The sequence below is a fragment of the Pristiophorus japonicus genome, chromosome 8 (assembly GCF_044704955.1).
Source record: "Pristiophorus japonicus isolate sPriJap1 chromosome 8, sPriJap1.hap1, whole genome shotgun sequence".
NCBI lineage: Eukaryota > Metazoa > Chordata > Chondrichthyes > Pristiophoridae > Pristiophorus > Pristiophorus japonicus.
In genome coordinates, this window is record NC_091984.1 from 185,779,331 (window position 1) to 185,906,392 (window position 127,062).

The 127,062-nt window shown below is 43.8% G+C and overlaps 1 protein-coding gene across 1 annotated transcript; it reads right to left on the bottom strand.

The window, feature by feature from the left end:
* Nucleotides 1-4,995: 4,995 nt before the first annotated feature.
* On the bottom strand, nt 4,996-121,062 carry sppl3 (signal peptide peptidase 3). Its single transcript, XM_070886310.1, has 9 exons — nt 120,978-121,062; nt 106,773-106,892; nt 96,759-96,837; nt 82,521-82,633; nt 20,897-21,003; nt 17,537-17,700; nt 14,484-14,671; nt 13,601-13,710; nt 4,996-6,613 (listed from the first exon to the last, which is right to left on the bottom strand). Exons 1-9 carry the CDS (start codon nt 121,054-121,056, stop codon nt 6,542-6,544), a joined length of 1,032 nt encoding a protein of 343 aa, XP_070742411.1. The 5' UTR covers nt 121,057-121,062; the 3' UTR covers nt 4,996-6,541.
* Nucleotides 121,063-127,062: the final 6,000 nt, after the last annotated feature.

Below are 127,062 nucleotides of genomic sequence, written 5' to 3' on the forward strand. Positions count from 1 at the left end.
CCACCTTCAATTTCCTCACTAAAGCTCTCCTTTTGGTCATCTGTCCTAATATTTCCTTGTGGGACTCGGTATCAATTTTTGTTTTATAATGCTCCTGTGAAGCACCTTGGGATGTTTTACTACGTTAAAGGCGCCATATAAATATAAGTTGTTGTGGTTAGAAGGCGGGGTATTATTAGACCAGGGCATATAGATGTAATTCAGTAACCAATTTAAAGCCATATATTTTGCCCTTAACTTTACATAATACTTCAATTTTATATTATTTATAGTTAAAGAGCAAAATGTAGGACAATTTGGAAAGCAGAACTAGCTGGAGTATTGGAATGTCTGCAGTACAGGCTGAGGCACTACAGCATCACCACTGGCAAGAGTGTAATTACAGTGCGTTTACATAAACAGTTCCATTATAGACATAATAGGATGCAGACACAAGGTTTTTAATGACACATAAAGTAATGTTTGTATGAAACAAATTATATGGTTACCATGATACAGGAATGACCCATGATTTGTGTAACTGTAGCTTTTTCCTGACCATCAGTTATTTTTATATTAAAAGGCAGGCTGTACATTTTATGCAATTTCATTGATAGAATTTAAAAAAAAAATCTGTCCTTTCAAAATATGCCCTGCAAATAACTTTTGAGAGCGTTTCAGTTCCAAAACCTTTTGACGAGCAATATGTGATGCTTCCCTTGGGGTTCTCATGTAGTCAACATGGACAAGGATTCAATCAGAGGCAATTCCTGTGAGAAGTACCTTTTCTAGTCTTCAATCATTCGGTTGAGGGAATTTAGCTTCCAAGCATTCAAACCGGATTTTATGTAGTGTAACATTAGAGTTGTATCAGAGTTAAATCCAGAGACTGGCTGCTGAGTTCACAGTGACCTGCTACTTAGTTAGGTGAGTCCACCACACAGTAGCATGCTTTATGCATTTATTCTGGATTATTATGGACTTTTCATCTGTCCATTAGCAGCAATGAGATATTTTTTCCCTTCAGTAGGCATGCAGCTTTTCTCATGAACCATTCTTCTCACTACCATGGCACTGGTGTCCACCGTCATACTTTTCTGCAGCTACTTGCGTGTCAACACAATGTTCACTCTTAGCGACAACACACCATTTGATCGCTGATGACCAGAAGTCTTTTTGGGGTAACCAGACCAGCAAAAACCATGCTCACAATAGGTGTATTCCACTGTTGAGAGTTTTGATTCACCAGATCAAAGCTGGCGAAGTTATACAGATTTTACCTAACCAAGTAGATCAGTGTAGAGCCCATTTCTTTTGCATAGTAACCCTGAAGCTGGATTCACCGAGTGGATCCCTCTATCTTTCTGGCAGTCATTGGAAAATATCCTGGAAGCCTCTGAAAACTTATTAAAAAGGTCACAACTAACTGCACATCTGAAATATTTACTAGTTCAGATCATACTATCCAAATAGGTCATAGAGCACTTGCACTATGTTATATAAAACAGTCAATGCAGAAATTACTTGAGGCTCAAGGCTGAGATCTGTGTATTGGTATGTGGGAGGCCACAGGTGTCAACTGGTATTCCACTACGCTGTCCTGGCACAATATTCTATGGGATACATATTTTCTGAAACTGAACAGGTGTGAGCACCCTGCCAGCTTGATTTTAATAATTAACAGAAACTAGTATACCATATTCCAGTACGTTATGAAAAATATATATTTTTTTAAAACTACAAGAGTTTGGAAAATGGATGACTTGACAAGAAACTTTTCAAAGAAGTGCAAAATTTAGGGAGAAATAAAAGAACAGTCACCTCAGACCAATGCTCATAGAAAAGCAATGGAGCCATACAGAATACAAACTCTTGGCTTCTATCCCCGGTCTGTGTGGAGTTAACTCAACTCCGCTCTGGGAGCTGTCGGGATGTTACAATTGACCAACTGTTCCTGGAATATGGAAGGAAAACCAGCGAGGTTTCCTGCTCAAACCCTATCTTGTGTTTCCTTGCTAGAATATGCGTGTAAAGTATGTGTGAGTAAGATAGTATGTGTGTGCATGCGAGATAGAAAGAACTTGGATTTATTTAGCACCTTTCACAACCTCAGAACGTCCCAAAGCACTGTATAGCCAATTACTTTTGAAGTATAGTCATCGTTGTAATGTAGGAAACATAGCAGCCAATTTGTGCACAAGGTCCCACAAACAGCAATGCAATACAACTAGATAATCTGTTTCAGAAGATTTTGATCGAGGGATAAATACTCCCAGGGAGAATTTCCCTGCTCTTCAAAATAATGCTGTGGGATCTTTTACATCCACCCGAGGAGGCAGATGGGGCCTCGGATTTAAGTTTCATGCGAAAGACGGCACCTCCGACAGTGCAGCACTCTCTCACTATTGCACTGGGAGTGTCAGCCTAGATTTTGTGTTCAAGTCTTTGGAGTGGAACTTGAATCCACAACCTCTGACTCCAAGGTGAGAGGAGTGCCTACGTGCAAGATAAGTGCGCGCAAAATATGGGCGTGTGTGTGTGTACTCGTTAAAGCTGGGATCAGGCTCAGCTGGTTATTGTCAAATGGCCTGCTAATACTCACTACCTGAGCTCACATATAAAGAATGGCCAACTGGGGGGAGGTACCAGAGGCCTGCTGTACTACAACTAGAGCCAGTGCCTTCCTGAAAGAGAAAACAAGAGGTGTGAAATCAACAGTAGCCATTAGTTAGATGAAGGGTTAAACCCAAAATGTTGGGCCATCTTTTTTCTATACAGATGATGGCTCACATGCTGATGGCTGTTAAGTTTAAATATCTAGAATTTAAAAAAACTCAATAGATTTCTGTTCCTTTCCACTGAGAATTTGGGAGGTGCTTCTTCGACAGCATCTCCAAAACCCACAACCTCTGCCACCTAGAAGGACCAGGACAGCAAGGACATGGGACCACCACCACCTCCAAGTTCCCCTCCACATCACACACCATCCTAACTAGGAAATTTATTGCCGTTCCTTCATCATCGCCGAGTCAAAATCCTGGAACTCCCTTCATAATAGCATTGTGGGAGCATCTTCACCACACAGAATGCAGCAGTTCAAGGCAGCTCACCAACACCATCTCAAGAGCAATTAGGGATGGGCAATAAATGCTGGCCTTGCCAGTGACACCTACATCCCGTGAATAAATAATAGTTCTTTAGAAAATCGATCTATTTAAAAAAAAAGTAGGAATGAAGCTAGTTAATCAGAATGTCAGATTACTGAAGTTTAGGTGCAGCTTTCCTCATTGTGATTGAAATGTAACCTCCATGCATAAATATATTGCCCATCATGCATGTCGAGAGAGCAGGGGGGTGGGGGGGGGGGGGGCGGCGGAAATCACTTGGGGTGCTGATGTGTTAGGACATTTCTCCCTTCACCTATTTCAGTTCTAAGCCTAATGAAGCTAGCACCAACAACAGAAAATACAGAACCCTTCAAGAATCAACTGAAAGGAAGCTCAGAAAGCAAGCACGGGGTTTGTTATGCTGAGACAGATCTGTGATAAAATGGGGTAAAGTTTAAAGAAACCTGCCCTGCCAAGGGATTGAAAACCCATCCACAGCTCTGCTATCTATTGGTGTGGTTCTGAGCAGTGCCTGTAATATCAGATGAGGAAAGGATGGGGCTTGATGCTTTGAGTCACAGTCTGGGTCACAATCCGATAAAGGCCATTTGAGTGTGGCACTGGAAGGCTGCCAAACACACCTGGGAGCTTACCCAGCACACGAGTCACCCCTTTCAGAAAAGGAGAGGGTGAATGGAAGAGAAAAGGACACAGACTATAACATTACAGTTATCTCCAAGTTATAAACTCAGAGTGGAAGCAAGTCCTCCTCGATTCCGAGGGACTGCCTGTGATGATGATGATAAACTTCACTTGATGTGACATCCTCTGCAGCAGCGTTTGGGAGTCACATAAGGAAGACTGTTTTCTAAGATCGTGCCATTAGTGAGGGAACCAGAAACAACAGTTCAAGGTGCTTCAGAAAGTTATGATTTTGAAGGGTTACACCCAAAGCAGTGAACTCCCAGTCTCCAGATGGTGAATGACCTGCTGGACACCTTCAGCAGTTTCAGATTTTTTTTAAAAAAGTGTTCTAATGATGGACTAATTGCCTCGACTAGGAACTGTTTTGGGAATGTTTGAACCTAGTCATTTACTGATATTCGTGCTTCATAAGTTTGTTCCTTTACAGAATCTGTCTAAAGGAATTGAAACCTTCTGGGCCTGGATTTGGAGTTGCTGGGATTTTGGAAGGCTCTGCTCTCCTACTTCACTGGTGAGGCTGAAACTCTGCTCCACATGTTGCTCCTGCTGCATTTGTCCTGTCTCCTCCCCATGTTACTATTTGCCCAGGTTCTTTGACCAAGTTTTCTCACGCCTCATATTTCCTTCTTTGACTCAATGTGAACCCTTTGTCTGATTAAGCTTCTGTGAAGTGCCTTGGGATATTTTGCCAACGTTAAAAGTGCTGTAGAAATGTTGTGGTACAGTGCGGTAAGCAAATTACTGCCACAGCCACAAGAGGCATCATATCTACAGGGGAGGGGAAGAAGTGTACACTAAATTACATTGTAAATGCAGGTAGTTTCTTTAATACTCATCCACAAACTTTCAGAAGTCTTTTCATGGACCATTGACTTATAATCTGCAGAAAAGTAATTGACAAAAAATGTTTCTGCAGTGATTTAGTTTTTTAATCTAATGAAATTCTGCTATATTGAACACGTCAACAGTAACTTTTACTCTTTTTATGATACACGTTTCTCAGCACAGACAGGTGATCAGGGTGAATGTGTTTACATCAGCACTCATCCCAACTGATTTAGATCCAGCCGTTACCTCAACGGCAACATACCCAATCCACAAATTCTAATAAAATCCTTTTCTGCAGATATTTGCAATAAACACAAGCAACTGCTTTTATTAATAAGTAACCTTACAGAACACTGTAAAATAAACCACACCGATGCACTTAAACTTTTGATTTTATTTACAAAGGAGTCTTGACTGCGCATGTTATATAGAGATGAAAGTTATTGTTCATTTCCAGGGCCAGAAATACACTACTGGTGTACAGTATCCATTCAGTCCATTTGACTGCTTTCAGCAAAGCCATAATCTATAAATGGCTTCAGCAACTTGTCTAGTCTACGGCACAAAAACATTACAACTCAGTGGTTTTCATGAAAAGAAAACACTTTCTTTTTTAAAAATGACAACCTGACTGTATGTTTAAGAGAACAGGCCGGGGGGGGGGCGGGGGGCAGGGCATGGAGGAAGAACTTGAAGCACTGTTTGAATTAACTCATTTTGGTTCCAGGCCCTGCACTGTACAATCTCTGGGTCTGAAGACTATAGTTGCCGTCTTGTTCACGCAATGATGATGGGAAATTCTACAGGCACGCACATTGGGGCTTTTATTTTCGTGCCACTGTATATTAAAGTGCTGCTACAGCAGCAGCCAAAGTCAATGCCTATCAGAAAAAGTTCTGTGAACCTAATACAAACCCAAGGTACAAAACAGATACTGCTTGTAAACTTGGACCAGATTACACTTATCAACAGGTAGATAGAGCTAACAACGCACATTTAAACAAATGTATACAAAAAAAGAAATATTTACAAGGATACACCACTACAATCAAGAGGGTTCAAATAACAAATACTGCTATGATACATGCAATAGCTAAAGTAATCAAACCAAAAATAAACGGGGAAAACCATAAAAAAGTTAATTTTTTTTGCTACACCAATCATAATTACGCAAGATCAACTGGGGTCATTAACACAGGTACAAGTGCAAACTACAATTACATTTCTAAACTCTCATATTATGGTAAAGGAGCATCTTGGAAAAGGGGACAGTGGGTTTTATACTGAAGCAATATTTAATGCTATACATGCTAAAATTTACAACAGGCCACTTAAGTACACAACATGATTCATCTTGGCGTCTTTACCCTTCTGGATCATTGCAACAAAACATCAGGTGTAAAGTTAATTACAGCACAGATTTTACTGCATACCCAACTCATGTCTGTGGGAAAAAAATATATAAGAAGTCACCTCACAGATAATTACTGAATTCAAAAGATATGTCACTGCCTTGTCTTCTTCTTTAGGCTAAAGTTCAAGACAATCTAAATAGTCGCTGACTTGATGCTGGTCCCTTTAAACAGGCTTCTTCAAAGTTGCGTCTTCTATATGGCAGCTCTATGTACAAGATTAGATTTGACATCTTGTCATTTTAAAAAGGTGGGTTTCTTTGATTTTTTTTAAATTTTGTAATATACATGGTAGGGCGTGAGAGTCTGTTGCTAATCCAAAGACTGCAGATGTGTTGGATTAATTGTACAGGGTCTGCATTCCATAAAAGGAAAAAAAAAATTCTCCACAACCTTTTTTGTTAACACTTTAAGCACCAATCATGTTTGATGAGAAGAATGAAACCACATGACACAAATCTTCTGGTGCCCAGCATATATTACTCCCGCTTGCGGCTGCACTTGGTCCCATCATACTTCCAGGAATCTGGAGCTGTTTGCCTTGGAGTGGAACGGCTCTGACCACATACGCCGTAGATCACCCTGAGGAAAAGAGCATAAGCGATCAATGACTACCCAAACAGCAATTTGCATTTATATAGTGCCTTTAACGTAGTAAAATGTCCCAAGGCGCTTCACAGGAACGTTATCACACAAAATGTGACACCGAGCCACATATGTAGATATTAGGACAGGTGACCAAAAGCTTGCTCAAAGAGGTAGGTTTTAAGGAGCGTTTTAAAGGAGAAAAGGGGAGGGGAGGGGGCTGGTGGAAGAGAAGTTTAGGGAGGGAATTCGAAAACAAAACATCCCCACGGCCCCTTCCCCCAAGGGAAGCCTTTCATTGTGAGGAACAAAAACATTCTTAGCAGGTGTTTTCTAAAAGGTGGACGTTAGAGGTAACTTTTGATGCAGTATCACAGAACTGCTTCAAGAACGGCCCTGGAAAACAGGCCGAGAATCTGCACTATTTATATTGTGGGGTGCATTTCACAGCACAAGAACAGAAAAACAACTGCACACTTGCAGGTGTTTCAAGCTGCTTTTCTGCTACAAACACAGTGCAGCCGACTGCAGGCAAACAGAACTCTGTGCACTGCATAATGTAAATAATCTCACAGTAACTGATAGTGCGGGTCTATGATTCTGCCATCAAGTTGGAGTAAAAAAAGCAACAAAATTGTCCCTCACATTTGTTCCCTGGGTCTCTGCATTAACAGCGATGAACAGCATGCCTATAGAGACAGCACAGGACACAGAATATAAAAGTGGAGGAGCGCTGCATGGAGTCCACTTTCCCAAAACAGGAACCCAGAACCCGATATTGGATCTGCCCTCGAAAGGTCACTTTTCAAACCCATGCTAATGGCACCAGCTCTTTGTGCTGCCAAGCTCATCTCTCACATTATCCAAACATCATGAAAACCAAAGTCAGTTTTCAATCCCATCATAAATTGTTTCCGTGCCATTGATTCCACCTCCGCCCCTCTTCCAGAACTCTCCACCAGGCTGAATCAATTCATGGAAAATCTAAGCAGGCCAAATGACCCAGACTTGAAACCAATACCATCACCAAGACTATTTACATCACCTCCATCATACACCAACTAAACCCTTAAATGCACTTTTGTCACTTCTAGACTTATTTTCTCGTGTCCTCTCATCCTTCAGAAACATTAATTCACACAAACTTCTGCTGTGTGTCCTGTCTTGCACAAAGTACATGCTCACCCATCACCCCCGTCCTTGCTGACCTACACAGACTCCCTTCTCTACCAACGCACTGATTATAAATTCTGGCTCTCATCTTGAGATTCCTCTATGGCCTTGCCCCAGTCCATTCCTGCAACCTGCCCCAGCCTTGCACTCATTCCAGCGCACTATGGTCTTCCGATTCTGGCCTTCTGTGCATTCTTCCCATCACCTCTCCCGCCTAACGGCCTTCAGCCCCCTCAATCCTAGCTCTAGATTTGTCGCCGCTGTTCGCCTTTAAGGACTTTTATGTCCTCAGAACATCCCAAAGTGCTTCACAGCCAATGAAGTATATTTGAAGTGTGCACAGCAAACAGCAGAGTTAAATGACCAGATAATTTGTTCTCAGTAATGTTGGTTGAGGGACTATTTGTGGCCAGGACACCAAGAGAACTCTTCGAATAGTGCTATGGGATTTTTACATCCACCCGAGAGGCAAACAGGGCCTCGATTTAACGTTCCATCTGAAAAGACGGTAACTCCAACAGTGCAGCCTTCGGCCGCCTGAGGTAGAGTGTGTTCGAAGACAAGGCCCTCAAATCTACCACCAAGCTCATGGTCTACAGGGTTGTAGTAATACCCGCCCTCCTGTATGGATCAGAGGCATGGACGATGTACAGAAGGCACCTCAAGTCGCTGGAGATATATCACCAATGATGTCTCCACAAGATCCTGCAAATCCCACAGGCGCACCAACATTAGTGTCCTCGTCCAGGCTAACATCCCCATCATTGAAGCACTGACCACACTCGATCAGCTTCGCTGGGCAGGCCAGACTCCCTAAGCAAATGCTCTATGCGGAGCTCCTTCACGGCAAACGAGCCAAAGGTGGGCAGCGGAAATGTTACAAGGAAACCCTCAAAGCCTCCCTGGTAAAGTGCGACACCACCACTGACACCTGGGAGTCCCTGGCCGAAGACCGCCCTAGGTGGAGAAAGTGCATCCGGGAGGGCGCTGAGCTCTTCGAATCTCAACGCCGAGAGCGTGAAGAGGTCAAGCGCAGGTAACAGAAGGAGCGTGCGGCAAACCAGTCCCACCCACCCCTTCCCTCAGCGAATGTCTGTCCCACCTGTGACAGAGTCTGTGGCTCTCGTATTGGACTGTTCAGCCACCTAAGAACTCACTTCAGGAGTGGAAGCAATCCTCGATTCTGAGGGACTGTCTATGATGATGAGATTATATACTCAAATCTCTGGAGCAGATTTTCCATAAAATGGAACAAACTTCATTTTGCATCTGCCTATGCTGAATTGACCAGAGATGACCTGATCACACTGGGACTCAAGATAGGAAAGTTATCTTAATTCCATGCACTGATATCCCTTATTGTATTCAGTAAGTAACTTCACCACAAATATAAATGTTTTTAAAGTAGTTCTGTTAATAAGTGCGACGATCATTGCTGGTTCTCTGGACCTGTTGGATTTGTGTGTACTTGGAGCAGGTCTCCTAAACTTGGCCCACTGCAAGGAACACTTCAGTGCTGAGCTGGGTATTTTAATGTTAGGAATTGAGGTTATATCAGTAGTTTAATGATTAAGGCAAGACAGGGGACAGTCCAACTTCGAAGGGCTACCCAAGTGTTGAAAGTGCTTTTTAGGACAGAAGCAGAAAAGACAAGGTGCTAATTGTTGCCATCAATAACTGATGGCATCAAACTTGCACCATCTGCCTGCAATTAACCCGAGGTAAACAAAGGGAGGAATTAACTGCAAAGCGACTTGCTGATTTTTTAAGCTGCTAGCTGGCTGAGCATTCCAGCCCAACTTGAATCCGGCCAACAAAGCAGTTTTGTGGCTGCTGGCCTGAATGCACAGACCTCCCCCCCACCCCCCCCCGCAGTCATCAGGGAAGCTACTGGCTCCTGCAAATTATTGCTGATTGCAACGGTTCATTGTTGTGTTAAAGTAGATCCAACTTCTTCGATCTACAATGCCCAGCTGCAAAAGCAACTGCAGTAGAAAGTTTCAAATCTTGAAATTCAGTGCAATAAAAAGGAATTTCACTTCAATCCCCCTCAAGTAGTGATCTTGATGATTGGCCTTTACTCAGACGTTTTCGGTTGTACTTATTTTTTGATGCCAAGATTGTTTCGGATGTGTCAGCTTTTTTGAAGTTGCTCAACAGGTTTTCTGAGTTGGAAGGCAAGCATTTATAAAACTGTAGCGTGCTTTGATCAGACAATGCCTTGAATACTGTGTTCTTTTCACCGTGAAACAAAGGAGACATTTAAGCACGGGAGGCAGGGGAGAAAAGGGAGCTACAAGCTAGATCCCTAGTGTTAGAGGACTGTTAGAAGGGAAAATAGGAGAAACTTGGGCTTTTGAGTCTAGAAAGGAGACGGGGGTGATTTTCTAGAGATGTGTAAAATAGTTCAGGGAATGGAAATGGTAAATCCATAATATTAGCTTAAATTAAATTGAGTAGGACAAGTGGACACAGATTAATGGTAAAGTTAAGACAGGTATCAGGAAGTACTTCTTCACACACAGTGATCAATACTTGGAATGGACTTCCAGAGAGCAATGGATGTGAAAACCATAGAATCACTTATGAAACAATTAGATGCTAAAAATGGGGGGGGGGGGGGGGGGGGAAGAATTGTTGGTCATTCTGGATGGATGAATTAAGATGGTCCAAAAAGCCTTCTTCATTTGTGGTTATCTCGTGAAATCCTTATTGTTCTCAAATTAGTTCACATTAAAGTCAAGAGGTGTGAAATTAGCTCAGAGAAAAAGTCTTAGCACTCCATTCCAAAGCTTCGCAGCTGTGACAGTATAACTGTAGTCCAATATGAAGGCCTATTTAAGGAGTTACTACAGCTTGCTTATGGACTTTTAAAAAACGTGACTTCCAATTCTTTTAATGTTAGGCGATGTTGGCGCTCTCCTACATTAGTGTTGAATTGGAAGGCAAACGTAGTTCTGTGCATGCAAGCATGCCCTGAGCTCCTTTGTTGTTGGGCAGAGTACAATACAGAGTTGGCATATGTTCATTGGACTCTAGTCAGTGCTCATAGTATTTCTCCAGTAATAAAGCAGCTGCATTGCTCAATAGCAAGATTTTTTTTGAAACTGTAATCCACTTCTTCAAAAGGACAACTGGATGCAGATTTCTAATTAGGCAAAAATGTATCAGAGAGCATAACTACTAAGCACAAGGAGTCCACATGAAATGTCAGCTTATCCACCAAGTTCCAGGAAGGAAAAGGAGCTTAATCCCTCTGGCGGAAATTGTATTAAAAGTAAGCACTCTCCCTCACTACACAGCAGTACATAGTTTATGAAACATGTTAAACATTTCTAAGCAAACTAGGATCGTTCTTCCTGACATGTCAGAAGGGCAAGCTGCCTGCATTGTCTCCTTTTCCTGATGTAGTGGATTGCAGCTACCCCACTTCCACATAATACCAAGGCTAATAAAATTAAAGTTCACATGATGCCTCAAATCATCCATAAATTCCCCTTCCCTATACTGAAAACCACTCCATAAAATGTTTTAATTAAAATACATGATACATCAGAGCACCACACTAATGTAAACCTAAATAAGTCACTGCTCTAAACAAGTGATCTAGAGCAACAGACACCCGTGGAAAGTTACGTGACATGTGCAGGGTACAAAAGGAATCAGCCTATTCTGAATACACAGCCAAAGGCACGGGCTCTCCCAGAAGAATTAAAGTTTTAACTTCTCACCGAGATTTGGAGAGGAGGAAGGTATGAAAAACAATTCCAGTGGTGTTAGTTTAGGTTTCCTCCCCAACAAATTTTATGGAGAGACTAGAGAAGCTGTGCTGTTCTTCTTGGGGCAGAGAAGGTTAAAGGGAGATGTCATTGAGGTGTTCAAAATCATGAAAGGTTTTGATAGAGTAAATAAAGAGAAACTGTTTCCATGAGCAGGAGGGTCGGTAACCAGAGGACACAAATTTAAGATAATTGGCAAAAGAATCAGAGGTGAGAAGAGGAGACTTTTTAAAAACGCAGCGAGCTGTTGTCATCGGGAATGCAGTGCCTGAAAGGGTGTTGGAAGCAGATTCAGTAATAATTGGATAAATACTCAAGGGGATAAAATTTGCAGGGCTATGAGGAAAGAGCAGGGGAGTGGGACTAATTGGATAGCTCTTTCAAAGAGCTGGCACAGGCCGAGGGGCCGAACAGCCTCCTTCTGTGCTGTGCCATGCCGTGATTCTATGAACACCTCTTTGCAGGGATAGAACTTGCCAACAGTTAATGAAACTAAACCTGCATCTTTATTCTCTGCAGTGTATACGTTACCTTCTCCTTCTTCTTAGGCAGTCCCTCGGAATTGAAGATGATTTGCTTCTACACTATGAATTCTCAGGTAACTGATGAGCCCATTGCGGGATCTACAGTCTCCGTCACAGGTGGGGCAGACGGTGGTTGAAGGGGCGGATGGGGTGGGGTGCTCGGGTTGTTGTGCGCTCCTTCCGCTGTTTGCACTTGGCTTCCGCTTGCTCCCAGTGAAGAGACTCGAGGGGTTCGGTGCCTTCCCGGATGCTTCTCTTCCACTTTGAACGGTCTTGAGCACATGTCTAACTATTAATATTGATCATGCTAAATCACTTAATGGAGAATATATGGGATGCCTTCCACATTCTACTGCTACATTGGAAAGAGGAGAATATCACACCGCTAGACCTCTTTGTACAAGTTCAAAGACTACCAAATTTACTTACAAGTAAAATGGTATACAGACACAAAAGATACACAAGATGTTCCTTAATGAGAGAACTGGAAATGGTCCATAAGAAGTGAATATATCCTTCTCACAAAGCAGTTTCTTTACAGACTCTTCAAATGTAACTGATCCTTGGGACAAATCAGTTGGTCAATCCAGTCTTCTTGTGATGAAATATTTTGCATAGATTATGCAAGTACTGCTACAGAGACTAGATATTCTTGCTAGAACTAAAGACCTGTCTTGTATTGTTTTAAGTGTTATAAAATCATTTGTAATCAAAGCAAAATATATGAAGCCAACTACATGGAATGCTAATAGCAGGTAAGCACACGTCGTCTGGGACTGAAGAATATAATAAAGCCCTTTACTGTATATAATCCAATCTGTACCTAAAACAAAGTCCGCTTTATCTTAACTCATTGACTGATTCACAACTCAGCTTGATCCCTGCAGAAAGAATCTTTCTTGTGTCCTATCTTAAACCTTAGCTATTCAAATTATATAAAATCAAATACAGACGTTCCTAATTTGTCATAGGCTATTCCTTTTCTCACCCAATTACTGAATTAGTTGGTTCCATAAAATGAAAAGTAGGGATAAAGAGACACCTATAACATGACATATAAAACCAGTGTTGGAAAGCCGTGCTATAAATGGTTGCAGTCACTGTTGCTTTGTTGTCAAAAAGGTCAGCACGAATTGGCAAAAGAGTGGGTTTACACCAATATGAAACCTTCTTTCCTGAACACGCAGGACGAAGCATTTTCGAATAAAAATGCCACTTTTCCCCAATGACTTGTAATTTTGAGGAAAGTTGGATTACACTGTGGTTGGATCAAGCCATGAGAATTTACGTCCAGCTGCAAAATGACTCCACTCGGGTGCATGAAAATCGCATGTAAACAAGTAGCAGGCAGGAATAGAAAATGAAAGAGTAGTTGAATAGGGATTGACTGAAAAGAATTGGGGATGCAGAAGGGAGAAGTAACAGGCAGGAAATAACATGCAACTCCAATTAAGGCATATACATTTTCAACAGGCTGAAAGTTTATTTGGTCTTGATACTCTACTCACCTTTAAATAAGCCATGGTAAGCAGTGGCAGCAATGTAAACGGGACAAGGTACAGGAGTGCAGGCTGGGCAGCCCGGTGAATTCTTGATGCTACAGTGGCTGTCAGAAGACCTAAATTCAGAGAGTCAGATTATCAGAAAAACGATAGGCAGATTACCATGCAAGATTTACATTTTTATTAAAAATACGTGATGTATTACAATATCCTATTAATGTGGACGGAAGAAAAATTGCACTTAGATAGTACCTTTCAGGGTGTTGTAAAGCAGGACATTAGTCATGGTTATATAGGCAAATGTAACAGCCAATTTGCATGATGCAAAATTCTACAGACAACAATGAAATGAACGATCAGTTAATCTGTTTTAGTGGTACTGGTTGAGAGATAAATAATAAGGCATCAGAACTCCATCCTCTTTGAAGTGAACCACGAGATCTTTTAGATGGTTTGACATTTCTTGGTCTTGACTAATGCAGCACTTTTAGTAATATAATTAAAGTATCAGCATAGATATCCACTAAAGTCTTGGAGTGGAGCTTGAACTCATGATCTAGTGACTCCAGAGGTATCTAAGCTAACTAAATATGAAACTTAAATAAAGGACGACTCCTAGCAGCGAAAGCTGTAGGACATTGTAGAGAAGGTCTATAGTAACCCAAGCTTTAAAGGTCAGAGAGAAGAACAAGACAATGTTAGTTGTCTGGTTTTAAACACGTTACAATATGCAGTTACATTTTTACAGTTTAATATATAAATTAAAAGTGCGGGTGAGCGCATTTTGAACATCACAAAGCCCTCACATTACAGCCCGGATAAACTGCACTTTTACTACTGGAAAACAATGCTTTTGATCATTTATTTTCATTGAATTATTTCCACTTACCTACAAAGTAACCAATCAAGGTGCAGTGGAAGTATGACACCTTTTGCATACGGCCGGGTACGTTGGGCGGGATAGCCTCACTGTTAGCTAGTTTCTTATAGTTGTCGTATCGAAGCACAAAGCATAACAGAAGCCCTGGCATGACGATGTCTCCAATTCCTAGCATAGAAAAGTGGGTGCCTGTGGAACTGTACAAAACAAAAGTGCACAGGTTGTTCAATAATTTCAATTCTTCACACAAAAGCTCACCCTGCTATATTGTAACTCACTTTGGTGATGACAAAGCTCAAGACTAAGCGTAATTTTTAAATTTGGCTCCAAGAATTATATTTGTAACCTCAAAGTTGGATAAATTGATTTTGAATTTAAGTGAATTCATTTTAGCAACAAGATACTGGTAACTGAAAACTGGCCAAATACAGTATTGTCCTGTATTTATGAATGGGTTCAATCTGATTTATGCATGTGCACAAGGCAGTGAAGATATGTTGGTCCAAAGTTAATGAACAGGTGACACTTCAAACCTATGTAACTGTTCGGTTAGATCTGATATTAGTATACGCCGACATGCCCCAGACATCCAGATGAAGTCGAAAGAAGCAGTACTCAGTCATGCTATATTTCTATATTATATCTTTCCTATGAAATTTTGGATAGACCAAAGTATTGCGAATTTGAAAATAAAAATTACTTCAGCTAGATTCATTCTTACAAAAAGTTCCTTAATCTGTACGGGGAAGACAGACAATGTGTGAATACTACCTGATGATAGTTATTAGTTTCAAGGTGAAGCAGTTGGTGGATCTGTCTGATAGAAACTAATCAGATCAGAATTGTTCAGCTAATACCCCCGCTTTTTAATAATTATAATGTTTACAACTGCGAGAGAAGGTAGGACTTGTTACCCGTGATTGCTGCAACCAAAGACGGCTATGCCAGACAGAATTCCAATAGGCTTTGGCCAGGGAAACAACTCAACAACTGGTCAAGGGGCATCTGTTCACATTTTATCCATTTGAGTGATGGAGATAATTACAATTCTGATCACCCGATTGTTGAGAAATTATCTGTTTGTTCTTCTGCTTCCAATTCCAAGAAAGCCACTAATGTACGTCCTCAAATGTGCAGTTCCCACATTATGGCAGTGGAAGGGGCTCCAAGAATCTACATTACATTCAACAACAACTTGCATTTATATACCGCCTTTAATGTAATAAAATGTCCCAAGGCACTTCACAGGGGCGCTATCAAACAAAGTTTGACATCAAGCCACACAAAGAGATATATGGGCAAATGAGTTTGGTCAAAGCCGTAGTTAAGAAGTGCCTTTAAAGGAGGAGAGATAGTGGGGCAGAGGGGTTTAGGGAGGGAATTCTAGAGCTTAGGTCCTCAGCAGCTGAAGACACGCCACCAATGGTGGAACAATCAAAATTGGGGATGCGCAAGAGGACAGAATTGGAGGAGCGCAGATATCTCGGAGGATTGTGGGGCTGGAGGTTGTTAGAGAGAGAGGGGGGTGAGGTCATGGAGGAATTTGAAAACAATAATGAGAATTTTAAAATTGAGACACTGACAGATTGGGAGCTAATGTAGGTCAGCGAGCACAGGGGAGATGTGTGAACGGAACATGGTGCGAGTAACATACAGGCAGCAGAGTTCTGGATGAGCTTAAGTTTATGGAGGGTGGAAGGTAGACGTCCTGCCAGGAGTGCGTTACAATAGTCATGCCTAAAGGTACAAAGGCATGGACGAGGAATTCAGCAGATGAGCTGAGGAGTTGTAAGTAGGCGGTCTTAATGATGACGCGGATATGTGGTCGGATGCTCATCTCTGGGTCAAATACGAAACCAAGCTTGCTAACAGTCTAGTTGAGCCTCAGACAGTTGCCAGGGAGATGCTCAGTTATAAGATTCTTAACAGGACACTATGATTCGGAATATTATGTAAATCAAATATTGTACTTCTAGTTCATTGCTGCATCCTTTTGCTTTAGTTCAATTATAATTCTAGTAAATAAATCCAACTATTAATTTTAGCCTGAATGCTATAGTTTGTTTTTTGGCATGGACTGGAGGGTGTGGTAAAAAAGCAATCGAGTCTCCACTGCTTAACACTAGAGTAACAGGACAACCGCTAGTTCTGTGGCATGCTATCCCATTTTCATGTCTACCAAAGGCTTCTGGATTGACACGTCAGTCATACCTCCAAGTTGCTTGCTCATTCCCAGAAGAAATAGTTAATTGATCAGCAGAAATCTGTTTAAGGATAACTAGCAGAAGGATTACAGACAAGACAAACTGAAGAAATGCATGTGTAGAAAGGTGGGTCTCAATCCCACACAGAAGATGGCCAGCCTGTGTTACTTCATGAGACTACCGTTGACTTTACAAGTGAAAGTGTAGTTGCAGATGAGACTAAATTGGACAGCTTACATTCCAGATTGGTAACAAAGCCAAAAGTTGCTACCATTACTTGTGAAGGGAAAAGATGCTGCTGTGCCAATGAACTTAGTGAGAGCCGAGAATAGCTCCCGCAAGATGTGCCCAGATGCTCACTTTACAGCCCGATCAATACAACAGCCAAAAGGTCCTTGTAGTCCTATTAAGATCGGAGTCTTCCAGAGCATAGATGACAAAGCTCATATTGAATTGGGCCTCCCAGCTGCTAGCAAACATGTAATATTTATTCGTTTAATATATAGCAAGGAACTGCTTGATCACAACTAGATGGTAGTGCTAAAGCAGAAACAAGTATATTCTGTGTAAGTTGATTTGTGAAGTGAAAGCCATGATTATATTCCATTTAGGCCCAATTTATATTGCTATAAGATCAGGCAAACAACCCCCCATAGCTCACTTCCATTTGTATGACTTCAATGCTCTCAGAAAATAAATCCTTCAAAAACTTTGTCTACTCCTCGTGGTGGAATTAAGTTGGTTCTCACCATCAACATCAATCCAAATGAGAATTCAGACTTCCTGAAAATATTCACATGTGCAGCTGAGCACTTCAAAACAAAGAACCCAGATGATATGCTGTGCCACAGCTCTTACCTCGGAAACACCAACTTCCCAGGTAGTGACAGGCGAGGAACATCCCGTCCAACATTAGGTCCCAAGTGAAGTTTTCTGGACAGCACGTCTAAAGGGTTGTCAGCAGGCTGAGTGGCCACCTTCACCATCACATTGCTGTTGAAGATGTAAGCAGAGAAGAATACCTGAAAGGCGGATGGGAGGAAGAGGGGAAAAATAAATCATTACTTACTCAATAAACTCCAATAACTTCCACATTACAGCACAATTTGGCTGTGTTCAGCAGTAAATTAATTTTTTTCAGTTGGCTGGTTTATCACCACTAATAATCTTGAAAAAAAATTCTTCTTTGTCGATAAGAATAACGTTGAAGCCAGTAGATTGCTTGAATAGCTTAACAATTATGTTACCATATTTTTCCAGATAGACAATATCTAACTTCAGCTCTAACTTCAAATAGAAAGTACCTCCCCCCCCCCACCCCCCCCACAACGACTCTACTTTCCTCCTTCTAGCTCAAAAGTTAATTAATCACAAACACAGTTAACGCGGTGTGAAGCCTGAACTTGCTGTTCTGGAGGATTAATCATTAGTAAACTATTTAAATGAGGCATTCTTTAATGGAGGACACAACAGGAGAACTCTAAATGAGCCATTATGCCACTCAGTTGATGTTGAATAATGAAGGAAAACTACAGGCAGACTGACAGGCTACTTAGTCAAGCAGTTGAGTAACACTGCTTTTGTCAATCTGACGCTATCGTTGACTCAGAAGATGGAGGGAAACAGACGGTTTAGATATATATGGGCAGACTACCCAAGAGGCAGTGGAGGAGGACAATGTTGGTAAATTCAAGAAGGAGCAGGATAGATATTTGGCAGTGAGTGACTAATGAAGACGAGATATGGAGCAGTGTACATTTATTGAACTCCAGGACTGGCCAGAACTGGTATCTTCCAGTTCTGTATCTCACCCCACATATTTCAACAAAATGTAGTTAAGATGGTAAAGAAAAAAGTTATTTTATCAGCAATTACTTCTTCAAACTTCATGGGGCACAGTAGTTGTAAATAAGTTTGTATTTTAGGCTATGTAAGTACTGCATATATAATGTAGAGATGCAGAGCTTCATTAGTTACACAGATATAAAAGCAGTCACTCATTACTAAAAGATGCCATTTTGCATCAAACCCAGTGCAGTCTCAGGAGACCCCAGATGGTGAATTTATTGCAGTCATGCTTAGTTGATGCAAACTACAAAATATGCATAACAATGTCATTATTCAGTGAAGGATTTAAATCAAGATAGAAGGCTACGGAATCAAAGGACATTTTGTTCAAACACAAGATGATGGCTTTGTGAGTAAATGCACAGTATTGCGGTACAGATCCGTAGGGACCAGAAGGTCCCAAGTTAAATCCCTAGCTTGTTCTGCATTAGCCGATATATAATTGGTTTCAGTCCTGCTTGGCTCGGGGGGAGGGAGGGGGGCAGAGACAGGACAGGGACGGAGAGACAAGTCAGGATTCCCACTCAATTCACAAATGTAGACACAAGAAAGGACAGGATTTAATGGTTGACTATAATGCCCTTCATTGTTGAATAACCTGCTGACTCTCACTTTTGAGGCTCACACATGTAAAATGGTCACATAGGATGGTAGCCGAGGAGTACTGGTGCCCTTGGAACCATACCCCAGTAAACGTCAGTCCCTTACGAGAGGTGGGGAGACAAAGGAAGAAACATAGACTGACAAAAAAGTTTACAGCTATCACTAATCTCTGAATAGATTTAGATGTACAGGATACTTTTGAAGACGACATACTCTACCTTGAGACCTTGCACCAAAATAGTTTACAATGGGCTGTTTCAAAGCCATCATTAAATTGGTCAATAGAAGCTCTCTCAATTAGTCATCAGCTAAATTAACCATATCTTCCCTTCGCTTTTTAGGCAGCCCCTCGGAGTCGAGGATGACTTGCTTCCACACTAAAAATGAGTTCTCAGGTGACTGGTGAGTCCAATGCGGGACCTACAGACTCTGTCACAGGTGGAGCAGACGATGGTTGAAGGAACGGGTGGGTGGGGTGCCTGGGTTGCCGTGCGCTCCTTCCGCTGTCTACACTTGGCTTCAGCTTGCTCCTAGTGAAGAGACTTGAGGTAGTCAGCGCCTTCCTGGATGCTTTTCCTCTACTTTGAGCAGTCTTGGGCCAGGGATTCCCAGGTGTTAATGGAGATGTTGCACTTTTTCAAGGAGGTTTGAGGGTGTCCTTGAAGGATTTCCTCTGCCCACCTGGGGCTCACTTGCTGTGTTGAAGCTCCGAGTAGAGCGCTTGTTTTGGGAGTCTCGTGTCAGGCATGTGGACGATGTGGCCCGTCCAATGGAGCTGATCGAGCATGGTCTTGCCTATCCTGCCAATGGATTTGCAGGATCTTGCGGAGGCAGCGATGGTGGTACTTCATGTTTTGAGGTGCCTGCTGTACATAGTTCATGTCTCTAAGCCATATAGGAGGGCGGGTATCACTACTGCTTTGTAGACCATGAGCTTGGTGCCGGATATGAGGTCTTGGTCTTCGAACACTCTCTTCCTCAGGCGACCGAAGGTTGCACTGGTACACTGAAGGCAGTGTTGGGACCTCGTCGTCGATGTCTGTCCTTGTTGACAGTAGGCTCCCGAGTTATGGAAAATGGTCCATGTTGTCCAAGGCCTCGTCATGGATTTTGATAACGGGGGTGGGGGTTAGTGCTGTGTGGCGGGGGCAGGTTGGGAGAGGACCTTTGTCTTACGAATGTTATAGTGCGGTATTAAGCTGCACTGACTCAAAATGGTCGTTGGTTTGATCTGTGCTGCGTTAACCCTGGGGAAGTTCTCCTCAGGGTTCAAGGTTTCTATTCAGCAACCCTGCTGGAAGTCTGATTACGGTCTTCAGGTAAGAACAGGATCCAGCTCGACTGTAACCGCCCTCGAGATGGATTGGCCCATCGGCATTCACCGCCAAGGCTCATGTAAGAGGAATGGTCACTTAGTTGATGTACCAGAGGACCATCGCTACCCGTGGAATCGTGCCCCAACACGAGCCACCATCTTCAGGAGAGTGTGTAAGGGAGTGAATCAGGGAAAAACAAATGCTTTTTTTGAAATTGCTAACTCAAAGCCTCCCAAGCTTAACACATACTGTATCTAATTACTTACTGACATGCATTATGAGGTCACTGCAGACTTTCAATGCATATTGAAGAATTGATCTAATTTTAATGTGTCTTCTCCATGCAAAAGCACAAGGATAGAGTTGAGTGAATGTGTTTATAATTATGTAGTTAATAATAAAGCTATAAAAAGCAGAGCTGTTACGCCAGCAATGTTTAATTGCAACTTACCCAGAAGACATCATAAATGAGGAGTCCAGAAAGCAGCAAGCAGGAAACTTTAAGACTTGGCAATCGTACAAAAGCGATCATGGCCACACAGAGTCCCATTGCCAGAGCTGTAATAGAACACAAAATATGTAATGGCAAACTGCAAAATTAGCACAGCAACTACTGATGCACTGTGTTAAACAGGGAAAAAATTCAATACAACAGATCCCCAAAATACTATTCATTAGATGTAATATACGAATGCTGGAAACTCGTTTTTATTCTCGGCCATTCCCACAGTTGATTGAGTAATTGGAAAGTTAGGTCCTTTTTGGAAGAGTTTGAAGCCAGTTCTCTCTCTTTTCGGGGAGGGCATGTAATTTCCATACAGTGCCAGCACAGTTATTGAAGTTACTGGAAAGGTTTGAGCAGACCACCCAGTTATACCAACATCTGCCAATCATGGCAAGCTGCTTTCATTGTCTAGGTACTATCAGGCCATTTTCAGTTTTGGTGGTGCTGGTTGAGAGCTAAATATTGACTAGGATAACAAAGACTCACACTGCTCTTAGAATATTGCCATGGATTCTTTCGCGTCCACTGAACAGGCAGTTTAATATTGCAAACAGTACCTCCAACAATGTTGCACTCACGCAGTACTGCACTACAACGTCAGCCTAGATTATGTGCTCAAAGTCTGAGAAAAGGGCTTAAACGCACAACCTATGACTCAAGTTCTTTTCGAACTAAAGATTGGATTGTGTTTCTCTCACCCCCCCGCCCTCCAAACAAACAATCAAGATGAAAACAAAAATGTCAGTAACATAGGTTTATATTATTGGACAAATGCAAATACTGATAAATATTGGGAGAAATGTATGACATGTATTAAATGAAGGCAATAGAATAACTTTAGGAAGTCTTAGAAATGAAGTTGGGTGTGGCAACAGACTCATCACTTTCAATGTGCAATTGATTAGTGAAAAGGTAACTAGCAAAGCAAACAGAATGTTGGGAAATAGCTGGAGAAGTGCAGTAAAGGTCTACAGAATACCTTCAGGAATAAACAGGCATGATGGAGTACAAATCTAGAGAGGTTTTAAAATACACCAGTCAGACCATACTTAAGCGTAGTTTGCCCAATTTTGATCAGCACGCATCAATGGAAAGGGTGCAAAGAGCAATAGTGCTATGAGGAAAGATTAAAGAAGCTAAAGTTCTACCGTGTAGAGAAAGTGTTATGGGGGGGACCCAATCAAGTTATAAATAAAATACTGAAAGGCATCGACTTGGTGAAGCCAGAATATTACTTCCAGCCAGTAGGACCAAAGGATATACATTTAAATTACTGGTCTATGTTATTGAACTAAATATTTCACTGTTCTTGCCATTAATGTTAAATATTCAATCGGAAATGCAGGTTTGCCTACTTAATGTTTTGAAGAGACAGCGATTGATAAGTCAGTACGACTTACACATCTATTTATTCAGTTAATTTCTGGAATAAGATTTCAGATTGAAAAATTGTAGATATTGATACAATGTAGCAATTTTGCACATCTTTCATGAACAGATGTGCTAAAGAGCGAGGAGAATGGTACCAGACTTCAGGAGGACACAGACAAACTGGTGAAATGGACAGACACATGGCAGGTGAAATTGAATGCGGAGAAGTGTGAAGTGATGCATTTTGCAAGGAAGAATGAGGGGCAATATAAAAGAAATGGTACAATTTTAAATGGGATGCAGGAAGAGACCTGTGGGTTTACGTACACAAATCTTTGAAGGTGGCAGAAGTTGAGAAAGCTATTAAAAAAGCATATGGAATCCATGGCTTTATAAACAGAGGCAGAGAGTACAAAAGCACAGAAGTTATGCTAAACCTTTACAAAACACTGATTAGGCCTCAGCTGGAGTATTCTGGGCACCACACGTTAGGAAGGATGTGCAGCCTTAGAGAGGGCCCAGAGGAGATTTACTAAAATGGTCCCAGTGATGAGGGATTTCAGTTATGTGGAGAGACTGGAGAAGCTGTACTCTGGAGCGTATAAAAGGCAAAGGAGAGGTTTAATTGAGCTGTTCAAAATTATGAGGAGTTTTGATAGAGTACATAGGGAGAAACCATTTCCACTGGAAGTAGTGTAGGTAAATAAGCAGGCCAAAAGAACCAGAGGGGGGGGAGGAGGAGATTTTTCTTTTTACACAGCGAGCTACTTACTACAATCTGGAATGCACAGCTGAAAGTGTGATGGAAACAGATTCAATAGTAACTTTCAAAAGGGAATGCGATAAATACTTGAAAAAAAATTCAAAGCTATGGGGAAGGAGCAGAGGAGTGAGACTAACTGGATCGTTCTTTCAAAGAGCCATCACAGGCAGAGGGCCGAATGGCCCCCTGTGCTGCATGATTCTAATGACCAAGATCCAGATACAGTGTTCTTTCATTTGCTACTGGAAGAATTTTACTCAATATTACTGGAATAATTTTACATCTTAAACATTTTACACATTTTAAATAGATAGGAGATAGCTACATAATTGTAAATGATAATTATATTGCTATGCCCACTCATTGAGAAAGTGATATTTGTCACATGTAGGAAAAAGGCTGCAGAGCAACAGTAATCACTTTTTAAAATGAAAATATCATGTTAATTCAAATTTTCAAACCATTTCATCAAGATAATGCATCAAATAATTCTTTCCACATATTCCCTCAAGTAATTAAAAAAACTCATTTCAAACAGAAAGATAATTAACAACACAAGTGCCAGTCCAGTTAGCCATTATAATTTTATCCTCTGATAGAGCTGCAGGGCCCATCCATCAGTAAATACCACCCATCAAAGCAACAATGTTTTGCTGCCCTTTCTCCTCTCCTGAAATCACCGACACCTCCTGGGTGACGGTTCTGAGGGTGCCAGTAGCATCACGGTACCTCACCTAAGTGAACGTTCTTGTTGCATGAGCCCAGGAAGCACTATTCAACCCTGGAGAGATCCTGCTCTCTCCAGCTGGCCACACAAGTGTACTTTCCAGCACCGGTCAATGGATACTGTTGAGGAGTAGAGTTCTGGTTGACATCTCCCACTAGCCCGGAGTCACTGAGGCCAACTGTCAAAACCCAACTGAGATGAGCTAACTCAACACAACAAAGAGCCTTTCTGGCCCCAGTGCATTTGCAGTTGGGGGAAGATCCATTGTTTATGCCAGGACATGTCTATTCTAATCTGTGCCGTGCCTAGGTAACCCAAATGTCTTTGTTGTGCATATTTTGGCTTCCACTGGATGCAGGCACGTTCTTTAGATTTCTATTTTTTTTCTCGGCCTTTCTTGGGCCCGAGTCTCCTATCTCCTACCCTTTCCGTCACCAAGTCAGGCCACTTTTCATTTCTTTACTCTCATGTACTTTGTCCATCCTAATGCCATTAAGTAATTAATCACTGCCTCATGAGCAGCAATCCCAGCGGCCCAATTCTCCTCTCACTGATCTTCCCCATCCAGCATACCTGCTGGGGACTAACCTCGCTAACCTCCTTCCTAACCCCTTCACCTCACTCACTATCCCCTTGGATCCTGCCAGCGGATCAATCACTGTCCCTCTCTGCAATTCCCTCCAGAATGTCCATTCTCTTGCAAAAAAGGCCCTTGTCATCCCCGGCCACACTGTGGAGGATTGCACCGACATCAGGATTTGATTGAAATTTGGCCCACGGGTGTCAACACCTTGCTCCTTACTGAAGATTCCCCATCTGGCTATACTGCCCCCCATCACCAAGTCACACCTGAGTCTCCCCGCTCCTACCACTCCACTGGCACGCACGTCTCCTTCCAGCTCCTCATCTTGTTCTAACCCCTCACTTCTCCATTAAGATCCATTTTCCACTGGCCCCTCAGCCCCATTCCCAGTTTCTTCCAGATATATCCTCCCTTCTTTCCTTCCTCAGCCTCAGTGATTTCAATTTCCATCTCAGCTTCACTTGCTCTCTCTCAGAATTCACCATCTTCCTCTCCTCTGTAAGCTTTCCCCTCCATATAAACTCTCTTACCCATATTCATAGCCACCCCCTCGATCTTGCCATCCCCCACAGTTCCTCCACTCCCACCGTCTCCATCAGTGACAAGGCAACTTCTTTGTATCTCTTACATCCCCCTACCAAATCCACTTCCTTCTGCATCTTTCTCTTGAAAAAACACTTCCCCAATCACTTGCAACTGCACTTTCACAATTACAACTGCAAAATTGTTGTTGTATTGGCTCAAATGAAACATCTGAAGCCAATACAACCCAATAAGATTCCTCCTCTACTCCCACGTGGGTGCAAGCAAGGCAGGATTGTTAACCATTGCTCCTTCCTGCACCATCAACACTCCTGTTGTTACTGAGACTGAACCAGAACATTTGCAATCTTGGAATCATATCTGACCCTGAAATGAGCTTTCGACCACATAACTTCTCCATCTCCAAGACTGCCTACCTCCACCTCCGTAACATCACCCAACTCCACTCCTGCCTCAGCTCACCTGCTGGTGAAACCCTCAACCACATATGTTACTTCTTGACTGTTCTAATGCTCTTCTGATGGCCTCCTAACTTTCACCCTACTTAAACACAAGTTTATCCAAAACTCTGCAGCCTGTATCCTAACTCGCACCACATCCCGTTTCACCCATCACCCGCTGACCTACATTGGTTCCCAGTCCGGCAATGCCTCAATTTTAATATTCTCAACCTGGTCTTCAAATCCCTCCATGGCCTCACTCCTCCCTAAACCTCTCTCTCCTCCTTTAAGACGCTCCTTAAAACCTACCACTGACCAAGGGTCACCTGTCCTAATATTTCTATGTGGCTCGGTATCAAATTTTGTTTGAGAACACTCCTGTGAAGTGCCTTGGGACATTTTACTATGTTAAAGGCACGGTATAAACGCAAGTTGTTGTTGTAACAAGTATGGCGATAGCATATGGAGCTTAAAGCCTTTATAAATAAGTTTGGTGACATTTTGCAAATAGATGTCTAATTTTAAAAATCAAGATAGGTTTAAAAATATTGGTTAAGAAAGCATCATCTCTGTAATCACATTTCCTAATCTCAATTAAATGACCTGATGATACTCAACAGAAATTCACCTCAGGCTTTCAATACACAAAATTATAAGACACAATGTTTACTCTAACAGATACTCTAGAAATAAAAATATCACAGTGAAGAAATTACCAGCACTTAGTCCCATTTAAAAAGGTCAAAGGATTTATTTCTTAGTTCAGTTTATTTCATTTGTGATACAGGTGCAACGTCCCGAATCTGGAACTCCAAAAACTGGAATTGTGCGAAAATCAGATATTTTGCGCATAGCTGATGGAATCGCCTAGAATTCGGAATTATTGTCTGAAAACTGGACATTTGAGGTAAAACCCAAAATCCGGCACAGATTCAATTGAGGATTCCAATTTCAGATAAGAAAATCAAGTCTGAAATCCAGAATCCTTGACTGGGAATCCATGCCGGATTTCGTGTTTTGCTAGATTTCGAACCTCGCCGCTCAAAACCCGGCACGGATTCAGTCGAGGATTCCGGATAGAAACATAGAAACATAGAAAATAGGTGCAGTAGTAGGCCATTCAGCCCTTCTAGCCTGCACCGCCATTCAATGAGTTCATGGCTGAACATGCACTTCAGTACCCCCTTCCTGCTTTCTCGCCATACCCCTTGATCCCCCGAGTAGTAAGGACTTCATTTAACTCCCTTTTGAATATATTTAGTGAATTGGCCTCAACTACTTTCTGTGGTAGAGAATTCCACAGGTTCACCACTCTCTGGGTGAAGAAGTTTCTCCTCATCACGGTCCTAAATGGCTTACCCCTTATCCTTAGACTGTGACCCCTGGTTCTGGACTTCCCCAACATTGGGAACATTCTTCCTGCATCTAACCTGTCTAAACCCGTCAGAATTTTAAACATTTCTATGAGGTCCCCTCTCATTCTTCTGAACTCCAGTGAATACAAGCCCAGTTGATCCAGTCTTTCTTGATAGGTCAGTCCCACCATCCCGGGAATCAGTCTGGTGAATCTTCGCTGCACTCCCTCAATAGCAAGAATGTCCTTCCTCAGGTTAGGAGACCAAAACTGTACACAATACTCCAGGGTGTGGCCTCACCAAGGCCCTGTACAACTGTAGCAACACCTCCCTGCCCCTGTACTCAAATCCCCTCGCTATGAAGGCCAACATGCCATTTGCTTTCTTAACCGCCTGCTGTACCTGCATGCCAACCTTCAATGACTGATGTACCATGACACCCAGGTCTCGTTGCACCTCCCCTTTTCCTAATCTGTCACCATTCAGATAATAGTCTGTCTCTCTGTTTTTACCACCAAAGTGGATAACCTCACATTTATCCACATTATACTTCATCTGCCATGCATTTGCCCACTCACCTAACCTATCCAAGTCACTCTGCAGCCTCATAGCATCCTCCTCGCAGCTCACACTGCCACCCAACTTAGTGTCATCCGCAAATTTGGAGATACTACATTTAATCCCCTCGTCTAAATCATTAATGTACAATGTAAACAGCTGGGGCCCCAGCACAGAACCTTGCGGTACCCCACTAATCACTGCCTGCCATTCTGAAAAGTACCCATTTACTCCTACTCTTTGCTTCCTGTCTGACAACCAGTTCTCAATCCACATCAGCACACTACCCCCAATCTCATGTGCTCTAACTTTGCACATTAATCTCTTGTGTGGGACCTTGTCGAAAGCCTTCTGAAAGTCCAAATATACCACATCAACTGGTTCTCCCTTGTCCACTTTACTGGAAACATCCTCAGACTATTGATTTCAGACTATTGATTTTCTTGTCTGAAATCTGAAAAAACCCAAAACCAGAATGGATTAGGTCCCGAGGATTCTGGATTTCGGACCTATACCCCTACATAGTCTTATTAGAACCTCTTCAGGATTGAGTGGAGTGAGTGAGGTGCATGAGATTTGAATTGCATTTAGATCAGCTTTGAAGCTTCCTCTTCAATGACGATTCAACATTCATGCCCTACATGTTGTATAGATTGTCCTAGTTCACAATAAAACTGAATAGTTCTGTTCGAACTAAAAAAGAAAGTGCACATCACACCACGTAATTTAAAAAAAAAAGAAAATCAATTGTGTTTTGGTTTTTATGGTCCTAGTTTAAGGCTACCTGCAAAAGCCAGTTCCAAACATCACCGTGACAGAATAATTTAAGTAAAGAACGGTTTGCATTTATGCAGTGGCTTGTCCCGTCTTTCAAGGTGCATTTTGGTTTTCAGGTCATCGATATGGTGCAGTTGCAGAACAAATCTGGATCAAACCTGACTGGAGAAAAGTAATGCAAAAAAACTGAGGTGGTAATCTCTCACCGTTTGCAGTTGAAAGCACAAGGAATGCAACTGGGTTTAAAAAGTGCTCAAGTCCCTTGGATCTCAAGGCACTTTTACGGCCTTCCTAAATTTAATTTAGACAGAGCAAACCCTCCCACCTGTGTACTTTAATAATTTATATTTCAACTGCTGGATGCGATTATACGTATGCAAGAAGCTCTCTTGCCCATTGAACCAGAGTTCAAGCCAGGCAGCATAAACTGAGTACTGCCTCCACTGGTGTCGCTGCCCCAATATTTTTGTAAAAGTCTTTCTTTAAAGACTAGTAATCAAAAGAATTTGTCCACACCAAGATGCTAACATAAGAATTAGGCGGAGTAGGCCATATGGCCCCTCGAGCTTGCCAAGATCATGGCTGATCTTCGACCACAACTCCACTTTCCGGCGCTATCCCCATATCCCTGAATTCCTCTGGAGTCTAAAAATCTATCTATCTCAGCCTTGAATATACTCAACGACTTTGAGCTTCAACAGCACTTTGGGGGTAGAGAATTCCAGAGATTCACAACCCTCAGTGAAGAAATTCCTCCCATCGGAAGGCTGGCCCCTTTTTCTGAGACTATGCACCCGTAGTTCTAGACTCTCCAGCCAGGGGAAACAACCTCTCAGCATCGACCCTGTCAATCCCCCTCAGAATCTTGTATATTTCAATGAGATCACCTCTCATTCTTCTAAACTCCAAAGAGTATAGGCCCAATCTACTCAATCTCTCCACATAGGCCAACCCCCTCATCCCAGGGATCAATCTAGTGAACCTTCGTTGCACTGCCTCAAAGGAAAGTATATCCTTCCTTAAATAAGACGACCAAAACTGTGCACAGTACTCCAGGTGTGGTCTCACCAGAGCCCTGTACAATTGTAGCAAGACTTCCTTACTCTTGTAGTCCAACCCTCGAGCAATAAAGGCCAAACATGCCCAATTGCTTACTGTACCTGCATGCTAACTCTCTGTTTCTTGGACACCCAAATCTCTCTGAATACCAACATTTAAAAGTTTCTCACCAGTTAAAAAATATTCTGTTTTTCTATTCTTTCTACAAAAGTGAATAACCTCACATTTCCCCACATTATACTCCATTTGCCACCTTACTGCCCACTCACTTAACTTGTCTATATCCCTTTGCAGATTCTTTGCGTCCTGCTCACATCTTACTTTTCCACCTAGCTTTGTATCGTCAACAAACTTGAATACATTGCACTCAGTCCCTGCATCGAAGTAATTAATATAGATTGTAAATAGCTGAGGCCCAAGCACTGATTCCCCACTAGTAGCAGCTTGCCAATCTGAAAATGACCCGTTTATTCCGACTTTCTGTTTTCTGTCTGTTAACCAATCCTTTATCCATGCTAATACCTTACCCCCAACCCAATGTGCCCTTATCTTGCTTAACATTTTATGTAGCACCTTACTGAATGACTTTTGGAAATCCAAATATACTACATCCACTGGTTCCCCTTTATTTACCCTGCTAATTACATCCCCCAAAAACGCTAATAAATTTGTCAAACACGATTTACCCTTCATAAAACCATGTTGACTCTGCCTAATCATATTCTGATTTTCTAATTACCTTGTTACCACTTCCTTAATAATGGATTCCAGCATTTTCCCAACAACTGATGTCAGGTTAACTGACCTGTAGTTCCCAGTTTTCTCCCTCGCCTTTCTTGAAAAGTGGGGTTACATTTGCTACCTTCCAATCCGCTGGGACCTTTCCTGAATCTAGGGAATTTTGGAAGATCACAACCATTGCATCCACTATCTCTGCAGCCACCTCTTTCAGAACCCTAGGATGTAGGCCATCAGGTCCAGGGGATCTGTAAGCTTTTAGTCTCATTCGTTTTTCCAAGTACTTTTTCTCTACTGATATTAATTACTTTAAGTTCCTCGCTCTCATTAGCCCCCAGGTTCCCTATTTTTGGTATACTTTGTGTTGTCTACTGTGAAGACAGATACAAAATATTTGTTTAAAGCCTCTGCCATTTCCTTGTTGCCCAATATAATTTCTCCTGTCTCAGCCTCTAAGGGACCAATGCTTACTTTTGCTACTCTCTTCCTTTTTACATAGATGTTTTCCTGAATGGCCCGATAGCAACAAATTCGGCCATTGTTTGGTATCTGGCAAAACAACTGCCCACCCCACATTTCAAATACTTTCTTGTCTGCCTATGCACCCACCTCCCCTGATGGAGCTCTCCCCAACAGCCATCACCTTTTAGGTAATTTTTGCTCAGAATACTTTTTAAAAACGGGCTTTTCTGTGAAAAAATGACAAAAGAATCCCGATCTATGACAACCACCAATCCTCAAAATATATGTTTGTGCTATATATGGATATATCATCAATAAAGGAATTAATTTGTGAACTGTCAGGGCTTAAACCTCACTCCCTTCAAGTTATGCAATAGGCTACCGAAGCACAATAAAGGAGGAGGATAGGAGTGAGTCACAAAGCTGCAATTCAAAGGGCTCAGAGGATGCTTAAAAGTCACAAGTTATCTGAATCATGACAAACATGAGTCGTTAGCTCAGTCCCAGATAAAAGACTCCCTCCATACAATGTACTTCTAGTGTCATGCTCTTGCCTTCATGCAGATGGCAAGTTGAGCTGGGATCTAGTTGATCCCAGAGACAGACAACAGAAGACAAATGGTGAAGATACACAGCAAATGATCAGACCAGTAGGGCATCTTACTAGCCGTGCTTTATATATCATATATTAAATACATTACTCAAAAAAATCTGTCTATATTCCTATACTAATATGTAACTAACAGCTCACATACTTCAAAATTGGAAACAAATATTGACCCAGTTAAATTTAGCATTCTTTTACAACAACAACTTGTATTTATATAGCGCCTTTGACATGTTAAATTGTCCCAAGGCACTTCACAGGAGCATTATAAAGCAAAATTTGACACCGAGCCACATATTAGGACAAAAACTTACTTATAGAGGTAGGTTTTAAGGAGTGTCTTAAAGGAGGAAAGAGAGGTAGAGAGGCAGAGGGATCTAGGGAGGGAATTCCAGAGCTTTGGGTCTAGGCAACTGAAGGCACAGCTGCTAATGGTGGAGCGATTAAAATTGGGGTTGCTCAAGAGGCCAGAATTAGAGGAAGATCTTGGAAGAGTTGTGGGGCTGAAGGAGATTAGCGAAAGGGAGGGTTGAGGCCATGGAGGGTTATGAAAACAATGATGAGAATTTTAAAATTGAGGCATTGCTTAACTGGGAGCCAATGTAAGTCAGTGAGCATAGGGATATACAATCACTGAGGCAAATGCACTGCAGAAGTAAAGGGCAAGGGAAATATTAAACTATTTATCTTCAATTTGTGAAGCAAATCTCTCATTTAGATCAAAACTAGATGAGCTCCCCTTTAATATTTAAGGTTTTGGCCATAATGTGCAACACAAAAATACAATGTCCTAATTTCCCCTCCTCACAAACAATTAATTGAAATTCAAATTAAATAAGATATGCAATCCATTTTCAAAATAGAAATGGATTTGTGCTTGCTAAATACTGTACACAATCAACTCCTATACTGAATATAATCAAACCATTTTGATCTTTGTAAAAAAAAAAACAAGTTTATTTTAAAACAGTGAAACACCCAATATTCTAACTTTAAGCTGTTGGCATCTAGACTTCTTGTTCTTGCCCACTTGTGCGGTTACAAAATTCAGCAGTGAATCTAACAATGTTTATAGAACTACTGCTAAATTCACACGTTATAACAACCAATGAAATACTACATGTTGCAAACTGAAATTAAAATCCCAATCAAAAGATCACCATAGCAACATGTGATCTTTCATCAGTAGAGTTGAGCTGGAATCATTACAAGGGTAACGGTAATGTTTTTTAAAATTATGGTAAGGATAAAGAAGGATTCAACCATTTATGATACAGCCATACATCAAAAAGCACTGGTTAAAAAATTCTTCTCAAACAGGGAACAGGGGGAACACACAATTTCTCTCACCAGTGAGTAATAAAGCAAGTGTTTATATTTAACACAAGCCAGTATGTGATGTTGAATGCAGCAGTGAAAATGGCATCACCAATAACCTCAAGGATGGAGGGATGGGAGAAGAGGTCAGCCAGCTTCACACAGTGGTTAATGTGCAACTATTGCTTCACAATGTAAAATAGGCCATTGTAATTTATTTTCAAAAGCCTGCACTTGCAGAAAACAATGATATTTTTCTGGCAAACTGTGCTCCGAGTTAGCAACAGATACAGATGGAAAAAGCTGTCCACAAACTAAAATTTTATATTAATATTTTGAAGTTATTTTTTTAAACTTGCATTTCTGGTAATATCTGCATGGTTTCCAGTCCATTTGTTTGCTTTAAATATTGGTTCTAAACCCAAAAACACAAGCATCTAGGAGTACTCTGAAGAACATTTCACTATTGTCAAGCAGTCACATTTCCATGACACGATCAAAATATGGAGTTGTCATATTTGTTTATTTACAGACTAATACAAGTCAAGATGTATTCTATGGTTCTGTATATTTTATTCTGCACATAAATATAGATTGATACAACTTCTACAATAAGAACCAAGAAAATATGTGCAGCATTAAAGGTGTCTCACTATTGACTTGGTCAGGTAAGATATAAATAAATAAATAAAATAAAGGCGAGCAAAAGGAGAGAAAAAATGGAGAGAAAGAGGTAAATTAGCACTAGCCTCCTTATATCCAATGAATGACTTTTGAAGTGTGGTCGCAGTTTGGCAGGCAAACACAAATGGTCAATTTGCACACAGCATGATCCCCTGAATCAAATGGGGTGAACAACTAATTTGTCTTTGGTAGCATTGGTTGAGGAAATAATGTTAACCAGAACATTGGGAGGAAGACTTGTACTTCTTTGAATAGAGCTGTGGGAAATATTCACTTGAACAAGGAGACAGTTTAACCGCTCATCTGAAAGATGGTACCTCTGACAGTACAGTATTGCCTCAGTACTACAATTAAATATTACTTTGGATTATCCTTAAGTGGGGCTTGAATCCACAGCCTTCTAAATCAAGCAAGAGTGCTTCCAATCATGCCAAACAAGGTAGTTGGAATTAATGTGCTAAAATAAAGAAAACTTCAGCCGTTAACTTCTCAAAGCAGCAGGGAGAAATTGCCATGAGTTCATTGCATAATTTCAATATAATTTTTGACTTGCTTTGTATTCCTCTTTGTGGGGGCGGGGCGACAATTCAGAGTTATTTTACTAAATCCTTTAACCAATTCTCCCCTCTCACCCTCTCCCCGATATCACTGACCCCCTACTGGAATTACACCACCATTCATGCACAAACCATGACAGCAAATATAGACAGCTACTGTGGAGGCATTAAAGCCAAGCCCAATCCTGTCCTCACTAGACATTCACATGCATACGCTTCCAGCAGGGGCTGTAGAGATCAGAAAGCAGGAAAGCTAGGGGGAGAAAATCCCGTTTCGGGCGGTAACCCAGTCGGGGAGGGACTTCCTGTGTCCAGCGTGGAAGTCCCGCCCCAGCCACGAAATTGGGATTACTGTCCTTCAGAGGAAGTAGAGCGCAATGCCGTGCGCTCCACTTGCGCTCCACAAAGCCGGGGCGCTACTCGGGCGGGATTGGCAGTGCTACACGGCTTCGCCGCGTAGCGCTGATGTGCTTCAACGACCCTCCCCTTCCATTAAAGGGAGGGCCGCTGTGCAGTCCGCAGGGCATCTGATGGCCTCCACTGGGCCACCAGGGCAGCGTGGCCGAAGCCCTTCACCAAGATGGAGTGCCGGACTGCACGATGGCGGCCCGGACCATGCCACGGAATATCAAGATGGGCCAACCGGTGAGTCGGCCAGAACGACGGCGTGCGGCGCAGTGTAACGCATCTCCCCTTTAAGTTCCGTCCTGGGAGCGGAGGTCGGCCCAGTCCTGACCCACAAGGCTGGCGCTCACACCACCCGCGGTAGCCTCGTGGGGCCGCTGGCCAATTTCCAGTGAGGGGTGGAAAGGGGTCACCGCGCACAGCAATTATGTTATTGGCGGAGACGCGGTGGCCTGGGCTGCTAATAGTGGGGCGCGGCACTACCGCGTAAGCACCTCCGCTAACTCCCACGCAATTTCGCGGGAGCCGGTAGATGTGCAGAGATTGGTTTGAATCCCTTTCCTAAGACCCTGGTAAGTGCAAATGTACCCAAGGGAATATGGTTCTGGTCCTGAAGCAATTATTTAGATATACAATGCAAATGGTGAGCATTTATCACTTCTCTCAGAAGATTAAATACCCTGGGGCCTGTCAGTACAGGTTGCATAGATTTGTTGAAAGGAGATGGCCAGATGGACCAAGAACATTTTGTGTGTTCCAAACTCTGCTCAGCCCAAAAGTAGAAGATTTGCCCAAAAGGTCTGACAGCAGACTTTTGCATTAAGTGTATAAATGTTAAAATGCTACATCACATGCTATATAAGCACATAGCAATGATGTACTTTTATAGAACATATAGCATGCGATGTAGCAATGCAACACGTCTTCAGCCCTACAATTCTCCACAGTGGGTCCTCAATCTCAGCAAGGGAATAAGAACATGTATGGAAACTGCCTATGTACTGTTAACTATAATAGCCAGTAAAACGAGACAAATATTCATAGTCTTGCTACAGTTTTGTTCCACGAACTATTGCTCAACTGGGTTCTTCTGCCTTAGATTGCGTCAGGATGACTGAACTGTCAGCGTTCACTGTCATCCCGCCTTGGAAACTGACTGCATCTTTGGGATTTGGCGCATGCGCAAGTACATGCAGAAATCCTAAAGTTGCGGTCTGTCATTAACAGCTCCGACACAGGCTGCGCCCCCTACCCCACCCCCTCAGAGCCGGCAATCTATGCAATCACCCAAATCTGGAAAACGGATGAAAACTTTGTCTCTTCCGCAATACGCTCTTAAATTCCATACTAGAAGATTAGTCGTAACTGGGGTTTTAACAGCGTATTGACTGCTAAACAAAGGGTAAGGGACTGAAAAACGAAATTTAATTTTGTGCAGTATGAAATGTGCCCATTTTAATAAATAAATAGTAACATCTTTAAGAAACTTAAAAAAAAAAATTAATGTTTAAAAAAATGTTTATCCATCTTTATTTCAGACGTGCCTTTTCCTAATGAGAGCCCCAATCTTTGTTTTGCTCTCCAACATTTTGAAAAAGTTAGAATTTTAAGAGCGTACTTACTTCCTTGTTTGCGGTTTGAGAATTCTGCATTTTGATTGGCTGCTTAGACAGCCTGTTGACGTCACAGCAGTTTGCACAAGGGAATCTCCACTATACTTTGTCGATTTGAATGTCGTAAAACCCAAAGTTCTCGACACAGGGATCAAGAGATCCTTGCACGAAGCATACTTTGGGGCCGGGGTGAACACCTTCACTGTGCAGCTGACCGCAAATTACAGGTGGCCCCAGAAAGGAGGGTTGTCAATTACCATTGCTCTCAAGCACCCACTACTGGCTGGCTTACAAATATCTAAGGCAGAAGAACCCAGTTGAGCAATGGTTCGTGGAACAAGACTGTAGCAAGAATATGAATATTTGTCTCGTTTTACTGGCTATTATAGTTAACAGTATATAGGCAGTTTCCTTACAATGTTGGCAGTTACAGGCTTGAAAGAGGAAAAATTAAATGAACAATGCTGTGTAATTAGTTCAGTTTGCATATAACTGGGAGTTCATTTTTAAGTGGTGGGATATTCAAAATCCACAGAGCAAAAAATGGAGTGACACCAGAGATCATAGACAGTCTAACTGTAGCAAAATGGCCGCTGGAAACACCAGTTATAAGATGAGACTGAAGTGCATGTAATGATGTTCCACGCGAGTCTTAATAAATGAATAATTCATCAAAAGGTTATGCATTACGGAGTGTACCGTAACAGAGACAACCGTATGTATCCCAATGTTTACTAGTTCTGTTGGCTCTCGTTCATGGTCTCTCTGGGTCAATTGATGTGCCAATTGTCTGTCAGGGTTTAGCCACTCATATCACTCGAGTTTTTATTTTATTTACTCGTTCCATGGAGGTGGGTGTCAGTGTCAAAGCCAGCATTTATTGCCCATCCCGAATTGCCCTCTAGGTGGTGGTGGTGAGTCACCTTGAACTGCTGCAGTCCTCGTGGAGAGGGCACTCCCACAGTGCAGTTGGGAAGGAGTTCCAGGATTTTGACCCAGCGACGATGAAGAAATGTCGATACATTTCCAAATCAGGATGGTATGTAACTTGGAGGGGAACATGCAGGTGATGGTGTTCCCATGCGCCTGCTGCCCTTGTCCCTCTAGGTGGTTCAGGTCGCAGGCTTGGGAGGTGCTGCCGAAGAAGTCTGGGCAAGCTGCTGCAAGCATGTTCACTCATATGCGTATGTCAATATCAAGCTGCTGAGGAGTTGCAAGTGGAACTGAACGCTGCATCTTGTAGATGTTACACTCTGCAGCCATAGTGCGCCGGTGGTGGAGGGAGTGAATGTTTAAGGTGGCAGATGGGGTGCCAATCAAGCAGACTGTTTTGTCCTGGATTGTGTCAAGCTTCTTGAGCATTGTTGGAGCTGCATTCATCCAGGCAAGTGGAGTGTATGCCATTACACTCCTGACTTATGCCTTGTAGATGGTGGAAAGGCTTTCGGGAGTCAGAAGGAGAGACACTCGCTGTAGAATACCCAGCCTCTGACCCGCTCTTGTAGCCATGGTATTTATGTGGTTGGTCCAGTTAAGTTTCTAGTCAATGGTGATCGCAGTTGATGGTGGGGGATTTGGCGATGGTAATGCTGCTGAATGTCAAGGGGCGGTGCTTAGGTGCTCTCTTGTTGGAGATGGTCATTGCCTGGCACTTGAGTGGCGTGAATATTGCTTGCCACTTATCAGTCCAAGCCTGAATATCATCCAGGTCATGCTGCATTTGGGCAAAGCTGCTTTATTATTTGAGGAGTTGCGAATGGAACTGAACACTATTCAATAATCAGCAAACATCCCCACTTTTGACCTTATGATGAAAAGAAGGTTATTGATGTTATTTTGCCTCAGTTCGTGAAGGCATTTCAGCCCAAACTACAAGTTCAACCTGCAAGTTTAAAGCTCCAAGTTCAAAGCCTGCAGAGCCTATTGTCCATCCTCTGGCGTGCCTTTTGTTCTTTGTCTCAGAGCTTGCATCGGCTGGATCTCTGAAGAAACTGGATTTCCTTCAATTGCGAACAGGATCTTGTTGCTCTAGTGACTACACTGTTTGACTCATCGGCTGTGGCTTTGCTCTGCTTTCAGTCGCTTCAAGTCTTTGCTCTGAATTCTGTGTCAAATTGGTTTCCGATCCCCTGGACTTCGGCGAACATTGCTAGACTACATTTCTGCTTTGAATTACATGTAAAGTTGAGGTCATCCAAAACTCGGTAGCCCGTGCCCTAACTCGCACCAAGTCCCACTCACCCATCACTCCTGTGCTCGCTGGCCTACACTGGCTCCCGGTTAAGCAACGCCTTGATTTCAAAATTCTCGTCCTTGTTTACAAATCCCTCCATGGCCTTGCCCCTATCTCTAATCTCCTTCAACCTCACAACTCCCCCAAGATGACGGCGCTCCTCAAATTCTGCCCTCTTGAGCATCCCCGATTATAATTGCTCAACGATTGGTGGCCGTGCCTTCAGCTGTTTGGGCCCTAAGCTCTGGAACGCCCTCCCTCTCCGCCTCTCTTTCCTCCTTGAAGGTGCTCCTTAAAACCTACCTCTTTGACCAAGCTTTTGGCCAGCTGCTGTAATTTCTTATGTGGCTCGGTGTTTTGTCTTATAACACTGCTGTGAAGCGCCTTGGGACATTTTATTACGTTAACGGCGCTATATAAATACAAGTTGTTGTTGGTTTTGGATTGCACCGCTACGTTTCTACACTGGATTATACCACAAGACTTTCACCTCTGCTGCTCAAGTTTATTTTTCCTTTAACTGCGATTGTGTCTCTGCTGAACTGGTTCTACTGGTTTTTCAGCTCCGTTGGCTTTTTGCTAGTAGCTGCTGGTTCACTTGTTCCACCGGTTTTCAACTTTGCTGGCCACTGGCTGTGGTTTTACGGTGATGTACAAACTTGCGCCAACGTCGCCATCATCTTTCTGCACCACTACCGACTCTTCCTCCTACATCACATCCTCGAAGTCTCTACACTTCAAATAGCTTCTGGACTTCACTCGCCTGCTTTGGACAGCGGTTCGCCGATGATCCGTGCCGGCTTTGTCCTCCCATGGGACCTCTGACTTTGACTCTGGTCTACCTACTATTGTATCCCATTAACTACTACATTTAAACAGGTCTGTGTGACCTGAGCTTTTTCCATCCATTTGCGTGCAACACTTTGGCTGCCACTCCGGACCCGAGCCATTTAATACTTTTCCACTTTTTCCCCCTCATTCCTCATCCCTTTATCCCTCCCTGACCATTCTCTGCTGTCATCATGCCTCCTTTCATCTCTCTTCTCTCGTATACTCTGCCCTCTACAAATGCCTACCCCAATCCTTCATTACTCTTCGACCTTCCTACTCTCCTGCCGCCGCCCCAAGCTTGACTCCCTCCTAGATAAGCCGACAGCTTCACTGTTCCTCTCTTGGCCTACTACGAAGGGTCCATCGAGGCAATCGTCGCTGCCTCCTTACGAGCAGCAACCCCAACTGTCCCATCCTACTCGTTTGTTGAACATCCCGCCCAGCGCATCCACTGGGGGCCAATCTCCTCCCCGATCAACTCACCACCCCCCCCACCCTATGGATACCGGCAGTGGAGTAGCCATTACTGTCCCTCTCCGCATCTCCCTCCAGAATGTCCGTTCACTTGCGAACAAGACTCTTCCATTCCATGAACTTATCATGGATGATGGCATTGACATCATGGCCCTGACGGAAACTTGGTTGAGGGGCGATGACACTTTGTTTAGCAGTCACTATGCTGTTAAAACCCCAGTTACACCTAATCCTTTTGGGTCTAGCTTTGAGTGGGGAATTTAAGAGCATACTGCGGAAGAGCCTCTCTGCCTGGCTATACCTTCCACCACTTTCCCCACTCAGACCGCCGCGGTGGTGGTGTGGCTCTCATCAGCAAATCACACCTTGCTCTGTCCCCTACTCTGGCACTTTCGCCTCCTTTAAGCATCTCGCCTTATTCCACCCCGCTCACCTCATTTAAAATTCTTGTTCTCTCCCACCTACCCAAATACCAATATTTTTGTTATTAACGATATTTCTTCACTACTTTCCTCCCTCTGCACTTCTTATCCTCGGTGATTTCAACCTCCATCTCAATTCATCATACTCTCTCTCCTCTGAGTTCACTGAGTCTCACCTTGGTCGTTCCCCTGGTACAGCCCTGATCTTCGTTCTCTTAAGTCCAAGGGACGCAGACTTAGCCATTCACCGCCGGATCTGGCTGAACCACATAAAGCATTATCGGGTCCTGTGCTCGTCTGCCAAAATTGCTCACTATTCTAAGATTCTGGAATGTAAACATAATGCCAGGCTTCTATTCTCCACTAATAACCATCTTTTTAAATCCCTCTCCCCAGTCTCCACCCTCACCTCGGACAATAAATGTGAGGAGCTCATGGACAACTTTGTCTCCAAGATTGAGACCATCCGTTCAGCCACCTCTGCCTCTTCCCTTCCTTCCCCTAGCCTACCGGGTCAAACTTCCTCTGAGGGTTCCCCCTGCCCTAGGCCTGACCTCACATCTTTCTCCAGTTTCTCTCCGACCTCCCCTCATGACCTTTCCAAGCTCATCCTGTCCATGAGACCCACTTCCTGCTCCTTTGACCCTATTCCCACCAAACTGACCACCCAACTTCCTTTTCTGGTTCCCATGTTAGCCGACATTGTTAACGGTTCTCCCTCCAAAAGGTACTGTCCCCCTCTCCCTCAAATCTGCCGTCATCACCCCTCTCAAAAAAACAACCCTCGACCCCTCCATCCTTGCAAACTATCACCCCATCTCCAAACTCCCTTTCCTCCCCAAAGTCCTTGAACGTGTGGTCGCCTCCCAAATCCGGGCAATCTTTCCCGCAATTCCATGTTTGAATCCCTCCAATCCAGTTTCCACGTCTGCCACAGAACCAAAACAGCTCTCATTAAAATCAAGGCAGAGATAGACAGATTTTTGAACGACAGGGGTGTCAAGGGTTATGGGGAGCGGGCAGAAAAGTGGAGTTGAGGCCAAGATCAGATCTGTTGAATGGCGGAGCAGGCTCGAGGGGCCAAATGGCTTACTCCTGCTCCTATTTCTTATGTTCTTATGTTCTTATGTTCTTAAATGACATGCTTTGTGACTGTGACAAAGGCAGACTATCTCTCCTCATCCTTCTTGACTTGTCTGCAGCCTTTGACACGGTTGACCACTTTATCCTTCTCCAACGCCTCTCCACCATCATCCAGCTGGGTGGGACTGTACTCGCCTGGTTCCATTCTTATCTATCTAATCATAGCCGGAGAATCACCTGCAACGGCTTTTCTTCCCGCCCCCGCATCATTACCTCTGGTGTCCCCCAAGGATCTATACTTGGCCCCCTCCTATTTCTCATCTACATGTTGCCTCTTGGCGACATCATCCGAAAACACAGCGTCAGTTTCCACATGTACGCTGATGATACCCAGCTCTACCTCAGTACCACTTCTCTCGACCCCTCTTCGGTCTCAAAATTGTCATACTGCTTGTCCGACATCCAATTCTGGAAATTTTCTCCAACTGAATATTGGGAAGACGGAAGCCATTGTTTACGATCCCTGCCACAAACCTCGTTCCCTAGCCACTGACTCCATCCCTCTCCCCAACTTCTGTCGGAGGCTAAACCAGGCTATACGCAATCTTGGTGTCCTATTTGACCCTGAAATGAGCTTTCGACCACATATCCACAGCATAACTAAGACCATCTATCGCCCGTCTCCGCCCTTGCCTCAGCTCATCTGCTGGTGAAGCTCTCATCCATGCCTTTGTTACCTCTAGACTGGACTATACCAAGGCACTCCTGGCTGGCCTCCCACATTCTACCCTCCGTAAACTAGAGGTGATCCAAAACTCGGCTGCCCGTGTCCTAACTCACACCAAGTCCCGCTCACCCATCACCCCTGTGCTCGCTGACCTACATTGGCTCCTGGTTAAACAACAGTTCGATTTCAAAATTCTCATCCTTGTTTTCAAATCCCTCCATGGCCCCGCCCCTCCTTATCTTTGTAAACACTTCCAGCTCTACCACTCCCCACCTGCCCCAGAGATGGCTGCACTCCTATAATTCTGCCCTCGAGTATCCCGGATTATAATCGCTCAACCATTGGTGGCCGTGCGTTCTGTTGCCTACGCCCTAAGCTCTGGAATTCTCTTCCTAAACCCCTCTGCCTTTCTTAGATGCTTCTTAAAACATACCTCTTTGACCAAGCTTTTGATTATCTGACCTAATTTCTCCTTATGTGGCTTGGTGTCAAAATGTGTGTCTCATAATACTCCTGTGAAGCGCTTTGGGATGTTTCACTATGTTAAAGGCGCTATATAAATACAAGTTGTTGATGTTGGGGAACATCATTGATGAAGCAACTAAAGAAGGTTGGGCCTCAGACACTACCCTGAGGAACTCCTGCAGCGATGTCCTGGAGCGGAGATGATTGTCCTCCAGCAACTACAACCATCTTCCTTTGTGATAGGTAGGACTCCAGCCAGTGGAGAGTTTTCCCCGATTTGCATAGACATCAAATTTTACTAGGGCTCCATGATGCCACATTCAGTCAAATGCTTAATGTCAAGGACAACACTCTCACCTCACCCCTGGAATCCAGCTCTTTTATCCATGTTTGGATCAAGGCTGTAATGAGGTCTGGAGCCGAGTGGTCCTGACGGAACCCAAACTAAGCTTCGGTGAGCAGGTTATTGGTGAATAAGTGCTGCTTGATAGCACTGGCGATGACACCTTCCATCACTTTGCTGATGATTGAGAGTAGACTTATGGGGCGGTAATTGGCCGGATTGGATTTGTCTTGCTTTTTGTGGACAGGACATTCCTGGGCAGTTTCCACATCGTCAGGTAGATGCCAGGAGTTAAAAGAAGTAGGTGCATCTATGCTGGCAATGTTTGCTAGAAATTTGTGTCATTTTCATAATTTTAAAATGAAAATTGCAGTGGTTTGAAGAGAATTGGGCTCAATAAGTCAATTGCTTGATATACCACCGTATTTTTATTTATCTTTTACCTATTGAAGAGCACACAACCTCCAACATTTCCCAATCTACTGAGCCTTCATAGGACATCTGCTAAGGGAAGAGTAATGCAATCTTATTTATTTCTGCAACTTCAAACAGCATTTTGCATTTGCGCCTTCCTTCATCCTCTGGACGCAGTAAGGGAGTTTTTGATTAAAAGTAAATGTGACAAGTAACCTTTTAGATAAATAATAATTGAGAATATTCAACAATGGAATTGTCTTTCATAAGATAAACTTATATACAACAATATGCATTGCTTATGACTCTCCGAGATTCCCTATGAAGCATACCTACTAAATGTTCTCTGTATATCTTTCAAAGTCATGTTGGATCTGAGTGAGGAGAATTATTATATAAAAATATCTGTTTTTCAACTACAGGTTGAGCGTCCGAAATCCGGAAACCTCGGGACCGAGGCCGCTCCGGATATTTCCGGATTTTGGAACGACTTTGCCTGGGTCGGGCAACTGAGTTAAGGGGGCGAGGTCGTCCTGCCAAGGGAGGGAGGAGAAGGGAGAGAAAGGGGGAGCCGGGCCGGGGCGAAGTCAGATTCGCTGTGGGCCGGGGCAGGCGAAGCCGCAGCGAAGTCAGGGTGGGCGAAGTCGGGCCAGAGGTCGGGCCGCCGAGGGCCAGAGCGAGGTAGTGCCGGGGCGAGGTTGGGCCGCGGGAGTCTGGATTCCAGACGACTCCGCCACGGATCGGCCCGGTGTCCGGATTCCGGAACATTCCGCATTTTGGAACTCTGGATGTCGGACGCTCAACCTGTATAACAAGTGCTAGGAATTGTTTGCGTATATAAATGTAATCTCAATGCTTAGGTTAACTCTTCAGTTTCCTAACCAACTACAAGGCGCTTTCAGTTGGAAGAAGTTTCAGACAGAAGCATGTACTTCCTTACAGCACTGGTGCCCTATTTCCAGTGATTACAATGTCGTGCTGTTATCTTGCTGCCATTATAACCCTCAAAGCGGAGGGGGCAGCAGAAGCAGTGCCGCAAAAAAGTCAATGCCGGAGCACTTAAGGACCCAGCTAAGAGAGCCCTCACAACTAACCTGGCATGCCTAGACGACCCCACGACGCAGAATACCCACAGCGCTTGGTCTGCCCTCCAGGCCTCCATAACCAATGTCTGCAAAGAGACACTCGGTTACTCAACCAGGAAACACCAGAACTGGTTTGATGAGAATGATCAAAAGATCCAAGAGCTAATAGATCGCAAGCGCAGGGCATTTCTGAGCCTTAAACAACAACCCAACGCGGGAGCAGCAAAGCAGCATTACAGACGGCTCAAGGCTGAGGTCCAACAAAAAAACCCGGATCTAAAGAACAGGTGGTGGATGGAGAAAGCACAGGAGATACAGCAGCTGGTCGACAACCATGATGTGCAAGGATTCTTCATCGCAGTCAAGGCCGCCTACGGGGCAAACATCCAAGGCCCCACCCCACTGCTGGCCAAGAACGGTGAAACACTCATCAAGGACACCGAGGCAGTCAGGGCCCGCTGGAAGGAGCACTTCGAAGATCTCCTCAATCGAGACTCTGTCTTTGACTTGAGTGTTCTCGACTCCATCCCGCAGCATGCTACCCACCACCACCTCAGTGAGACCCCAACGTTGCACGAGGTAGAAAAAGCCATAAGACAGTTTAAAAACAAGGCTACAGGTGCAGACGGAATCCCTGCTGAGGCACTGAAGTATGGCGGAGAGGCACTGCTGGCGTGAATACACGACCTCATCTCTCTCATCTGGAGGGAGGAGAGCATGCCGAGGGATCTCAGATGCAGTAATCGTGACCATCTTTAAAAAAAGGGGACAAGTCCGACTGCGGCAACTGCAGAGGAATCTCCCTGCTATCAGCCACTGGGAAAGTTGTCACTAGAGTCCTCTTCAACCGTCTTCTTCCCGTGGCCGAGGAGCTCCTCCCGGAGTCACAGTGCAGATTTTGTCCCCTATGGGCGCGACAGCTACAGGAAAAATGCCGGGATCAGCGCCAGCCCTTATACATGGCCTTCTTCGACCTTTGACACTGTCAACACGAGGGTCTATGGAACGTCCTCCTCCATTTTGGATACCCCCAAAAGTTCATCACCATTCTCCGCCTGCTCCACGATGACATGCAGGCCGTGATCCTTACCAACGGATCCACCACAGACCCAATCCACATTCGGACCAGGGTCAAACAGGGCTGCGTCATCGCCCCAACCCTCTTCTCAATCTTTCTCGCCGCCATGCTCCACCTCTCAGTTCGCTGGAGTGGAACTAAACTACAGAACCAGTGGGAACCTGTTCAACATGCACTGTCGCCAGGCCAGATCCAAGACCACCCCAACCTCTCGTCGAGCTACAGTACGCACATAGAGGCTGAACTCCAGGACATAGTTGACGTATTTACTGAGGCTTACGAAAGCATGGACCTTACGCTAAGCATCCATAAGACAAAGGTCCTCCACCGGCCTGTCCTCATCTCACAGCACTGCCCCCAGTCATTAAGATCCACGGCGTGGCCCTGGACACCATGGACCACTTCCCATATCTCAGGAGCCTCCTATCAACAAGAGCAGGCATCGACGACGAGATCCAACACCACCTCCAGTGTGCCAGTGCAGCCTTCGGCCACCTGAGGCCGAGAGTGTTTGAAGACCAGGCCCTCAAAACTGCCACCAAGCTCATGGTCTACAGGGCTGTAGTAATTAATACCTGCCCTCCCGTATGGCTCAGATATATGGACCATGTACAGTAGATACCTCAAGTTGCTGGAGAAATATCACCAACGATGTCTCTGCAAGAGCCTACAAATCCCCTGGGATCCTCATTCAGGCTGACATTCCCAGCATTGAAGCACTGACCACACTCGATCAGCTCCGCTGGTCAGGCCACATAGTTCACATGCCAGACTCAAGACTTCCAAAGCAAGTGTTCTACTCGGAACTCCTTTACGGCAAACGAGCCAAAGGTGGGCAGTGTAAACGCTACAAGGACACCCTCAAAACCTCCCTGATAAAGTGTGACATCCCCACTGGCACCTGGGAGTCGCTGGCCCTAGACTGCCCTAAGTAGAGGAAGTGTTTCCGAGAGGGCGCTGAGCACCTCTAGTCTCAACGCCGAGAGCGTGCAGAAATCAAGCGCAGGCAGCGGAGAACGTGCGGCAAATCAGTCCCACCCATCCCTTCCCTCAACGACTATCTATCACATCTGTGGCAGGGTCTGGCTCTCGTATTGGACTGTTCAGAAAAAAAACGAAAAAAAAAAACAGTAAAAGGGAATATTATTTGAATGGGGAGAAATTGCAACATGCTGCAGTGCAGAGGGACCTGGGGGTCCTTGTGCATGAATCCCAAAAAGTTAGTTTGCAGGTGCAGCAGGTAATCAGGAAGGCGAATGGAATGTTGGCCTTCATTGCGAGAGGGATGGAGTACAAAAGCAGGGAGATCCTGCTGCAACTGTGCAGGGTATTGGTGAGGCCGCACCTGGAGTACTGCGTGCAGTTTTGGTCACCTTACTTAAGGAAGGATATACTAGCTTTGGAGGGGGTACAGAGACGATTCACTAGGCTGATTCCGGAGATGAGAGGGTTACCTTCTGATGATAGATTGAGTAGACTGGGTCTTTACTCGGAGTTCAGAAGGATGAGGGGTGATCTTATAGAAACATTTAAAATAATGAAAGGGATCGACAAGAGAGAGGCAGAGAGGATGTTTCCACTGGTCGGGGAGACTAGAACTAGGGGGCACAGCCTCAAAATAAGGGGGAGCCAATTTAAAACAGAGTTGAGAAGGAATTTCTTCTCCTAGAGGGTTGTGAATCTGTGGAATTCTCTGCCCAGGGAAGCAGTTGAGGCTAGCTCATTGAATGTATTCAAATCACAGATAGATAGATTTTTAACCAATAAGGGAATTAAGGATTATGGGGAGCGGGCGGGTAAGTGGAGCTGAGTCCATGGCCAGATCAGCCATGATCTTGTTGAATGGCGGAGCAGGCTCGAGGGGCTAAATGGCCTACTCCTGTTCCTAATTCTTATGTTATGTAAAGAAATCACTTCAGGAGTGGAATCAAGTCTTCCTCGATTCCAAGGAACTGTCTATGATGATGATGATGATGATGATGATGGATGGACAATTTGGAAAAAAGAAATGTAATCCAAGATTGGCTGGCTGCTGTCACAAAAAGTCTGTTAAAATTAATACAACACAAATGACTTGCGGCATGAATAAAACTTGCACATATCAAATCACATTGTAGGCTACCACACCCACCCTTAAACATAAGCTATGTTTAAGCTATGGAAAATGGAATTTGATTGCAATGCCCCACATGATGATTCAGCCACCTTGGAGGCATTCACCATCTAGGCTCACACATTAAAAATGGAAACTTGGGTGATATACAGAGGGCTGCCAGTGGCTATAGAACTCCACGAAGCAGCGCGAGAGGAGCAGCCCAAACAGCATCAACTGACCTGAAGACAACTGGTAGAAAGAACCAAAATCAAAGTGTGACGTCACAGGAAAGAAGGGAAGTGATTGGTTGGTGAGGTTTTCTCTCTTTTCTGGGGCATTTGTTTGAATTGAGAGCTGGGACCAAAACCAAACTTGAAAACTTAATTAACTAAATACATTAGAGATGGCAGGACAGGCGATGTATTTCTGCTGTTGCATGTGGGAGCTGGTTGACCCCATTGAGGTCCACAGCGACCACATCTGCAGCAAGTGTCTGTAGCTCGAGGAACTTTGGCTCCGTGTTGATGAGCTGGAGTCCGAGCTGCAGACACTGCGACACATCAGGGAGGGGGAGAGTTATCAGGACGTTGTGTTCCAGGAGGCAGTCACACGCCTTAGATTAATTAATTCAAATTTGGTCCGTGGACAGGGACAGGAGAGTGTGACTACAAGCGAGGTAGGTATGGGGATCCAGCAAATAGTGATGGAGGAGCCTCAGCCCTTGCTCTTGTCCAACAGGTTCGAGGCTCTTACTCCGTGTGTGGACGAGAGCAGGGACTGCAGGAAGGATGAGCAAACTGACCACATCACTGTGGTACAGGGGGCCATTCAAATAGGAGGAGTATAAAGAAACATTGTAGTGGTAGGGGACAGTATCATTAGGGAGATAGATCAGGTTCTCTGCAGCCGAGAGCGTGAGTCCCGAAGGCGGTATTGCCTGCCCAGTGCCAGGGTTAAGGACATCTCCGGGCTGGAGAGGAACTTGGAACTGGAGGGGGTAGATACAATTGTCGTGGTCCACGTGGGTACCAATGACATAGGTAGAACAAAGAAAGAGGTTCTGCTGAGGGAGTATGAGCATCTAGGGGCCAAATTAAAAAGCAGAACCACAAAGGTAACAATCTCTGGATTACGACCTGAGCCACAAGCAAATTTGCATAGTGTAAATAAGATCAGAGAGTTAGACACGTGGCTCAAATGCTGGTGTGGGAGAAATGGGTTTTGGTTCGTGGGACACTGGCACCAGTACTGGGGTAAGAGGGAGCTGTTCCGTTGGGACGGGCTCCACTTAGGGACTCGGGTCCTGGCCAATCAAATAACTAGGGTTGTAGAGAGGGCTTTAAACTAATTGGGGGGGAGGGGGGGGGGGGAAGAGGGGGTTCAGGGGAGCGAATATTTTACAAGTCAAAGAATAAGGAGAAGGCAATAGAGCAGGATAGCACTGGGGCAAATGAAAACCAGAGCGTGACAGGAAGGGACAGAATGTATAAACATAAAAGTGAATCAGAAAATGGGGTCAAAGCAGGAAAAAATGGTAAAAAAACATTTGAAATCTCTATCTGAATGCACGTAGCATTCGTAACAAAATAGATGAGTTGACGGCACAAATAAGATACAAATGGGGTTGATCTGATAGCCGTTAGAGATGTTGGGGTGACCTAGACTGGGAACTAAATATTCAGGGGGTATTTCACAATTCGGAAGGACAGACAGAAAGAGAAAGGAGGTGGGGTAGCAGTTAATAAAGGATTAGATCAGTGCGTTAGTGAGAAACGATATTGGCTCAGAAGATCAAGCTGTTGAATCAGTTTGGTGGAGATAAGGAATAATAAGGGGAAAAAAGTCACTGGTAGCCCCCTAACAATAGCTAAATCAAGAAATAATGGAGGCTTGTTTAAAAAAAGGAATGGCAATAATCATGGTCGATTTTAACCTTCATATTGATTGGACAAAGCAAATTGGCCAGGGTAGCCTTGAGGAGGAGTTCATAGAGTGTATCCGGGATAGTTTCCTTGAACAGTACGTTACGGAACCTACCAGGGAGCAGGCTGTCTTAGTTCTGGAACTGTGTAATGAGACAGGATTAATAAATGATCTCGTAGTAAAGGATCCTCTAGAAATGAATGACCATAACATGATTGAATTTCAAATCCAGTTGGAGGGTGAGAAAGTTGGATCTCAAACCAGTATCCAAAGCTTAAATAAAGGAGACTACAAAGGTATGAAGGCAGAGTTGGTTAAAGTGGACTGGGAAAATAGATTAAAGTATAGGACGGTTGATGAGCAGTGGCAGACATTTAAGGAGATATTTCATAACTTGCAATTAAAATATATCCCAATGAGAAGGAAAGACTGTAAGAGAAGGGATAACCATCCATGGCTAACTAAGCAAATAAGGGATGGTATCAAATTGAAAACAAGGGCATACAATATGGCCAAGACTATTGGGAGGCCAAAGGATTGGGAAACTTTTAAAAGCCAGCAAAGAACGACTAAAAAAAAATGATAGCGAGGAAAGATAAATTATGAAAATATACTAGCACGTGATATAAAAACAGATAGTAAGAGTTTGTACAGGTACATAAAAAGGAAAAGAGTGGCTAAAGTAAATGTTGGTCCCTTAGAGGATGAGACCGGGGAATTAATAATGGAAACAGGGAAATGGCAGAGACGTTGAACAAATATTTTATATCGGTCTTCACGGTAGAAGACACTAAAAACATTCCAATAGTGGATAATCAAAGGGCTATAGGGAGGGAGGAACTTAATACTATCACTATCACTAAAGAAGTAGTGCTCGATAAAATAATTGGACTAAAGGCGGACAAGTCTTAGAAGTGGCTGCAGAGATAGTGGATGCATTGGTTGAAATCTACCAAAATTCCCTGGATTGTGGGGCGGGCCCAGTGGATTGAAAAATCACAAATGTAATGCCACTATTTAAAAACAGAGGCAGACAAAAAGCAGGAAACTATAGATCAGTTAGCCTAACATCTGTCATTGGGAAAATGCTGGGGTTCATTATTAACGAAGCAGTAGCAGGACATTTAGAAAAGCATAATTCAATTAAGCAGAGTCAGCATGGTTTTATGAAAGGGAAATCATGTTTGACAAATTTGCTGGAGTTCTTTGAGGATGTAATGAGCAGGGTGGATAAGGGGGAACCAGTGGATGTGGTGTATTTGGATTTCCAGATGGCATTCAATAAGGTGCCACAAAAAAGGTTACTGCACAAGATAAAAGTTCATGGGGTTGGGGTAATATATTAGCATAGAAAGAGGATTGGCTAACTAACAGAAAACAGAGTCGGGATAAATTGGTCATTTTCTGGTTGGCAAACAGTAACTAGTGGAGTGCCGCAGGGATCGGTGCTGGGGCCTCAATTATTTACAATCTATATTAATGACTTGGATGAAGGGAGAGAGTGTAATGTAGCCAAGTTTGCTGATGATACAAAGATGGGTGGGAAAGCAAATTGTGAGGAGGACACAAAAAAAATCTGCAAAGGGATATAAGACAGGCTAAGTGAGTGGGCAAAAATTTGGCAGATGGAGTATAACGTGGAAAAAATGTGAGGTTATCCACTTTGGCAGAAAAAAATAGAAAAACAAATTATAATTTAACTGGAGAAAAATTGCAAAGTGCTGCAGTGCAGAGGTACCTGGGGGTCCTTGTGCATGAAACACAAAAAGTGAGTATGCAGGTCTGCAAGTGATTAGGAAGGCAAATTGAATGTTGGTCTTTATTGCAAAGGGGATAGAGTATAAAAGCAGCGAAATCTTGCTACAACTGTACAGGGTATTGGTGAGGTCACACCTGGAGTACTGCGTACAGTTTTGGTCTCTGTATTTAAGGAAAGATATACTTGCATTGGAGGCTGTTCAGAGGAGGTTCACTAGGTTGATTCCGGAGATGAGGGGGTTGACTTATGAACATAGGTTGAGTAAGTTGGGCCTATACTCATTGGAGTTCAGAAGAATGAGAGATGATCTTATCGAAACATATCGGATAATGAGGGGGCTCGATAAGGTGGATACAGAGAGGATATTTTCACTCAGGGGAAACTAAAACGAAGGGACATAGTCTCAGAATAAGGAGCCGCCCATTTAAAACGGAGATGAGGAGGAATTTCTTCTCTGAGGGCTGTAAATCTATGGAATTCTCTGCCCCAGAGAGCTGTGGAGGCTGGGTCATTGAATATATTTAAGGCGGAGACAGACAGACTTTTGAGCGATATGGGAATAAAGGGTTATGGGGAGCGGACAGGGAAGTGGAGCCAAGTCCATGATCAGATCAGCCATGATCTTATTAAATGGCGGAGCAGGCTCAAGGGGCCAGGTGGCCTGCTCCTGATCCTATTTGCTGTGCTCTTCTCCAAGCATGAATCACTACCTTCTGGAGAGGAGGGCAAAAACCTAAGAAACACACACACAAGCACCATGGGCTCATGAATACGCATTTCTTGTGGGAAGCTAAAGAATTGTTATTATTTAGCTCTCTATCACATTTCTCAAACAACCCAAAGCGTCTCACATACAATGATTGACTGAGGTGCAATACTTGTGCAGGCAAATGTGGCAGCTATTTTGCTCAAAGCAATGTCCATATAGACAGCAATTAAATTAATGTCCAGTAGTCTATTTGTTGATTGAAGAATATTGGCCAGGTCAAACTGGAAGCAATGCATACAAAAAACTCGCGAGGCTCGATTCAGTTCACTGGATTGTCCAATAAATATATTGAACTAATGCTGTGAAAATACTAAATTGAATGTTTAGCAAAATTAGGCTGGTTTCACAACATAACTTATTTTAATAGATGACCTCACAAATCGATAGCCTTCCTTAAGGCTGCCGCTGAACTGCAATAGTCTGTAAACTCCAAGCACAGAAATGAAAGAGATTTGAATTTTACCAGTTGTGATTAGAATAAAAAATGCAGAAATGGTAACATCGTGTGCCAGATGCACACGACCTCGAGGCTAAACCTACGTCAATGAGTTTTAATTTGACTGTTTTGTAGAGTCAGACGTGACCGTGGAAGAAACCCTCAGATACAGTCAACAACCCATTTTTAAACGATATCCTGATGCTATTTAATAATGCGGCTATTACTACAAGAGACTTCAATTTAATAAGAATTAAGGTCACTATAGTGATGTTATGCAACTTTGCACCAGCGATATTATTTGACTGGGAAGGCTCTGCACTTGAGTAGAGGACAAAGAGCTGATTAAAACATAAGGGGAAGCGAAGAGCTTTAATGAGCTTGAAAAGTATCCTCTTTCAGAGTGGATGGATCTTGCATACAGACATCAGTAGTTGGGGCTATAAAAGTAGAGCACAATGAATAAGATGGACCTTTTTCTTCATCTTTCACTTCCAACATATTCATTCCTGTGAACTGTGAATAATTCAGGACATCAGCTGTTTTCACTTAATTTTAATTCACTGAAGTAACAAGGCACAACAAAACTTCTGTTAAAACATTTTGTTGGTTAAGTAACATCACAGGATGCAGAGAGACTACAGCAATGACGTCTGACATCATGCAAAATTGACGCTGGTGATTGCTTGGAGTACCAATAGAGATTTGTTTAAATTGTACTGGGAGTGCCACGTACAAGTCAGAATTCCTACATCCTAGAAGACATAAGAAATAGGAGCAGGAGTAGGCCATTTGCCCCTCGAGCCTGCTCCGCCATTCAATAAGATCATGGCTGATCTGATCATGGATTCAGCTCCACTTCCCTGCCCGCTCCCTTTAACCCTTTACTCCCTTATCGCTCAAAAATCTGTTGATTCAGGGTTGGCAATCGGTGTACACTACTCTGTCCCCATTGTTGCAGTATATTTGTGTCAATTTTGTTTTAATTTCAACCTAACTGGCAAATAAGATTAGTGATCAGGAACTTTCTGCCGCTCTCAACAAGCATGGAAAACTATCCCACATAATGTTTTATATGCATTTCTAAATAGAATCACTTGCTTAACCACTACAGAAACGCATGGCAGATATAATGGATAGCATTTTAAACTCCAAGTGCTGCTCCTCCAATAGTTCAACAGCTCACTGTGATGCCAAAACATAGTGCAGAAAGGCTCCAGGTTCAATTTCTGACCTGTGCTGAATTAGCTTGAAGCCAGCATGATGTGATAGGAGTACAACTTGCTTCAATTTCTACCCCCATGTCTGGATAGAACATGTCATGTATCTTACATTATTATATATAACTGTATCCTAACATGCTATACATGACTGTAGTAAGATATGACCTGTAACCACCAGCATACCTTACCACCAGGGGTGTACTTGCAAGAGACAGGTATACAAGGACAGGTCTCAGGCAAGTGCAGCATTTCAGAGCTGTGAAATAAAGGTGCAGGTCCAGAGTGACCTTGACTTCACTGCATGCCTCGTGTGAATCTGTACTGAGGGGACAGGACTTTACAGTGGCGACGGGTTACGGGATTACAGAATCCACAGAATGGCGAACAACGGATCAGATGAAAAGTACAATGCGGGAGACAAATGGGAGGACTTTATAGAAAGGCTCCAGCAAAGCTTTGTAACTAAAGACTGGTTAGGCGACAATAAGGCAGACAAGAGAAGAGCCCATCTCTTGACCAGCTGTGGCTCGAAAACATACGCTTTAATGAAGGATCTGTTGGCACCCGAAAAACTAGCAAGTAGTTTGAAGAATTGAGCACACTGGTAAGAGACCACCTGAAGCCAGCGAGCAGCCTACACATGGTCAGACACAGGTTCTACAACTAGACGCTGTGTGGGCCAGAGAATACCCGACTTCGTGGCGGAACTTCGGAGGTTGGCTAGTTTATGTGAGTTCTCCGATGAACTGAGGAGAGAAATGCTGAAAGACTTTTTCATTGAAGGAATAGGCCACGCAGGCATATTCCGAAAGCTCATAGAGACCAAGAACCTGACCTTAGAGGCAGCAGCACTGGTTGCACAGACATTCTTGGTAGGGGAAGAAACAACGAGGTTGATTTACAATGCAGGTACGACAACTAACGAAATATTGGAACAAGAAGTTCACAGCACTAAACAAGCTGCTACCCCCACACACAGACAAAACCAAGAGAACAGGTTCTCGACAGCAGGCAGAAGCCATCAAAGGCCACAGGAACGGCCATTCACACCTCATCAACCCACAATGCGAGCATTCAACTACAAACTGAGAGAAGCTCAACAGAGATCAGCCAGACGCAGCTCATTCTTTGGAAACTCTTTGAACAATGGGACAGGTCTGTGCTGGAGGTGTGGGGGTAGGCACTCGGCAAGGGGATGTCGATTTCAGCAGGCTGTTTGCAGAAATTGTGAATATACAGGGCATTTGGCCTGCATGCGCAAATAAACGGCAGCTCGGCTGGTATACGAATCGGATGGGTCGGAAAGCGGACCACCAGTGTACAGCGGGTCAACACGATCAATGGCCACTGCTCCTACAACAGGACGCCTCCTATAATGATGAGGGTCCTACTCAACGGGATATCTGTCAACATGGAGCTGGATACGGGAGCGAGTCAATCTCTCATGGGCGCGCAACAATTTGAACGGTGGCCTCATAAAAGAGACAGACCAAAACTTACAAGGGTCGACACCACACTAAGGCCCCAAGTTTCCACACGCGGCGAAAAAGGCGCCCCTCAGAGCTGGGCGCCTGTTTTTCGCGCCAAAAACAGCGCCTGAAAAAAAACGCGGTATTCTCGAGCTCCTTGCAGCTCGATGTCTGCTTGGCGCGGCGCACAGGGGGCGGAGCCTACCACTCGCGCCGATTTTGTAAGTAGGAGTGGGCGGGTACAATTTAAATGAGTTTTTTTGGTGCCGGCAACCCTGCGCGTGCGCGTTGGAGCGTTCGCGCAGTCTGAAGTAAACATTGGCACTCGGCCATTTTTAAAAGTGCTGCAGAAAAAGTGAAAATTTGTTTATTGAACCCTTGCAAAGGCTTGCATTTTAATTTTGATATTTCTGTGTGAGGGAGTGCTTTTAGCAGTCAGTCCCCCTCACAGCTCGAAGGCTGCTGCTACTCCCGACCAGCCACGGACGCCGCTGCAATCCCATGGCCGAATGGCCTCAAGTCCGTCCGGGTGCTGCATCTTCGCGGGGAATGAAGGCCTGCCTCAAGCACCAAGGCTGCTTGCTGCCAGCCCCTGCCCCTGAGACCGACGCCACACCGCTGCCTGAAAGGCCTGCCTGAAGCACTTTCACACAGGTAGGAACATGGTTTATTTAATCTTTTCTTTGCTTATAAATTTTTATTCAGGTTGGATTTATTTGTATGATATTTGTATTAGTATAACTAAGGATTGATTGTAGAATTTAATGACTTCCCTTCCCCCCCTCACCTCGTTCCCGACGCCTAATTTGTAACCTGCGCCTGATTTTTTAAAGTGTAGACAAGGTTTTTTCAAGCGTACAAAAATCTTCAATTGCTCCATTCTAAGTTAGTTTGGAGTACATTTTCACTGTGGAAACTTTCAAATCAGGCGTCAGTGGCCGGACATGCCCCCTTTTGAAAAAAAAAATTCAGTTCCAAAGTGAAACTGTTCTACCTGACTAGAACTGCAGAAAACTAAATGTGGAGAATTCCGATTTCTAAGATACTCCGTTCTACACCAGTTGCTCCTAAAAATCAGGAGCAAATCATGTGGAAACTTGGGGCCTAAGGACCTATAACAAAGAAATCGTACCAGTCCTTGGCAGCGCCATGCTCTGTCACACACAAAGGGACAGTGAACCGACTTCCCCTGTGGATTGTCCCCGGAGACCTCCCAGCACTGCTGGGGAGAAGCTGGCTGGCAAAACTAAACTGGAAATGGGATGGTGTCCATGCAATGTCATTAGAGGAACGGACCTCCTGCTCAACAGTTATAAAGCGATTTGAACATCTCTTTCAGTCAGGTGTGGGCACTTTCAAAGGGGCCAAAGTCAAAATCACACAGGATGCTAGACCGGTCCATCACAAGGCCAGAGCTGTACCCTATGTGATGAGGGAAAAGATTGAACACGAACTAGACAGGCTTCTGCGGGAAGGCATTATATCACCTGTGGAATTTAGCGACTGGGCAAGTCCCATCGTCCCAGTCATGAAGCCTGATGGATCCGTACGAATCTGTGGGGACTACAAATCTACCATAAACAGAGTCTCCCTACAGGACCAGTATCCGCTGCCCAGAGCGGAGGACTTATTTGCCACACTGGCTGGAGGTAAACTTTTCTCAAAATTAGACCTCACATCTGCATATATGACGCAAGAATTGACCGAGGAATCCAAGCTACTCACCACCATCAACACACATCGAGGCCTTTTCATGTACAATCGATGCCCATTCGGCATCAGGTCGGCAGCTGCCATATTCCAGCGCAACATGGAGAGTCTGCTCAAGTCCATCTTGGGGACAGTTGTATTTCAAGATGACATACTTATCACGGGCAGGGACACCGACTCCCATCTCCGTAATTTGGAGAAAGTACTAAAGCGGTTGGATCGGGTAGGCCTACGAGTCAAGAAATCCAAGTGCCTGTTTCTCGCACTCGAGGTTGAATTTTTGGGCAGAAGGATTGCCGCTGATGGAATCCGCCCAACAGAGTCCAAAACAGAAGCAATTCACCTGGCACCCAGGCCCCGGAATGTCTCAGAACTGCACGCCTTTCTCGGGCTACTCAATTACTTTGGGAACTTTATGCAGAACTTAAGCACGCTGTTGGAGCCTCTCCACGTGCTACTCAGAAAGGGGTGTGATTGGTTTTGGGAGACACCCAGGAACACGTCTTCAATAAGGCACACAACCTTCTGCGTTCCAACAGTGTTTTGACTTTCTTTGACCCAGGTAAAAAGCTAGTTCTCACATGCTATGCTTCAGCGTATGGGGTCGTGTGCGTTTTGCAACATGTCAATAGTGCGGGCAAATTACAACCCATAGCTTATGCCTCCAGGTCACTTTCGCGGGCGGAGCGCGGGTACGGAATGGTAAAGAAGGAGGCGCTTGCGTGCGTGTACGGTGTCAAAAAAATGCACCAATACCTTTTCGGGGCCAAGTTCGCGTTAGAAACCGACCACAAGCCCCTCATGTCCCTCCTATCTGAGAGCAAGGCAATAAACATCAACGCCTCGGCGCGAATTCAACGGTGACTACTCATGCTGGCATCCTACAACTACCATAAGGCACAGACAACTGTGCCGACGCGCTCAGCAGGCTATTCCTGGCGACCACAGAAGGGTCTGACGAACAGGACTGTGAGATAGTCATGGCAATCAATGCCTTTGAGTCCACAGGTTCGCCCATGACGGCTCACCAAATCAGAGCCTGGACGGCCAGCGACCCCACGTTATCCTTAATAAAAAGATGTGTCCTAACCGGTGACTGGGCAGAGGCTCGCGATGCCTGCCCCGAGGAATTAAAACCCTTTCACAGGCGCATGCATGAGCTATCACTACAAGCAGACTGCCTGATGTGGGGCAGCCGAGTAGTCATGCCTCTGCGAGGCAGAGACGCATTTGTCCGGGAGCTCCACCGCGAGCACCCGGGGATCGTTCTCATGATGGTCATAGCCAGATCTCACGTCTGGTGGCCTGGTATTGACGCGGACCTGGAGCTCTGCGTCCGAAGGTGCACCATTCGTGCCCAACTCAGCAATGCCCCCAGGGAGGCTCCACTGAGCCCCTGGTCCTGGCCTACCAAACCGTGGTCGCGGGTGCACGTAGACTATGCGGATCCATTCATGGGCAAAATGTTCCTCGTAGTTGTAGATGCATTTTCAAAGTGGATAGAATGCACCATTTTAAACTCGAGCACAACCTCCACCACTGTGGAGAGCCTCGCAACCATGTTGCAACGCATGGAATCCCTGACATATTGGTCAGTGACAATGGTCCATGCTTCACCAGCGCAGAATTCCAAGACTTTATAATTGACCACGACATAAATCACGTCAAGGCGGCACCGTTCAAGCCGGCCTCCAACGGCCAGGCGGAGAGAGCAGTGCAAATCATTAAACAAGGCATGCTTAAAATCCAAGGTCCCACGCTACAGGGTCGCCTGTCGCGACTGCTGCTGGCAGACAGATCTCGTCCGCACTCATTGACTGAGATCCCCCCCGCGCAAAAGGACTTTGATGAAAAGGACTTTAGAAAAAAAAAAACAAGGCTCTCATTAATCCTCCCAGACATGCACGAAATCGTTGAGGCAAAGCGCCGCAAGCTGACGGAGTACCATGACAGAAATTCGAGGGGGAGATGGAATGAGATAGGGGACTAAGTATTTGTACTAAACTATGGCAGGGGTCCCAAATGGCTTGCAGGGACAGTAACGGGTAAAGAAGGAAACAGGCTACTGGTAGTACAAATAGACAATGGCAAAACCTGCCGGAGGCATCTAGACCAGTCAAAAGCAGATTTACCAACAACACTGTGGAACCAAAGGCAGACTACAATGTGGAACTCGCACCACACCTGGTGGGCAGACAGAGTGAACAACCTGAGGAAAGGGCAATCCCAACAGACAGCCCAGGCGAGTCAACAAAAATCACACCAATCGAAACAGACAGCCCAGGCGAAATACCAGCAACCACACCCAAAGAAAAACAGACACCAAGGCAAACAACTGAACCACAACTCAGACGCTCCACGCGAGAGCGTAGACCACCTGAGAGACTGAATCTATAAAGACAATAAGACCTTGGGGGAGGGTGATGTCATGTATCTTACATTATTATATATAACTGTATCCTAACATGCTATACATGACCAGTAACCACCAGCATACCTTACCACCAGGGGTGCACTTGCAAGAGACAGCTATATAAGGGCAGGTCTCAGGCAAGTGCACCATTCCAGAGCTGTGAAATAAAGGTGCAGGTCCAGAGTGACCTTGACTTCACTACATGCCTCGTGTGAATCTGTACTGAGGGGACAGGACTTTACAGAACAGGACGGGAGAGTGGAGAGCACCAGTTCAAACTGTCGCAGGACAGAGAGTAGAGAGCACCAGTTCAAAGTGTCACAGGAGAGTGGAGAGCACCAGTTCCAACTGTCACAAGACAGGAGAGTGGAGAGCACCAGTCCAAACTGTCACAGGACAGAGAGTGGAGAGCACCAGTTCCAACTGTCACAGGACAGAGAATGGAGAGCACCAGTTCCAACTGTCACAGGACAGAGAGTGGAGAGCACCAGTTCCAACTGTCGCAGGAGCATCCAGTCGTGCCCCAGTGGGAAATTGCACTCCGCTTCCATTGAGGGGTGGTAAGGCCAATTCTGTGGCAGGAGCAGGACTTCCACGCTGGGGGCTAAAATTCCCTGCCCCAGAAGGTTACCGCCCCCAAGATGGGAGGCTGTGCGGGGAGGCAGAGGGAAGTTGAGGGGAGAGTGGTGGAGGTGGGGGGCAGAGAAACCCAGGGTGGGGGACAGGAGGGGCCACATTGCAGCGAAGTTCTGGGGGAGGTGGCGGCGGGGTGCGGGCCTGGGGCTCTGTGCCTCGGTGCGGGGAGTGTTCAGAGTGGGGTGGACAAGTTGACTGCGCAGATGGCGGTTGATGGATGTGGTGTGGTTGGCGTCGCGGGGACGTGGCTCCGGGGCTCGACATCCGGGGGTGTTCGGCATTTGGGAAGGATTCTGACGGGACGGGGCGGGTTGGGTGCGGAAGGAGTGTTCCCGGTGTTGGGTGGGTCCGGAGCCGGGGGGTGGGCACGCTCTTGGGATGGGGGGTGGGCTGTTTGGGGCTGGGATTGGGAGAGACTTCTTCACTCGGGGAGTTGTTGGCCTGTGGGGTTCCCTGCCGCGGAGAGTTGTTGATGCCAGTTCATTGGATGTGTTCGGGAGGGAGTTGGATGTGGTCCTTGTGGTTGGGGGGGGGTCGGGGGTGTGTGGAGGGGGCGTGGGGGGGGAGGTGCTGGGGTGGGTGATCAGCCATGATCTTGTTAAATGGTGGTGCAGGCTCGAAGGGCCGAATGGCCTACTCCTGCACCTATTTTCTATGTTTCTATGAACCTATAATCTTCTAATAGAAAAATTGTAGGAAAATTGGGAAAATTATTTTTAAAATAAAACACAGGAACAAGGGACTTCAATAATAAAAGGGTGGAGAGGCAAACAGATAAAGAAAAACAATTAAGTTGAAAAGTTGCAGCTGAGATCTATAGGATTTAAAAATAAACTTTAAACTAACTTTATTGTACATTAAGTTTTTGTGCACTGAGTTTGAGAGTTGACATGGCTTTTTTCTGTTACATATCTACACTTGAGGAAACTGACTCAGGCTTTTTAATTGAACTGAATGAATTTTCAATTTTGGTTTAAAAATCCCACATGAACTTTACTGAAAACCCTCTGCTAACAACTTTACTGCATGCTCTCCTCTTGCTTTTCCCTTGGCACGTTTTACTACATTAAAGGTGCTATATAAATAAAAGTTATTATTAATAAAACAAATCTGCACAGAAATGCCACATGCTCCAATTTACCCATTGCATTCTTTGAAACGATTCCAAGATTGTGCAAAATGCCGACATCTAGCACAACCCGGCATTGCAGAAAGTCATTTTCTGGTGTTCAGACCAAAATTTGAAGGCAAAAAAAAAGTTAAGATTAAAATGGAGCCAAGCTCCTCAAATGATTCTATATGTAGGAATCAGCATACTAGGTGGTAGGTTGCAGGTGCAGCAATCAATGCTAACTGAGGTGGGGGGGGTGGGAGTACTTTTGAGTGGTATTTTGGGTTTGAAGAGAGGGAGCTGCATTTTAAGATTCTTCAACTGGCTATTGATTTGCTGACTTTACCTGTGGTATGTGCAGGTCAAAGTTGCAAATACCATGGCTCCTCCTGTCCACCCCCACCCACCAGGTTTAGCAAGCAGATCCTTCCAGATGTGGTACTGAACCATAACAACCAGGACCTGTGTGCTCAGCTGATCTCTGATCTCACCCAGTATGACAATACATCCAGCTTCAGCTCCCCTGGGCCGACTGCACAAATACATTAGTTTGTGTTCCTTTTTGTTTGCTATTGAGTGGCATTTAATGGAACGTGTACTTGTTGGGAGACTCAGGAACAGGCTTGGCAGTGGCTCCATCATGGTTAGTCTGTTGACACCATCTAGAATCACCCAAAAATGAGCACTTGTGCTGTTGAGGAGGAGTTAAACTAATGTGGCAGGGGGGTGGGAACCTATGCAGGGAGACAGAGGGAAATAAAATGGTGTCAGAAGCAAAAGATAGAAAGGAGAATAGTAAAAGCGGAGGGCAGAGAAACCGAAGATAAAAACAAAAAGGGCCACATTACAGCAAAATTCTAAAGGGGCAAAGTATGTTAAAAAGACAAGCCTGAAGGCTCTGTGCCTCAATGCGAGGAGTATTCGGAATAAGGTGGACGAATTAACTGTGCAGATAGTAGTTAACGGGTATGATGTAATTGGCATCACGGAGACATGGCTCCAGGGTGACCAAGGCTGGGAACTCAACATCCAAGGATATTCAACATTTAGGAAGGATAGACAGAAAGGAAAAGGAGGCGGGGTGGCGTTGCTGGTTAAAGAGGAAATTAATGCAATAGTAAGGAAGGACATTAGCCTGGATGATGTGGAATCGGTATGGGTGGAGCTGCGGAATTCCAAAGGGCAGAAAACGCTAGTGGGAGTCGTGTACAGACCAAACAGTAGTAGTAAGGTTGGGGACAGCATCAAACAAGAAATAAGGAATGTGTGCAATAAAGGTACAGCAGTTATTATGGGCGACTTTAATCTACATATTGATTGGGCTAACCAAACTGGTAGCAATGCGGAGGAGGAGGATTTCCTGGAGTGTATTAGGGATGGTTTTCTAGACCAATATGTCGAGGAACCAACTAGAGAACTGGCCATCCTAGACTGGGTGATGTGTAATAAGAAGGGACTAATTAGCAATCTTGTTGTGCGAGGCCCCTTGGGGAAAAGTGATCATAATATGGTAGAATTCTTTATTAAGATGGCGTGACACACAGTTAATTTGGAAACTAGGGTCCTGAACTTAAGGAAAGGTAACTTCGACGGTATGAGGTGGGAATTGGCTAGAATACACTGGCAAAGGATACTTAAAGGGTTGGCGGTGGATAAGCAATGGCAGACATTTAAAGATCACATGGATGAACTTCAGCAATTGTACATCCCTGTCTGGAGTAAAAATAAAATGGGGAAGGTGGCTAACAAAGGAAATTAAGGATGGTGTTAAAGCCAAGGGAGAGGCATATAACTTGGCTAGAAAAAGCAACAAACCTGAGGACTGGGAGAAATTTAGAATTCAACAGAGAAAGACTAAGGGTTTAATTAAGAGGGGAAAAATACAGTATGAAAGGAAGCTTGCAGGGAATATAAAAACTGACTGCAAAAGCTTCTATAAATATGTGAAGAGAAAAAGATTAGTGAAGACAAACGTGGGTGCCTTGCAGTCGGACTCAGGTGAATTTATAATGGGGAACAAAGAAATGGCAGACCAATTGAACAAATACTTCGGTTCTGTCTTCATGAAGGAAGACACAAATAACCTTCCGAATGTACTAGGGGACAGTAGGTCTAATGAAAAGGAGGAACTGAAGGATATGCTTATCAGGCGGGAAATTGTGTTCGGGAAATTGATGGGATTGAAGGCCGATAAATCCCCAGGGCCTGATGGCCTGCATCCCAGAATACTCAAGGAAGTAGCCCTAGAATTAGTGGATGCATTGGTGATCATTTTCCAACAGTCTATTGACTCTGGACTGGCGGGTAGCTAATTTTTAAAAAAGGGAGAGAAAACGGGTAATTATAGACCGGTTAGCCTGACATCTGTAGTGGGGAAAATGCTGGAATCAATCATTAAGGATGAAATAGCAGCGCATTTGGAAAGCAGTGACAGGATTGGACCAAGTCAGCATGGATTTATGAAAGGGAAATCATGCTTAACGAATCTTCTGGAATTTTTTTGAGGATGTAACTAGCAGAGTGGACAAGGGAGAACCAGTGGATGTGGTGTATTTGGACTCTCAAAAGGCTTTTGACAAGGTCCCGCACAAGAGATTGGTGTGCAAAATCAAAGCACATGGTATTGGGGGTAATGTACTGACGTGGATAGAGCTGGTTGGCAGACAGCAAGCAGAGAGTCGGGATAAACGGGTCCTTTTCAGAATGGCAGGCAGTGACTAGTGGAGTGCCGCAGGGCTCAGTGCTGGGACTTCAGCTCTTTACAATATATGTTGGCGGTGTGAGTTTTGAGGAGGACGCTAAGAGGCTGCAGGGTGACTTGGACAGGTTAGGTGAGTGGGCAAATGCATGGCAGATGCAGTATAATGTGGATAAATGTGAGGTTATCCATTTTGGGGGCAAAAACACGAAGGCAGAACATTATCTAGATGGCGGCAGATTAGGAAAAGGGGAGGTGCAACGAGACCTGGGTGTCATGGTTCATCAGTCATTGAAAGTTGGCATGCAGGTACAGCAGGCGGTGAAGAAGGCAAATGGTATGTTGGCCTTCATAGCTAGGGGATTTGAGTATAGGAGCAGGGAGGTCTTACTGCAGTTGTATAGGGCCTTAGTGAGGCCTCACCTGGAATATTGTGTTCAGTTTTGGTGTCCTAATCTGAGAAAGGACATTCTTGCTATTGAGGGAGTGCGGTGAAGGTTCACCAGACTGATTCCAGGGATGGCTGGGCTGTCATATGAGGAGAGACTGGATCAACTGGGCCTTTATTCACTGGAGTTTAGAAGGATGAGAGGGGATCTCATAGAAACGTATAAGATTCTGACGGAACTGGACAGATTAGATGCGGGAAGAATGTTTCCGATGTTGGGGAAGTCCAGAACCAGAGGACATAGTCTTAGGATAAGGGGTAGGCCATTTCGGACTGAGATGAGGAAAAACTTCTTCACTCAGAGAGTTGTTAACCTATGGAATTCCCTGCCGCAGAGAGTTGTTGATGCCAGTTCATTGGATATATTCAAGAGGGAGTTAGATATGGCCCTTACGGCTAAGGGGATCAAGGGGTATGGAGAGAAAGCAGGAAAGGGGTACTGAGGGAATGATCAGCCATGATCTTATTGAATTGGTGGTGCAGGCTCGAAGGTCCGAATGGCCTACTCCTGCACCTATTTTCTATGTTTCTATGTAATACATAGGGTGTTGCCTATTTTCCTTGGTACAGATGGAGACACCTTAAATGTTAAAAAAATGACCTTCAGATGTAGCCACAGCTAATTGTAGAGCCCATAATACTGCCCTGAACATCTGAACTAGATCACATTATTCTGTATCTTGATTTTCCAAAGTGTTATGTGCTCAGTCTTCATGGGAAAAAAGGCAGCTTTCTTGCGACTGTTTGGGGAACCAATTTTATCAGCACAGTATGCACACAACCCTCTGGCGTCTCAGGGGAAGGACAGCAAGCAGCCTGTCACTGCACATTTATCAATTTGATTCCAGTAGCCGAGTTTCAAAACAGCAGCAGTATCCATATTTGTTTGTGCAAGTGAGACTTCTCTGTAACCGTAAGAAGTTTCCATTTGTATCAAGGAAATTCTTAATACTGAGAAGATGTTAACTCATACAATATCACAGCCTATCCCATTCTGAAATAACAATGCTCAATCCAAACAAACCAAATTTGTACCCAGGAATATTTGGGAACAGTCAGAAACAACTCTTTCACAATTCATACCAACAGGGCAAAGCACAGCACTGGAGGATCTTTATCAGTTAAATATTTACTTTTCGTCAAAAAGTTTATAAAGAACAAGACTACTATAATACACAGCTCCAGCTGAACAGCTGATTAGGTTTTAAAAATATTCATTGCACAAGTGTACTTGTCGCATTTAATCAGACAGGCTGTGTTGGCTTTTCATCTGGGTCTGAAGATAAAGTTTATTCTTTTTAAATACAAAGGGCTAAAAATTGGGTTGCTTAGCATCACCCGTTAGCGCTCGAGAGAGGCGCTAATGGGCCACTAAGCGCTTACTGCCCGAGCACGGTGCTGTCAGCGCCTCCTGTGACTTTCAATGGAGGTTTAGCAGCGGCACTAGCAGGCAGCGCTGTGCACTCTAGTGCCACCCCACTTGGTGATGTCAATGAGTATGCTATGCCCCTTTAGCAGCACGATCGCAAATTGAATGGTTTTGCTTGCCATAGTGCCGGCCGCTAATCCCGACGGGAAAAGCAGGCATCCCGAAGAAGCTCCCAGGGCGATATTTCAATGGATGAGCAGGTGGAAGTTTAGAATGGACTTTGGATTAATTTAACTCCCTTCGTTGTTCAACACTGTTGCTAATGTTAAACATTCCTCCCTTTCTTTTTTCCAGTTTTCGGGTGGTCCAGCTGACCTCTCCTTTAGGGGCTTGGATACTGGTTTCCTAGCGCCACAGCTTCATCAGCATTTCTGCGATAGCGCCCCAAGAATCAGTGTTTTAGCCCTAACAGGGGTGTGGAACGCTTCCCTTAGTGCTCCACTCCCCATCCCTCTTGGGGTACTAAAAATCAATATCCCGGTTGGTAAGCATCGCCCGGCGCTAAGGTAAGCGACCAGGCAGTGTGTCACCACCTCAAACCGGGCTATATTGAATTTTTAGCCCAAAGTCTTTCAACACTAATACAATTTTGAAAATCTAAGCAAAACATTTCAAACAGTGACTGTCTTTCAAAACCACAAAGTGCTGCATCTTTTTAAAAAATATATTTTTTCCCCTTTGCGCGTAGAGTAGCGATACGTGAAATACAGTGCAAGGTTGGGGAAGCTACCACTGGAAGGATATCTTCGACTATAAACTGGTGCAGTGATACATTTCTGAATGTCAAGTCTTTTTTTCCCAAGTGAACAAATAAATCAGCTAAAAACAAGATTCATACAGATACTCTGGCTAGCATATGGTTATTTGCATCAATCGAGAGGCAGCTAGAAATATTATATGCAAGGCTATGAATTTACCTATTAATTTCCATTTTGAAATAAATTACACACAGACTGGAATTTGGTCAGCATTTCCGCCAGCATTCCTAAGTTTTGATCAAAGTGTTCCGCTGGCGGTTTCGAGATACCGCGTGGAGCGGACCGCTGGTGTGCAACATGGAAAAAACCGCCTCTGCCCGAGTTTGGTGGTAGCGGTGTTCCGTAGTTGCTGAAAAAAACATCGCCCAGGAGAAACCAGCTGGAGCAGCCCTTCAAAGATAAGAGAGAGGTTTTTTTTAAACATTCTTTTGCAGCGATTCATTGGAAAAGGGTCCTGTGAATGTTTTCCGGATTTTGGAAAAATATTTAGTGTGTTTTCCACCGCTCAATTTGACCAGGATCGTGTTTTCTGCTGAGAATCCACGTGGAACACAGATTATTCCCGCCGGGCGGATTTTTCCCCCTTTTTTAAAATTAATTTCCCAGCGATTTTAATTAAATAATCAGTGTTTTTTGGGGCGGTAATCCGGTGGCGACGATTTTTGACTAAATTCCAGCCCAATGTCTCTACTAGTGACCAACATGCATTCAGTTCTAACATTAGAGGTCATCTTCAAACAGAAATGGCAACATGGTAATTATAAAATTCATCACCAATATAATAATTACAGCTCTGTAAATTTAAGACAACAATCCGATTTCAGGATTTAAATGAGTCAAGCCTCGTGGCCTTGGAGTGGTTTGCGTGCTCCAGGCGCTGTATAAATATAAATATAAATGGGTCACTCCGACCTGCGAGAGAACACCACCGCAGGTCGGGGTGTAAGAGCTAGAGCAAGCCACTGCAGTTTCCAGGGTGAGCCGCTCCAAGTGTGTGACGGCTCTGAGGTGGGCGACTGCGTGATGTCATCAGGACCCAGGTTGTCATTTGGAGCATGGGCATGGGCATCGGTGGGGCCCTGGTACAGCGGAGGAGCGGGAAGGTCGTAGCGGACTTGGGACGAGTGAACGGGGTGGAGGAGTGATGATAGATCGTGGCTGAGATTTGGTGGGTGATCGTAGCGGAGGTGTGGCGAATGAGGGTACAGGGCCTAGAAGAGCAGAGGGTACAGGGCCTAGAAGAGCAGAGGGCTCAGGGGCAGCACGGGCCAGTCCACACCGCGATGTGTGCGCACTAGGTCCGTGCAGCAGAGCAGGTCTCCAGTCGTCCTGGTTAACCCTTGTCACTGGATAAAGGCCTAGCTCTGTCAAGCCCGTGCGGTAGCTAATGTGCAACGGTCATCACATGATAAAAAAAAATCCATGCACAGGCATCTTCCACCCTTCAACTGGAGTTCAGGACTGGAACATCGGGTCCTTCATTGAAACATCTGTGAACTCTTGTGGAAGCAAGTCATCCTCGTTTGAGGGACCGCCTATGATGAAATGCAAGTTGTTATTCTTGTTGGTTTAAGGCACTTCAAACCAGAGTCAATTATTGCCTTCAGACACAATTACTGCCTTGTTATTAACTATTATTTTCCAACTGGTCATCAGCTAAGTAAACACAAGAGTTACAATTAACTATGACAGCAGAATTAAAAACTGTGTAGAATTAAAATTAAAACCTATTAGCAGTAAACAATGAAGGAACAGTACCAGACCAGGAGGACAGACAGACAGGCGAAATGGGAGGACACATGGCAGATGAAATTTCACACAGATATGTGAAGTGATACATTTTGGTAGGAAGAATGAGGAATGCCAATATGAACTAAATGGTACAATTTTAAAGGGGTGCAGGAGCAGAGAAGTAGGGATGGATGTACACAAATCTTTGAAGATGGCAGGACATGTTGAGATGGCTGTTAAGAAAGCATATGGGACCCGTAACTTTATAAATAGAGGAAGAGAGGATAAAAGCAAGGAAGTTATGCTCACTGGTTAAAAAACTTTATAAAACAATGGTTAGGCCTCAGCTGGAGTATCGTGTTCAATTCTGGGCACCATATTTTAGGAAGGATGTCTTGGCCTTACAGAGGGTGCAGAAGAGATTTACTAGAATAGTACCTGGGATAAGGGACTTCAGTTATGTGGAGAGACTGGAGAAGCTGGGGTTGGTCTCCTTACAGCAGACAAGGATAAGAGGAGATTTGATAGCTGTTCATAATCGTGAATGGTTTTGATAGCGTAAATAAGGAAAAACTGTTACCAGTGGCAGGAGGGTTGGTAACCAGAGTACACAGATTTATGATTAGCAAAAGAACCAGAGGCGACATGAGGAAATACTTTTTTTAACACTGAGTTGTGATCTGGAATGCACTGCCTGAAAGGATGGAGGAAGCAGATTCAATAGCAACATTCAAAAGAGAATTGGATAAATACTTGAAGGGGAAAAAATTACAGGGCTATGGGGAAAGAGCAAAGGAGTGGGACCAATTGGACAGCCAAGAGTCGGCACAGGCATGATGGGCCGAATGGCCTCCTTCTGTGCTGTGTCACTCTGCGATTGTATTAGTAAAAATTTTTAAACAAAAATAAAATCTATCTTGGCAAATACACTGATTTAATATCATCTTTGTATAATTTCTTACTGGACTTACTGACCCAAATGAAAATTTAATAAGAATTATCCATTTAGCCTTTACAATAATCATTCCAGTATACACATGGAGATTTGTGTTGTGATTCAGTTCCTAGTCTATTATGCTGTGGCTTAGTGGTAGCACTCTCGTCCGAGTCTGAAATTTTTGAATTCAAGCCCCATTGCAGAGACAAAATCTAGTACTGAGGGAGATTTGCAACGTCAGAGCTGACATCTTTCAGATGAGACATTAAACCGAGACGCCATCTGTCCTCTTAGTTAGTTGAAAAAGTTCCACGGCACTATTCAAAGAGCAGGAGAGCTATCTGTGTCCTGGCCAATATTTATCCCTCAACTACATCATCAAAATCAGATCAACTGGTGGTCATTATCTCATTGCTACCTGTGGGAACTTGCTGTGCACAAATTGGCAACCACGTAGGCCTACAAAACAGTGACGAAAGTTGAAAAGTACTTTGGAACAACCCGAGAACCTGAAAGGCATGATATAAGTGCATGTTCTTCCTATTAATTTGGAACTTTAAAGCTACCCACTAGCAATGCTGTCAATGGCTGTGTTAGTGCAAAGTAATGCTTTTCATAATTATACCGAGATTTAACAAATGTCATTCCAGACAAAAAATAATAAAGGTCATTGGCATAAGTAAAAAAAAGTGGTGGTTTTTTATGCAAAATTGTGGTGGTCAGGCATAATGATGCTGATTATTATGACGAATTTACACTTTCATCCCTCCTCCTCCTCCCCACCAACAATCTAATTAAGATGGGAAATTATTTGCATTTTCATAAGCGTAAAATAAGCAGATTAATGTCCAAAATGTGTTGTTAAACTGTATAATTTTACGTTGCTGCATTGCCTTAGAAAGATCAAATCTGCTACAGTATGCAGCCACTGTCCAAGGTGGTAGTTAACTACTGTTTTTTACTAACTATACATTGAAAAAACTGGGGGTCAGGGTGCTTTGATGCGTCAAGCCGTGGCTCAGTTGGTAGCACTTCCACCTCTGAGTCAGGAGTTTGTGGGTTCAAGTCCCACTCCAGAGCCTTAAGCACAAAATCTAGGCTGACATGGAGGGTGTGCTGCTCTGTTAGAGGTGCTGAGAGATGTTAAAGCAAAGCCCCATCTGCTCTCTCAGATGGATGTAAAAGATTCCATGGCATTATTTCGAAGACGAGGTGTTCCCTGTGTCCTGGCCAATATTTATCCGGTCATTATGACATTTTTTTAAATTATCTGTTTACGGGATATGGGCTTCGCTGCATTTATTGCCCATCCCCAATTGCCCTTGAACAACTGAGGGGCCATTTCAGAGGACAGTTAAGAGGCAACCACATAGTTATGGGTCTGGTGTCACATATAAGTGATCAGACCAGGTAAGGATATTTCTTTCCCTAAAGGACATTAATGAACCAGATGGATTTTTAATGACAATCTGATAGTTTCATCATTCAGATTTATTTAATTAATTGAATTTAAATTCCACAGTTGCATGATGGGATTTGAACTCACATCACTCCTCTGGATTACTAGTCCAGTAACAAACGCGACACTACCTTTTCCCAGTAGCTATGACATTCCTACATTACAACAGCTATATAAATGCAAGTCTTTCTTTCTAAACGACTCAGTAGGTAAATAGACCACACAGCACAAAGGTCCCAGGTCTGTGTTGATCAATGTATCTAAAGCAGAGTCAGAGGTAGAGGCACCTGAAGTGGGAAGTCTCACCCCTGCTGAAAGTTCATGTACGTGGCCATTGTGTGATATCATGCTTGGGTTTGGGCATGATGCCTTCCACTCAGGAACAGCCTAGCACTACCTAAGCTTATGAAAGAGAATGCCTACTTTACTAACGTACTGGACGGTTGCAGGCACATGTGAGGCTGTAACCCAGCGCAAATCACCACCATCAGGAGAGAGATGGGGTGGGAGAAAACTGATGGCAAAGCGAAATAGAACTGCAAAGATTTCTGTGCTGCCAAGTCTTTCCAGTCCACTAACAAATCCAGTTGAAGTACTGAAAGAAGTTGCATTGAGAGGGTTGACACATTTTGAGGCACACATAGAAAAAAAAACTTGCCTTTTTGTAGTCCCTTTCATGTTCCAAGAATGGCCCAGAGCAACACACATTATTGAAGTCCTTTTGAAGTGTAGTCACTGTTATTTTGTGGGCAAACACAGCAACCAATTTGCCCACAGCAAGGTTTTACAAACAACAAAAGATGAATGACCAGTGTTTCAGTGGTGGCGCATTAAGAATTAAAGCTGGCCAGGACACCTAGAGAACTACCCTGCTCTCCCTTGAAAAGTGCCATGGCACATTCTACACCCACCTGGGCGCCAATGCCTCAGTTTAACATCTCACGTGAAACACGGCAGCCCGACAGTATAGCACTCTCTCAATACTGCACTGAAAGGTCAGCTTAGATTGTGAGTAGGGCTTAAACTGATAATCTTCTAGCAGAGAGGAGCGTGCAACCATGGAGCCAAGCTGACAAATGGGGGGAGGAGAAAGAATTCAGATGATCAATTGAGGGAGAAATTAACAAAGGTAAAGGAAAAGATCCAGAAAGGAATGTGAGACAGAGAATGAAAAAGGAAATATCAACATGTAAAGGGAGAGAGACTTAAGACAGGTCTGATAAATCTCTAAAATCAAATAACAGAGAATCATACATGAGGAATGGGAGACAGAAGTTCATACATGAGGAATGGGAGACAGAAGTTGGACCCTACGAAGAGAAAGAATGAGAAGGGAAGACTCATACACCAACAAGCCAACAAAAATCTAAATAACGCAATTTTTTTCTCATTAGAGGTTTTACAAAGCATTCTATAAACTACGAGGATCTTATCCTGCCCCCTCCCCTTATGGAACAAACATGTGCAGTTACCAAGTTAATAACTTCAAGTCATTACTGAAAAAAAGATTTTGTGAAGTTTTCTTTCAGTTATGACATGTTACAGTGAGATACATGGATTTTTAAGGACAGAATAAGTAGTACAGGTTGAACCTCCCTTATCCAGAACCACCCCTCGTCCAGAACCACCCCTCGTCCACCGGGTGGTGCATGCGCAGAACTCCAACATGAATAAATTGAAGTCCTTTCTCGCTGCCGACTCCTGCAATCGCTGGACTGACCCCGCGATTCATCCCTCCCCTTCCCACCCCACGATCTCTGCCGCACCCCCAGCCAGCCAGCCCCGATAACCCCTTGCTCAGTATCTGTACCATCCAATTTAACGTGACCACCTCTTGTCCAGCAAAATCCCTTATTCAGAACAGGCCAGGTCACGAGGTTTCCGGATAAGGGAGGGTCAACCTGTATTTACTTTCTTAGATCTGGTCTAGGTCAACACAAAGAGTATCTGTGTGGCTTTATTCTTTCAATGCATGTTCTCGACATCACAATCCGAAGTGCCATTTTCATTTCCCAGCACAGCTTTTGGAGCACTGCTTCAGATTCGCATCCTTTGATGCTGTTCCCAGTCTCCTTGTGATAAATGAGCTTTCAACTTTCAATGCAGTATTTTTCAGTAAAACTATAAAGGTTGACTGCAAAGAACATAAGGTGAAATCTGATTAATCACCCCATTATTTAGTAAAAGCACCAATTAGCAGTTACTAGTGTAAAAGTTAGATTCTTCATTAAAAGTTTGTATACAACACAGAAAAATTACATTTCCAATATGTCATCAACCTGAAACATTAACTCTGTTTCTCTTTCCACTGATGCTGCCTGACATGCTGAGTATTTCCAGCATTTTGTTTTTAGTTTAGATTTCCAGCACCCGCAGTATTTCGCTTTTGAATTACATTTCCATCTTCATGAATACTAGTCAATACTCCATTTCTTTGCACACACAGAATGAAAACCAAGCGTAACCTTGGCCTATAGGCTCGAGGCCTATAAAAGGCCCGTGGCAGTCGGAGGAGCAGCAGTCAGGAGCAGTTAGCTGGTGCAGGGACAAAAGGCAAAATAGAAGTAAAAAGAAATTGAAGTGTGACGCCACAGCCTAGCGGGTAAGTGATTGGCTGGTTGATTGGTGAGTATTTTTCTTTTTCTTTTCTTATCAGTAGAAAACCTTTGGCATTGTTGTCAAATTAAGATAATCTAAGGGTTAAGTCATGGCAGGAGAGCACAGAGCCGTGTCATGTTCCTCCTGTGCTCTATGGGAAGTCAGGGACACTCTAGTGTCCCTGGCTACTGTGTGCGCGGGAAGTGTGTCCAGCTGCAGCTCCTGTCAGACCGCATTGCGGCATTGGAGCTGCACATGGATTCAGTCTGGAGCATCCGCGATGCTGAGGACATCGTGGATAGCACGTTTAGTGAGCTGGTCACACCGCAGGTGAAGGTTACACAGGCAGATAGGGAATGGGTGACCATCAGGAAGAGCAAGGGAAGGAAGGTAGTGCAGGGGTCCCCTGCGGTCACCTCCCTCCAAAACAGATATACCGTTTTGAGGGAGGTGGCTCATCAGGGGAAGGCAGCAGCAGCCGATTTCATGGCACCATTTCATCTGCTGTTCAGGAGGGCAGGAAAAAGAGTAGGACAGCTATAGTGGGAGAGGATCCTATTGTAAGGGGAATAGATAGGTGTTCCTGCGGCTGCAAACGAGACTCCAGGATGGTATGTTGCCTCCCTGGTGCAAGGGTCAAGGATGTCTCGGAGCGGCTGCAGGGCATTCTGGAGGGGGAGGGTGAACAGCCAGCTGTCGTGGTGCATATAGGTAAAAAAACGGGATGAGGTCCTACAAGCTGAATTTAGGGCTAGGAGTTAAATTAAAAAGTAGGACCTCAAGGGTAGTAATCTCAGGATTGCTAACAGTGCCACGTGCTAGTCGGAGTAGGAATAGGATAGTTCAGATGAAGGCTTGAGGAATGGTGTAAGGGGGAAGGATGCAAGTTCCTGGGACATTGGAACTGGGTCTGGGGGAGGTGGCACCAGTACAAACCAGACAGTCTGCACCTGGGCAGGACCGGAACCGATGTCCTAGGCAGAGTGTTTGCTAGTGCTGTTGGGGAGGGTTTAAACTAATATGGCAGGGGGATGGGAATCTATGCAGGGAGGCAGAGGGAAATAAAAAGGGGGCAGAAGCAAAAGGTAGGAAGGAGAAAAGTAAGAGCAGAGGCAGACAAATCAAGGACAAAATCAAAAAGGGCCACATTACAACATGATTCTAAAAGGACAAAGAGTGCTAAAAAAAACAAGCCGAAAGGCTCGGAGTCTCAATGCGAGGAGCATTCATAATAAGGTGGATGAATTAACAGATAGCTGTTAACGGATATGATGTCATTGGGATTACGGAAACATGGCTCCAGGGTGACCAAGGCTGGGAACTCAACATCCAGGAGTATTCAATATTCAAGAAGGAAAGACAGAAAGGAAAAGGAGGTGGGGTAGCGTTACTGGTTAAAGAGGAGATTAACGTAATAGTAAGGAAGGACATTAGCTTGGATGATGTAGCATCTATATGGGTAGAGCTGCAAAACAGTGGGAGTTGTGTACAGACCACCAAATAGTAGCAGTGAGGTTGGGGATGGCATCAAACAGGAAATTAGGGACGTGTGCAATAAAGGTACAGCAATTACCATGGGTGACTTTAATCTACATATAGATTGGGCTAGCCAAACTGGTAGCAATACTGTGGAGGAGGATTTCCTGGAGTGTATTAGGGATGGTTTTCTCGAACAATATGTCAAGGAACTAACTAGAGAGCAGGCCATCCTAGACTGGGTCTTGTGTAATGAGAGAGGATTAATTAGCAATCTTTCGTGCGAGACCCCTTGGGGAAGAGTGACCATAATATGGTAGAATTCCTCATTAAGATGAGAGTGACACAGTTAATTCAGAGACTAGGGTCCTGAACTTAAAGAAAGGTAACTTCGATGGTATGAGACATGAATTGGTTAGGATAGACTGGCGAATGATACTTAAAGGGTTGACGGTAGATAGGCAATGGCAGACATTTAAAGATCACATGGATGAACTACAACAATTGTACATCCCTGTCTGGCGTAAAAACAAAACGGGGAAGATGGCTCAACCGTGGCTAACAAGGGAAATTAGGGATAGTGTTAAATCCTAGGAAGAGGCATATAAATTGGCCAGCAAACCTGAGAACTGGGAGAAATTTAGAATTCAGCAGAGGAGGATCAAGGGTTTAATTAGGAGGGGGAAAATACAGTTTGAGAGTAAGCTTGCAGGGAACATAAAAACTGACTGCAAAAGCTTCTATAGATATGTGAAGAGAAAAAGATTAGTGAAGACTAATCCCCTGCAGTCAGAATCAGGTGAATTCATAATGGAGAACAAGGAAATGGCAGACCAATTGAAAAAATACTTTGGTTCTGTCTTTACTAAGCAAGACACAAATAACCTCCCAAAAATACTAGGGGACCGAGGGTCTAGCGAGAAGGAGAAACTGAGGGAAATCCTTATTGGTCAGGAAATGGTGTTAGGGAAATTGACGGGATTGAAGGCCAATAAATCCCCAGGAACTGATAGTCTGCATCCCAGAGTACTTAAGTGGCCCTAGAAATAGTAGATGCCTTGCTGGTCATTTTCCAACATTCCATGGACTCTGGATCAGTTCATATGGATTGGAGGGTAGCTAATGTAACCCCACTTTTTAAAAAAGGAGAGAGAAAACAGGGAATTATAGACTGGTTAGCCTGACATCAGTAGTGGGGAAAATGCGGGAATCAATTATTAAAGATGTAATAGCAGAGCATTTGGAAAGCAGTGTCAGGATCGGTCCCAGTCAGCATGGATTTATGAAAGGGAAATCATGCTTGACAAATCTAGAATTTTTTGTGGATGTAACTAGTAGAGTGAAGAAGGGAAAGCCAGTGGATGTGGTGTATTTGGACTTTCAAAAGGCTTTTGAAAAGGTCCCACACAAGAGATTAGTGTGCAAAATTAAGGCACATGGTATTGGGGTAATGTATTGACGTGGATAGAAAACTGGTTGGCAGACAGGAAGCAAAGAGTGGGAATAAACGGGTCCTTTTCAGAATGGCAGGCAGTGGGGTACCGCAAGGTTCAGTGCTGGGACTCCAGCTATTTACAATATACATTAATGATTTAGATGAAGGAATTGAATGTAATATCTCCAAGTTTGCAGATGACACTAAGCTGGATGGCAGTGAGAGCTGTGAGGAGGATGCTAAGAGGCTGTAGGGTGACTTGGACAGGTTAGGTGAGTGGGCAAATGCATGACAGATGCAGTGTAATGTGGATAAATGTGAGTTATCCACTTTGGTGGCAAAAACAGGAAGGCAGATTACTACCTGAATGGTGACAGATTAGTAAAAGGGCAGGTGCAACGAGAGCTGGGTGTCATGGTACATCAGTCATTGAAAGTAGGCATGCAGGTACAGCAGGCAGTTAAGAAAGCAAATGGCATGTTGGCCTTCATAGCGAGAGGATTTGAGTATAGGAGCAGGGAGGTCTTGCTGCAGTTGTACAGGGCCTTGATGAGACCACACCTTGAGTATTGTGTGCAGTTTTGGTCTCCTAATCTGAGGAAGGACATTCTTGCTATTGAGAGTGTGCAGCGAAGGTTCACCGGACTGCATCCCGTGATGGCAGGATTGACATAAAGACTGAATCGACTAGGCTTATATTCACTGGAATTTAGATGAATGAGAGGGGATCTCATAGAAGCATATAAAATTCTGACGGGATTAGACAGGTTAGATGCAGGAAGAATGTTCCCGATGTTGGGGAAGTCCAGAACCAGGGGTCACAGTCTAAGGATAAGAGGTAAGCCATTTAGGACCAAGATGAGGAGAAACTTTTTCACCCGGAGAATTGTGAACCTATAGAATTCTCTACCACAGATAGTTGTTGAGTCCAGTTCGTTGGATATTTTCAAAAGGGAGTTAGATTTGGCCCTTACGGCTAAAGGGATCAAGGGGTATGGAGAGAAAGCAGGAGTGGGGTACTGAAGTTGCATGATCAGCCATGATCATATTGAATGGTGGTGCAGGCTCGAAGGGCCGAATGGCCTGCTCCTGCATCTACTTTCTATGTTTAGGTGAAAGGTGGTCAGAAGGCAGGGCCTGTACACAAAATTCAGTTCCAATTTTCAAGTTATGCACTGCTCTGATAAAACATAGCAATTTGGGAAGCAGAGATAGACTTGGTTGCAGGATAGGAATCTCTCTGCAGTAAAAGCTGAGGGGCTGTGATATACAAAACTGAGGTGGTACAGTGCCATCTCTGTGGGAAGCTGTAATTATAGCACACATAATTTACATTTATATAACCGTTAGGAAGTACATGAAAACACGATTTTAAAAATATACAACAGATACAATAGATGGTCTGAAGTCAGAAGAGTCATTATTTGTTTATCAGTGATCAGTGAGTTTTAATATTAAACGTTCTGCATGATTAGATTGGCCTGTTTGCAACATGTTTTTGCAGCTTAAAAGTCTATACTTGCTGCTTGTATTTAAGAAAACAAAAAATAAAGCACTGCCATGCCTGTCACAACTTACCACCACTACCATACAGTATCTTTAATATTTAGATTTGTAATCACTCTGAAAATGCAGCACAACATCCCTCATGACATTACCAACTCATTACTGATTATGCATAGAACCATAGAAATTTACAGCATGGAAGGCGGCCATTTTGGCTCATCGTATCCGTGCAGCCCAACAAAGAGCTGCCCAGTCTAATTCCACTTTCCAGCTCTTGGTCCATAGCCCTGTAGGTTACGGCACTTCAAGTGCACATCCAAGTACTTTTTAAATGTGGTGAGGGTTTCTGTCTCTACCACCCTTTCAGACAGTGAGTTCCAGAACCCCACCACTTCTGGGTAAAGAAATTTCCCCTCAAATCCCTTTACCAATTATTTTAAATCTATGCCCCCTGGTTGTTGACTCCTCTGCTACGGGAAATAGGTCCGTCCTATCCACTATCTAGGCCCCTCAATTTTATACATCTCAATATGGTCTCCTCTCAGCCTCCCCTGTTCTGAAGAAAACAAACCCAGCCTTATCCAATCTTTCCTCATAGCTAAAATTCTCCAGTCCAGGCAACATCCTCGTAAATCTCCTCTGTACCCTCTCTAGTGCAATCACATCTTTCCTGTAATGTGGTGACCAGAACTGCACACAGTACTCTAGCTGTGACCTAGTGTTTTATACAGTTCAAGCATAATCTCCCAGCTCTTATGCCTCAGCTAATAAAGGCAAGTATTCCGTATGCCTTCTTAACCACTGTATCTACCTGGCCTGCTACCTTCAGGGATCTGGGGACATGCACTCCAGAGTCCCTTTATTCCTCTACACTTCAGTGTCTTACCATTTAATGTGTATTCCCTTGCCTCGTTAGCCCTCCCCAAATGCATTAACTCTCACTTCTCCAGATTGAATACCATTTGCCACTGTTCTGCCCACCTGATCAGTTCATTGATATCTTCCTGCAGTCGTCAGTTTTCTTCTTCATTATCAACCACACAGCCGATTTTAGTATCATCTGCAAACTTCTTAATCATAGCCCCAACATTCAAGTCCAAGTCATTGATATATACCACAAAAAGCAAGGGACCCAGCACTGAGCCCTGCGGAACCCCATTGGATACAGCCTTCCAGTCATAAAAATACCTATCAACCATTACCCTTTGCTTCCTGCCTCAGCCAATTTTGGATCCAACTGGCCACTTTGCCCTGCATCATATGGGCTTTTACTTTTGTAACCAGTCTGCCATGTGGGACCTTATCAAAAGCTTTGCTAAAATCCATATACACTACATCATATGCACTGCCCTCATCGACCCTCCTGGTTATCTGCTCGAAAAATTTAATCAAGTTAGCCAGACACGACCTTCCCTTAACAAATCCATGCTGACTGTCCTTGATTAATCCATGTCTTTCTAAATGAAGATTTATCTTGTCCCTCAGGATTTTTCCAATAATTTTCCCACCACTGAGGTTAGGCTGAATAGCCTGTAATTACTCGTTCCATCCTTCTTTCCTTTTTAAACAAAGGTACATTAGCAGTCCTCCAGTCCTCTGGCACCATACCTGCAGCCAGAGAGGATTGGAAAATGATGGCCAGAGCCTTTGCTATTTCCTCTTTTGCTTTTCTTAACAGTCTGGGACATATTTCATTCAGGCCTGGGAATTTATCCATTTTCAAAGCTGCTAAACTCCTTAATACTTCCTCTCTCACTATGTTTATTTCATCTAATATTTCACACTCCTCCTCCCTGATTGCAATGTCTGCATCGCCCCTCTCTTTTGTGAAAACAGATGCAAGTATTCATTAAGAACCATACCCACGTCTTCCACCTCCACACACAGATTATCTTTAAGGTCTCCAATAGGCCCTACTCTTTCTTTAGTTATTCTCTTGCTCTTAATGGATTTATAAAACATCTTTGTGTTTTCCTTGATTTTACTTGCCAACATGTTTTCATGCTCTCTCTTTGCTTTCCTAGTTTCCTTTTTCACCTCTGCACTTTCTATACTCCTCTAGAGATTCTTCAGTATGGAGCCCTCAGTATCTGTCATAAGCCTCCCTTTTTTTCTTTATCCTGCCCTGTATGTCCCTCGACATCCAAGGGATCTAGATTTGTTAGTCCCACCCTTTTTCTTTAAGGGAACATACTTGCTCTGAACCCTTTGGATCTCCTCTTTAAATGCCTCCCACTGCTCGGACACTGATTACCAGTAGCTATTTTCAGTCCACTATGGCTAAATCACCTCTCAGCTTAGCAAAGTTGGCTTTTCCCTCATTGAGAACTTTTATTTCTGGTCTATCTTTGTCCTTTTCCATAATGACCCTAAATCTAATTGAATTATGATCACTGGTATCAAAATGCTCTCCCAATGGTACCCCTTCCACCTGCCCTGCTTCATTCCCTAAAACGAAGTCCAGAACTGCCCCCTCCTCCCTTGTTGGGCTTTCTACATAGTGGCTAAAAAAGTTCTCCTGAATGCATTTTAGGAATTCCGCACCCTCTATACCTTTCACACTAATTTTAGTTGAAATCCCGACTATTACTGCCCTATAGTTGTTGCACTTCTCAGAAATCTGCCTACATATTTGCTCTTCTATCTCCCTGATTGTTTGGGGGTCTATAAGTACACGTCCAGCAACATGATTGCCCCTTTTTTGTTCTTCAATTCGATCCATATAGCTGCATTTGATGATCCTTTCAACATAATATCCCCCCTCACAGCTGTAATTGTTTCCTTAATCAATACTGCGACACACCACCCCCCTCCTTTTTTACCCCCCACTCTATCCCGTCTGAAAAGCCTGTAACCAGGAGAGCATAATGAGATTAAAAAATAAAAGCAAAAAAACAGGTTTGGGAGAGTGCAACACACGCGCACACACGCAATTGGTTTTTTAGAAACCAGTTTTAACAAACTGCCACTATCATATTGATGGCAGATTTGGGTGGTTACTGGTCAGTGCTGAAACTGAGCAAATCCCCCAGTGTTGGATTTAATGCGAAGTTCATTTTAACCAGTTCCTATTGTCAATAGTGAAACAACATTTCTTGTGTGCACGATATTGAGATTCACTAAATGCAGTTGGCAATGTGAACTAGTTCAGCATGTCCATAAGAACATAAGAATTAGGAACAGGAGTAGGCCATCTAGCCCCACGAGCCTGCTCTGCCATTCAACAAGATCATGGCTGATCTGGTCGTGGACCCAGCTCCACTTACCCGCCCGCTACCCATAACCCTTAATTCCGTTATTGGTTAAAAATCTATCAATCTGTGATTTGAATACATTCAATGAGCTAGCCTCAACTGCTTTCTTGGGCAGAGAATTCCACAGATTCACAACCCTCTGGGAGAAGAAATTCCTTCTCAACTCGGTTTTAAATTGGCACCCCCGTATTTTGAGGCTGTGCCCCCTAGTTCTAGTCTCCCCGATAGTGGAAACAACCTCTCTGCCTCTATCTTGTCTATCCCTTTCATTATTTTAAATGTTTCTATAAGATCACCCCTCATCCTTCGGAACTCCAACGAGTAAATACCCAGTCTACTCAATCTATCATAAGGTAACCCCCTCATCTCCGGAATCAGCCTAGTGAATCGTCTCTGTACCCCCTCCAAAGCTAGTATATCCTTCCTTAAGCAAGGTGACCAAAACTGCATGCAGTACTCCAGGTGCGGCCTCACCAATACCCTGTACAGTTGCAGCAGGACCTCCCTGCTTTTGTACTCCATCCCTCTCGCAATGAAGGCCAACATTCCATTCCCCTTCCTGATTACCTGCTGCACCTGCAAACTAACTTTTTGGGATTCATGCACAAGGACCCCCAGGTGCTGTACTTGTGTTCGCTGCATACTCCAGGACACGAGTGAGTGCTTTTAATGATACACTGCCATCACTGCAATGTTTCCTCAAATAACAGAACTCATCATTTTTGACAATACAGGTGCAGCGTCGAAAATCCGGAATCCGGACCCACCGACCCTGGACCCCGCCACTGCCTGACCTCGGGCCTCGTCTCCACTGTCCTTATTTTGGGGCCTCACCACTGGCCTGCCCAAACATCTCCTCCGCGACGGGACCGGTCAGGCCTCGACCGTCTGTCCTTGGTGGGGCCCCAAACCCCCTCTCTCCTCGTTGCCACCGCCCCCCCGACTTTCTGAAATCCGGAAATACCCGAACCTGGGGTCAGGTGTTTCCAGATTCGAGATGTCAGAAAGACGATTAAAAGTCTGGAAAAGCCCGGAATCCGGAACGGCCTCGGTCCCAAGGGTTCAGCATTCTCGATGCTGCACCTGTAGCAAAATACTGCGGATGCTGGAATCCAAAACAGAAACAGAAAATGCTGGAAACACTCAGCTGGTCAGGCAGCATCCGTGGAGAGAGAAACCGAGTTAACAATTCAGGTCTGTGACCCTCCGTCACCAGCAATATAGGCCTGTGCATGTAGGGTCTGCAGCCCTCCGCCCAATATAGTAGCCACTTGTTTGTTTCTGGCTGTCCTTAGCTTGGTCTCGGCACTCACTCTTGGATACACCCACATTGTCAACAGAGTCTGGGCAACAGATCCATCAGGTATGTACCTTGAAACCCATGTCATTTTCACAGCACTCTATTTCAAGGCTACTGGCAGAGGAACGCATTATAAATGACTTAGCATTGGAAAAGAAAGTATTCAAGTCATTTAAGTTGGTTATTTAAGTGAATATTTCTACTGGAAAAAAATCTCAATTTCTCAGTGCCAAAACATGCAGACAGCAAGCTGCTGAACGGATATAGCACTCTTCCCTCAAACAGACCGGAATAGCACAAAAAGGCTCTTTGTGTAGTACAACGGGAGGTTTGTTGCTGATCGTAATGGAAATCTTTATCAACTATAATCCATTTTAAACAATGGAAGATGGGCCTTTGGTAAGTATACACAGGCAGAGTTTTGGTTGCAGATACAGAATGCACACGCATCTACTTACTCTTTCAACACAATCATGGTACGCAATGAGCCCTGGATACAAGCAGCACATGTTCTCATACCCTGCCTCTGGATAACACCTTCCAGCTGCTCCTGCACCAAGCCTCAAAGTTTCTTCTTCAACTATGCAATGGATATCTGCCTTTAGCATGATGGAGATTGCAATACACCACTCACCTTAATTTCTCGACATCCAAATGCAATGCTGTGCATCAGAATTACTCATCACCAACTGCTTAATACAGGTCCTCATATGAGAAACTTTAACAGAGATGTTAATGCCATGAGGCTGACGCCCCTTCTTCTACTACAATACTCAGTGTCAGGTCAGTGTAGGCTAGAACCATCCCTCCTTGCAATTGAGGGAGACAAGATAACACCCACCAACTGGGCTAAACTGCACACGAGTCATTTAAATATTGCCACAGGCTCAGAACGTGTATTCGTTCCACGCTGAAAAGTCTCATCGCCAGGCATTTACATGTCAGAAGTTGCTCGTTTTCCACTACAATGTACATGTGCACATCAGCACAAAGAAAACAATCTGGACTCCAGCTCTTTCATGTTATTGTATATTGCTAGTGTCCCAAAAATTGCACTTCACATCAACATTTTACATTACATTGACTGAAGCAGGTTAATATAACTTTGTGCAAGTATATTAGGCAAACAAATGCTTTATAGAGTGGGGAATTTTTTTATGATCAGCACAATTCTGCTAAATGTTATTGCCAATTTAAGCAAACAGGCTTGGTATGCTGCAGGATATAAAAAGGTGTTTTTGTTCTCAAAATGGTGACATTCACCTACAAGTTGTTGCACTCACCATCCATCAGTAACCAGTGCCCCGTTAATACCCAGATAAGCACAAGCAAGACTGAAAGGGAAAATGAGAGTAGTTCAGCAGCAGTGAATCGTCCACAGCAGCCAAATGAAATTCTGAAACAAGAACAGAACAGGAATTATGGTTAGTTGGTTTTTCCATCAAACAAGTAGAAGTCACACAGATCGCATTGTCCCCACTGCTGCTGGGAGCTGGCAGCGCATGCTCTTGGTATGAATTGTGAGTGTGCAATAGCCGGCTTGCTCCATAATCAGTTGAATGAAAAAGACTTTTGACTTTAATCCATGAGTGAGCCAACTGAAAGAATACAATCAAAGCCTTTTTACATATTCGCAATTACAAAATAGAACTCCCCTGCAAAAAAAGTTCTCCTCCAGGTTTTATGCTTATTTAGGCATTAAATAAGCATTTGCTTATAGGAGATCCCATATATAATATGGGCATATTATCAAAAACAAGCACTCCAATTTTTTTTTTTTTAGAAGAATCACATAATCTAGGCAGTGCTGTATAGTACTGAGGCAGTGCTGCATTGTTGATGGTGCGATGGCATATTAAATTAAAGTTCTACTTGCCAGTTCAGGTGAGCATAAAAGATCCCACGGCACTATTCTAGTGGTCTGCCTCGAGCAACATCACCAAAAATAGATAACTGGATTTGTATCTTGTTTCCTGTTTGTGGGTCTTTTTGGTGTTCAAATTAGCTGCTGTGCTTCTTACATAACAGTGACTACAGTTCAGTGGTAACTTATTTCTGTTAATCCATTTGGAATATTCGGAGGAAGTGATAAGGCATGATACAAATGCAAGTTCTCTAGCTTGAAAGTCGTTTATTCTTCCAATTTTGTCTTCTGTGGATGTCTCTTGTGATACTCTTAAATTCATTAATTTTTTTTCCCACTTGCCTATCTATCCCACCTGCATTTAAATAATGCAAATACTGGGAGCACTGAATTTCATAGCTCTGATGTGTATTTCTTCTACTATGTGAAGTAGTAACCTACCAATTATAGGTGCAGAAACAAAAGTGGCTTTCCCTAACCTCAATCATTTATCTTTAGTGTAACTTTCCCTCATTAAAAAGTTATTAGCAACACCATAAACCTTCACGTACAAGAATATAACTTGTGAAGAATATGTTGCTTCCTTGATCTGACGTTTAAACCAATTGCCTTTATAATCGAGAAAACTAACGGCCAGAACTACTGTGCAGAACATCAAAGTTGAAAAGAGTCTTGTGAACGAACAAGTTACTGAGTGTGAGAGCAGTTGTTTCGGGGCAGCTTCTTACACTTCCTGCTGGAGGTCTTGCCATACATCAGCTTTGTCTGGCGGCTTAACTCAGCTAGAATGCGATACCCAGCAGTTTTCTTATTTCTCACAGCTGCTGTTAGACCTTTAAACCCAATTATCAGTTCTGGGTACTTATTTTCTCCCTGCTAGATTCTGACCCCAATCCTAACTGATGTATTTCCATTACTGGTATTTACTTCTGCTTCTGGCAGGTTCTCCAAAGTACAGTAGCAGCTGAAGAGCCACTTCTCTCTGCTGGTTCAGTTAAGGTCATTTAAAGTGCACTCAGTTCTTTAAACTGTTGGTGGCGCTGTCCATAACGTCAGCATAATGCAATGTAAACCAAGCTTTGGATAACTCTCTGGACAAACACAAGAAAAGGCCATTCAGCTTATCCGCCTGGTACTCCAACACTCCCATCTCTGCAACGATATTTTGAACTTAGAGCAACAGAAAATCCTCAATAATGTAATAAAATTACATTGCAAGCAGACTGCAGTAAGAACCTAACTATTACCACAAATCACACACACTAACACAAGCCTACTCCACTATTGGCCAGATTAGCATTGAAACATTACATGAATCTGTACCCAGAGAAGGCTATTGAAAACATTTAACAGGTTACAACCGATTTCATTGTAGCATTACTTTAAAATAGATTTTGCAAAGTGATTTGCTATGACAATCAGAATGTCATATGCATAATTCAACTGACCCACTTATTAAAGCAAGGGAGGCTCTAACAATGGCTCATTTGCTATTTGTACTGCTTGATGAGATTTAAAAAAAAACTTGAACTTGTAGAGCACCTTATCAGGTCTCTCCGGATGTCTCAAAGCAGCTCACATCCAATGAATGACCAAACAGATGTGTGTGTGATAACATACATAACAAAAGAGATGTAAATTGAATCCCCAGTGTGTGGTGACTTAATTGATCTCAGTCTGGATAACAGGAGGATCGTTACAATTGGCCCGCACTTGGGATTGGAGCTGGGGGGGTGGGGGGAGTGCGAATATCCAGTAGCACAACTCTTGACTTGCCAATGATTTCTGCTGGATCTACTGGGAGACAAGATGATCAGCCTTGTTGCAATACTTCCCATGTTGGGTAGCTTGCTGACACTTATTGCCAAAACTCAAACATGAAGAATGGCGACTTGGGCCAGAGATTGACGACCACCCACAGAAGCACATCCCGGCACGAGTCAAAATCTTAATGAAAGGAGGAAACAAAATCAGAAGGGGGCAGGGGACATTTTCTTTAAAAAAAAAAGACATTTCCCAATGGCAAATTTAGCAATTCAGTTCAGGAAGTTCAGTTTGATTCCCGGTCTGTGCTTTGTTGGTAAACTGGCCTCTCTATACCTGGGCTCAATTTTAAAACAGAATTTAAAAAATCCTTCATCGCATTCAGTGATCAATTACTTAAATAACTCAAACCCAATGGAGCAGGCAATTCAATACTATCAAAACAGACTAATTTCTCCCAAGTACTACCAACTACCAGGTTTCTCTTCTCCAATTATGACATGTCAGGTCGATAATACATCTGAGAATCAGGCTAAATATAGAAAGTTCAGAGGAGAAATGATAAAGAAAACAGATGGAGCATAGAATGGCAGCTAACATAAAAAATAATCCAAAAGTTTTCTGCCCGCATATAAATAGTAAACGGATAGTAAGAGGAGGGGTGGGGCAGATAAGGGACCAAAAAGGAAATCCAAGCATGGAGGCAGAAGGAATGGCTGAGGTACTAAATAACTACTTTGCACCTGTCTTTACCAAGGAAGATGTTGCCACAGACATAGTAAAGGAGGAGGTAGAGGAGATACTGGATGGGATAAGAATAGATAAAGAGGGGGTACTAGAAAGGCTGGCTGTACTTAAAGTAGATAAGTCACCAGGACCGGATGGGATGCATCCTAGGATGCGGAGAAGTGAAGGAAGAAATCGCGGAGGTACTGGCCATAATCTTCCAATCCTCCTTAGAAATGGGGTGGTGCCAGAGTACTGGAAAATTATATCCATTTTTGAACAAGGGTGTAAAGATAAACCCAGCAACTATAGGCCAGTCAGTTTAACATCGGTATTCTGGAAGCTTTTAGAAACAATAATCAGGGTCAAAATTAGCAATCACTTGGACAAGTGTGGATTAATTAAGGAAAGCTAGCACGGATTTGTTAAGGGCAAATTGTGTTTAACCAACTTGAGCGAGTTTTTTGATGAGGTAACAGAGGGTTGGTGATGGCAATGCGGTTGATGTGGTGTACATGGATTTGCAAAAGGCATTCGACAATGTGCCACATAATAGGCTTGCCAGCAAACTTGAAGCGTGTGGAATAAAAGGTATAGTGACAGAATGGATAAGAAATTGGCTAAGTGACAGGAAACAGAGACTAGTGGTGAACGGTTGTTTTTCGAACTGGAAGGTAGGTATACAGTGGTGTTCCCCAGAGGTTGGATCAAGGATCACTGCTTTTCTTGATATATATTAATGACTAGGACACGGGTGTACAGGGCACAATTTCAAAATTTGCAGATGACACAAAACTTAGAAGTATAATGAACAGTGAGGAGGAAAGTGATAGACTTCAGGAAGACAGACAGGCTGATGAAATGGGCGGACACGTGGCAGATGAAATTTAACATAGAAAAGTCTGAAGTGATACATTTTGGTAGAAAGAATGAGGAGAGGACATATAATCTAAATGGTACAATCCTGAAGGGGGTGCACAGAGAGACCTTTGAGGGGAGGGGGGGGGGAGCAGGGGAAATGTATGCACAAATCGTTGAAGGTGGCAGGGTAGGTTGAGAAAGCAATTAAAAAGGCTTACTGGATCATGGCCATCATAAATAGAGTACAAAAGTGTGGAAATTATGAAACACCTGTATAAAACACTGGTTCGGCCCCAACTGGAGTACTGTGTCCCAATTCTGGACACCACACTTTAGGAAGGACGTGAAGGCCTTAGAGAAGGTGCAGAAAAGATTTGAATAGAAAGACTTGCATTTATATAGCATCTTTCACGACCACCAGACATCTCAAAGCACTTTACAGTCAATGAAGCACTTTTGAAGTGTAGTCACTATTGTAATGTGGGAAATGCAGCAGCCAATTTACGTATAGCAAGCTCCCACAAACAGCAATGTGATAATGACCAGATAATCTGTTTTTATGTTATGTTGATTGAGGGATAAATATTGGCTAGGACACCGGGATAACTCCCCCGCTCTTCTTCGAAATAGTGCCATGGGATCTTTTACGTCCACCTGAGAGAGCAGACAGGGCCAGGTTTAACATCTCATCTGAAAGACTGATTACGAGAATGATTCCAGGAGTGAGGGACTTCAGTTACATTGATAGATTGGAGAAACTGGGGTTGTTCTCCTTGGAGCAGAGAAGATTGAGAGAAGATTTGATAGAGAAGATCAAAATTATGAAGGGTCTGGACAGAGTGAAGAGAGAGAAACTGTCGAGAACTAGAGGACACAGATTTAAGGTGACTGGCAAAAGAACCAAAGGCGATGTAAGAAATAACTTTTTTTTTTAAAAAACACAGCGAGTGGCTGGGTTCTGGAATGAAAATGTGGTGGAGACAGACTCAATTTTATCTTTCAAAAGGGAGTTGGATAAGTATCTGAAGGAAAAACATTTGCATGGCTACGGGGAAAGGGCGGGGGAGTGGGACATGCTGGGGGGGTTGGTACAGGCTCGACGGGCTTAATGGCCTTCTTCCGTGCTGTAACCATTCTATGATTCAATGAATTCGAGCCAATAATAGGCTGGACCACTGGTGGGTGGTGAGCGGTTAAGTCTAATTCTATTTTTTTTATATATGAGATTCCATAAGTTTTGCTGGTGTTTTGGGAACTGTATTCCATGATTACATCAGTCCATAATTAGACCCATTGATTTACTGTAACTGCATAGGCCAAATTCTATTTTTATTACATGGAGTTAAGGAATTTTTACTAGTGTTTAATTAGTGGGGAAGGGCACCATGCTCCACGGTTCTCTCCATTTGTGTGTGAAAACCACCAATTATTGGCCTCGATAATTTGAGAGCTAAAGCAGCATTACACGTTAATGCAACATAACATAATTAAGACAACATGTATCAGGAGCATATCACCGTGAGTGTTTGTGGTAGTAAAATCCTACTCGTAACGACAGTACAGGCGTACTGGTAACTTATTTCTGACTACAATTCCAGTGGAATAATAGGGCATCTAACTCACGGTTCTCAAATTTTCTAAGATGCGCAGTCTGCAAAGCTTAGAATATCTTTCTCAATCATTTTTCTCTCTTTTCCTCCCCAGTTTCTTTCCCCCTTCTTTTTATTTGATTTTTTTCTCCCCTTTCTTATTCTTGTTGTTACTGCTCCTCCACTTGTGCTGCACTATCCTCACCACATTTCCTGCAGCATCTTTGCTGTCTCATATGCAGATGATGGCGCTCAGGAGGGAAAGGCTAATGAAGAAGCCCAAGTGTTGCGGTGTCAGAAGAGATGGAAAGCGGCAGTGGAGTATGCAGGCAGGCAAATGAAAGTCCCTCATCCCAACACTGTAAATATCTGAGTCTACACTTGTTGAGATAAGGAAACTGGTTTTAGCAGTTAAAACATGGGGGGTGAGGCCTTATAATGTGCTCTCTGTGAGGCCTCAAATGAAAATAAAATCCAACACACCCACAAATATCACTTCCCCATTGTAGTGGTAAAGGCAGCAGACATGGTTGTGAAGTACATGCGCAAATATAAATGTGATTTAAGAGGAGCAAGTCTACCAATTTCATGCTGTCATGGTCTCAGGCAATTCTATTAACGGTACACTGTACTAACCATTATTATTATTTTTTTTAAAAACAGCTATACTTCAAATAAGTTGGGGCGGTTCCAGGAGGGAGGAGCGCGGGAAGAGGGAGCAGGGGGCGCAACATACACATCCTGAAACCAATCACAAAACACTGAATTCAATGTTGACAGAGAACTCAATAAAAACTTACACACGAATGATGCCAATTCCAGGATCCATATCAGTGCAAGATTCATGCCCCCTTCGCTCCTCACTGCTAACAAACCTAAAGACACCCCCCCCCCCCCCCCCAGTGAGGCAAATGTTACATTTCACTCCCAGTTCTGCTTAAAGTGCACTTGAACAGGGATTCCAGATCACAGGTGACAAACTCCAGCACTTTCAATCCAGTCCAGCCAAACTCCAGCCCAGCCCAGCACCTACAGCATTTCCAGCCCAGTCCAGCCAAACTCCAGCCCAGCACCTGCAGCATTTCCAGCCCAGTCCGGCCAAACTCCAGCCCAGGCCGGCCAAACTCCAGCCCAGGCCGGCCAAACTCCAGCCCAGGCCGGCCAAACTCCAGCCCAGGCCGGCCAAACTCCAGCCCAGGCCGGCCAAACTCCAGCCCAGGCCGGCCAAACTCCAGCCCAGGCCGGCCAAACTCCAGCCCAGGCCGGCCAAACCCCAGGACCTTCCCCAATGCAACTAAAATTCAGAATCGCACAAGTTCACTCAAAGCCCAGCATTGCCTCCCTAGTACTGCTGAATATCACATATCTACCAAATATCCCAACAGTGGATAGTCAAGGGGCTATAGAGGGGGAGGAACTTAACACAATCACAATCACTAAGGAGGTGGTACTCAGTAAGATAATGTGACTAAAGTCGGATAAATCCCCTGGACCTGATGGCTTGCATCCTGGGGTCTTGAGAAGTAGCGGCAGAGATAGTAGATGCATTGGTTATAATTTACCAAAATTCTCTGGATTCTGAGGAGGTCCCAGCAGATTGGAAAACTGTAAATGTAACGCCCCGATTTAAAAAAGGAGGCAGACAAAAAGCAGGAAACTACAGACTAGTTCACTTAACATCTGTGGTTGGGAAAATATTGGAGTCCATTATTAAAGAAGCAGTAGTAGGACATTTGGAAAAGCATAATTCAGTCAGGCAGAGTCAGCATGGATTTATGAATGAGAAGTCATGTTTGACAAGTCTGCTGGAATTCTTTGAGAATGTAACGAACAGGGTGGATAAAGGGGAACCAGTGGATGTGGTGTATTTGGACTTCCAGAAGACATTTGACAAGGTGCCACATAAAAGGTTACTGCACAAGATAAAAGTTCACGAGGTTGGGGGTAATATATTAGCATTGATAGAGGATTGGCTAACTAACAGAAAACAGAGCCGGGATAAGTGGTTCATTCTCGGGTTGGCAATCAGTAACTAGTGGGGTGCCGCTGGGATCAGTGCTGGGACCCCAACTATTTACAATCTATATTAATGACGTGGCTCAAGGGGCTGAGTGTAATGTAGTCAAGTTTTCAGGCGATACATTGCTTTTCCTCCCATTTTTGTGTGAGGAGGACACAAAAAGCCTGCAAAAGGACAGACAGGCTAAGTGAGTGGGCAAAAATTTGGCAGATGGAGTATAATGTTGGAAAGTGTGAGGTTATGACTGTGGCAGAAAAAAATCAAAGAGCAAGTTATTATTTAAATGGAAAAAAATTGCAAAGTGCTGCAGTATAGCAGGACCTGGAGGTCCTGGTGCATGAAACACAAAAAGTTAGTATGCAGGTACAGCAAGTGATCAGGAAGGCCAATGGAATGTTGGCCTTTATTGCAAAGGGGTGGAATATAAAAGCAGGGAAGTCTTGCTACAGTTATACAGGGTATTGGTGAGGCCACACCTAGAATACTGCATACAGTTTTGGTTTCCATATTTAAGAAAGGATATACTTGGCTTTGGAGTCAGTTCAGAGAAGGTTTACGAGGTTGATTCTGGAGATGAGGGGTTGACTTATGAGGAAAGGTTGAGTAGGTTGGGCCTCTACCCATTGGAATTCAGAAGAATGAGGGGTGATCGCATCGAAACGTATAAGATTATGAGGGGGCTTGACAAGGTGCATGCAGAGAGGATGTTTCCACTGATAGGGGAGACTAGAACTAGGGGGCATAATCTTAGAATAAGGGGCCACCCATTTAAAACTAAGATGGAGTAATTTCTTCTCTCAGGGCTGTAAATCTGTGGAATTCGTTGTCTTAGAGAGCTGTGGAAGCTGGGTCATTGAATAAATTTAAGACAGAGATGGACCATTTTTTAACCAATAAGGGAATAAGGGGTTATGGGGAGCGGGAATTGGACCCGAGTCCATGATCGGATCAGCCATGATCGTATTAAATGGCAGAGCAGGCTCGTGGGGTCGTATGGCCTACTCCTGTTCCTATTGCTTATGTCCTTATGACCGCCAACGTGCATATCTAGCATTACATTCTGCTGTATATCCGCAGCTTTAAACACTGCAGTGGATTAAAATCAAATGTTGAACAGACTGGGATAGTCTAAGAGAAGTCTTTAAGATTATGAAAGGGTAAGTTAGAGTAGATAGAGAAGGTGATTCTACTCGTGGAGCGACCAAATTGGATTAATTAGGGATCATAAATACAAGATGGTCCCTAATTAATCCAATAAGGAATTCAGGAGAAACATCTTTGCCCAAAGTGTGGTAAGAATGTGGAATTCGCTACCATAAGTAGCTGAAGCGAATAGGTTACAGTTAAGGGGAAGCTCCGTAAGGAAGTAAAGGATGGTATCCAATTGAAAACAAATGCATACAATGTTGTGAAGGACAGGGGAAGACCAGAGGATTGGGAAATTTTTAGAAACCAGCAAAGGATGATTAAAAAATGATAAAGACAGAAGATAGCGTAAGAGCTTCTACAGGTATATAAAAAGGAAACGAGTAGCTAAAGTTGATCCCTTAGAGGATGGAACTGGAGAATTAATAATGGGAAACAGGGAAATGGCAGAGACTTTGAACAGATATTTGTATCGGTTTTCACGGTATAGGACATTAAAAATGTCCCAATAATTGATAATCAAGCAGCAATTGTGGGGGCGGGGGGGAAGGAAAGAGACACGGACTTAAAACAACCACTATCACTAGAAATAAAGTACTAGGCAAACTAATGGGACTAAAGGTGGACAAGTCCCCAGGACCTGATTGCATGCATCCTAGGGTCTTAAAAGAAGTGGCTGCAGAGATAGTGGATGCATTGTATGAATCTACCAAAATTCCCTGAATTCTGGAGAGGTCCCAGCGGACTGGAAAACCGCAAATGTAACACTTCTATTTAAGAAGAGGGAGGAAGAAAGCAGTAAACTATAGACCAGTTAGCCTAACATCTGTCATTGGGGAAAATACTGGAGTCCATCATTAAGAAAGTAATAGCAGGACATTTCGAAAATCATAATGTAGTCAAGCAGAGTCAGTATGGTTTTATGAAAGGGAAATCATATTTGACAAATCTGTTGGATACTTTGAGGATGCAATGAGCAGAGTGGATAAAGGAGAACCAGTTGATGTCGTATATTTGGATTTCCAAAAAGCATTCGATAAGGTGCCACACAAAAGGTTACTGCACAAGATAAGAGCTCATGGGGTTGGGAGTAATTGATAGATTGAGTGGCTAGAGGATTGGCTAACTAACAGAAAACAGAGAGCCAGGATAGATGGTTCATTTTCAGGTTGGCAAACTGTAAATAGTGGGGTGAAACAGGGATCAGTGTTGGGGCCTCAACTATTTACAATTTATATTAATAACTTGGATGAAGGGACCGAGTGCATTGTAGCCAAATTTGCTGATGATACAAAGATAGGGGGGAAAGCAAGTTATGAGGATGTCGCAAAGAATCTACAAAGGGATATAGATAGGCTCAGTGAGTGGGCAAAAATTTGGCAGATGGACTATAATGTGGAAAATGTGAGGTTATCCACTTTAGTAGGAAAAATAAACAAGTTATTATTTAAATGGAGAGTGATTATAAAATGCTGTAGTACAGAGGGACCTGGGGTCCTTGTGCATGAAACGCAAAACGTTAGCATGCAGGTACAGCACGTAATCAGGAAGGCAAATGGAACGTTGGCCTTTATTGCAAGGGGATGGAGTATAAAAGTAAGGAAGTCCTGCTCCAATTGTACAGGGCGTTGGCGAGGTCACACCTAGAGTACTGCGTACAGTTTTGGTCTCCTTATTTGAGGAGGGATATACTTGCATTGGAGGCAGTTCAGAGATGGTTCACGAGGCTGATTCCCGAGATGAAGGGGTTGTCACATGAAGAAAGGTTGAGCCTATACTCATTGGAGTTTAGAAGACAGGTGATTTTATTGAAACATATATGATTGTGAGGTAGGTGCAAGGTAGGTGCAGAGAGGATGTTTCCCCTTATGGGGGAACCTAGAACTAGGGGGCATAGTTTCAGAATAAGGGGCTGCCCATTTAAAACAGAAATGAGGAGGAATTTCTTCTCTGAGGGTTGTGAATCTTTGGAATTCTCTAGCGAGCTGTGGAGGCTGGGTCTTTGGATATATTTAAGGTAAAGATACAGATTTTTGAACAATAAGGGAATCAAGGGTTATGGGGAGCAGGCAGGGAAGTGGAGTTGAGGCAAAGCAGGCTCGAGGGGCCAAATGGCCTACTCCTGCTCCTATTTCTTAAGTAGAAAATAGGATATGGTGATGGGGTCAGATAAAAAAGGGTGAGAGGAGGCTCGTGTGAAGCATAAACTCCAGCATAGATCAGTTTAGCCAAATAACCTGCATCAGTGCAGCAGATTCTATGTAAAAAAAATACAAAGAAAATAAAGGGCACTCATTTACGGTTTTTATAGAATAACGGGCAGCGTTGTGGAATTCAATTCCGACAGAACCAGTAAAATCAGAATACTGTCAAAAAAATTGAATTTGACTCCATGGTAAATTGCTTGCACAACACCTGATTCTGACTGTGAGCAATGCCACAGGAGATCCACTAGTTTGTAGACATAAGGTTAACACGGAGATAAATACATAGTTGCATGTAAACAGACAAGTCATATATTAGCCAATCACCCTTTTTACACGCCTAAATGCTCAAAGCTGTGCCTTTGTCCTGCAAGTATCGTTTCCCCACATATTAGTCATAGGATAAAATGCACAATCGGTTTGCCACAATTTGTCTGTACCATTACATGTACAAGACATTTCAAACTTAAATCTTGTAGGCAGTGGATCCATAATATAAATTAAGTTTAGTTCACCATTTAGGTTCTTCACCACCATCTGCATTTTTATTTGAACAAAACCCAATCTTTAACAATGGGACAAATATTTTTATTTTGCATAGTGCAGATTTTTTCCTGTAACCAGCAACATTTCACATGTAAAGGGCACTCGATTATCTGGCACACCTAAAAAAATTAACATTAAACAAGAATGATAATAGCAGGGGCGTGGACACATTTTGCTGCGCCAAAGTGGTAACCTCTCCCTGAATTGTGAAACCTAAATATATAATTAATCACACACACCACGTAGCCACTCCCAAAAATGAAACTACGAATTAATGATCAAAATGGTGGAGGAAGAAACTAAATCACTCGATGTCAGCCTTGGCTCAGTATTAGCACTCTCGCCTCCGAATCAAAAGGCTGTGGGTTCGCATCAGAGACTCGAGCACATAAACCTAGCTGACATTTCAGTGCAGTACTGAGGGAGTGCTGCATTGGTGGAGGTACAACCTTTCAGATGAGACATTAAACTGAGGCCCCTTCTGCCCTCCCAAGTGCACACAAAAGATCCTATGGCACTATCCGAATTAGAGCAGGGAGTTCTTCCTGATGTGCTGGCCAATCAGTATCCCTCAACCAACACCTAAAACACATGATCTGGCCATTTATTTTACTGCTGTTTGTGGGAGTTGGCTATGTGCAAACTGGCTGCTGCGTTCTGGTGTTAAAACAGTGACTACATTTCAAAGGTTGGCTGAAAAGCGATTTGGGACATTTGCTGGAGTTCTTTGAGGATGTAACGAGCAGGGTGGATAAGGGGGAACCAGCGGATGTGGTTTATTTGGATTTCCAGAAGGCATTCGATAAGGTGCCACAAAAAAGGTTACTGCTCAAGATAAAAGTTTACGGGGTTGGGGGTAGTATATTAGCATGGATAGAGGATTGGCTAACTAACAGAGTCGGGATAAATGGGTCATTTTCCGGCTGGCAAATAGTAACTAGTGGGGTGCCATCGGTGGGCCTCAACTATATTAATGATTTGGATGAAGGGACCGAGTGTAATGTAGCCAAGTTTGCTGATGATGCAAAAATTGTGGGAAAGCAAATTGTGAGGGGGACACAATAAATCTGCAAAGGGATATAGACAGGCTAAGTGAGTGGGCAAACATTTGACAGATGGAGTATAATGTGGGAAAATGTGAGGTCATCCACTTTGGCAGAAAAAATAGAAAAGCAAATTATAAATTAAATGGAGAAACATTGCAAAGTGCTGCAGTACAGAGGGACCCGAGGGTCCTTGTGCATGAAAAGCAAAAAGTTAGTATGCAGGTACAGCAAGTGATCAGGAAGGCAAATGGAATGTTGACCTTTATTGCAAGGGGGATAGAGTATAAAAGCAGAGAAGTCCTGCTACAACTGTACAGGGTATTGGTGAGGCCGCAGCTGGAATACTGCGTACAGTTTTGGTCTCCATATTTAAGGAAGGATATACTTGCATTGGAGGCTGTTCAGAAAAGGTTCACTAGGTTGATTCCGTGGATGAGGGGTTTGATTTATGAAGATAGATTGAGTAGGTTGGGCCTATATTCATTGGAGTTCAGAAGAATGAGAGGTGATCTTATCGAAACATATAGGATAATGGGGGGGCTCGACAAGGTGGATGCAGAGAGGATATGTCCACTCATAGGGGAAACTAAAACTAGGGGACAGAGTCTCAGAATAAGGGGGCGCCCATTTAAAACTGAGATGAGGAGGAATATCTTCTCTCAGAGGATTGTAAATCTGTGGAATTCTCTGCCCCAGAGAGCTGTGGAAGTTGGGTCATTGAATATATTTAAGGCAGAGATAGACTCATTTTTGAGCGATAAAGGAATAAAGGGTTATGGGGAGCGGTCAGGAAAGTGGAGCTGAGTCCATGATCAGATCATCCATGATCTTATTGAATGGTGAAGCAGGTTCAAGGAGCCAAATGGCCGACTCCTGCTCCTATTTCATATGTTCTTATGTTGTGAATGGTGGAAAGAAAGAAAAAGTGGAAAGAAAAAAGAAAAAAAAGACTTGTATTTATATAGTGCCTTTCATGACCACCAGACATCTCAAAGTGCTTTACAGCCAATTAAGTACTTTTGAAGTGTAGTCACTGTTGTAATGTTGGAAACACGGCAGCCAACTTGCACATGCAAGCTCCCACAAACAGCAAGTGATAATGACCAGATAATCTGTTTTTGTTATGTTGATTTAGGGATAAATATTGGCCAGGGCACTGGGGATAACTCCCCTGCTCTTTTTCGAAATATTGCAATGGGATCTTTTACATCCACCTCAGAGTGCAGACAGAGCCTTGGTTTAACATCTCATCCAAAAGATGGCACCTCCGACAGTGCAGCACTCCCTCAGTACTGCACTCTAGTGTCAGCCTAGATTTTTGTGCTCAAGTCACTGGAGTGGAACTTGAACCCACAACCTTTTGACTCATAGGTGAGTGTGTAACCCACTGAGCCATAGCTGACATAGGATATCAATCCAAGTTCTTTCTTTCTTCATTAAATAACTGCCAAATAGAAGTTTTTGTGCAGTGGCTGAGTGAAAGGTTAATACAGGTTTTAAATTAGCCTGAACACTGGAATCTTAAATAAGCTCAGACAACGAAGCATTTTGGACAATAAGCAGATTTAAGATAGCATGTATGAAATGAATCTTTGCAGTATATTATATAAAGGGAATTTATGCACGTGAACAGGGGGTTTAATTCTTTCCTTTACAGTGAAAAAGAAAATAGATCAAGTAGAGTCAACAATTAAAAGTTACAATGTCCACTCTCAAAGTTCACCGTGAATACCACAGACAGGATTAAGTTCTTACTTGTTCTGAGGTGAGCATGGTCTTGTTAAATACTGGCACATTGGGAGCAGCAGAAAGGCAAATGCTATTGTTGCGAGAACTGAAAGAAAAAAAAAATCTGTTGTGAGTTGCAGATAATGAGACCGTATCATCAACTCACAAAACTGGCAATTTGCAAACTCAAGTGATTGAACTCTAGATAATCAATTCACTTGGCACACAATTTATTACAAAAATGTCACTCATTCAAAAGGATCATCTATGGAAACATAGAAACACAAAGTAGGTGCAGGAGTGGCCATTCGACTCTTCGAGCCTGCACCAACATTCAATATGATCATGGCTGATCATGCAACTTCAATACCCCATTCTTGCTTTCTCTCCATACCCCTTGATCCCTTTAGCCGTAAGGGCCACATCTAACTCCCTTTTGAATATATCTAACGAACTGGCCCCAACAACTTTCTGTGGTAGAGAATTCCACAGGTTCACAATTCTCTGCGTGAAGTTGTTTCTCCTCATCTCGGTCCTAAATGGCTTGCCCCTTATCCATAGACTGTGACCCCTGGTTCTGGACGTCCCCAACATCAGGAACATTTTTCCTGCATCTAACCTGTCCAATTCTATCAGAATTTTATATGTTTCTATGAGATCCCCTCTCATTCTTCTAAATTTCAGTGAATATAAGCCTAGTTGGATCCAGTCTTTCTTTATATGTCAGTCCTGCCATCCTGGGAATCAGTCTGGTGAACCGTCGCTGCACTCCCTCAATAGCAAGAATGTCCTTCCTCAGATCAGGAGACCAAAACTGCACACAATACTCAAGGTGTGGTCTCACCAAGGCCCTGTACAACTGCAGTAAGACCTCCCTGCTCCTATACTCAAATCCCCTGGCTATGAAGGCCAGCATGCCATTTGTCTTCTTTACTGCCTGCTGTACCTGCATGCCTACCTTCAATGATTGATGTACCATGACACTCAGGTCTCGTTGCACCTCCCCTTTACGAATCTATCACCATTCAGATAATAATCTGCCTTCCTGTTTTTGCAACCAAAGTGGATAACCTCACACTTATCCACATTATGCTGCATCTGCCATACATTTAACCATTCACCTAACCTGTCCAAGTCCCCCTGTAACCTCCTAGCATCCTCCTCGCAGCTCACACTGCCACCCAGCTTAGTGTCATCTGCAAACTTGGAGATATTACATTCAATTCCTTCGTCTAAATCATTAATGTATATTGTAAATAGCTGGGGTCCCAGCACTGAACCCTGCGGCACCTCACTAGTAACTGCCTGCCATTCTGAAAAGGACCCGTTTATTCCTACTCTCTGCTTCCTGTCTGCCAACCAGTTTTCTATCCACGTCAATACATTACCCCCAATACCATGTGCCTTAATTTTGCACACTAATCTCGTGTGGGACCTTTTCAAAAGCCTTTTTTTTTTGAAAGTCCAAATACACCACATCCACTGGTTCTCCCTTGTCCACTCTACTAGTTACATCGTCAAAAAATTCTAGATTTGTCAAGCATGATTTTCCCTTTTTGGTCACTGCTCTCCAAATGCACTGCTATTTCATCTTTAATAATTGATTCCAACGTTTTCCTCACTAAGGTGGCATAATGTAGATGACAAAGGCAAATAACAATTTCATTATTAAAAGGAGATATCTTTACCTTCTCTCATGTACAAAGGTATCTTTTACAAGTGAAAGTGGACTACTATTGGAAATAGTGATGTCCGTGCACTGCCTTCCACATTGATTTGTAGAAAATGCCTTTGCATGAGAGAAATAAAGATATCTGAAACATGAGGGGAATGCGAAGTTATATCCAAATTATTGCTCATAATGTCCTAATAAGTCTGTAAAACTATAACATATCTTATAACATACCTCTAAATTATTTCATGCACTGAAGTTAAGGAAGAGAAAACTAATATTCAAAAAGTCTATTTCATGCAAATGTTAGGGTATTGATTATATAAGGAAAGCTTTTAATGATTAGATTTTTATATCTATTGAATGATTTAATGCTCTAATATTTTACACCATCCTACCAAGGCAGATATATGTGATACATATGTGACCATGAAAAACATGCTTAATAAAATACATTTTTAATAACTCCACATATTCAGGACTTAGAAACCATCATGATTATAGTGAGAGAACATTTCATCAGAAGGAAGCCAAAAGCAATGGGTAAAAAACATGGCTCACACCAGTTATTTTGTTCCTCTCTGTACTTGTAGTGCAGGGCTTTTAGATGTCAGCATTAGTATAATAAACCTTGAAAGTTCTGGGGGAAACCCATTTTTCAAGCAATCAAATCAGTAATTTCAGCCAGCAGCAGCAGCCATCTTACAGGCACCTGCAAGTTGCAAATGTTACTTTTTATTTTTGAAGGACCTTTCAATAATTTGTCACTTCCTTAATGAAACTGTAGAAACATTGGGGTGTGACTGGGAAGAGCAAAATAAAAGAGTTTCCCTAAACTAGGCGAGATGAGGAACTGATAAAGTCGACCAGTCAGCTATTTCTGTTATATTACTCAAGAATACGCTCTATTTAATTACAGCCAGAAATCCATGGCAGTGCGTTACTGTAAGCACTGGTCGCTGCATGGATGAGAATTATAATATTGCTTTAATTCAATACAAAAAAGGTCTGTGAAAATTTACATTCGAGTTTGTGTGTCAATTTATTTTTGGGGAGAGGGAGAGACAAAGAGAGGGGGAAGCAAAAGCTTTTAAAGCATTTTGTGCCGGAGTGAATATTTGCAACGCATTTTTGAATCTCTTTCCGCATGTGCACTGTATCCAGCCGAGCATGCACAGTACCAAACGGTGCGGTGGCCTGCAATGTCACTCTTCATTCGGCTCCATGCAGAGGTGGTATGGGGATTGGGTGGTGGCCGGAAGGAGGGTTAAAGTGAAGGGAGAGAGAGAGGGAGAGAGAGGGAGAGAGAGAGAGAGAGAGAGAGAGAGAGGAAATCAAAGGGGGCAAGAGAGACCGGTAGAGCAAGAGAGAGAGAGAGAGAGAGAGAGAGAGCACGAGAGTGCGAGGGTGGAGGAATGGATGGGTGTTATCTAAATGCAAGTACTTCTTTCTTTAATAGGGGAGCTGCCAATCTTTTATGGAAACACAAAAATTACGTCTAATCTGGTAAACTGGTGACAAATACAGAATACGTCTTGGCAAGCTTGTATTTTTTTTAAAAGCAAGAGTAACAAAGATTTAGACAAGGCGGCTGCCAAATGCAAAACAGGACACCTGAAATGTCGCATCTGTGTTCATGAATTCCAAAATATTTTCTTGGATTTTGGGGGGGGTGGTGTTTTGAAAGAGAGAAGGGCATAGGATGGAGGAGCGCATGATCAAAATGTTAATATATACAACAGCATTTGCCAGAATATATAATTTCTGGTGGCTGTTATGTGGTAAGAATTTAATAGGGATACAGAAAGCACCAGGAATTAAATATAACTGTTAGCCCAATGCTGACTGAAGCATGAAAGTTGTTACCGTTATCTTTGCTCAACTTCAAATAAATTACTTGAATTTCTCGGGGGGGAAAATATGATTGAAACCTGATAATCTTTTAGTGCTGAATTGGTTTAGCATTGAGGCTGAATAAACATTCTGAACTTATTAAAGTCCAAGGGTGTTTTGAGGCTTGCATATTCTACAGAAATATCTTATCCCAAAAGGTACCTCCCAAGATGATAAACTGCTTACAAAGGAATGAGAGAAGGCTCACCCAATTCATTGAATAAAACTGTAAGCAAAGCTAAAAGCAACCCATACTGTACTGTTTAGCTATAACCACACAAAACCCGACATTTGAAAAGTCTGATTATCATGTAGACCTTTTGTAATTGTTCCGTACAAGTACCGTAGTGTTTAATATTTTGCCCGTGGTAAGTGCCTTGGGAAATTTCTAGACAAGTGCAAGTTCTTTTTGTTTCTGTGAATGTGTTTTAAATTGCAAATAACTTTGATAAACCTGTACAACATGTTCTAGCGTCATGATATTTTCCACCATCCAAATAGTGGGGTGCCGCAAGGATCGGTGCTTGGGCCCCAGCTATTCACAATCTATATCAATGATTTGGATGAGGGGACTAAATGTAATATATCCAAGTTTGCTGATGATACAAAGCTAGGTGGGAATGTAAGTAGGAGGATGTAAAGAGGCTTCAAGGCTCTGTCTTTGAGTATATTCAAGGCAGAGATTGATAGATTTTTGAATATTAAGGGAATCAAGGGATTATGGTAACAGTGCAGGCAAGTGAAGTTGAGGTAGAAGATCAACCATGATCTTATTGAATGGCTGAGCAGGCTCGAGGGGTTGAATGGCCTACTCCTGCTCCTAATTCTTATGTTCTTATGTTAACGAGAGATGGAATGGACTCCTGGAAGCATATTGCATGATCAATAATTCTTAGAACTGGGTTACTCTTAATGTAGCAAAGAGTAAAAGGCAGCCTGTAGGAGATGCAATCTGCATATTGTAACAGTCAAGATGATGCATGAAAATGGGTGCTTTGGGGGGGCAAAGGGCAAGACAAAGTATTCAAGTAAAAATATATTTTGTGCAAGGGGGTTGGTGAATTGCAGGGAAGGGGGAGTAAAATAATTTTTTTTCAAATTAGGCATTGCCTTTCGTTTTTGTAATTAAATACGATTTCCATGCTTGAAGGTCAGTGTGTTAGGAGCGGACGGCTTGCTTGATAAGGAAACCGCAAGTTGAAATCAGCTGTGGGACTTTCATCCTCAAAATCCTGGTTTTATCACTGCAGTTCTCTAGTTTAAAAAATGATACTGGAAGTGGGAGTCGCTGGCAAGGCCAGCATTTATTGCCCATCTCCAATTGCCCGCGAGAAGGTGGTGGTGAGTAGCCTTCTTGAACCGTTGCAGTCCTTGTGGTGAAGGTAGTCCGACAGTGCTGTTAGGGAGGGTGGAACTACTTTGATCATTCCGGTTTCTCAGTTTTTCTTTTGTGATGGTGGTTGAAAATAATCTTGGATGCCAAAATTATGTTTGTTTAATTAAGTCTAACCTATTTTTGTAATGTTTTTATTACAGACATGATCTCAATGCTTGTCTCTGGATTTATGTTCTGAGCTGGCGGCACGCTTGGCTTTGTTTAGTTGAGTCCCCCGTCCTTTTGGTTTTCCACATTTCCCAGTTAATGCTTTCTCAAATCCAGCTTTATTCACATTTGGAGATAGGAACTTAATGACATATGTTGGTTCATACTTTTCAGGGCAGTTCTTTCTCAATTTATTCCATCTACTTTCTGTTAAATAGTGCATACTTCATAAGAGACAGTTTCAGAGCAAAGTAGAACTTTGATTCTCCAGTCTAAGGATAGGGACCCCCTGGCAGATAAGAGTTACCAAGTTATCCATACAGATAAACGACTAGGCTATACAATACAGTAATTGTGCATGATACCGGCATGCACTGTATACTTACAAAATGTGCTAAATCAACAAGAGGACTTAAATGGGAGGAAGACAAGTTGCAATGCATTGTCTAGCTAGTGGTAGATTGTCAGGCATGATTTCTAAACCAACTCGAGGCTGGGAAGGGAAAGGAGGAAAAAGACTAAAACAGTAATGATCTTAAAGGATCACCAAGTTAGTTTGGTGTCATTGAGGGTTCGAGCACACTGCCATGATGCTATTGCAGAAACAAATAAAGCGTTAGGATATTTTGCCAGGATAATTAAATACTGAACAAGAAATATTTTATTTGTAGAAGACCTCAGTCAGGCCCCATATAGAATACTCATTCAGTTTTGATCCCCTCAGATGGTTGACGATAAGAGGCCACAGAAAAGGGCAACTAGAATGATGTCCAGTTTAAGGGCACTCAGCTACCATGATACCAGTTACCACGCAAAGAGCGTGAAGAGGCTAAGTGCATGCAGCGGAAGGAGAGCGTGGCAAACCAGCCCCACCGATCCCTTTCCTTGACGCATGCCTGTCCCACTTGACAGGGTCTGTGGCTCTCGTATCGGACTGTTTAGCCATCAAAGAACTCACTTAGGGATTCCGAGGGACTGCCTATGATGATGATGACCATGATAGTCTAAGGGAATAAGGTTTTTTACTTTAGAAAAGGGTAGGCTTCGAACAGATTAAACAAAACAACGAAAAGTTTGGACTCAGCCCAAGTGAATAGGCTTTTTGAGCTTGATAAGTTAGGGGGAAGCAGAGGACGCCAGTTTAAGTTAGGGGGAAGCAGAGGACGCCAGTATGTTAGGGGGAAGCAGAGGACGCCAGTATATGTTAGGGAGGAGCAGAGGACGCCAGTATAAGTTAGGGGGAAGCAGAAGACACCAGTATAAGTTAGGGGGAAGCAGAGGACGCCAGTATAAGTTAGGGGGAAGCAGAGGACACCAGTATAAGTTAGGGGGAAGCAGAGGACACCAGTATAAGTTAGGGGGAAGCAGAGGACGCCAGTATAAGTTAGGGAGGAGCAGAAGACACCAGTATAAGTTAGGGAGGAGCAGAGGACGCCAGTATAAGTTAGGGAGGAGCAGAGGACACCAGTATAAGTTAGGGAGGAGCAGAGGACACCAGTATAAGTTAGGGGGAAGCAGAGGACACCAGTATAAGTTAGGGAGGAGCAGAGGACACCAGTATAAGTTAGGGAGGAGCAGAGGACACCAGTATAAGTTAGGGGGAAGCAGAGGACACCAGTATAAGTTAGGGGGAAGCAGAGGACACCAGTATAAGTTAGGGGGAAGCAGAGGACGCCAGTATAAGTTAGGGAGGAGCAGAGGACACCAGTATAAGTTAGGGAGGAGCAGAGGACACCAGTATAAGTTAGGGGGAAGCAGAGGACGCCAGTATAAGTTAGGGAGGAGCAGAGGACGCCAGTATAAGTTAGGGAGGAGCAGAGGACGCCAGTATAAGTTAGGGAGGAGCAGAGGACGCCAGCATAAGTTAGGGAGGAGCAGAGGACGCCAGTATAAGTTAGGGAGGAGCAGAGGACACCAGTATAAGTTAGGGAGGAGCAGAGGACGCCAGTATAAGTTAGGGAGGAGCAGAGGACGCCAGTACAAGTTAGGGAGGAGCAGATGACGCCAGTATAAGTTAGGGAGGAGCAGAGGACACCAGTATAAGTTAGGGAGGAGCAGAGGACAACAGTATAAGTTAGGGAGGAGCAGAGGACAACAGTATAAGTTAAGGACGAGCAGAGGACGCCAGTATAAGTTAGGGAGGAGCAGAGGACGCCAGTATAAGTTAGGGAGGAGCAGAGGACAACAGTATAAGTTAGGGAGGAGCAGAGGACACCAGTATAAGTTAGGGAGGAGCAGATGACACCAGTATAAGTTAGGGAGGAGCAGAGGACGCCAGTATAAGTTAGGGAGGAGCAGATGACACCAGTATAAGTTAGGGAGGAGCAGAGGACACCAGTATAAGTTAGGGAGGAGCAGAGGACAACAGTATAAGTTAGGGAGGAGCAGAGGACAACAGTATAAGTTAGGGAGGAGCAGAGGACAACAGTATAAGTTAGGGAGGAGCAGAGGACAACAGTATAAGTTAGGGAGGAGCAGAGGACACCAGTATAAGTTAGGGAGGAGCAGAGGACAACAGTATAAGTTAGGGAGGAGCAGAGGACGCCAGTATAAGTTAGGGAGGAGCAGAGGACACCAGTGTAAGTTAGGGAGGAGCAGAGGACACCAGTATAAGTTAGGGTGGAGCAGAGGACAACAGTATAAGTTAGGGGGAAGCAGAGGACACCAGTATAAGTTAGGGAGGAGCAGAGGACGCCAGTATAAGTTAGGGAGGAGCAGAGGACACCAGTATAAGTTAGGGAGGAGCAGAGGACAACAGTATAAGTTAGGGAGGAGCAGAGGACGCCAGTATAAGTTAGGGAGGAGCAGATGACACCAGTATAAGTTAGGGAGGAGCAGATGACACCAGTATAAGTTAGGGAGGAGCAGAGGACACCAGTATAAGTTAGGGAGGAGCAGAGGACACCAGTATAAGTTAGGGAGGAGCAGAGGACAACAGTATAAGTTAGGGAGGAGCAGAGGACACCAGTATAAGTTAGGGGGAAGCAGAGGACACCAGTATAAGTTAGGGAGGAGCAGAGGACGCCAGTATAAGTTAGGGAGGAGCAGAGGACGCCAGTATAAGTTAGGGAGGAGCAGATGACACCAGTATAAGTTAGGGAGGAGCAGAGGACGCCAGTATAAGTTAGGGGGAAGCAGAGGACACCAGTATAAGTTAGGGGGAAACAGAGGACACCAGTGTAAAAGTTAGGGAGGAGCAGAGGACAACAGTATAAATTACATAAGCATAATCACCTGCAGAGGTCACAGCAAAATTTCCAAGTTATTTTATTTTTTAAGTTTTTGCTTTTTTTTTTGCCTCGCCCAGCAATTGCACGGCTGTATGGATGGGATAGGAGCAGATGAAGTGATGTGTACAGAAATGACAGAGAAAAAAACAACAGGCTCAATGAACCAGCATGTTTATCTGTCATTTTTGATATATTCATGTATGAGATTAATTGCAAAAAGGCACAATTTTACAAGTCTGCAAATGCTATGATTTTTTAACCAGATTGGTCTTTATTAAATGAAACCGAGATAAGTTTTCTACTTGTAACTATTGAATACACTTGTTAAATCCTTATAATGAGTTACCAGTTCAATGTTGGTCTGTGTGTAGGATTGTAGAATTTCAACTATGGCAATTGCTTTAGCGGAGACTGTGGAAAGGGGTGAATAGCTAGATTCTTGTATTTGTGCATCCCTCTCTTCGTCTTACAATTGACGGTCATACCTTCAGTCATCTAGGTGCCTTGTTCTAGAATTCCCTCCCTAAACCCCTCTACTTCTTCACCCCCTTCTCCTCTTTTAAGACACTCCTTGGAACCCATCTCTTTGACCACCCCTGCTACTATTGCCTCCTTTGGTTCAGCATCCATTTTTGATTATGTCTCTATGAAGCACTTTGGCATGTTTTTTCAGTGTTAAAGGCATTATACAAATAAAAGTTGCTGTTTAGTGACCCACAAACAACTGATGGGACATCCAAATCACCAGGTTTTTGGCACCACGTGGCTTTGCCTGCATCCATCACCTTCTGTAGTTAGTTTAGGACTTTTAACAGCAATGACAAGAGATTAGTATACAAAATTAAAGCACATGGTATTGGGGAAATGTACTGACGTGGATAGAGAACTGGTTGGCAGACAGCAAGCAGAGAGTCAGAATAAACAGGTCCTTTTCAGAATGGCAGGCAGTGACCAGTGGGGTTCAGTGCTGGGACCCCAGCTATTTACAATATACTTCAATGAGTTAGATGAAGGAATTGAATGTAATATCTCCAAGTTTGCAGATGACACTAAGCTGGGTGGCGGTGTGAGCTGGAAAGGAGGATACTAAGAGGCTGCAGGGTGACTTGGAAAGGTTAGGTGAGTGGGCAAATGCATGGCAGATGCAGTAAGCAAAGGTTCACCAGATTGATTCCCGGGATGACAGGACTGACATATGAGGAGAGACTAGATCAACTGGGCTTGTATCCACTGGAGTTTAGAAGAATGAGAGGGGATCTCATAGAAACATATAAAATTCTGACGGGATTGGACAGGTTAGAGGCAGGAAGAATGTTCCCGTTGCTGGGGAGTTCCAGAACCAGGGGTCACAGTCTAAGAATAAGGGGTAAGCCATTTAGGACCGAGGTGAGGAGAAACTTCTTCACTCAGAGTGGTTAACCTGTGGAATTCTCTACTGCAGAAAGTTTTGAGGCCAGTTCGTTAGATATATTCAAAAGGGAGTTAGATATGGCCCTTATGGCCAAAGGGATCAAGGGGTATGGAGAGAAAGCAGGAAAGGGGTACTGAGGTTGAATGGCGATGCAGGCTTGAAGGGCCGAATGGCCTACTCCTGCACCTAATTTTTATGTTTCTATGTCTATTTTGTACAGTTTACTATGGGGCTGTTCACAAATATTAAAAGCAACATACACATTCCTCAAACACACGACTCTAAATCATACCTGCAGTGCATATTGTAAACACTACTTGAACAGAATCAAAGAAGAAGAACATCACTAAGAGAGACACTGATGCTCCGACTGGAAGAAACAGAGCTTGTGTAGAGTCTATGGTCTGGATACCTAGAAAACAAAGCAATTAAATGACCAGTTAGGGCTTTGCAACAAAATTTTTTTTTCAAATTACACCACAATCAGTGACAATTGTCCCAAATTGGTTTTGGCTCAAGCTCAAAAACAAGTTCAATATCAGGAGGGTTCCCAGGATACATGTCTGCAGCTCATCCCAACTCTCAGTTTTCAAGAGATGTTTTTCTATTCTTTTGTTTTGTAAAAGAGAATTGATGATGAGAGGGGAAAGAGACTGCACAGAGACCAGCAGGCAGTGGATAACAGTTGTATACCTTGTTACAGCTATTCATCCACAACGAAACTTAGACAACATAAATGACAAACTACTGCATGCTTTGTCACATGAAAATGCAAATACAAGGGATAAAGTACCTTTTGCACATTATTTAAAAATGATAAACACGAGTACTATATGTATATAAGCTATCCATAAGCAATTATAAAGCATAGTAATGCCTTTATATTCAGATCTTGCTCTGCATTAATACACCAATACATCCATCATCTTTGCACAAATAAGCCAAAGAATTACACACACACATATTTCAGGAGTAAAATACAAGCTTACAATTCCAGTCAACTTCAGTGTATACAATTGGAAAGTTCCTCATAACTTTGGTATTTTAATTATAGCTGGAGAGGCCACACATTCTTGGAACAGGGAGCAAAGACTAGATCAAGTAAAGTCTCTGTTGGCTTTGGGCTAAAGAGAGAAGGAATAAGTTTGCATAGAAAAATAACTACTTGAGCATGGAACTGGAAGGTCGTTAGCATCCGAGTAACCATTCCACAGCATGATTCACCACCTTCAGAGTATGATGGGGTTGTTTCTTCATACAATCAAAAGCCCAGAACGTAAAGATTGACATGATTGCAAACTAATTTCCAGATGTGATTCTATGCATCAAATTCAGAAGGCAGTGTGTCAAGGAGTAATATCAGCAACACCAGAACCAGACAATAACTGGCAGATTAAACTTGTTAGCGGAGCAGGAAGAGTGATTTTTAAGCTACCTTTCTCAATTTGGAAGTGTAAAATTTATTCTATTTGCAAGTTTACTTTTTCAGATGAAGGAGGTCCTTTAGCCGGTTTAATGTCATCCTTCCAGTGAACTAATCAGACTGCCAACCCCATAAAGTTAAACATATTTAATGAAATACATTTGCTGCAGATTAAATTCTTGCAAATACATGATCACATCACAAAACTTTGCTTTTCAGCAAAGACAGTTAGGCATCAAGTCGACGAAGTGTCCAGCACTTGGTGAAAAGGACAGCCAGCCTTCGATGATGCAACAGGTGACATTTGAGTCACTACTGTGTGTATATATATATGAAATAGGAGCAGGAGAAGGCCATATGGCCCCTCGAGCCTGCTCCACCATTTAATACGATCATAGTTGATCCGAACATGGACTCAGGTCCACTTCCTTGCCCGCACCCCATAACCCCTTATCGGTTGAGAAACTGTATCTCTGTCTTAAATTTATTCAATGACCCAGCAACCACATCTCTGAGGTAGCGAATTCCAGAGATTTATAACCCTCAGAAGAAATTCCTCCTCATCTCAGTTTTAAATGGGCAGCCCCTTATTCTAAGATTATGCCCCTTAGTTCTAGTCTCCCCTATTAGTGGAAACATCCTCGCTGCATCCACCTTGTCAAGCCCCCTCATAATCTTATACGTTTCGATAAGATGACCTCTCATTCTTCTGAATTCCAATGAGTAGAGGCCCAACCTACTCGACCTTTCCTCATAAGTCAACCCCCCCCATCATCTCTGCAATCAACCTAATGATCCTTCTCTGAACAGCCTCCAAAGCAAGTATATCCTTTCTTAAATATGGAAACCAAAACTGTATGCAGTATTCTAGGCGTGGTCTCACCAATACCCTGAATAACTGTAGCAAGACTTCCCTGCTTTTATACTCCATCCTCTTTGCAATAAAGGCCAAGATTCCATTGGCCTTGCTGTACCTGCATACTAACCTTGTGTTTCATGCACCAGGAACCCCAGGTCCTGCTGTATTGCAGCACTTTGCAATTTTTCTCCATTTAAATAATAACTTGCTCTTCAAATTTTTCTGCCAAAGTGCATAACCTCATACTTTCCAACATTATACTCCATCTGCCAAACTTTTGCCCACTCACTTAGCCTGTCTATGTCCATTTGCAGGCTTTTTGTGTCCTCCTCACACATTGTACAAAGATGGGAGGAAAAGCAGTCAGTAAACTTGGCTACGTTACACTCGGTCCTTTCTTCCAAGTCATTAATATAGATTGTAAATAGTTGGGGTTCCAGCACTGATCCCTGCGGTACCCCACTAGTTATTGATTGCCAACCCGAGAATGAACCATATATCCCGACTCTCTTTTTTCTGTTAGTTAGCCAGCCAATCCTCTATCCATGCTAATATATTATCCCAAACCCCATGAACTTTTATCTTGTGCAGTAACCTTTTTATGTGGCACCTTGTCAAGTGCCTTATGGAAGTCCCCTTTATCCAACCTGTTTGTTACATCCTCAAAGTTTGGCAGATGGAGTATAATGTTGGAAAGTGTGAGGTGATGCACTTTGGCAGAAAAATTTGAAGAGCAAGTTATTATTTAAATAGAGAAAAATTGCAAAGTGCTGCAATACAGCGGGACCTGGGGTTCCTGGTGCATGAAACACAAGGTTAGTATGCAGGTACAGCAAGGCCAATGGAATCTTGGCCTTTATTGCAAAGAGGATGGAGTATAAAAGCAGAGAAGTCTTGCTACAGTTATACAGGGTATTGGAATTCCAGCACATTTGTCAAGAATTTTAGTAAATGCATTCACTATCTCTGCTGCTACTTCTCTTAAGATCCTAGGATGCAAACCATCGGGTCTAGGGGATTTACCCACCTTTAGTCCCATTATCTTACGGAGTACCACCTCCTTAGTGATTGTCATAAGTTCCTCCCCCCCTATAGCCCCTTGACTATCCACCGTTGGAATATTTTTTTAGTGTCCTCTACCGTAAAGACTGATACAAAATATTTGTTCAGAGTTTCTGCCATCTCCATGTTTCCTATCACTAATTCCCCGGTCTCGTCCTCTAAGGGACCAACATTTACTTTAGCACTCTTTTCTTTTTTATATACCTGCAGAAACTCTTGCTATTTGTTTTTATATTTCGTGCTAGTTTACTTTCAAAGTCTATCTTCCCTTTCTTAATCATTTTTTTTAGTCGTTCTTTGCTGGCTTTTAAAAACTTCCCAATCTTCTGTCCTCCCATTAGTTTTGGCCACTTTGTATGCCCTGATTTTTAATTGGATACCATCCTTTATTTCTTTTGTTAGCCACGGATGGCTATCTTTTCTTTTACACCTTTTCCTCCTCACTGGAATATATTTTTCTTGAGTTATGAAATATCTCCTTAAATGTATGCCACTGTTCATCAACCGTCTTACACTTTAATCTATTTTCCCAGTCCACCTTAGCCAACTCTGCCATCATACCTTTGCAGTCTCCTTTATTTAAGCTTAGTATGCTAGTTTGAAATCCAACTTTCTCGCCCTCCATCTGAATTTGAAATTCAACCATGCTATGGTCACTCATTCCATATGCTGGTATGTAGAATGAAAATAATGAAAATATAAATGGAGCTGTTTGACGCATAGAATTAGGATGTGTGTGTAATTTAAGTGTGTGAACACTGATTTGCATAACATCTTTGTTTACTACTTACCAGTTCTGTTTCACGCGAATGCATCGAATGTAATACACCAATATCGAAGTGCAAGTTCAAGGCCTATATATTTTTGAATCCCAGCAGATGCTCTGAACGTTATGAGCTCAGTTGATGTCTCATAGTAAATGACAACTTTTGCACCTCTCAATTTCAATATCACAGTTTTGTAATCACTTCCCCCTCCCTTGAAGATCTCTTGCACCAAATTCTTAACTAGGTTCAAGCAGTTCAGGACCTTCAGGCAATTCCTATTTTCTGTATATAACAAAGTTTTCAGTTTTTATTGATGTTCAGATCAATCTTAACCAGTTTTGAGCCAAAAACTGCCAAGCTATGCTATTTTCCAAAAATCTCAACTTCAGTTAATCTCAAAAGATTTTGTCCCAAGTGCCTCTTTAAAATGCGCAGATAGCACATTTTCTCTGAGATACACCAAGACATAGCAAGACAAGCACATGATCATTTTATTTCCATCTGTGTGGCTTGTGCGATGGTCAGCATTCCCTCGCATTGGAATTCCCAAATAATGCAATGTTGCTCCTCAGTCTCCTGTCCTCTCTGCCTCTGAACTGCATCCTCGTCTCCGCTTCCCGCACTAGCATGAGCCAATTCAAAGCTTGCATTCTAGAAGGTTCAAAGCCATTGACTGCTTAGAGGGAAACATTTGTTCTAAAGCCAGATCACTAAAATTAAAAACTGTACACAAGTTCCGTTCAGATTCTTTAGACCTGAAATGTCAACTGACTGTTTCCCCACAGGTATTGACTTGCTGAATATTTACAGCTTTTTCTGTTTTTGTTTTCAGTTTTTGAGCATCTTCAGTAATTTGCTTTTGTCCTAATTATATAGACTTGATTTATACCAGTAAAAAAAAAATGTCCCTTCTAGGCTTTAATATTTCTATGAGAGTTCATAGTTTGGCAGCATCCCACAATCAACAGATCAGATCAAAGCTCTGCAGTCCTGTCACATCCAGTTGTGAATGGTGGTGGACCATTAAACGGGAGGAGGCTCCATGAATATCCCCATCCTCAATGATGGCAGAGCTCAGCACGCAAGTGCAAAAAACAAGGCCGAAGCATTTGCAACCATTTTCAGCGAGAAGTACCGAGAGGATGATCCATATCGGCCTCCTCCTGAAATGCCCGCCATCACAGAAGCCAGTCTTCAGCCAATTTGATTCACTCCACGTGATATCAAGAAGCAGCTGAGTAAAGGCAATGGGCCCAGACAACAACCCGGCTGTCGTGCTGAAGACTTGTACTCCAGAACTAACTGCGACTCCAGCCAAGTTGCTCCAGTACAGTTACAACACTGGCATCTATCTGACAATGTGGAAAACTGCCAGATATGTCCTGTACACAAAAACCAGAACAAATCCAATCCTGCCAATTACCGTCCCATCAGTCTACTCTCAATCATCGGCAAAGTGATGGAAGAGGTGTCAGACAGTGTTATCAAGTGGCACTTACTCACCAATAATCTACTCACCAATGCCCAGTTTGGGTTCTGCCAAAACCACTCGGCTCCAGACCTCATTACAGCCTTGGTCCAAACATGAACAAAAGAGCTGAATTCCAGAGGTGAGGTGTGAGTGACTGCCCTTGACATCAAGGCAATATTTGACGGAGTGTGGCATTAAGGAGCCCGAGTAAAACTGAAGTAAATGGGAATCAGGGGAAAACTTTCCACTGGCTGGAGTCATATTGAGCACAAAGCAAGATGGTTGTGGTTGTTGGAGGGTCAATCATCCCAGCCCCAGGACATCGCTGCAGGAATTCCTCAGGGCAGTGTCCTAGGTCCAACCATCTTCAGCTGCTTCATCAATGACCTTCCTTCCATTACAAGGTAGAAATGGGGATGTTCTCTGATGACTGCACAGCGTTCAGTGCCATTCGCAACTCCTCAGATAATGAAGCAGTCCATGCCCGCATGGAGCAAGACCTGAATGACATTCAGGCTTGGGTTGATGAGTGGCAAGTAACATTCGCACCACACAAGTGCCAGGCAATGACTATCTCCAACAAGCGGGAGTCTAACCACCGCCCCTTGATAACCTTTCCACCACCTACAAGGCTCAAATCAGGAGTATGATGGAATACTCTGCACTTGCCTGGGTGAGTGCAGCCCCAACAACATTCAAGCAGCTCGACGCCATCCAGATCAAAGCAGTCCGCGTGATTGGCACCCTGCCCACCACCTCAAACATTCAAACCGGCACACCGTGGCTGCAGTGTGTACCATCTACAAGATGCACTGCAGCAACTCGCCATGGCTTCTTTGGCAGAACCTCCCAAACTCACGACGTCTACCACCTAGAAGGACAAGGGCAGCAGGCACATGGGAACACCAGCTCCCCTAAGTTCCGCTCCAAGTCACACACCATTCTGACGTGGAAGTATATCAGCGATCTTTCATCGTCGCTGGTTCAAAATCCTGGAACTCCTTCCCCAACAGCACTGTTGGAGTACCTTCACCACACGGATTGCAGCTGTTTAAGGCGGCGGCTCACCACCACATCATCAAGGGCAATTAGGGTTGGCAATAAATGCTAGCCTTGCCAGCGACGTCACATCCCATGAACGCATTTTTAAAAAAGCATTGTAGACATTTTAAATGAGTTATTGCAGGTGGAGAGAGACTCTGCTCTCTGTTACTTTTTAACCAGGGAAAGCTGGAGCTATCCACATCCCTGGTTCATGTGCAGAAGCTATTTGAAAGGCAGATAAGCCATCTCTGTCTGGGTGGACTGCCTAACAAGTGGTAGAAGCTAGGCTCCCCAGGTGTCAAAAACGCTGAATGTCAATGGACAGAAAATGCTGACTGCGCACCTGCAATTTTCCAATAAGCCATCTGCTGCACACTAGGCCCGGCTGCTAGAATGTCCATTTTCCACTTGATTTTCATCCAGACAGAAACATTTTTCAGTTTTATTTAAGCTAATGAAACAAAGTGTAGTGCCACGTCCACATTAGTAATGGTGGGGGTTTTGATCTTACTGACAGAGCCTGAGACTTACGGTGCGGATAATCTGTATGTGCAAAGTTCATTAAAAAATAAATTATTGAAATACTATAAACAGAAGGTGAGGGAACCCAGAAGGGGAAAGGGAATACTGCATTGGTTCCTAGCTAACAATTAAATAATAATAATCAGTCAAGCAAGGGAACCTTTGGGGTCTAGTGATCATATAGATGTTCATTTCAAAGTTGAAATGAGGACAAAACAGATATAAACAACAGTATAGAAATTGGATTTTAGGAGAGCAAACATTGAAGGAATGAAATGCTACATGAAGGAATCAAAAAGACAGAATTGTTTAAAGGGAAGGACAGAGGGAAAATGAAGAAAGTTTATCCCAAAAACAAGTTGAGAACAATTTGCAGATTATATAGCACCTTTAGCATAGAAAATTGTCCCAAGGTGCTCCACAGGGATGTAATCAGACACAAATGGACACCGAAATAAAGATATTAGATGGGGTGAGAGTGGTAGGTTTTAAGGAAGGCCTTAAACGAAGACAGGGAAGTGGAGAGACAAAGGGGTTTAGGAAAGCATTCCCAAAGCGAGTAATCCAAGTGGCTGAAGGCACAGCCACCAATGGCGAGGCGAAGGCGGGAAAGGAAGAAATCGAGAACAGACCGACCTGCATTTATATAGCACCTTTCACCACCGACAGATGTCCCAATGAAGTACTTGAAGTGTAGTCACTGTTGTAATGTAGGAAATGCACAGCAAACTCCCACAAACAGCAATGCGATAATGACCAGATAATCTGTTTCACTGATGTTACTTAAAGGATAAATATTGGTCAGGACACCAGGGATAATTCCCCTGCTCTTCTTTGAAATAGTGTCATGGGTTCTTTTACATCCATCTGAGGGGGCAGACAGGGCCTTGGTTTAACAACTTATCCAAAAGACAGCACAGCACTCCCTCAGCACTGCACTGGAGTGTCAACCTAGATTTATACGCTCAAGTTCCTGGAGTGGGACTTGAACCCGCAACCTAACATATGAACATACAAAAATGATGACCCTCACTGGTCCATCTAACTTGTCCCATAGAATTGTAATGTCTGTGCATCACAATACAGATACTCCCCGCACACCCATACCTGTAGAGGTGTGAAAATCCAGATTAAAATCAAGGTCAATTAGGGGGAAAAAATCTGGAAAATTCCTTTCCAATCCCTTTAGGCGATCAAATCTAATCCTGAAGATTACCAGCATTCATTTATATTACAGGATACCTATTTCTGTACGAAGTGATCTCCGCTCCAGCCAGAAACAGATCCAGCGAATCAGCGTTTATTGCACAAGCCAGCAATCTGGTCCACTATTCTCTTGGAAAAGAATCACCTAACATCCAGCCTAGTTCTAGCCTTGCATAACTTGTTATCCTTGGTCCTCCTTAACCTATTCAATTGAAATAATTGGCCCACATAAAAACAATCTTGTTCCATCATTATTTTATAAACCTTAATCAAAATCACCCCATAATCTACACTTTTCTGAAGCATACAGACTCAGCTCTTTAGTTTTAAATTTGAATTAATCTTGTGGCCCTCTGCACACTTTCCAGAGTCCCAAAATCCCCCTCTATCTGAGATCATCTAAACTGGACATAATGGGCCCAAGTTTCCACACGATAAAAAACGGGTGCCCCTCCGAGCCTAAAAAAAACTCGCGATTCTGGAGCGTTCTGCAGCTCCTTGTCTGCCTGGCGCGGCGCCCAGGGGGGCGGAGCCTACACCCGCGCCGATTTTGTAAGTGGGAGGGGGTGGGTACTATTTAAATTAGTTTTTTTCCTGCCGGCAACGCTGCACGTGCGCGTTGGAGCGTTCACGCATGCTCAGTTTGAAAAAAACATTGGCACTCGGCCATTTTTGTAGTTCTTTGTAGCTGTTTAATTTTTGAACATTTTTTTAATAAAAGCACATTGCCATCAGCACATCAGCACTTGCAGCCTTCTCACTGTCTCCTCCTCCTCCTCCTCCTCCTCGGGAAGAACGGACGCCTCCTCTCCTGCCCCGCGGGAAAGAACGGGCGCCTCCTCACCCCCCCCTCCCTCCGCGGGAAGAACGGGCGCCTCAGGCTGACTGCAGAATTCTCTGTGCCTGAAGCACGTTCACACAGGTAGGAAGATGGTTTATTTAATCTTTTCTTTGCTTAGAAATGTTTATTCAGGTTGGATTTATTTGTATAATATTTGTAGAAGTATAAATAAGGATTTATTGTAGAATTTAATGAGTTCCCTCCCCCCCCCCACCTTGTTCTGGACGCCTAATTTGTAACCTGCGCCTGATTTTTTTAATGTGTAGAACAGGTTTTTTCAGTTCTACAAAAATCTTCACTTGCTCCATTCTACTTTAGTTTGGAGTACGTTTTCACTGTGGAAACTTTCAAATCAGGCGTCAGTGGCCGGACACGCCCCCTTTTGAAGAAAAAATTCTGTTCCAAAGTAGAACTGTTCTACCTGACTAGAACTGCAGAAAAAAAAAATGTGGAGAATTACGATTTCTAAGATAGTCCGTTCTCCACCAGTTGCTCCTAAAAATCAGGCGCAAATCATGTGGAAACTTGGGCCCAATATTCTAACTGACTGTGGCAGCATTCTGATATTTACTACTGGAGTTCACAACCCATTCCCCAGCCTCCCTCCCAATGCAAATCATAGACGTACAGACTGCAATAGTTCACAGTAGGAGGAGGAAAGCCACTCAAACTAGAATGGATGATAGCAACATGTGGGGTGTTGACTGGCCAAATGCAGCAAAGAATTAAGAAAAATAATTAGAGAATTTTTCAAGAGATTTGAGAAAGGAATAGAAGGATATGCTGATAGGGTGAAATGAAGAGGGGCGGAGGAGGCTTGTGTGAAGCATAAACACTGGCATGGACCAGTTGGGCCTGAATCTGTGATGTAACTATGTAATTTCTGAAGTCCAATCAGCAACTTTGCTCCAAATTCTTATTTTATTTTTACATACATTAGAAATTTGTTGCTACATTTTCTGAATGGAGTTCAGGAAGGCAGTTTAAACTCTTCTAATCAAACGGAACAGTAAAAAATAGCTTAAAATTCAGTTCTGAAATAATAATATTGCAATGTATGTAACAAGGGACAATTAATAAATTAGGAATAAATATTAACATTAGCCAAGATTGGATGTTAAAAAAAAAACAGAAAATGCTTCTCTCCAGAATTTTGTTTTTATATCTAGAGGCAATGTATTATTTTAAAATATATTTGCTAGATAACTGGATTATAAGAAAAAATATGAAAAATCAACTGCTAAGAATTAATTTTTTTTAAATCTATTAACTGACCAATTTAAAGTTGTTACAGAAGTAAAAGTAGTTTAGTGGTTACAATATTAAACAGTCTTGGGTATGCAATTAGATAGCAACTAGCCCCAAATACCACACACCTGGCCCAACAAAACAAGGACTCGCATCCAAAATACTTATGCAGTCAAGCCACTGACACTCGGGTGTAATGACCAAAGATATGAACTGGGAGAACACAAGAACCTAAGAAATAGGAGCAGGAGTAGGCTATATGGCTCTTTGAGCCTGCTCCACCATTCAATAAGACCATGGCTGATCCTCAACTCCACTTTCTTGCCTGATCCCCATATCCCTTGATACCCTAGAGTTCAAAAATCTATGGCACTATTTGTAAAATGAAGCTTATGACTCTTAGTAACATTTCAATTTTGTAACAAATGGAAGCTGAATGAAGATGACAAAATTGATCAAAGTGTTAAAATTATTCCATACTGCAAACTGATAAACCATACTAAATAAACCCACTCACTTTTTGTTGGGTGGTGAAGAAAAACAGGAGGTAGGGCTGCCAAAAATTCAAAAGGCAGAAAATATCACCCTGCTTTCCAGACCCCATAAACTTCTAGTGAACTGCAGTACAAATCTTTGCATTGCCAATATAAACATTACTTTTGCCAATTTACATGCAGCCAAAACTGTTTTTACAAGACCTACCTGTGACACAGCTCCTCTTTATATAGTTTATACCAGTTTGTAATTGCATTTGGTGGCACGGATTTTTCCTTGAGCCACTTTAAAAAAAAAATCATGAATGGGGCAACTCATTTCAGATAGGATCCCTACAGTCAAAGCTGGATGGCAAGGATGAGACAAATGGCAGCTTTCTTTTGCTGCATCCCAAAATGCAGCTCTAAAATTATGGTCTCAAATTCTCTGATTCCCATTAATTTCAAATTTTAAAAATAAAGCTAATTGAGTTGTCTCATCAACATAACTAAAGTGGAATTCGCAAGTATAAAATCCTAACACCAAATACGTAATGGGTAAACTTCCCAAAGTTATTGAACTCTAGTATAATCATATTCACACTCCTGTATTATTTTGAGACAACTTTTAACCTTTTTCAAACTTTTCATTTCAGTGATTTTTAGTGGTATTGTTACATTGCTCTTTTAGACCTGGCCGACACCTCAATTTATGTTGTGCCAGAACCCTAGTAAAATACTGCTAGTCCAGTATGACAAGTATCATTCTGTGTGGCTATTTCCAAATGGTTGTCATTTTGTTCTGTGTAGCTGGCACAAAGTCCACTCTTTTGATTTTTTTTTTAAAAACAAAATCTTCTACTGATTGAAATACTGAAAGAAAGTCTCCTGTTATCAATCAGTAGAAAGTATACCAGCAATGATAAATTGTGTTCTTTCCAAACTATTGAACTCAGAAGTTAAGAGTTCTGCCATGACACTCTTCAAAAGGTGTTAGCAGGTAATCTACTCAAATCATGACACAAATTATGCCAGTGATGTCCAGCAAAGGTGACAATTTCATTAAGCACTCATCTCAACAATATATACATCTCTTGCTCTTTAGGGTTCTGTAAATGACCTCCAGAGATCTTAAGCTATTCACTCACCTATTTACATAGACATGCACCCCTTACTCCTCTCTCCATTTTCACCTCTCTCAGGTATCTTGGCCACAGAAGTTGTGTGTCTCAGAGAAGGATAGCTGTCTGTTCCCATGCTGCCACACAATACCAAGGCAGCGAACTGTAGCCATTGCAGATTTCTGCAGCCTCACGGGAAACACCCCTGTTCAGCCACGCCCTGTGTAGTAGCATGTTGTATACTTGGGACTCTCTGGAATTGAACAGCGCCTATTGGGGTCATGGCTGATTGGTACATATGCCATGGCACTATGTAATTGTTCTTCTGCATCAATCCACGAGTCACTAAACTTTAAATACCTCAAGAAAAAAAACATAATTTTCCTCGTGGAGAAACAAAACTAGATTATAAGAACATAAGAAATAGGAGCAGGAGTAGGCCATTTGGCCCCTCGAGCCTGCTCCGCCATTTAATAAGATCATGGCAGATCGAATCATGGACTCAGCTCCACTTCCCTGCCTGCTCCCCATAACCCTTATTGCTCAAAAATCTGTCTATCTCCACCTTAAATATATTCAATGACCCAGCCTCCACAGCTCTTTGGGGCAGAGAATTCCATGGATTTGCAACCCCGAGAGAAGAAATTCCTCCTCAACTCAGCTTTAAATGGACGACCCCTTATTCTGAAATTATGCCCCCTAGTTCTAGATTCTCCCACGAGGGGAAACATCCACTCTGCATCTACCTTGTCGAGCCCCCTTAGTATCTGATATGTTTCAATAAGATCACCTCTCATTCTTCTAAACTCCAATGAGTATAGGCCCAACCTATTCAACCTTTCTTCATAAGTCAACCTTTACATTTCAGGAATCAACCTGGTGAACCTTCTCCGAACTGCCTCCAATGCAAGTATATCTTCCCTAAATAAGGAGACCAAAACTGTAGAGTACTCTAGGGGCCCAAGTTTGCCCCCACGCTTAGAACAGCGCATCTCCATGAGCTGCGCCGACTATTTTAGAACAAAAACCGCGCCGAAAAGTTACCGTGCTATTCTCCTCGCAGCTGGAACGACGAAGGTCCTCAGCGTAGCTTAGCACAAGGAATGGGGGGTGGGGGGGGAAAGAGAGCAGAGCCAGGACCCGGTGCTGAAAACAGTGCCAGGAGCTCTGCACATGCGCGTTAGAGTGTGCGCGCATGTGCAGTAGCTCCTCGCAGTCCAAATCCGTGCAGGCTGTGTGGGAGGGGCCCGAAAAACACCGTCCCTAGCCCTGGCCGAATGGGCTCCCCGCCGCGACCTGCGGCAACAGTGCCTGCCGCGTTCAGCCGGGAGTACTACAAAGAACATAAAGTCTGGAATAAATGAGTTTAAGGTAAGTTTCTGGAGAGAAAATGATTGAAGGGAATGGGGAAAAGCTGGATTTCTGGGGTTGAGATTATTTAAAAAGGGATGGGCGTGTTCCTAAACATGTGCCTGTTCTCCCCACCCCATGGAGTTGTGTGTTTTTGCATTAATTTCTGAAGAAGCAACTAGTGAGCTTTCTCAGTGGCTCAGCCATTTGGGGGTTTACAATGACAAAGCTAAAAATGTATTGTTGTGCAGACAGCTTCAAATAATTTGATAAACTATACAAAAATCACTTGAGAGTGTAAAGATCCTGTGTTACTGGATGTTTTAAAGTACTTTATGCAGCTTTTATCTCCACCTACCTGTTGCGTGTAGATGTGTGCTAGTTTACCTAGGTTTCTGTAAAAGCAATCAATATGGTAAAGGAGGGGCAGTTCTGAAGCAGGTCTGATTTAGCAATGCTTGAAGCAGTAAGCTGGTAATCCAAGCCGTACGTTCGGAGGAACTGGCTGAGATAGTTGGATGTGATTAGGCATGTCAACAGTTAATTAGCAAATTTACGACGTCAAAAAATAGTTATGGTGTGAGATGTTGCAATCATTTTCAAAACATTACAGTGATTGATTGATTTATTGGTTGATATATTGATTTATCGATGATGGCTCTTTATTTGTAAAAGTGAAGTGTTTAATGCTTGTAAACTCCCCCCATCTTTCGTTCCCTGCACCTAATTTCTCAAGTGTAGGCAAGGTTTTTCCCTGAGCGTACAAAAATCTACACTTACTCCATTCTAAGTTAGTCTGGAGTAAGTTTTCGCAACCTAAACTTGCAAAACTGGCATAAGTGGCTGGATACGCCCTTTTTTGAAAAAAAACTGTTCTAAAATGGAACTATTCTAACTAGAACTGGAGCAAACTAAATGCCGAGATTTGCAATTTCTAAGATGCTCCATTCTAAAATAGTTGCTCCAAAAAAATAGGAGCAACTCAGGCCGAAACTTGAGCCTAGGTGTGGCCTCACCAATACCCTGTACAGTTGTAGCAGGACTTCGCTACTTTTATACTCCATCCTCTTTGCAATAAAGGCCAATGTTCAAGTCTCGTTTTCTACTTACTATTGTTGGTATTGTTTGCATTGAAAGTGGCAGCTGTAGTATTCCCATCTTTATCTTTTTCCTGGTTCTCAAAGTCCATATTCAGAGACCTTGGGGGAAAAAAAGGAAAACTTCGTAAGATCACACTGTTCAGACAGAGCGAAACTGTGGCCTTAAGCTACGTGATACTGTATCACTGGAGTAAAAAATTAAACTTTAATTTCCTAAAACAACCTTAAAGGATTACCTGCTGAAAGGGCACTTTCCTCCCAACACTGTCTGGGAGTTTCACAAGCATGACAAATGCTCCATCACTGGCACTCTGTGCAGACAACTGGATTGATGCAGAATGTTATGGCAACTTTTAACTTGTACAATTAAAGGTTTTTCTACAGTTCTTGCTGCTCTTGTACAGAATTCATATCTTTTGTCACATTCCCCCAATACTTGAGAAGATGGAGTGGGGTCACACTCACTAAATGCGTGGTCTGCATGGCTTTGGACTTGCTTGTTCCCAGCAATAGGGGAGTTTCTTCAGAAGCTTGCCACAAAAGATTATTCTATTGTTTAGCAGCTGCAGGCCCTTGCAGACATTTTTTTTGAGGAGTCCCATTCCATTAGCAGTTTCAGATATTCTTGCCATTTACTGTCCCCAGTGTATATCAGATACAGGTGCAGCGTCCCGAATCCGGAACCCTCGGTACCGAGGCCGTGCTGGATTTTGGAACGTTTTTCTGATGTCATGAATCCGGAAACACCCGAGCCCAGGTTCGGGTATTTCTGGATTTCGGAACGTCAGAAAGGGGATGGGGGGGGGGGGGGGGTGCTCGTCGATGAGGTGTTCGGGTCGCCGGGTGGGGCCCTGCCACCGTGAAAGTGTTCGGGCAGGCCCCGCCGCCGAGATGTTGTTTGCGTGGGGCCCCTCCGCCGTGGAGGAGTTCCTTGTCTGGTCCGAGGTAGGTGGGGTCAGGCAGCCTAGGTAAAGGGGTGGGAGGGAGTGGGGCTCGGGCGAGGTCGGGGCGGGCGAAGTTGGTTTGCCGAGGCGGGGGGAGTCCGGATATCGGAACATTTTGTGGTTTCCAGACAACCCCGCCACGGATCAGCCCGGTGTCCAGATTCCGAAACATTCTGAATTCCGAACTCCGGATTTTGGAGGTCAAACCTATACCACTAACAAGTCAAAGAACTGAATGCTTGTAACAGAAGAGTTAAGAGTCCTTATATACAGCAGGAGTGAGCAGACATTACGCTCAATCTCTTAATATATTTTGGCTCAAATTAACTGCTGTACATTGTAAACCATGGATACATGTGTTGCTACGGCCCAGATTTTGCGGTCAGCAGCAACGGTATGGTGCACGCCCCTGAACTCTCAAAAAAAGCTATCCAAAAAGCTTTGGCAGGCTCTAGAGCGCAGACTTGCTCTTTTCCGACATCAGTTTCAATTTGGCACCTTTTACAGGGGTTCTGTGACGTCCGTCAATAGGGGAGGCAGCAGGCAGGCTGATCAGCCAATCCGATTGAAGAATTCTCACAGACGGCAAAGCAGGAAGTAAAAGGCAGGGAATATAAATTACGTTTAATTGTACGGAACGCAAAATAAAGATTGGGACACACACATGGGATTAAGGGAGAAACTTAAATTTCAGAAGACAAACTTAAAAGAAATTAAGAAAAATATTTTTTTAATCTGTAATTGTTAAATGTTTTTCTGAGGGAATGAGACTCCACACTTGTAAAATTAGTTTTTCAGGGCCAAAGAGGTTATTCAGCAGTAATTATGGCTTAGTTACTCCTGATTGAACAAGGCTTAACTTTTTCATTGATCCTTGCTGTGAGAGTAGTGGGTAAATAGTTGAAGTTCACGATAATTCAGTGATTTCTATGTTGATTCCATCTACGAAGACTGCAACAGCGCACCCTGTGGAGGAGCAGGGAATCACTGACAGCAACTTCCAGAGTTCCACATTTAACTGCGCAGGTGCTGGCGCCAGAAGTTGGTGTCAGTTTTACCTAGTAATAACGTCAAGCTCCGACAGCCTCGTCATTATCACTACTGAAAGTTCTGGGCCTGTGTGTTACACATTAAAGACAATAAGCTCAAACAACAATGGATGTTTCCAGCTAGCTGTCACAAGTACCAAAACAACGGAAACCCTCCAACACGAGTAATTATACTCAATACAGGTTAATAATCTACCTCTATTTTCCTAATCATAAAAATACATATAATTTGATGTAAAATGTGCACACAAAATGCTACACGAAGTTCCCAAATACCCTTTGTTCTGATAAAACATTCAGATATGTTTCCAATTGTCCAGGAACCGATTATCCATTGTAATATAAAAACATTCTTGGGTACATTGATATAACATAGAAAAAACAATAGCCTTTTCTCAACATTTTTTAGCCTGCCCCAAATTACATCCTCCATCCAAAATATAGTAGTCACAGACTTCAGATACTAAATGACCCCTTTTGATGAAAGATCATGAAGAATAAAAATGTTTCTCAATCAAATTAAAAAAGAACTTTTCTTCCACCATTGGACTCTCTGCCTGCTTATCAATCTTTTTCACATTCACCATGGACCAAAGATTTCTCTCTCTTCCATCTGCAATCTGTCTCAATCTCTTGCCTGGTCTCATCGCTTGTTTAGGGAGACGGAGACAGGGAGACTTTAGATCTGCACGTAACTCCAGCTAAGCACATCAGATGTCTGGCATAGCCAGCCCAATTGTGCTACAGTAAATGTGTTCAGAATGAGTTTTGTAAAATAACTTTCAACTTTACTTGAATTGTTATTTTCAACATGTCACTGATATAAAGATTATGCAGTTTACTGAAACACATACCAGAGTACCAGACCAACATAACACAAATACCCTTCAGATCTAACAGTGTTGTGCTCAATCATCTTGTGGTTTGTACTTAAGAAAACCACCAAATCCCATCAAAAAGCGTTTATCTGTAGTACTCAGCTCATCTTTGAGTTTATTACCGTATGTCAACAATTCTGGTTTGAGACAATCTCGGTTGTGTGCAAGAAAGCCCAAAGCTCATTTAGAAGTTACAAGCTACATGGCCTTATTTAAAAAGAACTACATAGCATTGTGTGGAAAGAAAAATACTTCAGTGTCTTCATTCTTTGAATGGAGCCATCCTCCGCACTGGAGTGTAGCCAATACTCTTGGGGAAAATTGTAAGTCTCCTTTGGGACATTCTGACTTCAGTAATCTTAGAATATTACCCAACTGTTACTTCCAATTTCTGTGTTTTATAAAGTGCGTAGAAAACTTAGGTGGGTGTGATACAAAAAACACATACAACTCCCAAGCAATTGACTGAGGTCATGGCAGAGGATGAAGATTACCCCAAGAGGCAGGTTATCATTCCTCGCCATTTAAGCATCCTCTTCACAAAAAAGACTGACCAAGCAGTGGTTTAAGGAAGAGACATATGCAGAAGCTGAAATGATTCAAAAACGCTATTTACACATGATAGACCTAAACTGTAAGAGGAGAGGGGGGGGAGGGAGGGGAGAGGGAGGGGGGAGGGAGAGAGAGGGAGGAGATACGCGGGAGAGGGAGGGAGGGAGGGAGAGGGGGAGAGAGGGAGAGAGGGAGAGAGAGAGAGAGAGAGAGAGAGAGAGAGAGAGAGAGAGAGAGAGAGAGAAGATGCGCGCAAGAGAGGGGGAGATGCGCGCGAGAGAGAGGGGAGGAGGAGATGCGCGCGAGAGAGGGAGGAGATGCACGAGAGAGAGAGGGAGGAGATGCGCGCGAGGGAGAGAGAGAGGGAGAGAGGGAGAGAGAGAGGGAGGAGATGCGCGAGAGAGGGGGAGAGAGAGAGAGAGAGAAAGAGAGAGAGAGAGAGAGAGAGAGAGAGAGAGAGAGAGAGGAGATGCGCGAGGGAAACGGAGAGGGAGGGAGGGAGGGAGGGAGGGGGGGGGAAGAGAGAGAGAGAGAGAGAGAGAGAGAGAGAGAGAGAGAGAGAGAGAGAGAGAGAGAGAGAGAGAGAGGGAGGATATGTGCGAGAGAGGGAGAGAGAGAGAGAGAGAGGGAGGAGAAGCGCGCGAGAGAGAGGGGGAGGAGAGGCGCGAGAGAGAGAGATGCGCGAGAGAGGAGATGCGCGAGAGAGAGAGGGAGGAGATGCGCGAGAGAGAGAGGGAGGAGATGCGCGAGAGAGAGAGGGAGGAGATGCGCGAGAGAGAGAGGGAGGAGATGCGCGAGAGAGAGAGGGAGGAGATGCGCGAGAGAGAGAGGGAGGAGATGCGCGAGAGAGAGAGGGAGGAGATGCGCGAGAGAGAGAGGGAGGAGATGCGCGAGAGAGAGAGGGAGGAGATGCGCGAGAGAGAGAGGGAGGAGATGCGCGAGAGAGAGAGGGAGGAGATGCGCGAGAGAGAGAGGGAGGAGATGCGCGAGAGAGAGAGGGAGGAGATGCGCGAGAGAGAGAGGGAGGAGATGCGCGAGAGAGAGAGGGAGGAGATGCGCGAGAGAGAGAGGGAGGAGATGCGCGAGAGAGAGAGGGAGGAGATGCGCGAGAGAGAGGGAGGAGATGCGCGAGAGAGAGAGGGAGGAGATGCGCGAGAGAGAGAGGGAGGAGATGCGCGAGAGAGAGAGGGAGGAGATGCGCGAGAGAGAGAGGGAGGAGATGCGCGCGAGAGGGAGGGGGGGGGGGGGGGGGAAGAGGGGGGAGATGCGCGCGAGAGGGAGGGGGGGGGGAGATGCGCGCAGGGGGGGGGGGGGAGAGGGAGGAGATGCGCGCGAGAGGGGGGGGGGAGATGCGCGCGAGAGGGGAGGGGGGGGAGATGCGCGCGAGGGGGGGGGGGGGGGGGGGAGAGGGGGGAGATGCGCGCGAGGGGGGGGGAGATGCGCGCGAGAGGGAGGGGGTGAGGGGGTGGGAGAGAGGGGAGATGCGCGCGAGAGGGAGGGGGTGGGAGAGGGGGATTTGCGAGGGGGGAGAAGGGGGAGATGCGCGCGAGAGGGAGGGTGAGGGAGAGGGGGGGAGATGCGCGCGAGAGGGAGGGGGGGGGGGAAGAGGGGGGGAGATGCGCGCGCAGAGTGAGGGGGGGAGATGCGCGCGAGAGGGAGGGGGGGAGATGCGCGCGCAGAGTGAGGGGGGAGATGCGCGCGCAGAGGGAGGGGGGGATGCGCGCGCAGAGGGAGGGGGGGGGATGCGCGCGCAGAGGGAGGGGGGGATGCGCGTGAGAGGGAGGGGGGGAGAGGGGAGATGCGTGCGAGAGAGGGAGAGGCAGAGGGGGAGGAGATGCGCGAGAGAGAGAGGGAGGAGATGCGCGAGAGAGGAGATGCGAGAGGAGAGAGAGAGAGAGAGATAGGAGATGCGCGAGAGAGAGAGGGAGGAGATGCGAGAGAGAGCGAGAGCGAGAGCGAGAGCGGGAGGAGATGTGGAGAGAGGAGAGAGAATAGAGAGAGAATAGAGAGAGAGAAAAAGGAGAGGAGATGAACGACAGAGAAAAAAAAGAGGAAATGCACGACAGAAAGAGAGAGAGAGAGAGAGAGAGAGAGAGAGAGAGAGAGATAGGAGATATGCGAGAGAGAGAGAGAGAGAGGGAGGAGATATGGAGAGAGGAGAGAGAGAGAGAATAGAGAGAGAAAAAAAAGAGAGGAGATGCACGACAGAGAGAGAAAGAGAGAGAGAGAGAGAGAAAAGATGCGCGAGAGAGAAAAAAGATGCGCGAGAGAGAGAGAGCGAGAGGAGGAGATGTGCGAGAGAGAGGGCGAGAGAGAGAGAGGGAGGAGATGCGCGAGAAAGAGAAGGAGAGGGAGGAGATTCGCGAGAGAGAGAGGGAGAGGGAGGAGATGTGCGAGAGACAGAGAGGGAGGAGATGCGCGAGAGACAGAGAGAGGGAGGAGATGCGCGAGAGACAGAGAGAGGGAGGAGATGCGCGAGAGACAGAGAGAGGGAGGAGATGCACGAGAGAGAGAGAGAGAGAGAGAGAGAGAGAGAGAGAGAGAGAGAGAGAGAGAGAGAGAGAGAGAGGAGATGCGCGAGGGGTGGGGGGAGAGGGAGATGATGCGCGCGAGAGGGAGGGGGGGGGGGGGAAGAGGGGGGAGATGCGTGCGAGAGGGAGGGGGGGGAAGAG

Coding starts and splice junctions, on each gene's coding strand:
- sppl3 (XM_070886310.1), bottom strand. CDS start 121,056: ATGGACTTTGAGAACCAGGAAAAAGATAAAGATGGGAATACTACAGCT. Junction 14,672..17,536: donor GGGAAGTTGGTGTTTCCGAG/GTAAGAGCTGTG, acceptor TGTTTTGTACAG/TTCCACAGGCACCCACTTTT. Junction 6,614..13,600: donor TTACCATGGCTTATTTAAAG/GTGAGTAGAGTA, acceptor TCTTTTCCTCAG/GGTGATCTACGGCGTATGTG.